The sequence below is a fragment of the Diceros bicornis genome, chromosome 1, assembly GCF_020826845.1.
Source record: "Diceros bicornis minor isolate mBicDic1 chromosome 1, mDicBic1.mat.cur, whole genome shotgun sequence".
NCBI classification, from domain to species: Eukaryota; Metazoa; Chordata; class Mammalia; order Perissodactyla; family Rhinocerotidae; genus Diceros; species Diceros bicornis.
In genome coordinates this window covers 67,641,886-67,786,064 of record NC_080740.1, presented here as the reverse complement: position 1 = coordinate 67,786,064, position 144,179 = coordinate 67,641,886, and the positions used below count along the sequence as shown (strand labels likewise).

At 40.0% G+C, this 144,179-nt stretch overlaps 3 protein-coding genes across 11 annotated transcripts; 2 read left to right on the top strand and 1 right to left on the bottom strand.

Moving 5' to 3' along the window:
• Positions 1-39,527: 39,527 nt before the first annotated feature.
• Positions 39,528-87,753, bottom strand: SMIM3 (small integral membrane protein 3). Of its 7 annotated transcripts, XM_058544324.1 has the most exons (4): positions 74,195-74,416; positions 72,834-73,083; positions 72,562-72,741; positions 39,528-40,884 (listed from the first exon to the last, which is right to left on the bottom strand). In XM_058544324.1, the coding sequence occupies exon 4, from the start codon at positions 40,871-40,873 to the stop codon at positions 40,709-40,711; it is 165 nt and encodes a 54-aa protein (XP_058400307.1). In that variant the 5' UTR covers positions 40,874-40,884; positions 72,562-72,741; positions 72,834-73,083; positions 74,195-74,416; the 3' UTR covers positions 39,528-40,708. The 7 variants fall into 7 exon arrangements, with proteins under 7 accessions (XP_058400307.1, XP_058400317.1, XP_058400297.1 ...); XM_058544334.1 differs by lacking the exon at positions 72,562-72,741; XM_058544314.1 differs by lacking the exons at positions 72,562-72,741; positions 72,834-73,083; positions 74,195-74,416 and adding an exon at positions 87,668-87,753.
• Positions 87,741-123,659, top strand: DCTN4 (dynactin subunit 4). Of its 2 annotated transcripts, XM_058544275.1 has the most exons (14): positions 87,741-87,902; positions 90,529-90,599; positions 93,192-93,370; positions 99,569-99,612; positions 101,754-101,861; positions 103,037-103,057; positions 103,472-103,545; positions 103,776-103,888; positions 104,183-104,292; positions 111,162-111,235; positions 114,340-114,394; positions 115,436-115,543; positions 117,565-117,662; positions 121,051-123,659. In XM_058544275.1, the coding sequence occupies exons 1-14, from the start codon at positions 87,768-87,770 to the stop codon at positions 121,262-121,264; spliced, it is 1,404 nt and encodes a 467-aa protein (XP_058400258.1). In that variant the 5' UTR covers positions 87,741-87,767; the 3' UTR covers positions 121,265-123,659. The 2 variants fall into 2 exon arrangements, with proteins under 2 accessions (XP_058400258.1, XP_058400268.1); XM_058544285.1 differs by lacking the exon at positions 103,037-103,057 and having other exon boundaries at positions 87,742-87,902.
• Positions 123,660-129,728: 6,069 nt separating this feature from the next.
• On the top strand, positions 129,729-139,513 carry RBM22 (RNA binding motif protein 22). 2 transcript variants are annotated; one of them, XM_058544262.1, is made up of 11 exons: positions 129,729-129,864; positions 130,313-130,345; positions 131,293-131,322; positions 131,963-132,095; positions 133,250-133,350; positions 133,454-133,626; positions 134,450-134,650; positions 135,611-135,775; positions 136,533-136,621; positions 136,829-136,960; positions 138,245-139,513. In XM_058544262.1, the coding sequence occupies exons 1-11, from the start codon at positions 129,811-129,813 to the stop codon at positions 138,373-138,375; spliced, it is 1,242 nt and encodes a 413-aa protein (XP_058400245.1). In that variant the 5' UTR covers positions 129,729-129,810; the 3' UTR covers positions 138,376-139,513. The 2 variants fall into 2 exon arrangements, with proteins under 2 accessions (XP_058400245.1, XP_058400235.1); XM_058544252.1 differs by having other exon boundaries at positions 130,292-130,345.
• The last annotated feature ends 4,666 nt before the right edge of the window (positions 139,514-144,179 follow it).

Below are 144,179 nucleotides of genomic sequence, written 5' to 3'. Positions count from 1 at the left end.
AAATTTGTTAAAGGAGGTAGATTTCATGTTGTGTGTTTTTTACCACAATAAAAAATGAAATAAAATAAATCTTCTCTGACATCACAGATCAGATCATGTGCCCCTGTTTTATGGCCTCATAGATACTACATCCTATCTAATCCTTAACCCAGATATGTGATTATATATTTGTGGCACTGCTTTGCTATATCTTTTTCTACTCCTCTGGATTGAAAGGCCCATGAAGCAGGGATTATGTCTGTTTATTTTTTTAACTATATTATCCTAGCCTTGAGCAGGGTATCTGTGAAATAGCATGTAGTAATCAATATTGTTTAATGAATGTATAAATGAATTAACAAATTCTATATTCATACATTAGTTTTATTCTCAGATTGACATTTAATATCCAATTGAACTTGGGTAAATTCATTATTCTCTAGATTTCACTTCCTTCATCTGTAAAATGGGAATCATAGTATTGACCTTATATGGTTGAAGTGAAGATTAAAGCAAATGAGGCAGATGGAGTACTTAGCACAGGGCCTGGCATGTATTAAATACTCAAGTCTCAGTTTCATCAAAGTCACAATCATCATCATCACCAGCACCACTATTATTATTACTTCAGTCTTCTGTGGTTCATTACTCACGTACAGCTCATTTCTTGCCCTGTCTGGATTCACGCTATCCTTTATTGATCTTGTGGGTCATAGCCAAGTCTTTTGCCTGCCAGATCCCTTTTCCCTGAGATCAATTATCCCAGTTTTGCATTAGTCTTACCTCAGAAAATCCTCTGAGGGTGAATGTCATATTAATGAGACACTAACCATGTTTTTCTTCTGGGCACACCTGCACACTTAGAGACACCTTCCAAGTTTACCTCTTCTCTCCCACTGCCTCGCCTAGATACACTCCAGAGAGAGTCCAAAACCACCAGGAGAGTTCACCTCAACCAAAAAAATTGAGGCAATGGAAGATGGTGTTTGGTGGCCCCAGGCTACGATTTCTGGTGTTACACACATTTTCCTACTTCATAGTTCTGAGACTGCCTTCAATATTCAGGGAATTATTGTTCTATATTCTTTCTCTAGTTCCATATATAAACCTGCATACAGATCTTCCATTCCATTTCAAGTCCTTTAATCTGTAACATCTTTTTAGGGTAATTTTCACCAGAGAGATTTCTAATCTTTTACAAAGTTGTCCCTTAAACACAAGAATTATTTAACTGATTTGGTAGAATATTAGTGATGTCTACTTATTGGGAGTTGGGAAATAGGACAACTTCCCTACATTTTAGGATTGTCCTGGTATAAATGATGCCAAAGCATAACACTTGACTCCTATCTACTCATATCACATAGCTTACATTTCTCGAGTTCAATATCCCAGGTTGTCACTCCCTCTCCCTCTGTGTTCTATATACCAAGTTGTCCCCAGAGAGAGTTGGACCTGCAAGCTAAGGATGTCTCTTCACCCAGTCTGGTTCTATTGTATTGGGGGGTCAAAGCTTCAGATTTCTCCGGAATCTTACCTGTCTAATTGGAAATCTCTCCCAGTGGACGTGGGACACAGTCAAAGCAGCAGATGGGCTCCCCCTCTAGAGCAATTTTCCCAAATCCAGGGCCCCAGCTCTGAGAACATTCAGAGAAGGGAGTCTGAACAGAAATTGGAGAGTAGAGTTCAGGAAGGGTCTAAATATTAATTTCAGATGAGAGGAAAAAGAGTGGAGTAGAAGAAATGTGAAAATATATACAATACAGGAGGAAAAAAGTTATCACAGCCAATGACGTGAAAAGGCACCCTGTGGGATGGGAGAAAATATTTGAAAACCATAAATCTGATAAGAATATCCAAAATATATAAGGAACTCATGCAACTCAATAGCAAAGAAACAATCTGATTTAAAAATAGGCAAAAGATCTGAATAGATATTTTTCCAAAGAAGATATACAAATGACCAACGGTACATGAAAAATTGCTCAACATCACTAATCATCAGGGAAATGCAAATCAAAACCACAATGAAATATCACCTCACACCGGTTAGAATGGCTGTCATCAAAAAGACAAGAGATAAGAGGTGCTGGTGAGGATGTGAAGAAAAGGGAACTCTTGTGCACTGTTGGGGGGAATGTAAATTGATATAGCCATTGGAAAACAATATGAAGTCTCCTCAAAAAACTTAGAAAATATTTTTAAAAGTTAAAAATAGATGGGGCCAGCCGGGTGGCACAGCGGTTAAGTGCGCATGCTCCGCTGTGGCAGTCTGGGGTTCACAGGTTCAGATCCCAGGCGCAGACTGACATACTGCTTGTCAAGCCATGCTGTGGCGGCATCCCATATAATCCCAGGAAGATGGGCATGGATGTTAGCCCAGGGCCAATCTTCCTCAGCAAAAAGAGGAGGATTGGCAACAGATGTTAGCTCAGCGCTAATCTTCCTCACCTCCCCCCACCAAAAAAATTAAAAATAGAACAACCAGCCGTCCTACTTCTGGGTACTTCCTAGAGGAAATGAAATCACTATCTCATAGAGATATCAGCACCCTTATATTATTCACGGTAACCAAGACATGGAAATAATCTAAGTGTCCATCAACAGATGAATGGATAAAGAAAATGTGATATATATCACATATTTGTGTGTACACATATATGTACATATGTACATATATGTGTACACAAATACCGTGGAATATTATTCAGACATAAAAAAGAAAATTATGCCATATTCAACAACATGGATGGACCTTGAGGGCATTATGCTAAGTGAAATAAGTCGGACAGAGAAAGACAAGTATGATCTCAATTATATGTGGAATCTAAAAAAGCCAAACTCATAGAAACAGAGAGTAGATTGGTGGTTGCCAGGGGCTTGGGAGTAGGGGAAATGAGGAGACGTTGATGAAAAGGAGTAAGTTCTGGGGATCTGGTGTACAGCATGGTGACTGCAGTTAACAATATTGTATTGTATACATGAAAGGTGCTAAGAGAGCAGATCTTAAATGTTCTCTTCATAACAACAACACAAAGGTAATCGTGTGAGGTGAAGGATGTGTTAACTAACCTTATTGTAGTAATCATTTCACAATATGTATGTGTATCAAATCATCACAATGTACACCTTAAATTTACACACTGTTATATGTCAATTATATCTCGATAAAGCTGACGGGAAAAAAATTATGTGTTTACAGGAATTAAGAATCTAATACAGACAGTGAATGTTGATGGTAATAAGGGAACCTAAGACAAGGCACCTAAAAATGTTCAAAGATTGTATATATACTATGGAAGGGTCTAAAAACCAAAATACTGTGCCAGAAATAAATTCTCAATTACAGCACAAGGAATAATTTAGTAATATAAGAGTTAATAAGTGTACTGTGATTTTTATAACAAATAGTGAAGAGTTAACTTATTGGCATGCATACACACACACTCTCTGATGCCTGCTTATACTGGTTTTACATTTTATAATATTATAAGGTGTCAAATATTCCAATGTTTTGAAAGACTTTCTTCAACACACGTTTTTTCTTTTAATGCAAATGATGACTTTATTTCTTTTGAAATAAAGTAATTTTATTCATGAAGATAGTATGCAGACTTAGCTAAAGAGGCAGAGAATTATTGGTGTTATCCCTCACTCTTCTTGTTATGGCAATTTATATTTATATTAATTCTGACCTTTTTCTTATAAATCAGTATCCACTCTGTCACCTCATCATGAATGATAAATGCTTGATCAAATGATTCTTTGCCCCACTTTTCTCAGGGCTTCAAAATGGAAACACAGTTCATAATATCATATTTTCTTCAAGGTTTTTTTCTTCATCTGTAAACAAACGATTACCCACACTGTTGTTAAAACTGATGCTCTTCAGAAAAGAGTGGAACTGAGAGGAAAAAAGTCATAATTGTGGTTTATCCCTGAGGGCAGGCAAATTACATCACTATGATATTTGGGTGGATTAGGATTAGTTGAGTTCCTATGATCTCAGGTTTCCCTCTTTTTGTGGAGATTCAGTGAGTCTCTTGAGCAGGAAAGACCCCTTGGTGATCCAGTATTGTAACCATGTTAGCCTGATCCACTTATCTGAGTATCAGAAACAGTTCCAGCAGTGGAGATTCATATTATGACTACTAACACAACTTTGAAGCTACTTTAAGCATAAGGTCAAACAAATTTTAAATGGCCTTAGAAATTTCGAAGACAAAGGTTATCACTTGAAGACATTCAGATCCAAAGAAAGAAACTTACCAAATATCCAACATATTTTTAATATCATAACTAATACAAGAACCCAGCTCAAATCTACCCCTTAATATATCTACCTCTGATAGAATTCAACTCCATGAGGCACAGAAAATTGTCTATCTTGTTCATATGTGTATCCCTAATGCCTGGCACAGTACCTGATACATGCTAGGTTATCAATAAAATTGTGTTGAATAAATGAATCTGTTTCCCAATCCATTGCTCTTTAGGGCTCCTTTGAGGCTACCAAATTAGGGTTCCTTTTGTTGCTAACCACTCGAGAAACTTTTAAAAACTAATTGAGCATGTCACAAGCCCAAAGGCGGATATTTAAGCAGAAGTTACAAAGAAACTGCAATAGAAACTCACATACCATTCATTAGGCCTCTTTCTATCTTTATTTCTCATGTTTGACTCTGTGCATATTCTTTATTCTCCTCACTGTTAATTGGCTTTCCTGCTCCCCAGACTACATGATCAATGACGGATGATCAGGTATTCATCTACTGTACTTACACTCCTCCGTTCCAGAGATTAGCTATACTGACTGGCTTCTCTTCACCCTAACTTAAATTCCTGCATGAGGGATTTTTATTGGTCCAGCGTGTGGGAACTGCCTTCACTTGCATCAAGCAAAGGTGGCCCGGGGATAAGTGACATTCAAATTGCATAAAGAGTAGGGAATAATAGCCAGTCCTACTTAACTGTGTGAATTGGCAATGCAATAGTTGAAAAGGGGGGAGAAAAGAGGGAATAATGAGAAGCCAAAATTAAGAGTATTCACAAAAATCCCAACATGCCCAAGCATTGGGTGAGTGAGGCTCCAGGCACTGCTGTGTGTATATCCCTTTCTGCATTCTCAGGATAGCTTCCAAAGGAGGGGAAGTAGATGCACTCAGATGTATAAAATAACATAGGCATGAAACCAGTAAACTTTCTTATCCCTTAGAGCCAGAAGAGTCTGTATTCCAATTATTTGAGTTACATGAGAAACGTTCAACTGGTTTCTTTGTTTTGGATCAGTATTATCTCAGAATTAAAGCAAATCTGTCATTCTCTCTGAGAGTGAGAGAAATCTTTGGAAGGCTTGCCCTAGAATGTGAGCTGTTGATACACTCCAAAAGTGAGTCAACCAGGCAAAATGTTTCTCTCTCTAATGCTTCACACAAGGCCTCAATGGACCAGAGAGTAAGAAAGATTTTAGTTCATTGCATTTGATTGTGTGCTGAGTTGGTTTAAGATATAAAATTGAGTTTATCCAAAATTCGGCCAACTCTTACTTTGATCATTATTTCAAAATAAACTAACTGAGACTGACTTAATTAAAATTGTGTCTGTTCTTTGTATAGATTTCCTTATAATTCTAGGAAAGAAGATTTAACCACTATTAAGAAAAGTCGGACATTTCCTGGGCTACTGTTCAGGTGATGATAAAGACATGGCTGTCATGGCCTAGAGAAATATTGAAAGAAAACTCTGAAGTTTTCCCAATGAAAGACAACAAAACCATGCAGTTCTGGAACCAATTTCAATCAATCTGATGCCTGGGCAACACATTTCAGAGGCAATCTTACCTTCCAGGAAGTAGGCACTGGGCTGCCTTTATCTTGACTTGAACTCATTTCAGATCTGCTTAGAAACATGTTACACAGTGCCCAATCCACAGCATACACTGCAGTGTAGACATGGTAACTCAGTGCAGACATGGAAATATCAAAATAGTGAAGGGGAAGCATATCCAAGGTGAGTATTCCTCTTGCGTAATGTTTCAGAAAAATCTGGGCACTCAAAAGCTGAATTCCAGAAACTTCTAAGAAACATATCTTCTGGGTATTGAGAAGGGTTAACTCTCCTGAGAAAAGTCTCGAATCCAGGAATCTCACCTCTCTGTTGAGAGAATACCAGAGCCCCATGAAAAGAGTCGCCATCTTGAACTGTGGACTTCATGGTAACAACCCAGGGAGGTGAGATGACCCACAACTTTGTAGTTCTTCCATCATCAGGCTGGGAATGTCTTATGATCATCAGGGAATCAGCATCACCATGAATGACAAGCATAGCAGCAGTTGAGCCTAGGATCCTGATCATGGGATTATCAAAGGCGTAACCATTTTTTTCACTGATAGAAATCCTCTCAGAAGAAACTACACAGAAATCATTTTTGACCGTCTCTTCTCTCTGTTCTGAGAGGTACTTTCCACCTCTCAGGTCATCCGAGGCAGTAGGCCCTACCCAGGTCCAACTAAAATGCAGCGTTAACTGGAAAATGCCCCTGGGCAGAGAAGGAATCTCGGGAGCTGTCTGATACAGAGATGGGAACCAGATCTTGTCACTCAGGATGGGATCAAAGGGGCCATGGCTGATCTAAGCGGAAAAGAAACATGGGCCGTTTTGAATTGGTTGCAGTGAAGCAAAAACCCTCCTTCAGTAGCCCTTTGTATGAATCATTTTTAAGACATTGTGACATTCACAATAGATTAGCTACTACAATGTTCAATAGAGGAAGGGAGTTTAATCACTCCAAAGCTTTATCTCCTATTCCTCTTTGAACTCAAGGAATTAAAGACAAAATTCCCTGAAGTTTCTCATTTCTCTGCTATAATTCATGTCAAAAGGGCAGGTTAGCTGGATGCATAATACATCTTTGTCCCCTGCCTTTTTGTTTTCATTCTCTCTTCACTTCCCAGTCTCTTCCTCAAATGACCAGACATTTGATATTGGCTATATTTTTGTCTGGACAATTTGAGGAATGTGCCAACTCTTCTCCTTTTACAGGTTTGAGGCTCTGGGGAAAAATACAGGAGACAATAAGCCGCCATCACCTATGGGAACTAAAAGAGCTCTAACAGTGCCCCTCTCTGGACCCAGAGGTTGGATGTGGCCCCTCCAATGATAGCTGTTGACTTGGCCTGCCTCTCACAGTGGTAATTGAAATGCTGGGACTCTCCCAAGACAGCCACACTGGGGAGCTCGCCAAGGTCTTTCTATCACTGCGTTGGGCACCGTACATATGGAATCCCATATGTCGGGCAAAAGGTCAGGTTCCTTGTTGATCTCCCGCACAGCAAATTCCAGAGCCACGGCCTGTTGGTGGTTTCTGTGGAGCCACCTGCAGTTTGGACACAATATCACAGTTAAAACTTTCTTGAAAATCCAACCTGACCTTCATGTGTCTGTGGGTTGGTTCCTTCTTCAACTCCAATTTCTGGTAAGATACGAGAAATTATGAGATGTTATTCCCTTCGACTTTAGAAATAGTGTTTTAGACTATAAAGTATGCAGTAATGGAGTTTTTTTGGTGTCCTTTTTAAAACTGGATTTTTCAAAAATTAAGTGTGAGTAAGTGAATGGGCCATCTTTGCACAGTCAACAAGTTATGACTACTTCATAGAGACTTTGCCAGAAACTAATGTGGCGTGTAGAAGAAAAAGAATAACAGGAAGAGAGTAAACGGAAGTGGTTAAGAGCGTGGAATCAGGAACCAAACCACCTAGATAAAACTCCAAGCTCTACCGCTTAGAAGCTGTGTGATTCAGGGCAACTTATTTAACATTTGCGTGTGTCGGTCTTCTCAAGTATGAGGATAATAGTAGTCATGTATCTTATAAGGTTGTTGTGAGGATTAAATGACCTAGATCAGCTAAAGCACTTGGACTTTTTATTGCCTGGCACATAAGTACTTTATAACTACTTGTTGCTATGCTTACAAATACTGTTTATCTTGTGATGTTCTCAGAGTAGCAAAGCTACTTGCCTTTATAATTCATACTTGACTCTATCCTGGAACGGTAGCCTGATATTTTGGCCTTTCTTATGACTGGGATTATGATGCCATCTATGAAACAAGTGCCTTTGAATGTTCCTCAGCCCCACTTCTCTACTCACGTGTTATCTATACCAACCTACCTACTATCTACCTCATTTTTATTTGTAGCTGAATCTTTACTCAGCTTTCTGACAACCAGAGTACAGGAAAAATTGTCATTTCATACCCAAACACAGGAATGATGTTTATGAATAAAGGAAGGGATTTTTAAAATAGAAATGTAGAACTTATCCCCAGAGAAACGCATGCATGTACACTAGGAAACCTGTACATAAATATTCATAGCAGCATTATTTACACATAGCCCCAAACCGTAAACAACTCGAATGTCCTTCAGCTGCAGAAAGGATACATCAAGGATTCATGCCATAGAATAAGAAACAACAATAATGAAAATGAATGATCTACAGTAATACACAACATTATGCATGAATTTTAAATAATTTCAAAAGACATATAGTATGAGTAAATTTGTATGCTTAAAAATATAAGCAAAATGAACTATAATACTTAGGGATGCACACTTAGGTAGTAAACATATAAAGAAAAGAGCAGTGACTACCATAAAAACCAGGAATTGCAGAAAGAAAGATTCTGGGATGCTGACAGGGATCTGTGTTTTTACCTGATTTGTGTCTATATGGGTATTCTTGTATTAATTACACTATGCGTTTATTATATGCCTTTTGACATGGTTAACAAAAAAAATTTTTAAGTAGTTCATATTTCTAATAATTTTTATGGAAAATATCTTGTGTTTCATATGTAGACAATTATATCATCCATATATAATGACAATTGCATTTCTGACTCTCCTGATCCCTGCCCTTATTTTTCCAGTGGTAGAACAGGCTTGGAGTACAATGCTAAATAGAAAAATGATAGTACAAATCCTTTTCCTTATATCTATCTCATAACAAAAGCTTTCATCATCTTCCTATTTTGAATAATGTTTATTCATAGGTTTTTCTGCAGATATTGTTATCAGGTTATAAGGAGGTTCTCCTCTACTTCTAATTGATGAAGAGTTCTTTTTTGGTTGTTTAATTAGAATGGGTGTTGAATTTATCAAACACTTTTTCCATATTTATTGAGATGCTCATGCATCTTTTTCGCCTTTAATCTGTTATGTGATGAATGACTTTTATAAACTTTCTAATGAAAAAATCATCTAATGACTGCTGGATTCATTGTGCCAATATTCTGTTTTAAATTCTTATATCTACATTCATGGGTGAAAAGACACTCTAAGGTACCTTTCTTCTGTCTTCATCTGGCATGTTATCAAGTTATACTGGATTCACAGAATAAACTGAGATGTAGTTCCCTCTTTTTCTATATTCAGAGGTTTTATAGAGGACTGGAATTGTCTCTTTGAAATTGTTGGAGAATTGCCTATGAAACTCTCTGTACTTGGTGTTTCCTTTAAGGGAAGATAGTAACCATTTTTGTGATTTCATTAATTGTTGTAGGATTATTCAGGTTTATTATTCATTCTTGATATGTCTTAGTAAGTTCTATTTTCCTAGAAACATTCATTTCATGTAAGCTGTAGAATTATAGATGTAAATTATTTGATAACATTCTCTTATTCTGTTGCAATCTATACTGGATTGGTAGTTACGTACTTATTTTAGTTCTCTTGTCCAACAGCCATCTTTTGGCTTTCTTGAGTTTCTCCATTTTATCTTTGTTTTCTAATTCAACCATTTCTACTCTAGTTAGTGACATCCCACTATTTTATCTGGCAATTTTGTTGTACGCTTTTTACCTTCTTTATTTGGACTCACTGTGATTCTGCAGTCTCCATTCCTAATATAAGAACCTATAATTATAAATCAAAATATACAAAACCAAAGTTTTTTTGATACATGGTTTGTTCACTATCATTAATTTATTGATATTTTAATTGATATGATTTTTTCTTTGAAGCATGGGTAATTATAAATGTGCCTTTAATTTGCAAATATATTAGGGATTAAATTCATCTTTTTTGTTACTAACTTCTAATTGTGTTATGGTCAATAAACATGATCTGTAATGATGCCTGTTCTTTGAAATTTGTGGAGATGAGTTTATGACCTAGTTAGTGCAGTATCAATTTTTGTCAATGTACCATATAGGCTTGAGAAGAATATGTATTCTTTAATTGCTAGATACAGATGTCTATATATCTGTGTTAGATCACAATAAGATTAATTGTGTGGTTCCAATCTTCTTGACTTAGCAATAATTGGAAGATACGTTTAAATATCCCATTCTGATGGTGGGTTTTTCAGTTTCTCTCTGTGATCCTATTATTTTGAGCATCATCAATTTTAAAGCTATTTTATTAGGTACATATATGTTTAGAGTGCTGTATCTTCTAAAGGAATTGATTTTTTTTTTTTGTCATTATGTACTTACTTCCCTATGCCTAATGACATGTTTCATCTTGAAGTTTTTTTTGAGGAAGATTGGCCCTGAGCTAACATCTGTTGCCAATCTTCCTCTTTCTTTCTTTTTTCTCCCCAAAGCCCCAGTACATAGTTGTATATCCTAGTTGTAGGTCCTTGTAGTTCTTCTACGTGGGATGCCACTACAGCATGGCTTGATGAGCAGTGAGTAGATCTGCACCCAGAATCCGAACCGGTAAACCCTGGGCCGCTGAAGCTGAGTGCGTGAACTTAACTGCTACACCACCAGGCCAGCCTCTAATGTGTTTCGTCTTAAAATATTTTTTACAGTATAAAATAGTCACACCAGTTTTTTGGTTTAGGCTAGTTTTTTACTGATACATATTTTTCCGTCCTTCTATTTTCAAGCTTTCTGTGTCCATATGTTTGGGGTGTGGCTATCGTAAATGGCATAAAGTTCGAGTCTTTAAAAATCCAATCTGATCATTCACGTCCTGTTAATTGTAAGTTTAATACACTGGCTTTTTAGTACTTTTTTAATATTTGACATTTTGCCATTTAACCATTTTACTTTTCATTGATATTAGTGCCATTTTTAATATTTTCTCCTTTTTTTATTGCATCGGTTTATTTTTTTATTCCACTTCTCTCTCTTTCTGATTTGTGATTTTTATGCTTTAATCTTTGACTGGTTACCCTTGAAATGTTAGCGTACATGCTTAAGACATCTAATTTTAAACAATTATTTGACAGTCCTTCCTTCTGTCTCCATTCTATAGATTGTTTTAGTTGCCTGTATTTGGATAATACTACCACTATTATATATAGAGCTTTCTGTTAGATGTTTCTACATATTTACCAATCTGTTGTTTTCACAGACCATACATCCTTGCAGGATCTTTTCCCAACTCCCTGAAATACAATTTCGACATTGTTGTGTGGAGTTAGAGAATTCCGCATCTCTTAAAGCTCTTTTACATTCCTAATTGGAATATTTATAAATATTCTTTCTAAGTTCACCAATTACCTTAGCAGTGCCAAAACCAATGGGCATTTTCTTTATATGTTGCTTCATCTTTATTAGATATTTGACACTTATACCTCCTTAAAGATCAATCCATAATTAGATTTTGTGTGTCAGCTCTCAGCTCTCAGCTCTCACCCGATTTTCATCTATCATCTTTAGTCACGCTTTAGTTTCATGTAATTCTTCTAATACCCTACATGCTCCAAAAAAAAATCGGGTTTTATATAGCTCTATCCTAGGCTCTCTTTTCTGTTCATACAACAAATACTTAAGTATATGTAGCTCCTGACGCAATTTTAAAAATGAAAAGCTTCTAATAACATGTTAGTAAATCAGAAATCATATTGTTAGTCTAGATCTCTTTGATAAGATCCAAACACACATCTTAAGTATGTACTGGACATTTCCAATCAGATTAATGAAAGCCACCAGAGATTCAAAATTTCCACAACTGAATTCATTTTCCACCAAACTCTGCTTCTAGTCCTCATCTCAGTGTGTTATACTTTTACTCATCTAACTAATTAATCCAGAATCTCAGGAGTTGTTCTACGTGTCCTCCTATCTCTCACATCTGTGGTGATAAATAAACAAATTATCTTCAGTCATCACTACACACTGTCTGCACCTTCCCATTCCCACTGCCACTGACCTCTTTCCAGGATGACCACATGCTCACCTCACTGACCGATGTGCCACCACGCTGGCCACCCAATAAACGTGCCTTCCACATTGCACCCACGTAATCCTCTAAAAACTTAAGCTTTTCAATGGCTCCTACTGCCTAACAGAAATGAAGCTTGGTTTGGATCTTTTGATAATTGACATATTACTTTAATTAATTACCAACATTTAAAAATTATGTGTTACTTACCTTCTGGATTTGACAACTGGGTAGCCTGGCAACACTGGACCTACATTCCTACGTGGCAACATTTGGCTGGATTGATTGGCAGCCGCCCAAATTTCACTGAGCTTGTGTGTCAGTTAATAATTGGTCTCTGATTTAAAGATGAAAACCAAAACTCTGGGACTTAGAACACAAAGTACTTCGTAATATTGATGCTACCTAACTTTCTGTCCTTACGGCTCACACGGTTTCACATGCTTTCTTCCTTCTCCAGCCAAACAAAAAGTAGCAATAACTTTTTGTTCAAACATGCCATGATGTTGAATACATATGTGCCTTCAAACTTGCTGTTTCTTTTGCCTAGAATTCCCTTCCCTCTTGCCTCCATCTAGTTAATTACTACTTCAATTTTAAAAATTCAAGTCAAGAATCATTTTTTCTGGACAACTGTCCCACACATGGGTCCATTGCATGCCAAGACTCTTCCTCTGTTCCCCACAGTACCTTGCACATGTCTGTTTTGTGAAATGTAAGGCACACCCCTGCACTGTCATTGTGGAGTTGCCGGTCTGTCCACCCGCTTTAGCCTCTCCGCGAGGAGGGACAGGAAGGGGGGCACAGAGGCTGGGCTTCGTTTGTAATTATGTTTGGAATACCTTTCTCAGTTCTTAACACTTGGTTAGCACTCAATAAATAATTTGTTAAATGAATGAGTTTTCATTGATTTGGGAATTCCAGGAGTTTAACAGTGAAGATGAGAAAAATACAGGTAAAGTGGAAGATAACAGAGGAGAGAGGAATAGAGTAAGAGGAGAGGTGGGGGACGAAGATGGAGGAGCAAGGTGACAAAGCAGGTGATGCACTCACAGGCCCACCACCGTGCATTCTGGTGGCTCAAGTTTTCCTTCATGTTTTAGGATCAAAATAAATTCTGAACCTTCTTTTTTGCTCTTATTCTTGATGCAGCCACTACTCTTTTAATACTGTAATCAGAATTGCTGTCCTAGGGGACATCCTTTGTATAAAGATGACTGACAAACAGAAAAGCCTTCTTCATTTGCAATAACCAAACAAAATAATAATGCAACCAGAACTGTTTAAGTTCCTAGCAAATGACAAGTAGTGTATGTAACAGCAACCACAAACACTTAAATAGAAACTATCACTCTCCTAAGTCCCTTTAGGTACATATCTCACTTAGTATTCACATCAACCCTATAGAGGTTCATACTACTAATATCCTCATTTTTACTTTACAGATGATGAAACTGAGGCACAGAGATGCTAAGTAAGTTGCCCAGGGATCACAACTAATAACGGGAGTGGTTGAAAGTAGGCCATCCGGTTCAAGGGTCAATGTTCTCAACCACTAAATCACACTGCTTAACAAAGAAAGTGAATTGAAAAAAATAGGACTTAGCAGATCCAAAAATTCAGGAGTTAAGTGAAAAAGAGAATTATTGATATAAAATTAGAAAAACTGAAGTACAGGAAGAAATGGAGAGAATAGCACAGTGGAACATTTACAGACATACTGTCATAAAGTGTGTATGGAAGACACAGAAATATCTGCAGATACAAGATGATCCCTCTCCCCTTCATGCCCCTGTCCACCATCATACCCACCCCCTCCCCCTCAACCACTCATATTTGGAGGCCAGTCTCTTGCCTCCACCGAGGTTAATTATTACACTCTTACCTGCTCAGAGCAAGATTGACATGTGGCTTCATCCCACCCCCTCTCTGAACTGAACACTGTGATGATTCCTCTCAGCTACTATTTTCTGAGAGTCCAGTTATAGTTGAATTGACTTGTATTTTAAGAACCAAAGCTGTGTCAGCATGACTGAGAGCCCCTGTCCCCTGTCTTCCCACCAGTACCTGGACAATCACCATTCTGATCAGATCTAGTGAATATACTGTAATCAAGATCTCTCTTTGTGTGGTTTTATTATCCACAGTAGTGAAATTTTAAAATTTCGCAGAAGCCCACAGAATTAGAAAAGTAACTTGACATGCTTATAAGAAATGACAGGCCTGGCTGAAATAATTTCTTCAACTCCTTGGCGGTCACTATTTTTGCTTGATTCGGAGGTTAGTCAAGGATCCTCAGTGTAAGTATTTCCTCCCCAGAAAATACTTTTTCAGTATCCAAAAGCTCAATACAATAGGGGAATTTATGAAAAGATTACTTTTCCCAGGTTATCATATAGGAATCATTGGCTTATTCTGTCCGCAAACAAGGACAGCATTGACCCTCTGCTGAGCTGTTCTCAGGCTCTAGAAAGCGAAGGAATGCAGGTTGCTGAGCTGAGTTTATAGACTCGGGGAGATAACTCAACAACCAGCCACTCTCCAGGCAGCCTCTCTGGACCTAAGTGGCTGGACACACCCAGCAAGAAATACAAAAAGAGAAGTGAGTCCTCTCACCTCCATATCCCGAGAAGAAAGAGGAGTGGCTTGGACTTTGGGGTGTAGAACAGAAAATCTCCAGCAGCTGCTGCTGCCAAACCCACTGTACTCAGGCCCAGAAACTTAACAGCAGGGACTTCCTTGAAGCACCTTCAAGTGCTGGGCTCAGGGACTCACAAATGCTCTCCCAGTAGCCCCCTGCCCCAGTCCTCCCAGGAGGGAACTAAGCTGCAATGAGAGAGCCATGGGAAAGGACCAAGAGGGGAATGCCATGGTTTGTGTCTTCAGTTTGAGGTTTCGATTGGATGCATAGAAGTTTAAGGACACTTGGAGATAACAGGGTGGCGAGCTGCAGCTTTCTTCTGGATTCTCCACAAGCACCATGAAGAAAACCAGCCCATTCGGACAAAACGCCATTACTTATAAACCTTATAGGCCTGGTAGGGATGTTGCTTAAACAATCTCCATTCAGTGAAATTGTTCTCAACTGTCACAAAAGGGGAACAGCCCCCAGTCGCCAGGCCCCCACCTCTGTGGAATGCAGTGCTCAGTTGCTGGAAGCAGAGGGGCTTGCCCACCCCTCACTCCATGAGAGAAACCAGGGAGAAGGCAGAGAGAGCATCAGGGCAGTACCGGCTCCATCCTGGCCCCGGGGCTGCAGCAGCCAGAGTGGGGGCTGGGGGGCGGGTAAGCAGCTGCAGTCACCTTCCTGGGGAAACTTCTCTAGAGGAGACTGTCTCCCTGCACTGGTCCGCCACTGCCCAGAAACTGACCACTGATCACAACCAGAGAAACATGAGTGACAGGGGTCAGGCCTGTGCTGGGGCCAGGACAATGATGGAGAGAGAGGAGGGTATTTATAAGGCTTTGCCAGTGCTTAGGAATCACTCTCGATGTTCTGGGTCTGGGGAATTGAGAGGACTCCCCCGCCCCCACTGGCCGGCTGGGCTGAGTAATTCTCAGCACTGGGGAGCATTCCTGCTCTGTCTCTGAACGTAAACACATTGTCAAAATTTGTTTAGGAATCTTTCCTCCCTCTCTGTCTTCCCCGCCCCAGTGGTGACCTTGGAGCCACAGACAGGATTCTCTGTGCAACTTAGCCCACCCCCACCCAAAGCTCAAGCAGCTTCTGAGACACTCTGTGTCCGTGTCGGCAAATTATCTGCAGTGACCCAGGTACGACACAAGTTACATCACCCAAAAATTTATGCAAGTGCAAAATCAAAGACAATTGGTAGTGGCTGGGGCTCTCAGGATTGTAAGCTCCATGGTATACATGGAACAGCCTTCATATCTCAGCTCAAAATCCTGTCTTTAGAGGTTGTGCCCATATAAGGCCCTATTACTGGTAGGGATGATTGCTGATAATGATGATTTCCCTGCTGGGACCAGACTCGGCCTCATCCCCCTCTGGCTTCACCGTGGAGAATTCTATCAGCTGAGGTTTGTCTGACAACAGGCAAGCAGCTGAGAGGAAGTTCATACTCTGGCTTCAGAGAAATAATCTCAAGTGGGAGAAACTGAGGCATCATGAAATATGAACATATTAGACTCATTCTACCAATGCCCTTTGAAAATAGAAAATAGGCCTTTTACATTAGTTAGACGAGCCTTTTACTGCTAATTAGATGAAAGTTTAGCAAAGTCACGAGAGACTAGTTCTCAGAGGATTGGATTCTCTGGCTCAGTTTAAGCCTTGTGACTCCCTGAGGTCACACGAGAGACCATATGTGAAACTTCAAGCCTTTTCTGAAGCACTTCTGGCTTTCTTTCCTCTTGAGATTTGAAGGCAGTTCTTCCAATGTTTTGGGATATTCATGTGCTTGGGAAACTTTTATGGGTTATTGGGGAAGAACATCTCCCTTTTCTTACAGTTAGTTTGTGGTAAAATATTTTAAGTTTTTAACTTTTCATAGGAGGGAGAGTATTTTTTTTAAATTATACACTTGAAAACTAGAGGATGATCTCTTAAGAATCAAAAGTTTTTTAGATGGAACATGCTTTTTAAGGAAGTTGCTAGTATAAGTAACTGGGTAGAATATAGCCAAAACATTTCATCATTAATAAAATGAATTCTTGGAAATTTCTCCAGTTCACACTTATAACCTTCCATAGCTACCCAGTGTTTAAAGAAAAGCATGAAATTCTTATACTAATTTCTGAAATATGTACATAAGCAAGGTTGTCTCCCACTACATCACCTCTATATCCAGCCCATCCCGCCTTCTGGAGCACACATCCCTGTTTTCCCCACTTGAGCTACATGGGTACTGTCATCCATCAGTCCACAAAATCAACCTACATCTACTCTTCACATTACATTCGCTCTTACATCTGCTCCAAATAGAGTGGTCTTTCCTCCTCTCTGGGGTTTCTATAATCCTCCCCATTCTCGAATCTCAGCTCAAGGGCCATTTCCTTTTGATCCCTATCTGATATCTTTACGAGAAATCATCTCTCCATGCCCTCACGCTTCATCACTCTTATAATATGTTTTCCTTCAGCTACTGTCTGTGGGATATACAAAAGTATCTGCTGCGAGAAGCAGTGCAGTGTACAGGCTTTGATACCCAACTGCTTACGCTGAAATCCTACCTGAGCTCCTAATGAGCTATATGATCTTAGGCAAGTGACTTCATCTCTTTCTGCCTTGATTTCTTCATCTGTAAACAGGAGTCAATATAGCACCTACCTAGGGGGATGATTTTAGAATTAAATGAGCTATTCCATGTAAAGCACATATGACAATTTCTGGCACATAACAAACACTCAGCAGAAGTTAGCTTTTATTATTTAGGGTCAGGGATCCTTAGAATTTTCTACATATATGATTCTGTCTGACTAACAGATTCTATAAAAAATACTATAAATAATAACTGAGTTTAGCAAAGTGGTAGGATACAAGGTCACTATACAAAAATCTATTGTATTTCTATACAGTCGTTACAAACAACTGAAACATTAAATGGGAGGAGAAGGCCATTTGTAATAGCATAAGAAGACTAAAATAGCTGGGAAATTTTTGAAGAAAATATGTATAAATCCCATACTCTGAGAACTACAAAATGTTACTGAGCAAAATTAAGGAAGATATAAATAAATTGAGATGTTCCTAGATCAAAAAATTCTATATTGTAAAGATTTTAATTTTACTCAAATTAATCTAAAGGTTGAGTGTAATCCCAATCAAAATTCCAGCGGGAGGTTCCGGCCTAGTGGTGTAGTGGTTAAGTTCGCATGCTCTGCTTTGGTGGCCCGGGGTTCACTGGCCCAGATCCTGGGCGTGGACCTACGCGCCGCTCATCAAGCCATGCTGTGGTGGCATCCCACATACAAAATAGAGGAAGATTGGCCCAGGTGTTAGCTCAGGGACAATCTTCCTCAAGCAAAAAGAGGAAGATTGGCACAGATGTTAGCTCAGGGCCAATCTTCCTCACACACACGAAAAAAATCCAGCTGGGTTTTTTAATGTGTTTTGAATGTGTTTTAATGTGTTAATAATAAAAAAATTCAAAAGATGTAGAAAAGTCAAAACAATTTTGCTAAAGAAGTTAGAAGATTTACATGACTTGACTTCAAGATGTAATTTGAGATGGATCATAGACGTCAGTGGAAAACCATAACCATAAACCTGTCTTTGGACAGAACACAAAAAGCATGAATCATAAAAGAAAAAAATTGTTCAGTTAGACTTTATCAAAATTAGAGATGTCTTCTAAACAAAACACCATTTAAAAATAAAAGACAAGGGGCTGGCCTGGTGGCATAGTGGTTGACTTCGTGTGCTCCACTTCGGCAGCCTGGGGTTCACAGGTTCAGATCCCAGGCACGGACCTACACATTGCTCATCAAGCCATGCTGTGCTGGTGTTCCATATACAAAATAGAGGAAGATTGGGCCTGGCCTGGGGGCATAGTGGTTGGGTTCGTGCGCTCTGCTTTCAAAGGCGCCCAGAGTTCACAGTTTCGGACCCTGGGCGCAGACCTGCGCACTGCTCATCAAGCCATGGTGGCATCCTACATACAAAGTGGAGGAAGATGGGCATGGCTGTTGGCTCATGGCTAACTTTCCTCAGCAAAAAAGGAGGAAGATTGGCAATGGATGTTAGCTCAGGGGCCAACCTTCCTCACCAAAAAAAAAAAAAAAATTAAAAGACAAGCCACAAGACAAGGCTGAGAGAAAATATTTGGAAAGCGTGTATCTAATAAAGAACTCATATGAGACTATATAAAGAATGCCTACAAATCAATGAAAAGCCCAATTTTAAAAAATAGGCAAAAGAACAGATATTTTCAAAAAAGAGAAACAGCCAATAAGCTCATCAAAAGGTGTTCAACAGATCCAATCAACAGAGAGCTGCAAATTAAAACCACAATGATACATCATTTCACAGAAATGATAAAATCACTGGCTAAAATAAAAAAGACTAACCACACCAAATGTTGACAAGGATGTAACTCAGCTGCAATTCACATACATTGCTGGTGGGAGTATAAAATGTACAATCACATTTAAGATCTTTTTGGCAGTTGGTTATATAATTAAACTTACACCTACTCTATGACCAAATAATTCCGCTCTTTTATCCAAGAGAAAGGAAAACATGTTCACAAAAAGACTCGAATGAGAGTGTTAGCAGCTCTGTCCACAACAGCGCCAAAATGGGAAACAACCTAAATATCCATCAGTAGTGAGATGGCTCCACAAATTACAGCATATTCATGCAACGGAACATTTCTCAGCAATATAAAAACGATTGAACCACTGATACATACAATAACATGGATAAACCTCAAAAACAAAAGGCAGACAGAAAAGAGTATCTACAATATAATTCTATATGAAATCCAGACAAACCTAACCTATGGTGGTAGAAAAAAAAAAAGTGTTTGACTGGGGAGATGGTAGGAGAATTGACTGACAAGTAGCACAAGGGAAATTTTTAGGATGATACAAATGTCTTATATCTTCTCTTAGTTGATATTTACACAAGTGTATACAATTATCAAACGCATCAAACGAACACCTAAAAGCTGTGCATTTTATTGTATGTTAATTATATTTAAATTCATATTTTTTGATAAAGTAATAAATTGAAAATTTCTAAATAAATATTGCATGGTTATTTTCATGATTGATCTTACTAGCAATAAAATATATATACAAATTTACAAAAGAGGATACTCTATCCCCGACACAAACACCCTCAAAAAAGGCAAATGTATGTTTTGAATCTTATATATGAGATTTGTTCAAGTAGAGAGAACGTCACCCTTAATGAAATTCTAGTGGGAGAGCATACTGACACACTCTTTCTGGGGAGAACAGTTTGGAAATGCATATCAAAATTTCTAAAATTGAACAATATTGTAACCCAACAATTCTATTTCTAGGAATTTATCATAAAATACTATCAGACAACTGCACAAGGAGATAAATGATAGATAGATGGATAGATAGATAGATAGATAGATAGATAGATAGATAGATAGATGACAGAGTAGAGAATTGAATAGCGTCCCCCCAAAATTCATGTCCATTCAGAATCTCATAATGCGAGCTTTATGGAAATAGAGTCTTTGCAGATTTAATTAGTTAAGGATCAGGATGAGATCATACTGGATTAGAGTGAGCCCTAAATCCAATGACTGGTGTTCTTAATCGAAGAAGAAAGGACACACAGAGTCACAGAGAAGAAGGTGATGGGAAGATGGGGGCAGAGATTAGAGGATGAGTCTACAAGTCAAGGAACACCAAGGATTGCCAGGAGTCACCTGAATCTAGAAGAGTTAAGGAAGGATTCTTCTCTAGAGGCTTCAGAGGGAGCATGGCCCGCCAACACCTTGATTTCAGACTTCTAGCCTCTAGAACTGTGAGAGAATTAATTTCTGTTGTTTTAAGCCACCAAGTTTGTGGTAATTTGTATATCAGCCCTGGGAAACTAAGGTAGGTAGGTAGGTAGGTAGGCAGGTAGATAGATAGATAGATAGATAGAGTGAGTTATGGATCAATTTGAAAAGGGAAACAATGAACCTATACTTAAGTAGGTGACAATACTGTTACAGTACAGTGACAATACATTGGAGAAAAAGTTTGGCTAAATAGGGAAAATGTATTTATTTTTTAACATTTTATGCCTATTAATAGGTTTTCTTCCCAACTGATCAAAAAATAATGAATGAGAGACAGTAGCGTACTGGTTAAGTTCACGTGCTCCACTTTGGTGGCCCGGGCTTCGCAGTTGGGGATCCCGAGCATGCACCTACACACCACTCTTCAAGCCATGCTGTGGCGGCATCCCACATACAAAATAGAGGAGGATGGACATGGATGTTAACTCAGGGCCAATCTTCTTTACCCAAAAAAAAAAAAAATGAATGAAAGGAACAATTATTATGTCTCCCAGAAAGCAGCATGGCTCTTTTTCAAATCAAGCAGTTTACCATCTATTCCACGTTATCACTGCAGAAGCACACAACTTTCTTAGCACATCAAGGTTTGTATACTTAGAGTCCTGGATCAAAGACTGAGAATTGTAAAGAAACCAAGAATTTACCTAGTTCCAACTCCTCACATCCTTTCCATGTCTGACTTGCAGAAATCCCCTTTACAGCATCACACACCATGGTTAACCTCAGCACATTAGAACACCTCCTACAGAAGCAGCTCACTGAGATGTTAGGAAATTTTGTACTTAAAAGTTCTTCTTTAGGTTAGTCTTAAAGGTACTCTCAATAACCCTAGCTAGTTCTGCCCATTGGAGCTACATAAAGCACATCTGCTCCCTACTTATACATACTACTGACGTCTTTTCAGATATCCAGCTGTATTCCTCCTCATATTTAATCTTCTTCTCTTCTTTAGGTAGAAAAGTTCCGGGGCCGTCCCCGTGGCTTAGTGGTTAAGTGCACGCACTCCGCTGCTGGCGGCCCGGGTTCGGATCCCGGGCACGCACCGACCCACTGCTTCTCCGGCCATGCTGAGGCGGCGTCCCACATACAGCAACTAGAAGGATGTGCAACTATGACATACAACTATCTACTGGGGCTTTGGGGGAAAAAAGGAGGAGGATTGGCAATAGATGTTAGCTCAGAGCCGGTCTTCCTCAGCAAAAAGAGGGGGATTAGCATGGATGTTAGCTCAGGGCTGATCTTCCTCACAAAAAAAAAAAAAGAAAGAAAAGTTCCAAGTTCATTGTATTGCTCCTTGGATGGACATAGCTTACAGTTTCTTCTCCATATTTTAACTTCCGTCCTCCTCCAGACATTTTCCAAGTCCCCATATGTACATATAACTAGTGCCTAAAACATAGGGCATTGGAATTAAACTCTGCCAGCTTGGAATCCATATTCTAACACTTACTAGAGCTCCATAATCTTGGACAAGTTACTTAACCCCTCTGAGTATCAGTGTTTTCAATTATAAAATTGGAATAATTATAGAACTACAACATATGAAAGTAGTTGTGAGACTTCAACTAGACAACTTGCACAAAGTAAATAGCACAACGTCTCACATATGAGAAATGCTCAATACATGCATATTATTAAACTTCAATTTTCTCGTCTGTAAAATAATTCTCATCTAAGAGGTTATTAAGAAGATTAAATAATGTAATGTCAGTAAACTACCTAACAGTGCCTGGCATACAGCAGGCATCACATAAGGCAGCCGATAGTGTAGGGATGTCAAAGGCCTCGATACAAGTTTGTGAAAATGGGGGAAAAGAGTAGGTTTTTTCATTACAAGTTAGAATAGTTAGATTAGGTGGGAAACTTGCCAGGTTTCTGTAAAATTGACAATGAAATTATAAGAGACTTTAACTAAATTTAAAAATCGAGTCTCCTATAAGTAATCACTCACGTTTTTCTTTCAGAAACTAGTTTATACAATGGTTCACCATTATTTAACAAAAGATAAACAGCCTGAGAACTCTTCCCTCATATTTTTTTTCTAAATTATAGAAAGGCATATTGAAAGTGATTCAGTACATAAAAGTTTAACAACTAGAATATGCCTTAAAACAGAGAGAAGAAAAATAAGATTGTGGAATGAAACGGTATAAATTACCTTTTGATATCCTTAATGCCATAATTAAAGAAAGAATATTTTACTTATGTGCAATCTTTTCAAAGTGCCTAATTAGCAAATTAATACTACACCAGTGATCCATTCTGAGCTTCTAATTGAGACATTTGAGAATTCATATCCCCAAAAGATTTATATACTAGCAATTCTGTAATGATTATTGACTTTAAAAATAGATCACTTTTTTCCATGCATTTGAAAAGATATGAAATATGTACATATATACACATATACATAGCTTCCAAGTTAAGAATATTGGTTATAGTCAGAGAGAGAGGGCCAGTCCTGTATCTGCCACTTATTGGCTATGGATGCTGGCAAGTGACATAACTTCTTTCATCTGGACAGCTCCAATTAGCAGAAAGTAATCATGTTTACTTCTCAGGGTCATAATGTCACTAAAAGGAGATAATACAGAGCTTGGTAAATAGCACTCAGGAATACTCCTTGAAATATTATTGAAGTATTCCTTGGAATATTAGCTTGAAAACAAAATGGTAACTCTTCTTTTATCCTTTCCTTGATGAGCTCAATCTAAAAGCCATTAGGTGGAGGTGAGCAAGGTAGATAACTGCGATGAGGGTAGGGCGCCCTCTGCAGTGGCCCAGAGCAAAGTGTTAAAGTTCAAGCAAGGTGAGGATGATGGACTTGTTAGGGATATTGGAGCCCAAGCAGGTGAGGAGGACATTGCACAGGGAGTGTGGGATGCATTGGTAACAAGAAATTGGTGACATCCAGAAGAGTTGATCAAATTAATATATTACGCTTTTTCACTCTTGAAGAATGGAGTTTCAAATATGGAAAAGGAGAAAACTTGAATGAACCTTGTGGTGTTAGATTGGAATTGGAGGTATTAGTGTAAACTCACTGTTTACCATATAGATAGATATAGAAATATAGATGTAAATATGTGTTTATACATATATATGGATATATAGATATACATATACATCTATCTATCTACCTATCATCTATCACCTATCTATTTCTCTCTACATATATTAACTAGCTCTGTACTGAGGACAGAAAGCAGCAAAACCCTAATAACAATTAGCACATCTAGCTCCCAGATCTTTTCCAAAGATCATACTCCACTAAAAGGAACAAAGCCTCCTTGGAGAAATGGCTGGTACCAAGTCTAGGGCTAGGAAAGTATGAGATGAGCCTGGGACATCTTGTTGTGTCAGGAAGTAAAGAAATGCCCAAAGAATCATGAAGACATGTCAAAAGGACTCCTGAAATAATTTTCACTGTCCAAATCTGGAACTATGTGAGCATCAAAATAAATAATGATAGTAACAGGTTATAACCCACTGAATAGAATAGGAATCCATGAGCCCAGACTGATAAATAAATGAATGAAGAAACTGAAAGTTTGATGAGGAACGGGATATATACATAGTCTCAAAGTGCCTCCTTACAAAATGCTTCTTAATTACAAAGAGAAAAACAGAGGAACTTTATAGTGGAGAAGCCTGACAGACATCAATCAAGTGACCAAACTTAACATTGCCAGGAACGGGACAAATTGAAATTGTAAACCATCTGAGAGGATGCACTGAGAACACAGCATCATTCATATCACACTCCTGTCAGAGATGCAAACCTAAATCTAATCACAAGAAAACATCAAACTAACTTAAATTGATGGCTATTCTACAAATTAACTGACCTGTAATGTTCAGAAGTGTGAAGGTTGTGAAAGTTAAGGAAGACTAAGGAACTGCTCCACACTGAAGAAAGATAAAGAAATGTGACAAGGATATGAAGTATGTGACATTGAGCTGGATCCTTTTGCTACGAAGGATATTATTGGGAAAACCGGTGAAACTTGAAGGGGTTTGAGGATTATATAGTAGTAATGCATCAATTTTAATTTACTGACTTTGATGGTAATATTATGGTTATATAGGAGAATGTTCTTATTTGTAGGAAATACACACTGAAGTACTCAGGTGAATTAGGGCATCACGTTGGCAACTTTCGCTCAAAAAATTCAGGAAAATGTATGTTCTTTTACTATTCTTGCAACTTTCTGCAAGTTTGAGATTGTCTCTAAGTAAATAAGTAAATGAAAAGTTAATAAATGAAGGAGGAAGAATACTAAATCCACTCTGAAAAAAGGAAAAAGCTTGTTAGATTGGTCACACATTAAAGGGATGATACAGTAAAATGAAACAGAAAGAATGAATGAAAAATTTCTCAAAATTCTCTTAGAAGATGATCATAACAAACATTGTTTTGGAAATCTATGCCTTCTAATATTCAAATAATCAGGTTTACTATTAATATAAACCATAACTTCATGCAATGCAAGAGTGTTTTAAATTTATTTCCACTATCAGTCAAAATTACTCTCTTCTAAATAACATGGGCAGGAGGTTATTTTGGAAAAATAGTCTAGTCTGTCTGTGGCTACTCTGCTTTGGCTCATGATCACTAAAGAATTGAAAACTGCTCAGTGTTAAACAGAAAAAAAGTCTTTCATATCATGAAAATTAAGAAGGAGTTGATTTTAAAAAAAGGTTCTAAACATTAGAGCAGGAACCATCACAATGATTTGTTTTTGATGCCTGACTAATGGGTTGTGAGCTCCCAGCAGTGAAACCTCATAAATATGCCTGACACTTGCACATTAAACCAGAACTGCTCATTATTTTACTGGCATAGGTCATTAATAAATCAAGAAGTTTTACAAGAATTACATAAAAACTAACCAAAAGTGTAAGATAAACATCTTCTCTTGAGGAGAAGAGATATTATCATCATCAAGTTAACAAAAAAGTAAGAAATGGGGACAAAAGAAAAAAAGAACTCAATGAGCAAAGTAAGGTTCAAAGGAGTAAATGCAGAAACATTTCAGGATAATCAGAAATTAAGCTAAAAATTATCTGGTCTGAGGTAATATAATATATTAAAGTTTATTTTATACTAACTTGACCAATTTGCCTGAGAAATGTATAAGAGTTCCTGCAAAAATCGGAAAGACACGTAATGATTCTTGGTGTAAACCAAGCAGAAAAAAATTACATCAAAATCGCCATCTCCATCAATAAGTTTGAATTGTGACTGACAAGCAGAGGCTCCAGAGTATTCCATGTTTTCTTACTATAATGGAAAGAGAAGACCCTGGGAGCTCCTGTAGGTGGGGAGGAAAATCAGAATATGAGGCAATACTTTTATTTTTTTATTCTACAACCCTCTTGCTAGTGCTAGTCCCAGTTCACTGGTTCAGTTGCATAGAAACATATTTGAGAAAGTTTCCAGATCACAACAATTTTCTTGAAAGAATTTTGGTAGAGAACTTTTTTAAAGTTGTTTTTATTGCTCTCCCCAACCTTATCTTGACAGATTGGATTAAGTACACAATAACTATGTCAGGAGACACCGTGTCCCTTCCCGGAGAGAGAGAAGGCAGGGAACCTTCTTCATTTACCAAAGGAAAGAAAATATTCTCCCAAGAAAAGGTGTTTTCTGAAGTAAGAGATGGATCAAATTGTTTTTACAGGGAGACCTGTTAAAATCTGCATTCCTGTTGATACCTGGCTCAAGACAAGGTTGACATGAGGGAAGCCGTTATAGAAAAGAAACCCTATTGTAACTTTGAATGTCCTCTGACTAACTAACCCAGCTGGATATGCACCCTCCAGGAGATCTAACTGTGCTGTAGATTTTACAACCCCTGCTTGTGCATGTACCTCCCAGCTGTGATAAGATGATAACTTTGTTCTTTTGAGTTCCTTAGGACTGTGATGACTCCCGAAAAGAGAGTCTATGCTGGTAGCCATCATCAATGAAAACTGAAAGATCTGGTGTGGCGACACCCAGTCTGTAACGCCAGAGGATCAACATTCCTAACCCCCTCCCCTGTAACCCACCAGCCTATATAGCTGCTGTAAGATTTTGTGCCCCCTTAAGATGGGTTTTTTCAGACATGAGTCGGCCATCTTCTCTCTTGATAGCAAGCTGTAATGAAAAGTCCTTTCTCTCCTACCACCTTGCCTCTTGACTGTCGGCATGTCTTGTGGCAGTCAGACAAGGCCCCTCCCCAGCTTTGGGCAGTAATACTGTGACTTTGTTAGGTGTTTTTCTTGGCCTTTTCACAAAGCCTTGGGGATCTGGCTGTGATGCTTGTGCTTCCAACTGTCATGGCCCACCCTCCTCTGACTGACCCACTTCCAGAATGTTTCCAGGTGGGTTCCTAAGGATTTGCATGAAGAGAAACATTTCCCCTGCCCTTTCTCCTGCCAGAAATTACTGACTTTTCTGGTTTTTCTATAAAAATAAAATTTCTTTCACATGAATCTAATAGATAATATTTCTGTAGAACTGCATAAACAAAATACCTGGGTTTTGCAGTGCTGAAGACCCTGAGAAGCAGTGAAGAGATTTCTCAAATACCTTCACATATTTCAAGAATGAGACTTTCTTCCCTGATTTGATGACCAATAAATCATATTTTCTTGTGTAAGTTTGAAGTAGAAGTTTTAAAATATTTTTTTTCTTCTTATTTTAATCTTTTTAAACCTCACCTCTTTTGTTCTAATTTTTACTCCCTGATTTTAGGTAGAAAATTGCTCTGGTGCCTAACTCAACTTTGAGTTACTAGAAATATTTGAGAAGAAATTTGCAGTAAATGTTTAGAGAGTATTTTTACGAGGGAAAATAGATCAAAATAATCATCTAATAACAGCCAACTCTACTGAACAGTTAGGAAAAGTTATTTTTTTAAGTAAAATATTTATGTGAAATCTCTTAATTTTCTAAACATTGAATAAGAACAATGGAGTATTTCATAGAATTTAATATTTATTTCTTCTCCTTTTTCTGAGGGGGAGAATTTTAATTTCTGTCACCTGTGGCTGGGTAGCTGCAGACCTCTGATCATTAAACCGGCTGTTTTCTAGACCCTGAGCTTTTTCAGAATTAGCCCAAATCGAAGACAGAGCTAATTATCTCACTCTAATGGCTATGATTTAGGAAATTCCTTACTTTGCCAGAAATCTATGCCCCTCATCAAGATTTTGTCTCAGAACTCATAGAAGTGTTTTTGTTAAAGGTAGTATTACTTTAGTAAGGTTACTGTTTACTCTCTTAAATCTGAGGGAATGTTAATTTTAAAGGCTTCTTAGAATTTGAGTGGGGCCACACCCCCCACAATGCTTTCCCGAGCTGATTGGATGAGACCAAAGAGGCAGTACCAGCCTGCTCCCAGCCCCGGCTCCAGCCCTTATCCTCACCTGGCTAGGGACGCTCCCTCATTTTTTTTTTCTTGCCAGAATACCGGAAAAATCACTTCTCCCTTAAAGCCATTAATTAGGCAATGGAGTGATTTCATAGAATTTAAATACAATAGTTAGATCTATATTCCACTTATTTTCTTGAAAAAAAATTAGGGCAGAAAATATGACCTACTCTGAAAATTGATGTTTGAAACTAGAACACAAGTGATTAGTTGGGACAGGAAGAATTTTAATTCAGACAGAGATTCTATTTTTTCCTGTTGTTGTTGTTTTTCCTGGCAGGAATTACCAAGCTCTCCAGTTTTCTTCTGTGGAAGTTCTTGTTTCAAGAATGTTCAAAGACCACAACAAATTTCAAGAAAGTTACCTTTATCTATCATTTTATTCGCCTCCCAATGTGAAATACTGTTTTTTGGACTAATTTTGAAATAGAAGTTTAAAAATATTTCTGGAACGTATTTCCTTTTCCTTTGTGTTTTTATTTTCATCCTCTGATTTTAGGTACAACAACTTTTTTACAAACTTATCTTTAAGTTTACTGAAACTTTGTAAGCAGAGACTTTCAATAAATATTTTAGAGCGTATTTCAGTGAGGCCCAATACCTTAAACTGAGACTTCCAACTAATTATGAAGAATAATAGAGATTTCCTTGAAGAATTTTTGAATAAAATATTCAATCGAGCAAGTTTAAAATTCTAACAATTGCCTGAGGACCAAGGGGATTCTACAATGCTTGTCATTTTGTTAATTCTTGTCTCTCTCTCTCTCTTTCTTTTTGGGTATATTAGTTGTATTCTATTTAATGAATAAGAACTATATTTTTCGATTTATAACGTAATGCAAATTACTATCAGAAATTAAAAGTTTCCAAATAAGTACAACATTTTCAAGTACTATTTTATTTTTTGAATATTTTTATCATTATTATTGTGGTAAGAACACTTAGAATTCTTGTCTCTTTTCTTCGGTGTCCTGAGCTTCTATTTTACATGTAGCGTTGGCTACCTCAAATCTCTCTGATCATTAAAATCTGTTTTTGACATTCAGCCTGAAACAGAATAAAACAGAACATCTCAAAGGGCACAGTTACCTCCTACCCTCTCCCAAAGTTTAGAGATTCCTTTAGATTGACAGGAATTCATAGCTGTTGCCAAAAAAAATTTTTTTTGCACAATGAGTAGCCCATTTTCTCAAAACTGTTACTTTGGTATCTGTGCTGCAGAACTGTAAGGCAAAGTGTTCCATTTTCAGAATTTAAAAATCTTGACTGAAAAAAAAATCTTGACTAAAATTAAGAGGATGCAGTCCTCCATTATTCTGTACAGGTAACCTTTGTTAAGCACCAGGGAAAAACCCCAACTCCTCGAACTTTTCTCAGGGCTCTTTTCTAGGTGACTTCTCGCTCTTTTCCATTCTCATTTTCTTCCCAATATGCTGACTGAGTTCTGCACGTCTCTACACTGAAGCTACTGGTTTTCATCTAGACTTTTCCATCCTTCTAACTCAACATTTCCAATGGGATTATCAAAAGATTGCATCTCATCCAAGAACTTTCTCTGAGAAGCTGTTTCTGAGATAAAATATTTACTCATTTACACACACACACAAAGTTGTATGAGTAGAATATGAGAAGACAAAGTAACTGCCTAAAATTGAAAACCATGTATGTATGTTATCTCTGTCTCCTCAGTTCATACGCTTCTTGGCAGCCTGACAAAGCTTCAGTCTCCCTACTTAGCTCACACTCTGGTTACCAACCTTCATTTTCTCTCTTTTTTTTTCCCCTTTTCCTTTTTCTTTCCCTTTCTAATGTGTATCATGTTATCTCTCCTCATCCAATAATGTTTACTCTTTAGAATTCTCAGTCTATTCATGCAGTTGGTGAAAAACTGTCACCCCACATCAGTTTACCAAGTGTATCTCTTTCCTAGGGCTGCCATAAGAAAATTACCACAAATTTGGTGGCTTAAAATAAGAGAAATTTGTGTTATCACAATTTTAGATGCCAGAAGTTTAGAATCAAGGTGTCAGCAGGGGGCCGACCCCGTGGCTTAGTGGTTAAGTGCGCGTGCTCTGCTACTGGCAGCCGAGGGTTCGGATCCTGGGCGCACCCTGATGCACCGGTTCCCGGCCATTCTGAGGCCACGTCCCACGTACAGCAACTAGAAGGATGTGCAGCTATGACATACAACTATCTACTGGGGATTTGGGAAAAAAAAAAGGAGGAGGATTGGCAATAGATGTTAGCTCAGAGCCAGTCATCCTCAGCAAAAAGAGGAGGATTAGCACGGATGTTAGCTCAGGGCTGATGTTCCTCACAAAAAAAAAAAAAAAAAAAAGATCTCAGCAGGGCCACCCTCCCTCCAAAGGCTCTGGGGGGCAATGCATTGCTTGGATCTTCCATCTTTTGGTGGTTCCAAGCATTCCTTGGCTTGTGGCCACATCACTCCAGTTTCTGCCTCCATGGTCACACTGCCTCTTCCTCTTCTCTCTGTGTCTCTCCTCTGTGTGTCTTTTATAAGAACACTTGTCATTGGATTTAGAGCCCACCCAGATAATCCAGGATGATCTCTACATCTCAAAATCCTTATTTAATGACATCAACAAAGACTTTTTCCCAAACAAGTTCACAATCACGTATTTCAGGAATTGGGAAGTGGACATATCTTTTGGGGGGCCATCATTCAACTCACTACACTGAGAAAGAATATTAGTCCTTTTTGAAAGTGTCAGGCTGCTTGCAACAAAATAAAAAGTTGTGGTTCATTTAGCTTAACTTCCCATAAACTTAAAATAATTTAGTACTAAGTATGGAAAAAGAAAAAAAAATTAAGAGCTATCTACTGCCCTGATGTCCAGAGATTCCACAAATCATTCTTTGTCCAATTGCTGTTCGGTTCCTAGAATACAAAAAATCTTCATTTTTAGAATAAATATCCATTCTTTATTATGACCCAAACAATTGCCAGGTACAATGAGATAGCAGCATTAATACTGGACTTTTTCTGACAACAAAATTTTAAATATATTTTCTGAGGTGCAAATCTTGATTAAAGGTAAGTAGAAATATAAAGAACTTCAGTAGCAGAAATTCTGAAGTTACTATTAGCAATTTAAAAATTCAGAAAGAATGTATTCCTCATATTGTTGTTATGAAATTTGTTGTTGAAACAAAACATTACAAAAACTATTCTGATGAAGTATATATGCTTTTCTCTCTCCATTTGCCTGTGTCTTCATTTTGTTGACACTGAGTTCCAACCACTAAGCTTTTATTGTACAGTCATATTATAATTTGTTTTGTTTCTTTCATTAACATCACTAAAACACAAATCTAAGAGGAAAAACTTGATCATTAAAGTAAAAAATTTTAAGAAAAAAATATATAAATAGAATATGAGAATAATAGAGTTATTCGAATTAGATGTTTATGTTATTTCCTAATTTCTCACTAAGCCACAAACCTGAGAGGAAAAACTTGATCATTAAAGTTTTTTGAACTTTATATTTTAAGATATATTTTTAAGAAAATTAAAATTTTTTAAGAAATAATATATAAATAGAATATGAGGATAATAGAGTTATTTAAATTAGATTTTTATGTTATTTCCTAATTTCTCCACAGACTGTTTAGCTGTTGCAATATTGTGATTTATAAGAAATATATGTATTTGGTCATTCGGATGACCAAAATATATTTTTCGTATAAATTTGGTCTTTGTGGTTCCTGGCTCACAGCTCCCAAGATCCTTGGAATTTCCTGAGTGATAAGAGCAGTGGGAGCATCTTTTGTCATTATATTTGTCTCTTGTTCTCAGTTCCTGAGATAGCTTCAGAGCCATAAAAGTAAAATGGGTGTGTGTTATTCACAACAAGCCCCTTCCAAGACAACTGGGTTTATGTTAATGAGGTGACTTTTGGAAAGCACCTAAGGATGGGGGCTGGTTGCCTGGGGAACCAACCATGAAGAGTCTTGGAACTTTCAGTCTCACCCTCTGACCTCCAGGAAGGGGAGAGGGGCTAGAGGTTGAATCAATCACCAAGGGCCAGTGATTTAATCAATCATGCCTATGTCATGAAGCTCCATAAAAACCCAAAAGGAAGGAGGTCAGAGAGCTTCCACGTGCGGCAGTGCCGGGCCTGAAACTCCATGAGGACAGAAGCTCCTTTGATCAGGACCTCACTCTATGTATTTCTTCTTCTGGATATTGACTCATAACCTTTAATGTCCTTTGTAATAAATTGGTAATCTAGTGAGTAAATGAATTTCCTGAGTTCTGTGAGCCACTCTAGCAAATTAATCAAACCCAAGGAGGGGGCTGTGGAATCCTCTGATTTATAGCCGGTCGGTCAGAAGCACAAGTAACAACCTGGGCTTGCAGCTGTCCTCTGAAGTGGAGGGCAGGCTTGTGGGACTGAGCCCTCTATCTGTGGAATCTGTTCTATCTCCGGGTAGATAGTGCCAAAATTGAGTTGCATTGACCGACACCCTGCTGGTGCCTGAGAGAGGAAGCCTACACACACACACACACACACACACACACACACACACACACACACAGGAATTGGGTCTAGTAATACAAAAGAGCTTTCTCTTACCATCTGCCTTTCACCCTTTCCACTCTCCTGCTGGTGTCATGGGAGTGTTTCCTGAGATGTTTGGGTGAAACCAATCTAGTGAGACAGATCCAGCAGACTTGCCCCACCATATCTATATTCTTTAAGGTAGAGCTAACATCCTCCTCCGTTGCTAGGTAACACATAAGCATTGAGTACTTACTGCCGGCCAAGCTCTCTGTAAATATTTTAGATAAACGCCTTGTGTAATCCTTCCAGCGGCACTGCAGAGATAAGCATGACCTCCCCTTTTACAAACGAGGGCAGGGAGACTCTGAGATGGCTACTTGCAGAAGAACACGCTGGTGGAGCCAGATAGGAATTTGGTCTGCCTGACTCGAAAGTTTATGCATATAAACAATTCACTGTATGTGGTAGTTGTCCAAATTTAAATATTTATAATAATTTTTATGATTTTGATAAATAACATTGTTAGAGACCTGCTAACAGAACTTTTTTTCTAGCATGTAAATCTTTATGGGAATTGAAGAGCCTTTCATACACCTCAGTTAAATTCTTTGTGTTGATGGAGATAATAAGAATAATAAGTTTTCATATGCTGAGGTATATGGGGAAGCCATTCTGGTTTAAATCTGATTTGGCCTAAGACTTGTTTTTCCCAGAGCAGCCCACCAGACTGACTTATGGCCCACCAGACATGCATTGTACATCTGCTTCAAACATTTTTTGAAAGCAAAGAATGCGCTCCTTAAAGATAGGGATGTGAGGGCCAGCCCGGTGGCGCAAGTGGTTAAGTGCACGTGCTCCGCTGCGGCGGCCCGGGGTTGGCTGGTTTGGATCCCGGGTGCATACCTACGCACCGCTTGTCAGGCCATGCTGTGGCGGCGTCCCATATAAAGTGGAGGAAGACGGGCACGGATGTTAGCCCAGGGCCAGTCTTCCTCAGCAAAAAGAGGAGGATTGGCAGATGTTAGCTCAGGGCCAATCTTCCTCACAAAATAAATAAATAAATAAATAAATAAATAAATAAATAAATAAATAAGATAGGGATGTGATAGCTCCCTTTCTCTGACACCGATACCAGTACTTCTTTGAAGATAAGCTTTTCTTCCCAGAGAACTATGACCTGCTGTGTATGTGCTAAACTGTGGCAAAACATCTCCTTGTGACTTTGGAAAAAAAAATTATATTCTTATCACGCTTGATATATGTTCTTTGTTCTGAAACAGTATATATCTATGCTGTAAACCACACTTCCCTGGAGTACTTTCTTCCTTGGGGAAGCGCTTCCAGACTAGTCCTCAGCTCAATAAATATCACTCTATCTTTTGTATCTACAGATTGGTTATCGATTATTTGCATCGACATTTCTATTTGCACAATTCAAAAGTTGCTTCTTCAATTTTTCTGATTAAGGGAAGGTTTCAAAGGGAATTTTATTATAATCATCATTTCATTTCACAATCCGGTTTCCATTATCTCTTTTTAGCAAGAATTATATAAAGACCTGATTAAAGTTTCATGTTACTGAAAGATTTTAAATGTTTTTTTTGCACTCTGACAGTTTAGAAAGCAATCTCTGTGAAGAATTAAAACTTAAAAATTGAAAACTTTGTGTTTTATTAAATAATCTTGAATTAGTTATGAAATAATTTCTGAAAAGAGATTAAAACAAAAGAGATACAACTTTCATACTTATCCCAAGGCCCTTTGTGAACTTAGTGCCAATCCTATAGGATGCCAGTAGGGAAGCTGTCTGCTAATCTCACTGCTTTAACTAATGATTTTTAAAATCTCATCCCATTGTGATCATAGGCCTTTGGTGTTTTCACATTATTGGCCGTCGTATAGGTACCATTACCGAGAGATTCCTGTGAGTCAGACATTGGTCAAATCCTTTACTTATATGATCTCATTTAATCTTCCTCACACTCAGAAATAGTTGTCATCACCATTTTACAGATGAAGAAACTGAGACTCATTATTATTAATAATAGATCACATTTATTGAGCATTTGCTGTATTTTTACCTTTTCACCTTGCATTTGCGAACTGATTTAATACTCGTAACAATCTTGTGAGGTAGGTATAGTTACTTTCACTCCTATTTTACAGATGAGGAAATTGAGGCTCAAAGAGTTTATGTTACTTGCCCACAATCACCAAGTTAAGGAAAAGGGAAGCCAAGATTCTTCAGCTCCTTGCTCATAATCCCTGGTTATACTGTCTCCCGGAAAGGCAGGGAGGGAGGATGGCAGCCAACATGTCATGTACAGTGTGAGTTTCCCCCCAACAGAAGATGATGGATGAGTAAGTCATGATAGCTATCTTCAAAATTTTCAGACGTTGTCACAAGGAAAAGGAAGTTGATCTCTTCAGGGTGGCCCCAAGAGGGCAGAGCTAGCACCCCTGGGTCCTGACTTCTCTCTTACTGAAGGAAGAATTTTAATAGAACAGCCCTCAAGCGGTGGTTTCAGCAAGAAGTAGGCTCCTTTCCCGTGGCATGTGGCTCTTCAATTTTAGCCTGCTCGCTGTTCACCTCGGAGCTTGTTTTTACAAAGTGGATACTCAAGATCTTCTCCCCGGGATTCTCAGTCAGCGAGTGTGAAGCAGCGCCCTGGAGCTGCATTTGTAAACAAATGCTCCTGGGTGAATCTGACATAGGTGGTCTAGGACCACATGGGGAAATACCAAATAGGCAGAAACTAACCCTACTTTTAAGAAGGAGATCCCTTCAGTATAGGGGAGGCTGGACTGGATGATCCCTATGTTACCTCCAGAGTCTCTGAAATCAGACTGTAAAAATAAAATCTCAAGTTGCTAAGAATGTGATAGGATTGACTCTGGAAACTTCTGTGAGCTAACTGTTCTATTTGCAAAAAGAGCTGTATTGCCATCTGGTGGATTGCCTAAAAGCGCTTTACACTCCTTCACCCTTAAACCAGGGGATGATTTTCTCATTTAATTCTGATACCCTCCACTTTGCAGACCAAGAATCAGACTCAGAAAGGCGAGGCAGCACACACAGCCAGCAATTCCGGGTCTAGTGCTTCTCATGGACTTGAATTGCACAGACTAATCCGATGTGTGTCAGTCACAAAAGTTTCCAAGTTTTCCTCCAGCAGGCAATTAGGAGAAGGTTTAAGTTCTAGACAGAAATCACAGTGACACAGAGTTCCCAGATACTTCAGTACAATGTTTCTCAAAGGATAACATGCTGCGTTAAAAATGCAAGATTCTTGGCTCTATCTTACGCCCGCTGCTATTGACTGAATGTGTCCCCCCAAAATTCATATGTTGAATCCTAACCCCCAAGGTGGTGGTATTAGGATGTGGGACCTTTGGGAAGTGATTAGGTCGTGAGGGCAGAGCCCTCACAAATGGGTTAGTGCCCTTGTAAAAGAGACCCCAGACTCCCTTGCCCCTTCCACTATGCAAGGTTACTGCAAAAAGACAGCTGCCTAAGACAGAACGCAGATCTCCTCCAGACATTGAATTTGCCAGGGACTTGATCTTGGACTTCCAGCCTCCAGACTGTGAGTAATAAATTTCTGCTCTTTATAAGCCACCCAGTCTGTGGTATTTTGTTATAGCAGACGGATGGACTAAGACACCTACTGCATCAGAATCTTTGTGGATAGAGGCCAGGATTTTGCCTTTGTAAACGTTCTCCAGTGCATACTACAGTTGGAGAATCATTGTCTTCAAGGAAAAACACTCAATTTGTGGATGGAAAGTAAGAAAATTTCCATCTGCACATTAGAAAATAACTTTTATTAGTGATGACTAACACTAAATAGGATTACCAGAAACCAAAAGGAAACAAGATTTGCTGTGTGCGTGTTTAGGAGGTTGTACTACAAAATTTGCTTATTTCCAATGTGTTTGTCACGAAACGGAAGGTTAAGTGAATAATAACTCGACATGAAATGCTGCATGAGCACCTCAGTTGAATCATATTACATTTTAACACATACATGCAGGAGTGTGTGCTCGAACACACACAAACTCCAAACTGTGTTTCCTTAAACTGGGTAGATATATACAGAAGCGTGTTCTTGGAATGTTGGAGTGTGGATTTCCAAAGATACAGGTTTGGTTGAAGAAAGAAACCTGATGAACCCAGTCACATTTGAAGCATAATAGCAGAAATTACCCCTGTAATTTTGAGAAATGGAGCAAAATGTCATAGAAATCATTTTATTAGTGACAAATTGATAATACATGTATTCATGATTTTATTATAGACAGTTGTAACTAATGAAGAATCAAATGCAAAGAAATGGTCACCATAAGCTCACTGCTCCCAATAAAGTTCTTTCAGTCTTCTCCATGCTCCTTCTCAGCTTTGTTTGGATATATATTCTATATATTATCTTTATTAGCGGTCCCCTCAATTCTTTTTTTCTTTTTTGGTGAGGAACATTAGCCCTGAGCTAACGTCTGTCAACAATCTTCCTCTTTTTGCTGAGGAAGACTGGCCTTGGACTAACATCTGTGCCCATCTTCCTCTACTCTATACGTGGGACACTGCCACAGCACGGCTTGATAAGCAGTGCATAGGTCCAAGCCCGGGATCCAAACCTGCGAACCCCAGGCCGCTGAAGTGGAGCGTGCAAACTTAACAACTATGCCACCAGGCTGGCACCTCCATTCTTTGGTATGAGCAGTTGACCTTTTCTCAGTCTTACATAAAAGACTATGAAAAATTATAGCAATCCTGTCCCATTTTCTGACCAGATTATTATCCTCAGCCTGTTATGAAAATTCTAGAGGTGCCATCAAGTACACGCAATTTTGTATGTTGCTTTTTGTTGCTTAACATTATAATAGCTATTGCTTAGTTGACGTGTTTTATTCCATTGTTTGTACCATATTTGCCAGATCACTACTCCATGGCTGTATAAATATTGCAATTGTTTCTCTTTTTTTCTTCTAGTAATTCTCAAATTAGTCGGTTATTTCTGAAGTTAGGGTTGGAGGGGGGGAGTTTGGAAGAAAGGCTATTAATGCATATTGATTAGTACAAGAAATAGTGTTCTCTCTGCTTTACCATATATCCTTTTCTTCCAAAATCTTATTTCTGCTAACTTCTGGAAGGATGTTAACTGATAAAAAAAAAATGTGGAAACATGAACTACCATGTATTGAGAGTATATGGAAAATATGTTCATTTATGGTTCTTACCTATAAACACATACATATGCTCTTTACTTTTTTTCATTTAAATCAGTCTATGCAACTAAGTAACATAATGTAAATACCAATTTCAGTAGATACAATTTTTAAAGCACTGTTATTTATTAACAGACCCTTGATTTTTCAAAGTGGCAAATAAATTTGGATTTGGAATTTGTATTTTCACTCTTTTCAAAATCCAATCTACATTGTCTTCACACCTTTGGATGATGCTCACAGAACTATCTCATTATCCTCATAGGTATTGTTTCAGAAACTGTCAAGGAAGTTCTCATTCCTTCATCACCAACAGACCTCTCTGAGATCTCCTTGAGATGGCCAGTTCCTTGTCATCTTCGTTTCTCCGAGACCATCTGCTTCTCATTAACAGAGCTCTTTCCCCCACCAATGGGTCACATGGTGGACTTAGAAGTGGAATTGATAGGTCAATAATTGATAGGTATTAATAAAATTTTCTTCCATCGATCAAAGTGCACTCTAGCAATTTTAAGTAGAAAGGCTTTAATAAAGGGAATTATGTGCTTAAAAATCATTAAAAGGATTGGAGAAGCAGACAAGAGTTGCCAGACTTTCTCTCAGATCAACTCAGATCAATTTGGCCACAACCGGAAACTAGGGAATAAGAAAGCCCGAGTCTCGGCTGCAGGCTGTGGCATTGTTCCACCTCAACTGCAATCCAGGTATCCGAAAGCTCTTGGCTTGCCTCCAGAACACACTGCAGCTGCTGGATTCACACCAGCACCATGAATGCCTCACACTCTGCCGTGTCTCTCCCGACTCAACCAGGTTCCACCCTCAAACCTAGCATGCAGGCATCAGATTAGCAGAACCTAAATCACATCTCAGTCTCTGGCTACAGATTAGTTAGAAAAATGTAGTTTTTCACCTTCCAGCCTCTGCCACCCAGGAAGGTGCATCAGAAAAAAAAAATGTTGGAATAGATGTTGAGCAAACCAATCAGAATTTTATCACATATATCTAACCCCCCTTGACCATTTTTCCCGATATTCTCCTCTAACTCCTACCTTAATACTACAGTCCTATTCCTGGAAAGAGCTGTCTGTTCCCACTGCCTCCACTTCCTAACCTCCCACTCGTTGCTTACTCACCAAGTACTGACTGCATCCCTCTCATATCCTCTCTTATCCCGTGACCTTTCCAATCTCCTTGCTTTGCTTTCTCCCCTCTCTTCCCCTTCCACCTCTGTCTAGTGTTCTCCAAGGTCTGCACTTGGCACCTCACCCCTCAGCCTGTACACTCTGCCTGGGTGATCCTGTCCACCGTGTGCCATATCTACCATGTGCAGAAAATCCCCCAAAACATAACTCCGGCCATAAAATTTCTCCCAAGGAACAGACCCAGGTTTCCACCTGCATCCTGAAAGTGCCACCTGAATATCCCAAGCACCTCAAATTCAACATGTCCAATATGTATTCATCATCTTACTTCCGAAATCTGTTCTCCCCCACATTCCATGTGTGTGTAAATTGCACAAATATTCACCCACTTGCCGAAGCTAGAACCCTGGAAATCGATTGGTTCTTCTCTTTCTCTTTCTGTTCCTACATCCAAACTGTCTCTAAGGCCCATCAATTCAGTGGAATCCTTTTACCTGAGTTCTTGAGCTTAACAGGTGCTCTTTAAAGAAAGGCCTCAGACATGATCATTCTAGCACTTTATTGGAAATTGGTTGTGTACATCAATGAAATCAGATCAAAGTAAAAGCATCATTTTTACACAATAAGATCTTGATATGTGTGCTATCTTCTTACATAATTTAATAAATCCCAGGATGCTCCTGATTTTGGTCAAAGAGCTTGGGTGGTCCAGAAATCTCTCTATATAAATATAAATCATAGCATCTAAAATAACCCATCATTGTTTTGAGTTAGTTCCAAAAGTCCTGGGAGCATGTCTCAAAATATAAGTCTGTACCTTGGATTGGTTGCAGTGCTGGTGGGAGGGAGTGAAGAGAGGACATTTTACCATGGAGCTAATTATAGCAGGAGCTGGGGCAGACTGCAGAGCTCCTCTACGTGGGGCACACAGGGGGATGGGGGCTGGAGATCCTGAAAGCTGCCCAGGGAACTCAGCCACCTGCATTTTCCAACATTGCTTGAATGTCAAAGCTACGAGACTCCAGTGCAGAAAGAAGCCCATTGCCCCATCTTCCTTGGCATTGCCAAAAAACGGCAGAGCCCTCCTCCAGATTGCATAGGAGCAGAGATTCTAGCACAAAGAAGGTCCCAGGAAGTTCCATTCATCTCCCTTCCCCTGCCATGTTCAATTCCTTCCCATTTTAGAAAACTTGAGGGAGTGACACCTCAAAGAAAACCACTTTTGAGCCAATGTGCTGCTGGACCCTTGGAACGAGGACGGGGTGGCTTTGCTTGCTTTGACCTGAGGGGCACTGGCAAAGGCTGCTCTGCCCCCAGGGCCTCCCTCACTACCTTCAAGGCCTTCATCAGCAATTAGGTTCTTCGGTTCTTCAGAGCTTCTCAGCATTCAGCAATAACACCTGCATATCGGTGGTGATTACTGCTCACAAATAGCTTTAACCTCCACTAAGTCAACGGTTCTCACAACCCTATGAGGTAGGAAGGGGAGGGATCATAATCCCCATGTGAAAGATAAGGAACCTGGAACTCACAGAACTAGGTCCCTTGACCAAACTCACACAGCTGGCCAGTGGCAGAATCAAAACCAGAACTCAGGTCTCCTCTCACGTTTCAAGCTCCAGAGTCCACACACCAAAGTCCCTCCTGCTGCCTTTCTGAGACAGGGGAAGAGGCCAGGGGAGGGGACGCTGTCCTCATCCCTCACCTGTTCCTCTTGGGAGGTTCTCAGACAGCCCCATTGAGCACAGGATGAGTCCGCATGCGATAGATGATGACCACAGTGGCCGGGCACAGCAACAAGGAGGTCATGACGACAATGGTGGCCAGGATGATGAGGACAATGACCCAGATATCCAGGATGTGCTTGGGGACCTGGCTGACGGAATCCATGCTGCTTCACTCTGCAACAGACAGCAAAGAGGAAATCACTGTTTTTGTACCCTCTCCCTGCCTCCTAGCTGGATGGAAACCCGCTCCAGGAGTCAGAAGCTTGGGTCACTTACCAGCTGTGTGCTTGTTAAGGTTGCTTGATAAATAATAATAATGGCCTCATTTACTGAGGACTGTGCTAGGCAATTAATATGTATTGACTCACTTCATCCTCCCTTCAACCACCAACCCTATGAGCTAGGGACGATTATTGTCATCCTTTTTTATTTCTTGGCCTTTATTTTCAGTTATTCCCATTTTACAGATGAGGACTCTAACGCCCTGAAAGATGTAGATGTAGTTAATTTGCCCAAAGAAGTAAAGTCAGATCGGTGGGACTCCAGAGCCTCCATGTTTAACTATTAAACTATCATCTTATCTGTCTGTCCCCTCATCTGTCTAATGGGAAATTCATAGTTTTTGGTCCTTCCGCTTCTCCCATTCTCCTGGAAACAGAACCTCCTGTTTTCTGTGGAGAACCTACCTGTCCCATGTAGTTTGGTTGGGCCACTTGCCTGAGCATAGGGATGGATAGGTGACCCAGGCTTGGCCATTACCAATCTCCATAGCCTCAATTCAGGGACAGGCAAGTGACCCAGGCAAGGTCAACCAAAGTCCTCCCAGGATTTTTATGCACAAGCTATTGGGAGAGATGATTCTTTCTGCTGAGACTGCTAAACTGAAAGGAAGTGAGTCTGAAAAGGATGGGCGTGGGGCTATCTCACCCACATGCGGAAAGCCTGTCCTCCAGGTAGAAAGAGAAATGGAGCCTTGATGACCTCACTCGAGCCCCTGAACCCAGCCCAATCTGACACCATCCGCCACCCCGGACATTCCAGATATATGAGGCAATAATTCCCTGTTTTTGCTTAAGACAGTGTCAGTTTGATTTCTCTCACTTGCAGCTAAAAGAATTCCAATGGATAAAGATGTAAATCAGTTGTTCCCAAACTCTTTCAATTCATGGTGCCCTTAGTGTCTTAATAATTTTCTCACAGCACCCCAGGCCAAAAGAAATACCTGGCAGTTCTGCTGATTAAGTAGTTAGGTTCAAACAACTTAATAAGCATTTATGTCCCAACAAATTAGTAGCTGTTTGAAAAAATAATACACACAAATTGAAAGAAAAAGATATTTTTATTTCCTTCTTAATCAGTTACTAATGGGATATGTGCAACGGTTGGGCACTGCACAACTTCTGAAACTTTGGAATCAGGTTGGACAATGCCATCCTCACTCTCTATTTGACATTCATTTGTGCAGTATTTGCTGTATCACGGTGACTGCCAAAAACTCAGCTTCACCAAATATAACATGACCAAAAGGAATGTAGTAAGATTAATGTTAAACTTGTAAGCTGTCCTGAGCTAGTAGTTTGCACAATGTCTGACAGAAGTCAAATATCAATATTCCTGTCAAAAATTTTAAAGATCCTGCAGCACCCACCCACCCCGCCCCCACCTTTCCAGTGAGTTCACTGTGGTTCCCCAGGGCTAAGTGCACAACCTGGGAACCACAGATGTAACACGTTCCCTGCCCAGACAGCACAAGGCTGGAACAGACAGTTTCCTATGGTTCCTTCTAGATCTAAGATTTGTAATTCTGTGATTCTAGGTCCCAGGCAAAATTCCCAATTCCACTACTATTTCCTGCTTTATCTAATCAGAAACTTCTCCTTTCTAATGCCTTTGGTTTCATGCCTACTGTTGCCACTCTAAGCAAAACAGCGATTACCACACCCAAAGTAGAGTCCCCAAGATGTACATACAAGGATGTTCCTTTCTACATTGTTTGTTACAGCAGCTGCCACAACAAAAGTGTCCATAAATAGTAAAATAAAGTAGGGTATATCCATATAATGGCATACCATGCAGCAATTTTCATTCATTTGTTTAACAAATATACAGTCTTGCTACACACCAAGCATTGTTTCAAGTGTGTTCCAAATATTAACTTATTTAATAGTTATTAAAAAAATGATGACCTCTGGCGAGCTCCAAAATATTTTAACTGGAACAAAATAAACAAAGTGCAGGATAATGTGTATAAGATGATTCCTTTGGTTCAGATTTAGTAAAATTAAGTAGACACATAGGTGAGGGTATATGAATGAAAAATCTTTTATGAGCACAATCTCAGAAAAGTGTTAGTAGTGATTACCTTTGGGGAGTTGGACTAGGAGCCAGAGAAGTTTTCGCTTTTCATTCTTCATGTTTTCATGCTGTTTGAATTTTCTAAACATTAGCATGTATTGCTTTTAATTTTTTTACATTGACTGGGTTGAGGGAAAAATGGGATTGAGGGTTTTTTTCCTTTATAATTCTCTGTATTGAAAAGAGTAAATACATACATATACTATTTTCAAGTCAAATAAAATTAAGATATGAGACTAGATCAGAGGTCAGCAAATGCCATAAATAGTGCTACGTGAGAACCACCTTAGGACTGTATAAAAAACACTGACTTCTAGGTCCCATCCAGACTTTCTGAATTAGACTCAAGAGGAGATGGGAGGGGGACTTTTTTCCCATTTCCCAGGTGATTTGAATGTGTAGCCAGGTTTGGGAACCCCTGGATGCAACAATTTCTAAAGCCTCTCCAACTTTTTCCAGCACTATGATTTGGGAATTGATTCCTGGGTGCTCTGTAGCCAGTCTGGTCAGATCTGGGCAAGTTCCGGGATGCAAGAAAAGACTCCAGCAAGGCTCCTGAGGGCCGCAGGATGATCAGGCTGGGGCCTGCAGAGGAGGGAGAGGCACAGGCTGGCCCTGCCTCAGCTTTGGAAACGTGGTCACTTTCTCCAAGGTCTAAGGCAGAGACATATGAGTCACAGGAGACACAAACTGTTAAGGAGGGATGGGGGTGGGAGAAATCATTCTCTGTGGTCTCCGGATTACATCAACAGCTAGCTTGCCTTATGCCAAAGGAACTCCACAAAAGCCCTTCCCGGTAAACCCATTAACATCCAACAGTCTCTGTGACTCCAAATGCCAGGAATACATAATCCCCCTGGCTGACTTTCATAAGCAAAACCTGTCATTTCCAGGAACTCAGACTCCAGGGCTCATCCACAACCAAGAGTCATGGAACACTGAAGCTTAGAACCAGCCTTATTTCAAAGATGGCAAAACTGAGGCCCGGAGGTCTTCCCCCACCTTCAACTCCACCTCCTTCCAGAAGAATCATTCAAAGACATAAATCTGATCAAGTCACTGCCCCTAACTAAAACAAAACAGAACAGACAAGTATACAAATACATGAAATTTTTTCTGTAACCTGTCTAGATTGTACCAATATTACTCTTTTGCACAGGAAATTATTTAAAACCCCCATCACAAAAACAATAAAAGCAGACCTGCTCGGAATGCCCAGGAGGGGCCCAGGGAGGGGGGTTTGGAGTCCTACTCCGTCAGCGGGCTGGGTAGATACCCTTAGAGGCACAAGCACTAGAGATTAGGGAGCCCACTCCTTTCACATACACAAATCAAACTGAAAGCAATACTAAATCATAACACAAAAACGTACATGTTATGATGAAATTAAAGTTGTTTTTTTCTTCTAACTGAAAAAATCTGAGAAAATAACTTTTCCCAGTAATTTTTTTGGTGTCCCTGCTTAGCACAGCCTGCTCACTCGGTACAGCACAGCTGTCTGGCTTCTCCTTGACCTCTTGGGCTCCTCAGAACAGTTTGAAAACCACAGGTTGTGATGTTCTCCAAGGGCCCCACCAGAGCTACTGTTCCAGGGCTCTAAGGCAGGCCATACATGTGGCCCGGCGTCGGAGGGCACAGGGAGCTCTGTCTCCCTGTTTCAACCTTCTCAATCTTCAAACGTGTGTCCTCCAGTTGGCTGTTCCTTCCCATGTGATGGGGGTTCCAGTCACTTCCACCTCTCCCCACTGTGAAAGAAAAATTTTGTCCCCAAAACAAGCACTATGCAAACCACATGTTCAGCATCTTCAATAGCAGGCTGGAAAAATTTGCTTGAGAAAAAGCAGGACTCTAAGTTACTGCTAGCTGACTCCTGTCTGACCTCTGTTTGGCATCCGGGTGCACTGGCTCCTTGCGAGTGCATAAAACCCTGTTTCTCGTTACATCCAATTAATAACCATAGATCAATCTGCTTATCATTTGCTTTGCAGATATATTACTTGTTATTTCTGATTAATGGGTCATGTGTCTGATTAATGGGTCATGTGCCCAAACCATTCATGTCTCAAATTTAACCTTATCACTGGTAAAAATATGATGTTTTTATGACCATGGAAGGTAAAACCGCAGTTAGGCCTAAACTCCTGTCTTTTTAAACTGGCATACTTTATCTGCTATTTACTTCACTAATGAATAATAAATTTTCACAGATGTTCAATATAAGTTTGTCTAAGAAACTGTGTTAACACCACCCTAAGCTGACAAAAAGGCCACTGATGCCATCTGTGCCTCTGAGCTGGCACATCACAGCTCCTCTTTAGACCAGACAGTTTAAGCAACTTAGGCAATTCAACAGAAAAGTTAATAATCCCAAAAAGACTATTTGTATCCATTAACAAGACTAAGTGTAAGGGTCAAAAACTGTAGTTCCTCCAAAGGAGGAAAACATTGTACCTTCTCCAAAGGTGGAAAATTCATCCCATCTATCAAGTACTCCACTTGGTCCAAACTAGGAAGGAAAGGGGGGTGCCCTGCTGCCTGCTTGGAAAACATCAACTTTTACTGCTGGGACCATTTTTCTTAAGCAATTGAAAGTCCTTTTGCGAAAAAAAAAAAAAAAAGAATCATTGTTTCAGCCAATCCCATCATATGGCAAATTTTCTAGTTCCAACAAAAAACATATAGATTTCATAAACTAAAATTTCCTAAAAGTCAGTAGTGTTAGAATAACTGAATTCAGGTAATTATTCTGTGCTATTTATCTACCTTTCCATCATGAGACTCACTCCCCAGCAAGCAACTTTTACCTCTGACAGAGCAATATTATTTTTGGTTGAGCACTATCAGGACAAGTAACCCTGTCCAAGATATTCATTCATTCATTCATTCATCAAGTACTCACTACATACAAAGTACTCTCTTAGGAATTACTATTATTTACTCGGAAGATATAACTCTTTTACTTCCAAGAAGCACAGAGAAGTTAAGTACCCCTCCCCTTATTTCCTCAAACACAGAATCACACAAGCCAGCCTTTGTTTAACAAATACCAAGTACTGTGCTAGGCCTTGTCCCATACATTAACTTATCTAGCCTTCACAATAAGTCTATGCAGGATACATTATTTTATAGATGTGGAAACCAAAGCTGAGAGAGGTTAACTGGTTAGTGATCATAAAGCTAAGTAAATGGGACTCAAACTCAGGCCTCCTGACCCTGTACTCACCACCCCACACAGCCCCCCCCCAAGCATCCACACAGACCCAGGAGTGTGAGCATGGAGTGTGCCAACCCACAGCTCTCTTCTAAGCCCAGGTCAGACTCTTACTGCTTTTGGCCAAAGGCCATTCTAGATTTAGAGAAGTAAGAAGAGATATGCAAACTACAAAGATCAGGACTTTCACTTCTGGTAATGGCAAACTAGACAATTTTGACCAATCCTCTCACTGAGGACAATTAGAAAAATTGGACCCCCCAAAAAAGCTGCTTGAAGGCACTAAGAACAACAAGATAATGAAGAGTTACCAGGCTAAGATCTGGAAGAAGACAGAAATCCAGGGAGGTGAGCCTGGCATTTGAAGCAGCATTTCCCCAGGTGAAGGATGGAGACTAAGCAGTGTTTCTGACACACTCAAGAGGCCAAGACTGCAAAGATAGGGAGAATAAAATCCCTGCATTTTGAGGTTGGACTTCAAAGAGTGCTCTTAGTACTAAGAGTGAACTAGAAGTATACCAATCCCAGAGACTGCAACAAACTTTGAATCATCACAGGCCCTGAAATTGAAATAAGGTTGTTTCAGATCACTAGTACCTCCAGATGCCTGGCAGAAGAAAACCTACATCCTCTCCAGAGGAGATAACATCACAATAGACTTCAAATTTTTTTATTCAAATATAATGTCCAATACATAACCAAAAATAAGCAGGAATGAGAAAAGGCAAGATGGGCCGGCACTGTGGCTTAGCGGTTAAGTGCTCACGCTCCGCTGCTGGCGGCCGGGGTTCGGATCCCAGGCCCGCACCGACGCACCGCTTCTCCGGCCATGCTGAGGCCGTGTCCCACATACAACAACTAGAAGGATGTGCAACTATGACATACAACTATCTACTGGGGCTTTGGGGAAAAAAGATAAATAAATAAATACAAATTAAAAAAAAAAAAAGAAAAGGCAAGATGACAAGAACAGAATCATCAGAAACAACATACAACAGAAAAAGATTTACCGGGGCTCCAGATACTGGAGTTGTCAGACAGACACACTCGTTAAATGACCTTCTCACTCTGGTCAAGGAGAAAAAAGAATCCAATTGAGAATTGTGACAGAAAACTGGAAACTATAAGAAAGTTACAGTTTTTTAAAAGAACTAAATAGAATTTTTTAAAGATTTTTTTAAAGAACTAAATAGAAATTCTAGAACTGAAAAATACAATAATAGAAATTAAAAATTCAATGGATTGGCTTAACAGATGAGACATAGCTGAAAAACAAATTAGTGAACTGGAGGATATATCAGAAAGAAAAAACTTAGAATGAAGCAGAGAGAAATTAAAGAATGGAAAATACGGAAAACCAGGTAAGAGGCCTAGAGGAAACAGTGACACAGTACAACATGCATGTAACTGGAGTCCTAGAAAGAGAGAAGAGAGAAAGAGGCAGAAACAATATGAGAATAAGTACCAACTGGGAATTTTCCAAAGCTGATGAAAGACATCAATTCACAAACTAAAGAGCCCTATGAAATCCTAGCAGGATAAATCAAACGAAATTCATCATTAGGCACCTTATAGTAAATCTGCTGAAAACTAAAAGAGAAAAAAATACAGATTACCTTCAAATGAAAACCAATTAGACTGACAGCTAACTTCTCAACAGAAACAACGGAATCTAGAAAACAGCAGAATGATATCTTTGAAGTGTTGAACAAAAATAACTGCCAAGAATTAAGATGAAATAAGACATTTTCAGACAAAAATACGGAATTAAAATTTTCAATAACAATAGCAAATAAATAGTATAAGAAATAGAGTTCAAGTGTTCTGATTTTCTTGCATTGTCTGGAAAAGGACAAAAGCACCAAATAACATTAGACTTTGTTAAATCAAGGATGTATATTGTAATTTCTAGGGCGGCCATTTAAAAGTAGTAAAAGAAACTTTTTTCCATAACTTCCAGAGAAAATAAGGAAAGGAGGGGAAGAAACAGAACAGGTGGGACAAATAGGAAGCACGTGGAAAGATAGTAGACTTAAACCCAAACTAACAAAAACTATCAAAGTATATAGAAACACAAAAACAAAATATAAATATATATATATTTTACAAGCAACACACAGGGATTCAGAACGGTCGAAAGTAAAAGTATACAAAGGAATTACCATCTAATCATGAACTGTATAAGCTAATAGAGCTATCTTACTATCAGGTAAAGTAGACTTTTAGGCAAAAAGTATAACCAGAGATACTAGAAGATAAAACGGTTTTTCATTTTTATGACCTAATTTCAGAACAATAAAGAGAAATAGAAAAATCCACAATTATAGTGGGGGAGTTCAACACATCTCCCTCAAATACTGATAGAACAAAAGATTTTTAAAGTCAGCTAGGGACACAGAAGATTTCTTACATTAATAGTTTTCTATAATATATGATTTTGAATAGAAAAGTACCAAAACTAATTAAATATAAAAATTTAACACTTAAATTATTTCCTCTGAGAATAACTATATATTCATTTAATGGTACTGGAAGAAAATAACTTTGAGGATAATTACGTTAGAATAGAGGGAAGCAGAATATATTGCACTTAAAAAACACATTCAAAGCAGAATAGTTTTAGTGTAGGAACAGGTGACTTTTAGAACTGATTTGACATAATAAGTCATTTGACCTGACTCAGATAATAGAGAGCTGGCTCCAGTGTGCTCCAGCTATAACTGTAAATAGGATATTATCATAAAGCAATTGCGGTAAGCAGAATTCTAAGATTGCCCCATAACCTCTGTTCCCTGGTGTTATTCCTGTGACTAGGTTAGGTCACATAACAAGGGTGAAGGGATTTTGCAGATGTAATTAAGGTTCCAGATCCACAGACTTTAAAGTAACCAAAAAGAAGATCATCCTGGGTGGGCCTGACTTAATCAGGTGGAAGTCCTTTAAAAGAAGGCTGAAGCTTTCCCTGAGGTCAAAGACACTCTTCTGCTAGCCCTGAGTTGCAAGAAACAAATCTGCCAACAACCTGAATGAGCTTGCAGACAGATTCTTCCCTAATGGATCCTCCAGGTAAGAATGTGGCCTGGCTGACACCTTGATTGCAGCTTTGTAAGGACCCAGCTAAGTTGTGCTTGAACTCTGGACCCACGGAAACTACATCCTATGGGGTTTGTTCTATGGAGGTGAAACTTCTACAAATTAATGGTATTCTAGATATCTACACAGAATGTAGACACTATCTAGACACTATCTAGTTTAAGCCATGTAACCAACCTTCCATTTTACAGATTGAAGGAAATGACTTGCCCAAGGTCACACAGCAAGTTACTGGCAGGACTGACGGGAGCACTCAGGCCTCCTGATCTGGAGTGCTCTTTTCAATTCCATCATTATCCTGTTTGAGATGGGAGCTGGGAGGAGAAAATGGGGAGGCAGGCTGGAGAAAGCGGTGGCAGAGAATAAACTGATATAAAGAATGAGAGCCAGCCAGGCTTCTCGAATATACCTTCCTACTGTGTAAAAGCCTACGGGGGTCCTTAAGGCCCAGAGCCCTGAGCAACTTCACGATAGGTGAGGCAGGTGAGATGGTTTTCCAGGACCAAACACACACACACACACACACACACACACACACACACACACACACACACACACACAAGCAAAGCAAAGCAAAGCAAAGCAATGTCCTGTAAGAACCACTGATGTGTGCAGTTCCACCCTTTGTATTTCATCCCTTTGATTTAAGGCCCAAATGCAAATAAATCTGGTGAAGAAGGTAATGGCTAAGGCTTGTAGCTTATTTATTCTTCGCCATGGGTAAGAACATCAGAGAAGAGAGGGAGAAACACCGGAATCCTACTTGTAGTAGGAGATTCCACCAAATTGGGACAAAACCCAGAAGCATATGGGATGAAGGACAGGGAGAGGACTGGATGACTCTGTCTAGGTTACAGCTCTGCCCCAGCACTGATTTTACCCAACGCAGCTCACTTCTCACAGAATGCCTTCCCTCTCTACTCAGTGGTATAGATACCAAATAAACATTTCTTAAATCAACAAATCCCCAAGCTCCTGTATTCTGGTAGGGCGATGGAAGCTCTTCTGAGTGGAGGGAATACCAGAAAACAGCAAGGAATTCTTTCCTTTACACGCACACCACAGAGTAGTGTTCAAAGCCCAGGCTCGGAGGCCACTTGGCTTGGATATAAACGTGGCTCCGCCACTTGCTAGCTGACCTATCTTGAATAAGTTACTTAAACTTCCTAACGCTTCCACCTACTCAGCTGAAAACAAAAACAAAAATGGGGAAATAACAGCATCTGCCTTATAGGGTTAGCAGAATTCCGTGAGACAACCACACACAGTACTCAGCAGTGTTCTGACACACAGTATGCACTCTACAAATGTTCGTTCTGGCGCGCACCAATGCACTGCTTGTCAGGCCATGCTGTGGTGGCATCCCATATAAAGTGGAGTAAGATGGGCACGGATGTTAGCCCACGGCCGGTCTTCCTCAGCAAAAAGAGGAGGATCAGCATGGATGTTAGCTCAGGGCTGATCTTCCTCACCAAAAAAAAAAAAAAAAAAAAAGACAAATGTTCGTTCTGTGATTAATAATTCCTCACTGACCTAGGCAAATATCCTGCCTTCCTTAGCTAGAGTTAGCATCTCTGACTTGGATCATGTCTTCACTTTATCAATGATAGACACTTAATCCATTTCTTTTAAATCAACCAGCTGCATGGTTGATTAACTAGACCTATTCTTCTAGTCCAAGTATGAGACTAGTAGAGTAACAATTCAATCTAATTCAATAAACACTTATGGCACTGTAATTAACCCTGGGGATCGAAGAGTGGGCGTAGAGAGAGAGATAAATAAATACTATGTTTGCCCTTAAGAAGTTCACTCTCTTCTGGAGGAAAAAGACGTGAATTACAAGCGCTAATTGCAATACAAGGCAGAGAAGCGCTCCACTGAAGTACAAACAGCGTGCTGCTGGAGAAGAGGACACAAGCAGAAAGAGTGTGGACTCTGCAGTTAAGAGGATCTTGATTTGAATCCCACTTTCCACCTTTATTAGAAGTGTGACTTTGGGCAAGTTATTTAAAATCTCTAAACCTCAGTCTTCTCATCTTTAAAGCAGGGACACTAAAAGCACTATACTGCAACATCCTATTGGGAGGATAAAGTGAGACAATATGTATAAAGTCCTGGAACATAACAGATGCTCAAAAAAATATTAATCCTCATTCCCTTGTTTTTGTTTAAGTAAAACAGAAAACTTTACCAAGAAGGGGGCCTTTGATATGGGCTTTGAAGATAAGGACGTATTCAAAAGGAAGAAATGAGGGGAAAGGCAGGATGAGCAGAACAGACTCCATAACAAAGCCCAGAGGTGATGAGATACATGGTGTGTTGGGAACATATGCAGTCCTTGTGGCTTTGGCAAGAGACTTAACCTCTTTAAGCTTCAGTTTCACTTGTAAAATGGGAATAATAATAACTAATAATAGTAACTACTTCATTGGGATACAGTGGAAGTTGCATGAGCTAATGCACATACAGCACTTACTTAGGACAATGCCTGGTACACAGTAAGGACTTCACAAACGTTAAACTGAACTAGTGAACACAGTATAGCTCCTAAATTCAAAAAGATTCATTTTACAGACTGAAGGAAACCTCCATTAGTTTGGGCACCTGATCTAGGAAACCGCAGTAATAGTTTCACAACCAAATAGCCTTTGATAGTCTGTCCCAGCTTTGACCTTCCACCGGAAATGCACACCCTCCACATCTGAACTGCAGCTCACAGTTAACTTTTGAGAGACTGCCAATGGTTATCCAACCGGTTTTATGGCCAAGGAGTTTACTGAGGAAGAAGGCAATAAAAGAAATGACTTCCTGCTGGCACCAAGCTTAATTATCCCAAAGTGGGAGAAAAGGCAGAGAGAGGCAGGTGGCTTCCTGCAGGTGTGGCCTTAGTCTAGCCCTGCAGAGCCCTAAGCACACAGTGCTGCTGATGTTTCCGTTCCACCAGACCCAGAGGCCAGAGAGGAGGCAGCTAGAACCAGCTCTGAGTCACTGATGCTGGGGGCATCTCTTCAGGCATCTTCCAGAATGTGAACAGTGAGGCTGATGGTTTCCAGAGCAGTAGACTTGAGGGTTTACCAGCATTGCCCAGATTATAGGACCCCTTCCTAAGGCTCTACCATCATAAGAGCTGGCGAGATTGTCAGAGAAGAATGGAGCATTGAGCCCAGACAGAGAAGGCAACTCAAGTACCGAGAAGGGGGCCTACTGGCCACCTAGTAGCCTGAGGCATCTAATGACCTATATCTCAAGTGCTGATACCATTTCAAGACCTTTGTACTTGCCGTTCCCTCCTCTTAGGATGCTCTTCCCCCCAGATCTTCCTTTCCAACATCCAGTGTCTCAATGTCCATGATCTCAACTAAAATGTCACCTCTTTGGAAAAGCCTTTTCAGACCCACCCTGTTAAGTTACCACCATCATCCACTAACCATCCTCTGTCTCATACCTTGTTTTATTTTCTTCATATACTTTCACAATTTAAAATTAGCTTGCTTGTTTGTTTTTAATTGGCCATCTTTGACCACCCGAATGCAAGTACAAGGAGAGCAGAAGTCTCGTCTCTTGTTCACTGCGGTACCCTCAGCATCTATCACAGGCCCCGGCACATAGTAAGTGCCCAATAAATGTAAGACCAATGAAGAAATGAATATGGACAGACTGAGGAACTTCAGACTTGAGCTTGCCTCCTAGAACTTAACTGGCAGAGGTTCAGAAAGGATCCTTATCCCTGCAGAAGTCCCAATGACCCTAAAAGTCAGAACCCTATCTCTAAAATAAAATGACGCCCTCTGGCTTGCTCATTTTTGGGGCTCTCTGTACATTCAGGAAGGATCGAGGGATACATAATCTTTCTTTCCCAGCCCACCCTATATGTACCCAGCAGAGGAGGACTGGCTTTTCAGAATAAACTCCTCTAGGCCTCCCTCTTGCTGACTTGCTTGGGCTGGTGAGCTCAAATTCAAAGTTTTGATACCCTGTGCTCAGGAGCTGGGCACTGAGGTGGGTGTAGGGGTGGGGCAGTTGCTGCCTGAGTATGAACCTTTCTTTCTCTGTTCTCAGAAGAGAACAGGGAAGCTGATAAAAGGGGAGGGGATTTCCCATGCCACGTCCAGTGTGAAAAGGCCATCTCAGCCTCACATTTACTCTTGGAAATAGTTCTCCTCCTATTATGTAACGGTTAGCCTCAAGCATTTACGAACCCAGCAAAGAGTCCATTCCAGCAGGGACATTTGTCCCAAAGAAAGGGGCCAGAGAAAAATCTTTAAAAAAAAAAAAAAAAAGGGCCAGCCCCGTGGCTTAGCAGTTAAGTGCGTGCGCTCTGCTGCTGGCGGCCCGGGGTTCGGATCCCGGGCACCGACACACCGCTTCTCTGGCCATGCTGAGGCCGCGTCCCACATACAGCAACTAGAAGAATGTGCAGCTATGACATAGAACTATCTACTGGGTCTTTGGGGGGAAAAAATAAATAAATAAAATCTTTAAAAAAAAAAAAAAAAAAAAGAAAGGGGCCAGAGGAAAGAATGGGCAGGACACACAACTATCAAAAATGCTAAATGAATCAAATCGGAGGCCTTTCTCAGATGACCCAAAGTCCCTAAGGAGTGCTCTGTTCTCATTTTACCCCAATTGGCTTCTGTCTCCTTCAAAATTCTTAACAGTGTAAAGACTTGTTCCCTGCCTGAGTTTCTATCTGCTCCTCTGTGGCTGGAAAAATGGGAAAACACTAGGATATTTCAAAGAGATCAGAAAGCAGCCAGAGCTGTTCAAGACTGCACATACCATCTGACCCAGCCAATCACAGAGTCTTGGAAACGAATAGAGAGCCAGCAGAGGAGAAACCCAGGCCAAATCCACAGCATCCTGTTTAAGCCTCTCCCATCCATCACTGTTATTTGCTGGTGACTAAGTGCCTGCTGTGTGCTGGGCTGTCCATAAGGTGGGCTGTCACGGGGGCTCAATGACCAAGCTGCAAGGCACGGGAGTGGTGTGAATCCCCACCTCACTGTGTGATCTGGAACAAATCACTCTCCCAAAGTGGGCCTGACTGTGTGTGGTGGGCAGAATAACAGCCCCTCAATGATGTCCATGTCCTCGGCCCTGGAACTTTGCTTATGAAAAAGGAAGCATGACTCAGAGGGCAGAGCCATGAGAACAGAGGCAAAAGGGACTTTGCAGATATGATTAAAGTTAAGGACTTTAAGATGGGGAGAGTAGCCTGGATTATCCAGGTGAGCCCAATCTAATCACATGAGTCCTTAAAAGCGAAGAGGACGGCAGAAGACTGGGTCAGAGAGATGTGACATGACGAGAACCCGACTCATCACTGCTTACTTTGATGACAGAGCAAGGTGGCTATGAGCCAAGGAATGCAGTGGTCTGTAGAAGCAGGGAATGTCTCTCAGCTTACAGCCAGCAAGAAAACTGTGACCCTGGTCCTACAACCACAGGAACTGAATTCTGCCAACAACTCAGATAAGAAGGGAACCAATTCTCCCCTAAAGATCCAGAAAGAAACACAGACTAATGGTGCCTTGATTCTATGCTAGGAAGACCATACCAGACTTCTGACCTACAGAACTGTAATATAATAAATTTAAGTTCTTTAAGCCACTAAATTTGTAGTAATTTGTTATAGTATTAGAAAAGGAAAACACTGTGTGATCCTGAGCATGCCCCTCTTTCAAACTGGGCCTCAGTTTACTGTCAGTCAACTGTTAAGGATGGTCTCTACGAGTCTCCAAGGGTCCGGCCAGCTCTCAAAGACTGATTCTGCTCTCCTGACATCCTACCTCCCCTAGAGCCCTGCCCCAGGTCCAGGACGGTCTTGGGTTGAAGACCATTAAAGAAAAAATAGAAAGGAGTGGGGAGAAGAGAAGATAACCTTTCAAAAAACTCCAAGGGTGTTTCTAAGAGGCCACCCAGGGCACTCCTGGATGTATACCATTCTCTCTTGACGTTCATCTTCTATTTCTCCAGGGAGTTAGAAGGGTACTAGGGTCCCTAGTGACTCACTAGTCCAGTGGCTGTCAAATTCTCACTTAACTTCCCCTAGGTCACCCAGCAAGTAAGTGACAGAGGCAAGATCTGAACCCAGATCTCCCCACTTCCAATGGGCCCTGGAGCCACACTGCCTGGGTTCAAACGGCAGCTCTGCCACTTACTTCCTGTGTGATCATGGATGAGTTACTCTCTCTGGACCTCAGTGTCCTCATCTATAAAATGGATGTAATGATGGTCCCTACCTCATAGGATTCTGGTAAGGACTAAATGTGTTAATACATGTAAGATGCTTGGAATAACGCTGGCTCATAGTAAGCACTCAGTAAATGTCAAGTATGATTATTGCATCATTCAGCTCACCTGGCAGTCAGGCGGGCGTCTGCAGTGTGTGATGATACATTTACTCCTATAAACTATGAGTGTGAGTACATGTGTCTATTTTTGATACCACTGCCAATGGTGGTAGCATAAGAGTAGCCAAGGCCAAGATCCTCTTTTCTTGGAGACATGTTTTTTGCTTGTATATTTTAATTCATGGAGAAGAAACAGAAGTATGTTTTTTAAAGAAAGATAAGAATAGTGCTGGGAAAGCATCTGAGGTTGTGACCGCTTCTTTACCCCTTGGTCTGTCACCCCTGGGCCCAGTATGTGACCCAACCACATCAGGCCCCCGAGTACCGAATTGGTTTTTTCCTTCATCATCTGACCACAGCTCAGCGATTCTCGTGCTGGGGGAATCCCCAGACCTTTTACGCAATGGAGCCCACTGTTCTGACGCCCTGAGAGGTCAGTGTTTGGAAGGTCTGATGGAGCACGATTTGTAACCTCCAAGGGATGATTCATACAGGACAGCTGGAAACAGGAGGTCCCTGCTGGAGTGGAGAAGCGCTTCTTCTCGGCTTTTTGGTTGTTAGTACCGAAGTACGTGATGTCCTGAAGCTCAGCTGGGCTCTCCCGTATGTGCTCAGAGGATTGCCCAGTGGCCTGCATAACCCAAAGGGCATATCAACTCAACCACAGACACCCATCTGGTCTTCCCTCACTTCCTTGTTTTACAGATGGTGAAGGTGACGTCCAGACAGGGGAAATGCCTCATCAAAGTAACTCAGAGTGTCTCCTGACTCCGAGAACCGTTCTTCCCACCCCCTCCCCCACCCTCCTCCGGCATTCACAGCCCTTCCTATTTCCCCACTGCAGTGGTACCACAGATCACGGCAGATGGTCAAGGAATCTCTGATCCCTGAATGACTGAGCAGCTTTCACCACTACAGCCAAGAGCTTCGAGGAGCCTACAGACAAATGGGAGACTCGTGAGTCCCCAGGTGCCAACAGGACTAGTGCCAGTCAGGAGGAAACAAACGGCGCTGCACGAATAACAGCCCAGCCCCGCCACTCAATCTGCTGTGCAGGTTTTCACGGTTTACGTCTCTCATTCTCTCAGTAAACAGCATGGAGCGCCTATTTGCCAGGCCCTGCGCCAAGTGCTGAGGATGCCTCAGAGATGAGCACAGAAAGATAGTCCCTTCCCTCAAGGAATTTGTGGAGGGGGGACAGGGGTGCAAAATAACCGGCGACTGGAACAGCCAAGTCCTAAGAGGCAGAAGGAGGAGAAGGAGGAAGTTCGGAAGGAAGGCTTCACTCCAGGATACTCTTCACACCCCCTTTCTCATTTGATTTCTCTATGCAAAGGATGTTTTCTCCATTTCACAGATGGACAAAGAAGCTCGGAGATAGGATAGTGAAACTGCTAGGGACAGACCAGGGCTGGAAACAACCACCCCTGACTCCAAACTGGCGCCTTCTACGCGGAGCTTTGAGGAAAGCAGGGCAGACAAGCCGCTGCTCTGAGTGGTTGCAAAGACCCAAACCGCCAGCGCAGCGCCCAGGGCGGGTGCTCAGGCCCGGGAGCTGAACTCTGGCGCCGCGCCTGGAGAGCGAAGGGGCGGCAGAGCCTCCTCGAGGAGGGGGCGCTTCCCGAGAAGGCAGCAGCAGGGGAAGCGGAGACGAGCCCGTCTCCTGTGGGACCGGGGCTCCCTCATCCAAGCTCCGGCCTCCCCGGAGACCCAAGATCGTGTGCAGAAGGTGGCTGGAACTTAGGGGCTGAGAGAAGGAGAAAGGAGAAACGCAAAAGTGATCAAGGGAGAGAAATGAAGAAGAGTGTATAAAAGAGGAGAGTTGGGAGGGCACTGGGGTAGAGGGCAGCACGAGAGCCGGAGCCCCACGCACGACACCCGATGGCTCCACTCACCTCGGAGTCGCAGAACTGCTTTTAAAACCTGCGGCCCCCACCGCAGACGGATCGCGCCGAGTCTGCGGCAAGTTCCTGGGGCGGAGACGGCTCGAGCGCTTCTCCAGGTCGCCAGGGATCGCACGGGCTCCGGCAGCGGGCAGCAGCCCTCAACCCTAGAATCTCCGTCCGTAACGTGCCCCGGCTCCTCGGAGCCCGGGGGAGGCGGGAGCGCGCAGGAGAGGCCGGGACGCGCGGCTCCGCACTCGGCGCGCTCCCCTCCGAGGGCTCTGGAATGAGCAGACGCCAGGGACCGCCCCCGAAAGCCCCGGCCCCGGGCCGCCGCGGCAATTCTGCTCAGCTCCTCCTCCAACCTCCCACGCGGAGTGCGGGTGAGGAAAAAGTCAGCCAGGGAAAGGAGAAACCGAGGAGTCTCGAGTTCCCTTCGCAGCCTTGTCATGCACTCGCCGCGTGCCCCTTGGCAAATCACTTCGCCTGCCGGGGGTCTTCGCTCTCTGTATTGTAAACCGAGAGGGTGGATCTAAAATGTGTCCTCCAAGAGCCTTTCCAGCTGTAGTCTACACGTGGGAAAGTCCAGCCACTGGGTTTGGATGGAGGAGCCGGGAGGTCCTGCTTTGCAATGTACTGAGTGTGGGATCCTTAACAAGAGGCTTCACCACACTGACCCTGTTTCATTCTCCGTAAAGTGAGGGTAATAACAGCTCTCTCCCGGCCCTGTTGTGAGGGTTGACTTAGAGGACCACTGTGAAGCTGGTTGGTTGTCTGCTGTAACATGCCTCTGAGCATCCTGTTTATTTTGTGATAACAGTGAAATGGCCCAGTCCAAGGTGATCAACAGCACAGCATGTGAGAGGCTTCCCATGCCATGTCTGTTCCAGCTTCCACACAGGACAACGCCAACTCTGCAACCTTCTGCCCGCTTCTGTGATCCACGGAGTGAGGAGGACTACAGGTCCCATCTTGGCACCCACAATTTTTAATTCAGTAGTAGAGCTTTCTTCACTTTTACTCTTCTTAAAAAAGAGTGCAGGTGTTGAGCATCAGTGAGACCTTGAGGAGTCTTGGAGCCCGGTTGTGTTTCAGTTTCTTCTTTTGCCCAATAAATATGGTAAGAACCATACTGCCTTACCCAGGCAGTAACTGCCTGGGTACATACACAGTATGTAACTGTGATATGGTGTAGCCTCTGAACTTACCTGCTAATGTTTTCTCTGAATCAAGGATGAGGTCAGCAGAAATGACATCTAAATCACTACCAGGGGCCAGCCCGCTGGCGCAAGCGGTTAAGTGTGTGCGCTCCGCTGCAGCGGCCAGGGTTCGCTGGTTCCCGCCAGTTCGGATCCCGGTGGCACACCACCGTACCGCTTGGCAAGCCATGCTGTGGCGGCCTCCCATATAAAGTGGAGGAAGATGGGGACAGAAGTTAGCCCAGGGCCAGTCTTCCTCAGCAAAAAGAGGAGGATTAGCAGATGTTAGCTCAGGGCTGATCTCACTCACAAAAAATCAATCAATCAATCATCACTACCAGATGCTGGTTTTTCAGAGGGAAGACAATGAGGATGAAAGGATTGCCGTGAGAAGTGATCTGACAAAAATTCTAGGAATTGTCATCCAAGAACATGTTTTAATCAGAAGAGAAGTGTGCGATCCTAAAAATAAGTACCAGGCAATTCTGACTAGTTGACTACAAAACCCTTAACAGAGGAAAAAAGTTAAAGGAGGACAAGCTCAATTTAATACAAAATGCTCCCTGGTTGGTGGAAGAGGATGGAGGTTCCTTTGGGTGGGCAACTGGTCATTCCATGTGCCATGTGTGATTGCTGGCTTCCCTCTGAGAGAATGCAGAAGCCCAGGACTGGAGCCAGCACCAGCCGAGGTTTAGTCTGCCTTTCCCAGTTAGCATCTCTCTAATAGTGATTTGTCTTGGCACTCAAAAAGCAAGCCAAAAGAGAACGTTTGAATACCCTATGGGAAGCATACTATGTCTGATGTCTCAAGAGGGCTTTGGAAGGGAAGAATAAGAAGGAGAGGGGGCGAATAGCCAATTTCAGGAACAAGCTTTTGTTCCAGCAAAAACCAGGGAACAATTCACATTTCGTTTCCTTGGTCCTCAATGACACGTAATCCAAAGGGAAAACGATTAGAAGCTCAAAGAATTAAGTAATACTGACTGATAGTAAGTGGTAGCAGGGGGAATTTGGCTAAAAGAAGTTGTAGACTAAAGACATTGGCTTCTATGAAAACACTGCCTATCGGGGCTCCCACTAGGTGCAATCCATCTCAGGTACCCTCTCTGTGAATCACATCTGTGCAAGAATTTTCTTCTTTCAGAATTTTTTCACTTGCACATGTATATATCAAGTTGTAGGAAATAATGTGGTATATTGGATTGGAAATCAGGAAACCAAAATTCTGAGTCTGTCACTCAGTAGCTAACCGATCATTGATACCTCAGCTTCCTCCCTTGTAAAATGGTAAAATGAGACCTATTCCTCCTGTCTGAAATGATTATTATGAGTAAGGATTTCATTCATGTATCCCTTTATTCAAAACTATTCATTGGAAGTCTCCTACATGTTCTAGGCACCAAGGAAGACAAATTCTCTTTCTTTATTGTGGTTACGTCTAGTGGGAAAATGTTCACAATAAATAAGTAAACAAATAAATAAGCAAGATGATATCAGTTTTCAAAACCATGAAGAATATAAAACAAGATGAAATGCTAGAGTGATGGAGCGTGTTTTATCATGGAGATTGTAGTTAATCTGAATTTCCTAAATCGTTTATATCATCAATGATTATGTTACTCTGTAATATATCAGCTTAGATATAATTTCCAAGGTCTTTAATTAGCTTTAAGAATTTAGACTGATATTAAATCAAGTAAATTGGTGAATAATCTTTAGATGCCTGGATAATTTCTAAGGAAGATAAACTACAAAAACATTGGTCACCATAGTATGTACACGCACACACATACACACACCCCTTTGCTTCTTATTTTTTATGTTTGAGAGTGGATAAACCTTTGGGTTATATTAATGTATATGTTCAATTTTGCAGACTTTAAGAAATGTAAAAGGGATGTGTGTGGCCATCAGAAGTTTTATAATGCTTGCTTAGCTGGTCTGCTAAATATTTGTATATTTCAAACCATACTCAGTTACTTGCCGACAGTTATCTCTGTACTTGCCGACAGTTATCTCTGTGAGGATATAGAAGGTAGTTACATTGGTTAAAAGCTGTAATTTATATGCTAAAAGAGTAGTAGACCTTAAATGTTCTCACCACAGAAGAGAAATGGTAACTATGTGATAAAGACGGAGGTGGTAGCTAATACTATGGTGGTATCATTTTTGCAATTTATAAATGGATCAAATCAATACATCGTACACCTTAAACTTACACTATATTATATGTCAATTATATCTCAATAAAGCTGGGAGGAAAAAGAAATGGGTAGGATTTCATTTTATTCAATATGATGAAAACTAGAAAAATATTTTTGAGATACACAAAATAAGATATGGACAAATGTATGAACATATTTTTCTAGAAGAAAAATCTAAAGTTTGTGATAATGTCAATTCTCTTCAAATAAATGTATAAACTTAAGAAAAAAGTAGTAATTTATGTGGGCCGTTGAGGCTATATTAAGAATTGAAGTAACAAAGAAATATGAATGTGTATGTAAGATTATGAGTGTGGTTTTGTTTATCAAGGGAAAAAGAGAGCAACTTGTCTTGAAGTAAAATAAATGACTAATTGTGCTAGAATGTGCAAGATTAGTAAAAGACAAAATTTGAATGTGTAAGTTGTAGAAGTTTGAGGAAAACAAAACTACTTTTTCCTTGCTTTATAATACCTGCAAATAATGAGTCTAGAAAAAACCAATGATATATGTTAAAATTTTGACAAAATTGGCTCTGCTTTAATGGGCTTACTCCTAAGATTTTTAAAAAGGTCTTTGCTGCCAATTGTTATATTAATCCAAGAGTAGAATTTGGCTTTGTTTTTCTCCATATTAAAATGAGAAATTAGGGGCCGGCCCCATGGCTTAGCGGTTGGGTGTGCGTGCTCCGCTGCTGGCAGCCTGGGTTTGGATCCCGGGCACGCACCAACGCGCCGCTTCTCCGGCCATGCTGAGGCTGCGTCCCACATGCAGCAGCTGGAAGGATGTGCAGCTATGACATACAACAATCTACTGGGGCTTTGGGGGGAAATTAAATAAATAAATAAAATCTTTAAAAAAAAGAGAGAGAAATTAGTCTTGGAATATTCAACTGGTTCTTGACAGGAGACAGTAAAAGTTATTTATTTATTTTTTTTTTGGCGAGGAAGATCAGCCCTTAGCTAACATCCGATGTCAATCCTCCTCTTTTTTTTTGCTGAGGAAGATTGGCCTTGAGCTAACATCTGTGCCCATCTTCCTCTACTTTATATGGGACACTGCCACAGCATAGCTTGACAAGCGGTGCATCGGTGCACGTTCAGGATCCGAATCTGCAAACCCCGGGCCACCAAAGCAGAGCACGCGCACTTAACCGCTGCACCACCGGGCTGGCCCCAGTAAAAGTTATTTTTAACTTTTGTGTAATCTGCCCAAATAGCAGATATTATATATCTGACTAGAATAATTTTCTGTGCTTTGTGCTGACTTTGTCATGCCCTTGATTATTTAAAAACAAAACAACAGCAAAAGTTCCTCCTTTCTTAAATAGCTGAAGTTCCTTATCATTACACCTACAGTTATGTTTATCTAGTACTAGTGTATTGTCACCGTTCGTGGTTCCCAGGCATCTATGCTTCTATCTTAAGCTAGTGATGATTCCTCTTTGAAAATTCTTTTTAATATTACCTTCCAAGATCAAGCCTAAGGTTTATAAAAATGTAACTGTTAATATGTTTTTACATGTCAACTATCTTGGGTGCTTCCTAAATCGCTAAAATACCAAAGGCTTGGTCTCTCACCTTATAACCGTTGATGGGTCATTCATAAGCAGGAGAGATAGCAGAATTAATTAGGTATGTTTGATAAGCTATATATTTCTTAATTGGCTTAATACTATTGTATTAAGTATAATACAATATATACAATAATTATTGTGTATATAATAATGTACAATAATTATTGTATATATTGTACATATATTACAGTATAATACAATAATACTATTGTATTATATATTAGGCCTACAAAATGGGATAAGCTGTCCAATCAAAAAAAGTTCTATCTTCCGTATGTTCATTTTTTAAAGTAGATTTGTCAGTGTCCCCATGTCCACAATATATTCTAACCCTAGAGGAAACACTGACAAAATCCATAACCCAATAGGATTTTACTCTCTTCTATTCTAATATAGTTGTCTACTGTAGTAAATTAATAGAGCCTTCAGTCTAATCAAGTGGTTTTGCTTTCTTTACATGCTTACCTGAAGACCTCTGCTATACACTACAGATTCTTCAACAAAGGACAGTCCCAGCAACTTGGTGGAAAAGATTGTATGAGGTACTCTTAACTGGAATAGACTTACAGGGCCAGGTTTCTCAGCATAAGCTGACATTGCGACCACAAGTAGATAGCTGTAAACTGAACCACAGCTCTGAAGCGGGATTGCTAGGACCCTTTTTAGTCCAGAAGCAAACAACTTCATGGAAGTACACTGTTGACCCAAGACTTGTGAGTCTAGAATAAGTCACAGGAGCCTAATAAGTTGATGAGGGGAATATAATTGTGCTTATTTGTTTAAGAATATTGTTGGATTGTTTTTAATGTTTTGTATTTGATGTGCCTATGAGGAAGTCCTTGTTTTGTTTGTTTTGTTTTTTTATTTTTTGCTTTCTTCTTGATCTATCACTAACCCTCAATTTAGCAAGCTATGCTTATACAAACTAAAAGAAAATATTTCTTAATGGTATCTTGTTTCCAGTGACCCCTCAGTATTCAAGAGTGAATACTTTTACTGAGTTCCTAGCAATATAATTATTTCCAAAGATTCCAAGAATCTGCTCTCCTCTTTACCAGGATGTAATTGATTAAATCTATTATACAAACAAAGCCATCCAAAGAGTTTTATATTTGAGAGAAAAATTTCATTTAATCTACTATGATTATGTAACCATTAACGAACAAGAGTCATACTTCTTATGTGGAAGCAAGGCTACAAAGCCCTTCCAGGAGATTGGTCTGGTAAACTGATTCTCTGGCTTACAGGGTTCCAGCATTATGCTAGGAAGATAGTAAGGAAGTTCACTTGCTGGCAGGTTAGCAAACTTAGCAAATGTTGGGGATCTTGAGAAAAGACAATGTCACTTACTTTTAGGGACTGCAAGTGAAGCCTGATAGATTAATTTCTTGGCTTTGGTTTTCTGGTACTGGAATAGGTGAGCAAAGAAGAGCAATTTTAAAATATCAGTCATTAAATAATTAAAATGCTAACACTAGAAAATATTCACTTGATGCAGAAGAAAGCAGTAAAGGAAGAATAAAAGGATGAAAATATATATGAGATATAAAAAACAAAAAATGAAATGGCAGATGTAAATCCAACTATATTAGTAACAAATTAAGTGTGAATGGATGAATCACTCCAATCAAAAGGCAGAAATTTTCATATTGGATAAAATAAAAATAGGATCCAACTATATGCTATCACCAAGAGGCACACTTTAGATTCAGAGACACAAATAGATTGAAAGCAAAAAGATGGAAAAAGACATATGATGCAAACAGCAAATATAAGAAAGCTGGAGTGGCTACATGAATAACAGAAAAAAGTAGTCTTTTAGACAAAATGTTTCTAGAAATAAAGAGGTACATTTTATAATGATTATAGGGTCAATTCAGCAGGAAATTATAAACTATATGCACCTAATAACAGGGCCACAAAAATACAAAAAGCAAAGGTTGATAGAATTGAGGGGAGAAATACACAATATAACAATAATTGTCAGACTCTAATACCTTACTTTCAATATTGGATGGAACAACTAGGCAGAAGATCAACAAGGAAACAGAAGAATTGAGCAGTACTACATACAAGCTAAATCTAACAGATATCTATATAACATGCTACCCAATAAGAGAAGAATATACTTCTCATGCACACATGGAATGTCATCCAAGATAGACCATATGTCAGGCCATAAAATAAGTCTCGATAAATTTAAATCGACTGGAATTTTATGTTCTCCAATCATGATGGTGTGAGATTGAAAATTAATAACAGAACAAAAATTTGTGATATTAACAAATATGTGGAAATTAAACAATAAACTACTAAATAACTAGTGTATCAAAGAAGAAATCACACCCAAAAAATCAGAAAATACTTAAGATAAATGAAAATGAAGACATAACATACAAAAGCCTATGAGATGCAGCTAAAGCAGAGCACAGAGGAAAATTAATAGGTATAAATGCCTACATTAAAAATGGAGAAAGATCTCACATCAACAATCTAACCTACCACCTAATCACTGGAAAAAGAAGAGCAAACTAAACCAAAAGCAAGAAAAAGGAAGGAAATGATAAAGATTAGAATGGATATTAATGAAGAGAATAGAAAAACAATTAAGAAAATCAATGAAACCAAAAGTTGGTTCTTTGAAAAGATTAACAAAATTGACAAACTTTTAGCTAACCTGAACAACAACAACAAAAAAACCCAAGACTCAAGTGACTAAAGTCAAAAATAGCAGAGGGGACATTACTACTGATCTTTCAGAAATAAAAAGAATTACAAGGAAATACTATGAACAACTCTTTGCCAACAAGTTAGACAACTTAGAAGAAATGACAAATTCCCAGAAACACACAAACTACCAAAACTGACTCAAGAAGAAATAGAAAATCTGAATAGACCCATAATAAGTAAAGAGATTGAATTGGTAAAAACAAATCAAAACAAAACAAAAACTCCACAAAGAAAAGCCCAGGACCAGATGACTTCACCAGTGAATTCTACTAAATATTTAAAGAAGAATTAACACCAATTCTTCACAAACTCTTCCAAAGAACAGAAGAGGAGTGAACACTTCCCAACTCATTCTATAAGGCCAATATTACCCTGACACCAAAACAAGGCAAAGACATTACAAGAAAACTACAGACCAATGTCTTTTATGAATATAGCCACAAAAATCCTCAATATAATACTAACAAATCAAATCCAGAAATATATAAAAAAAAGATTACACACCATGACCAAGTGGGATTTATCCCAGGAATACAAGGTTGGTTTAACATCCAAAAATCAAGTAATGTAATACATCACATCAATAGAATAAAGGACAAAAATAACATGATTCATCTCACTAGACACAGATTTGATACAATTTTTATCAAAACCCCAACTATCTTTTTTGCAGAAATAGACAAGCTTACAAATTAAATTCATATGAAAATGCAAGACACTCCAAGTAGCCAAAACAATCTTAAAAAAGAACAAAGTTGGAAGATTCCCACTTTCCAATTTCAAAACTTACTACAAAGCTAGAGTCATCAAAACAGTGTAGTACTGGAATAATGATAGGTATATAGATCAATGGAATAGGATTGAGAGTCCAGAAATAAACCATCACATTTCTGGTCAATTGATTTTCAACAAGGGTGCCAAAACAATTAAGTGGGGGAAAGAACAGTCTCTTCAACAAACGGTACTGGGAAAACTGGATATCTAAATGCAAAAGAATACAGTTGGACCCTTACCTCACACTATATACAAAAATTAACTCCAAATGGATCAAAGACCTAAATGAAAGAGTTAAACTATAAAACTCTTAGAAGAAAACATAGGAGTAAATCTTCATCACTATACAATGGAATATTACTCAGCTATTAGAAAAAAATGAAGTACTGGTGCAGGCTTCAACATGAACCTTGAAAACATTATGCTAAGTGGAAGAAGGCAGCCATAAAGGACCACATATTATGATTCCATTTCTATGAAATATCTAAAACAGGCAAATCAATAGAGATAGAAATAAGATTAGTGGTTTCCTAGGGCTGGGGGTAGTGAGGGGAATGGTGAGTGGTGACATCTAAAAGGTGTGGGATTTATTTCTAGGGTAATGAAAATCTTCTAAAATTGATTGTGATGATAGTTGTGCAACTCTGTGAACACATTAAAAGCCCATGAATTATTAACAACACAGGAAATAACAAGTGTTGGAGAGGATGTGGAGAGAAGGGAACTCGCATACACTGCTGGTGGGAGTGCAACCTGGTGCAGCCACTACGGAGAACAGTATACATATTCCTCAAAAAATTAAGAATAGAACTACCATATAATCTAGCTATTCCCCTGCTGGGTGTTTATCCAAAGAACATGAATACACGAATCCATAAAGATACATGCACCCCTGTGTTCACTGCAGCATTATTCACAATAGCCAAGACTTGGAAGTAACCTAAGTGCCCATCAAGGGACAAATGGATGAAGAAGATGTAGTATATATACACAATGGAATACTACTCAGCCATAAGAAATGATGAAATCCAGCCACTTGTGACAACATGGATGGACACTGTCTGGGTATTATGCTAAGCAAAATAAGTCAGAGGGAGAAGGTCAAATACTGTATGATCTCACTCTTAAGTAGAAGATAAAAACAACAAAAGACAAACACATAGAGACAGAGATTGAATTGGTGGTTACCAGAGGGGAAAGGGGGAGGGAGGAGGGCAAAAGAGATGATTAGGCACACGTGTGTGGTGATGGATTGTAATTAGTCTTTGGATGGTGAACATGAGGTAATCTATGCAGAAATAGAAGTATCGTGATGTGAAACTGAAATTTATACAATGTTATAAACCAATGTTACCACAATAAAAAAAAAGGGAAAAAAAAGCCAGTGAATTGTATACTTCAAATCAATGAATTGTACGATATGTGAATTATATCTCAATCAAGTTGAGATCTTTGGAATTCTTTGGAATGATAGTGGGTACTGAAAATTCAATCCTACTTCCTTGTGAAATCTCCAAATGGAAGTTAATTCTCTGGCTGTAGTAGTTGGTCAGTACCATATGCTCTAGATTTGCTGACCATACAACACCTCAAAGAGGTGGACTGATTAAAAAAATTATCCAGAACTTGGAAATAATCCAAAAGGATGACTAGATGTCTTATCAATGTGATACAAGAGCATGGCCTAAGAAGCCTGTCTAAAGATCATCTGACTCTCTAGGATACGTACCTTCGTTTGATTTACTAGGGTCCAGACATTTTACAACTCTGTAAAGTAGATGCTAACTTGTAAAAAGCTTGATAAGGTACAAAAAAATTTTTTTGGTTTGGTTTGTTTTGCTAGTAGAGATGCAAATGATTGCTATCTGATAGAAAAGATAATCCCCAAAGTTGTATTTTTATTGCCCTATGGGGCATTAACCAATTTTGCATCTAACTTACCTATCTTATTTCAGCGTTCTTTGTCTTCCTACTGGTTCCTTCATTAAAAATCTAAATAAAACTTTGATAACATGCTCACTATATGTACATATACAAATTATATTTTTAATATTTGCAAAATTATACTTTGATAAACTGTTTGGAGAGAACGCAGTGTTGGAAACAGATCCCAGATTTCTTGAACTCATGCCATTCTTCCCAAATGCCAAAAATCTCCAGGCAAAAGGAGGTGCATGAATTTGTAAAAACTGAATTTGAATCCTGGTTCTGGGTCTTACTAACTGTGCGACCTTGGGCAAAGTATTTAATGTCTATGAGCCTCAGTTTTCCCTTCTACAAAATGTGAATGCTAATGCCTGCCTCAAGGGGTTTTAGTGAAGACGAAATAGGATCAAGTGAAATCACAAACATGAGAGAGAGCTTGTGACTGGTCAACACTGCTTATTTGTATATATGGTATATATGAATTATATATTCATCTACAGCTTTTTTTCTGGGCCTGAAGTAGGTATTTTTATTGCCCTATAGAGCATTAACCGCTTTCCCATCTAATTTATCAGTCTTATTTTAGCATTCTTTGTCATCCTACTGGTTGACTGATACTATTTACAATTCTTCCCTGAATTTTCACTAAATTGAAACACTGCATGTCCAAAATTAAAGGGAAAATTAAAGACCATCTAATCTAAACCCCTCCTTTTACGGATGGGGAAAGTCATTTGAGGCTCAGGGAGGTTGAGTAACTTCCCAAGGTCACCAGCTGGTAGATGTCAAAGCCAAATATGAACTCAAGACTGTCTGACTACAGAGCCTAAATTCTATGCCACACTAAATTCTATGCACTAATGATTTTGGGCAGGGTCAGATTTTATCAAGGCCCTAAGTTCAGAACTCTGGTTACAATATTTTCCTTTCTATCACCAGCAATAGGTGCAGAACATATGCTCCACGTGTTGAATGGTAGGATGCCGAGAGGAAGATGAGAGGTCAACCAAGACTTCTCTTTCCAGTCCTGAGGTTGTGCTTAAAGGCAAAGTTGTATGCTTGAAAACATTGTATTAGTCAGGGTTCTCCAAAGAAATGGAACCGACTATGTGTGTGTGTGTGTGTGTGTGTGTGTGTGTGTGTGTGTGTGTGTGTGAAGAGAGATTGAGAGAGAGAGAAAGAAAAACTGATTTTAAGGAATTGGCTCACATGATTGTGGAAGGTGACAACTTCAAAATCTGTAGGGTAGGCCAGCAGGCTGGAGACCCAGGGAAGAGTTGATGTTGCAGCTCAAGGCCAAAGGCCCATCTACTGGCAGAATTCCTCTTCCCCTGAGGTGGATAGTCTTTATCTTAAGGCCTTCAACTGATTGGAGGAGCTCCACTCACACTACGGAGGATAATCTGCTTTACTCAAAGTCTACTTATTAAAAAGTTAATCTTGGGGCCGGCCTGGTGGCATAGTGGTTAAGTTCGCATGCTCTGCTTCAGTGGCCTGGCGTTCACAGGTTCGGATCCCAGGCACAGACCTATGCACTGTTTATGAAGCCATGAGTGGTGGCTTCCCACATATAAAGTAGAAGAAGATAGGCACGGATGTTAGCCCAGGGCCAATCTTCCTCAGCAAAACGAGGAGGATTAGCAATGGATGTTAGCTCAGGGCTTCACCAAAAAAAAAAAAAAAGTGAATCTTACCTAAAAAATACCTTCACAGCAACACCAAGATGTGTTTGACCAAGTGTCAGGGTACTGTGGCCTAGCCAAGTTGACATATAAAATTGTGTGACACATAGGTTGACATATAAAAATCACATTTGTGTTCCCTTCTGGCCACCACAGTCTGAAGGAAACATTAACTAGGTAATTGTGTGTATAAAATCCCTCTCAGCTTCTAAAATAGGCCCCAAAAAGACCAAATTGCAAGAAACCAGGATGTTTGGTCTAGAGATGGGAGGACTCGTGCAGGCTGTGGGGACTCTGAGCAAACCTCTGAGGTCTGGTAGGGTAGGGAGAGCCAACTTGAGGGGTGACCCAGAACCAAACAGTGTCAGTTGAGAAGAGGCAGATCTTAGTTCACTCTAAGAAAAAATTTTTCAAGAGAACCACCTGAAAATGGAACAGTGTGAGCTTTCATGGGATGTCACAAGCTCCCTCACAGTGGAGGTATGCAAGCAGAGAGACACTGCAGAAGGATTCCATTGGAATGGCAGAGTTTGGGGAGACAGAGGGAAGTGGGTGCACCATGGACACAAATCGAAGGGCACTAAACTGGCACTAAGCAGTACTAAACCTTGGCTTCTTGTGCTGGCTCTATTGCTAGTTTGCCACATGACCTTCAATCAGTCCCCTGCCCTCTCTAGGTCTTTTAACTCCAAAAGTGGAAAGAAGGGACCTGAATTAGATAGTCTTTGAAGTCACTTGCGCATCCAAAATCCTTTCAAAGCTAAGGCTCAAAGATCTTAAGATTACCACAGTTTTGAGTTAAAAGCATATCCATGCAGGGTGATCAGTCTTGTTCCACTGATGGACATGTCTGGCTCAGACACCAGCTCCCTCCTTACAGGCCCCTAAACAGCTCAGTTCTTCTCGAGAAGTCAGGCACTGGACACCAGGACTCCTGAGATTCTCATTTCTCTCTCCGGCTCTTCCCCTCTCCCCCTGGGAAACTTCCCAAGGTTCTTTTTACTCTACAGCTCCTCAGGTACAATGCCTTTTTTTGCTCTTTGGGGAAGCCCCACTTGCTTGCTAATTTTCAAAAGAAATATGCTTTTAGTCTGAAAACTAGATTCAGGAATTCCTATTTTAATTTTTTAATTATAGTGGAAAGACCTCCCTGAACTAATGATTAGGCAAAAAGGGAAAATGATGGAATTTTCCAAACATGTGGAATTTGAGATAAAACAAGTTGCTGGGCAGACAGGAAGAAAGAAAAGGAAATGGAAGGCTTCCATTATATAGCTTTGAAGTGGAGTGATGGTCACACAGTCTCATTAGTGTGGTTATAATCATTTGAATCAATTCTCGTGGCTATTCCAAAGTGCTCAATTATCATCCAGTCACGTAGCTGAGAGAGAAAAGAATGCCTATTACTGGCAGATATTTCAATCCAGTCCATTAGTAAAAGTTATTAATTTTTTAAGTAAATGTAGTCTCAAGAAAAAATATATAATAAAATCCTTTGCCTTTATTTTTTTCAAAAAAGATTATTTACTTAAAAAACACTTCTTTAGCACTTATTTAGCATGTATCAAGGGTTTTATGTGCATCATATCACTTAGTCCTTACAACAATTCTGTGGTAAAAATGTTATTAACCCCATTTTGCACATGAGAAAACAAAGGTTCAAAGAGGATAAGTTAACTTATCTAAGATTACCCAGCCAGTAAGTGGCAGAACTGATTCTAAGGTCCTACACCTAACTGACTCTTACTGAATTACATCCTCTCTATGCTTCTGTTTTCTGCTCCAGGAAATGGAGTAATTCCTGCCTTAGCTAACGCACAAGCACAATCAGACCATTAGAGAACAGTAATTGTGAGAATCAAAAGGAAAAATTGTTTTGAAACCTAAACAGTGCTATTACATTTTAGAGAATACTGGTTAATATTACTTACTTACTTTAAATATACATGCAAATTTGATTTGTTTCTCCAGATTCACCCTCCACACACTTCTCCATCCTGTGTTGAGCATTGGGAGGTGCGTCTGTACCACAGCTAGCCCACATCAACGGGCTCTGGAGCAGGCACTGTCAATGCCCTGCCCAAATCCCCGGGGCCTCACCCAATTCAGTTCTCCACAGACTTCCAACTGCCGGCATCTGCTTCTTTGCATCTGAGGGCTTTTCCCAGAACCACACAAGGCCAGTCTTCCAGCCTGGCAATCCAAAACTACCCAAGAATTAACACCCATCCCCAGAAGCAGCTCTCAACCACTTTAGAGGCATAAATACCCCAACTCCCTCATCTTTTGGAGAAATCATTTTGAGGCATGTGTTTACACTGTTTCCCAGAATTTCTCTGTGGGACTAAGCTCCAGTCACCCACTCTGATAGCTGGTTTAAAAACACAATCTCATTGGCCACCTTCTCTTCCTTGTATCACTTCCTCACTCCTCTACTAGTGTACCCCGAATCTCTCAAATAAATTTCACTTACACCCTTATCACCTAGTCTGCTCCTGAGGGAACCCAAACTGAGATAGTTTGATGTCTGGCTTTCTGTTGGGTTCAGCTAAGAGGGAAGCACCAGCAGGAGCTGAGGTGTTTTGCATTCTACCCTCCACCCAGGGGATGCCAATGTCTGGCTCTGTCCTAGACCCAAAGCTCCCAACTCCTGTCAGAGGGCCCTCTTCACACAGCTCTCTCTGTCTCCAGGTTCAGTAAGTGCTCCCATCCCTTACCCCTTCAGGCCTCTGGCCATAAACAGCACCCCACCTTTACTAGTTCTGGGGTACTGCAGTATTCCTTGCTATTACCCTCCACCCCACTCACACTTTTGCAAATAGTCCCTTTATTAAACTTTTCTCAAATTCCATTTTAGCTCACCATCTGCTTCCTCTTGGTACCACGAATGATTCAGCAGGTGATGACTCCTGGGTTTGGCCTCAGAGAAGATAGTTGGTGTTGAGGATACATGGGGAGCGCACAAGGTAATGACAAGGATGCAGGAGGGGGCAGAGATGAAAAGAGAAGTGTACCGGGCAACAAAGGCTAATTGTTATGGTGCTGGGAAAGGAAGGTGGTTGTATTAGTTATCTATTGCTGTGTAACAAATATCTCAAAATTTAGCAGCTTAAAACAAACATTAATTATCTCACCGTTTCTAAGGGTCAGGAGTCCAGGAGCTGCTTAGCTAGGGGGTTCTAGCTCAGAGTGTCTCATGAGATTGCAGTCAGGCTGCCAGCTGGGTCTGCAGTCATCCTCAGTACTTGTCTGTAGCTGGAGAATCCACTTCTAAGCTCACATACTAGTTGTTGGCGGGCCTCAGTCTTCACCAACTGTTAGCCAAGCCTTCAGTTCCCCACCACATGGGCCTCTCCATAGGGATGCTCACAAAATGGCAAATGGCTTCTCCCAAACAAGTGATCCAAGAATAAGTGTGTGTGTGCGTATGCACACATGCCAGCAAGAGAGCACCGAACACAGAAACCACAGACTTTGATAACCTAATCTCAGAAGTGTCATACCACCACTTCTGTTGTATGCTATTGGTCACACAGGCCAACCCTGGTACAACGTGGAAGGGGAGTACACAGGTTATGAATACCATTGAGGGGCAATTTGGAGGCTGGCTTCCAAAGGTGCTCCAGACTAACAAAACATCCAAACCACAGGTGCTCAAGAGTAACAGAACGTCCCATCCACAGGTGCTCAAGAGTAACAGAGCATCCCATCCACAGGTGCTCAAGAGTAATGGAACATCCCATCCACAGGTGCTCAAGAGTAACGGAACATCCCATCCACAGGTGCTCAAGAGTAACGGAACATCCCATCCACAGGTGCTCAAGAGTTAAAAAACATCCCATCCACAGGTGCTCAAGAGTTAAAAAACATCCCAACCACAGGTGCTCAAGACTAACAGAGCATCCCATCCACAGGTACTCAAGAGTAACAAAACATCCCATCCACAGGTGCTCAAGAGTAACAGAACATCCGAACCACAGGTACTCAACAGTAATAGAACATCCCATCCACAGTGTGCTCAAGAGTTAAAAAACATCCCAACCACAGGTGCTCAAGACTAACAGAGCATCCCATCCACAGGTACTCAAGAGTAACAAAACATCCCATCCACAGGTGCTCAAGAGTAACAGAACATCCGAACCACAGGTACTCAACAGTAATAGAACATCCCATCCACAGTGTGCTCAAGAGTAACAGAACGTTTCTGTGAGGGCAGACTCTCAGATGAGTAAGAAGGCAGCCAAGAGGCACAGATGGGAATGTGGGCAAGAATGGAAATCCCAATCCTCCCCACATAATAAAGAAATCAATTTAGTGCTCATTACGTAAGCTGGAGATCCACGGTAACTTCAGACAAACCACTTCCTCTTTCTGAACCTGTTTTCCCACTTGTAAATGAGGGGATAGACTGAACTCTGCGGCTGAATAACAAATACTTACATAGCAACTTATGTTCTAAGCTCTACCCAATTGAACTGTTATTAACTCATTTTACCTTGAAAGCAACAGGCAAAGCTTGTTTGGAATAGCCCTTGGCACCATTCCAAATGGGCTGGGCTCTCCCACACCACCTTATTCTTCTCAGCCAGAGCTGGAGTGCTGAAAATCTGATTAATGTGTTTAGCAACGACTGGATCTTTCTCTGGGCCTCTTGTGAAATATGCTTTCCGGTGTGGTAATCATCCTGCTTTGTGATTTGGAACAAAGTAAACTAGAGACTCAACAAGTTAGCTTCCTCTCCTTCTTTGAAACATAAAAGTGTTTGATCCTTTCTGTGATGTTTTTATTTTGATCTCAGAGAGAAGAAAAAGATAGCCTTGATAATTTCTGAGAAAATAAACTCAGTGGCTGAATTCGGCCAAACCATGAAATGGATTATCCCCTGGCCCAACAAGGGCCTCCCTGATGTGTGACTCCAAGCTATCCTTCACACAGCAATCTATATACATGACTTCCCAGCACTGGGCATCAGGAAATCCCATAGACTCTTCCTTCAAAACATAGTTAGAATCCCTGCTCCATGGCACTGTCACTCTTGCCAGGATCACTGTAGCAATCTCCAAACTGACCCATTTCTATTCCTGTCTTTCTACAGTCCATTCCCAGAGTGACCCTTGTTAAATGTACTTTAGATCATGTCACTGCTCTGTGTGAAATCCTGCAATGGCTCTCCACTTCCTTCAGAGCAAAATGTAACATCATTAAGATGCCTTTCAAGATCCTACATGAGCTGCACGCCCCCTCCCTGTTACCGTTGGGACTTCATCTCCTATACCTCTTCCCCTTGCTCATTCCTTAACAGCCGCACTGCCTCCTTGCTCTTCCTCAATTAAGCCTTAGAGACTTTGCTCAGCCTCTCCTTGGAAGGCTCTTCTCCCAGATATCCACTCGGCCCACTCCCCACATCCTTCAAATCTGACCTTCTCACAAGGCCTACCCTGACCACTCTATTTAAAATTGTGATCTGCCTCCCTTCCCTTGTTTCTTCCTTGACCTTCTAAAAGAAGGACCTGTTTGAAGATCAAAAAGAAAAAACAATTTTGTTACCACCTTTCATCTGCCAGCAAGTTCCAGATATTTGAAGATAGTATTCATCCATCCAGCAAATACTTATTGAGTGCCTGCTCTGGGTCAGGCACTGAGTTAGGTAGGAATTCAATCTTCAATTCTATTTTATTCAATTCAACAAGCAATACACTAGTGTCTCCTAGAAACAAGTCTTGAGATTGGGTGGTGAATTGTGTAGAGATCGAGGTCCAGCCAAGTGTAGTGAAGGCAATAAACTCCGAACCAAGACTTGTATTCAAACCCTAGCTTCACTTCTAACTTCCTCTGCGGCCTTGGGCAAGTCCCTTTCCTTTTCTGGACTTCAGTTCTCCAACTTCAAAATAAGTGGAGTGGGGCCAGCCCCGTGGCTTAGTGGTTAAGTGCGCTCGCTCTGCTGCTGGCGGCCCTGGGTTCGGATCCCGGGCGCGCACGGACGCACCGCTTCTCCGGCCATGCTGAGGCCGCGTCCCACATACAGCAACTAGAAGGATGTGCAACTATGACATACAACTATCTACTGGGGCTTTGGGGGAAAAAAAGGAGGAGGATTGGCAATAGATATTAGCTCAGCACTGGTCTTCCTCAGCAAAAAAAAAAAAAAAAGAGGCTTAGCATGGATGTTAGCTCAGGGCTGATCTTCCTCACAAAAAAATAAAATAAAATAAAATGTTAAAAAAAAATTTGTTGATGCCTTTTACATCTGTGAATATTTATGACATCACAGATTGCTAAATTTGCTAACATTACCTGATAGGTATTATTCACAAGTTATGTTACATACATACAACAATACTATGAGGCAGGTCCTATAACTATTAACCCAATTTTATAGACGAGGAAACAGGTTCAGAGAGATTAAGTATTTGCCCAAGGTCACACAAATAGGAAGTGGATGAACCCAGGTCATCTAACTCCATACCCTACTGTCTTACAGATTATGCTATAGCCCATGGGTTGGCAAACTTTTTCTGTAAAGGGCCAGATAGCAAATAAGGCTTTGCAGGCCAAGAGGCAAAATCAAGGATATTATGTAGCTATATAACAAGAGAGAAAATTTTGGTTCCATCCCTCTGGATTGCTCGTTGCTGGATGGTGGGCCCACTTTGCCCCAGTTGGAAACCTTCTCCCAGCCAAGAGTGAGAAAGGCCAGTGGCAAGGGGGTGAGGAAAAGTGGGAAAGGAGAGAGAGGCTGCCACTATGGTCAGTTTAACTTTCTTCCTCAATGACTCAGATCCAGGTGCCCTCCTCTCCTCCAGAAGAGCCTGGCCATCTCAGCTGGTGCAGACTGAAATTCACTGCTCGGTGACCAGCAGTCACCAGTAGCACAGTCCTTGGTGTGTAGGAAGTGACCAGCATGGGCCCTGGGCAGCAGCAAGGTGCAGGCACTGGCATGGGAGACAGGCACTGGGAGCAGAGAGAAAAAGGCACAGGAGGACACCTGGCTTGGTTTCTGAGGCTCACAGCACCAACCTGCTTCAGTGGTGAGTGCCGGTTTCACAAAAACAGGCAGCAGCCATGGGTTGGAATTTGCTGACACCTGCTATAGACTCCTGGTGTAGACGGATGACTTAGAATCATTATGTACTAGAAAGATCTTAGTTCAATTTCTGTATTTTTCAGATGGAGAAAATGAGGTCCACAGAGTCAAAGGAACATGCCCCTAGTTTTTCTCACTCCTGGTACAGTATTCTGTTTTCTATTTCCATAAATGCAGTTGCCTGCTGCACTGCACGTCAGTTAATTCATATCCACAGCTGAGTAAGAAACCAGTTGCTCTTCCAACAACACTTAAAAAGAAAAGAAAGCAAATGCAAGGGAAAACAGGATAGCCTATTGTATTTTGCCCTGGAAGTTTGCCAGAATTGCATCATTCCCATTTTGGGTACATGAGTTTCACATCCCTAGAATGCTCTCCCCATGGATTCGACGGGAATTTCCCAAGTGCACCTCAAGCCTGACTAAAGCTCGTCCCCCTCACTCTCCCTTTTCTGTGCTTAGTAGACTAACTGGAAGCTTATATCAATTCTGTGGCACATGGAACACTTCCTCTGTGCTCTGCTGACTACGCAGAGATGTGAGCTGTGCATCCTTTTTCTGCTGGAGGAGGCACAGGGTGACCTCGGGTTAACCGCTGCAGCTGTTACCCAATTACTGCTAGTGCTTCAGGCAGACCTCTGGCCCCTGAAGTGCTAGCTCATAAGAGACAGCTCATGGCCATGCACTCTCTATTCCACTCATCTCTTCCTCCCACATGTTTGCCCACTCACCCCTGGGAACACAGCTGACTCAAGAGACCATAGCTTTCAGTGAAATCAGGGTAAAATCATGGAACAGTAAAGCCGGAAGTGACTTTAGAGATTAACTTGTCCACTCCACTTATTTTATTTATTTATTAATTTTTTTTAACTTTTATTTTACTTCTTTTTTTATTTATTTTATTTTTTCCCCCCAAAGCCCCAGTAGATAGTTGTATGTCATAGTTGCACATCCTTCTAGTTGCTGTATGTGGGACGCGGCCTCAGCGTGGCCGGAGAAGCGGTGCGTCAATGCGCGCCCAGATCCAAACTCAGGCCACCAGTAGCGGAGCGCGTGCACTTAACTGCTAAGCCACGGGGCTGGCCCGGCATCAACAAAATTTATTGAGTAGATATTCTGGGCCAGGCCCTTTGCCAGACCATGGTCTGGAAGGGAAGACAGACTGGTTAAAAACTGAAGACAATGCAGTGTGCAAGTTGCTCTAAGAGGACACACTTGTGGGACAAAGGGGAGCATGGTCAATTTCCTCTTTGTAGGGACAGACAAGGTTTCACAGAGGAAGTTAACCTTCAGCTGGCGAGCAGATAAAGGTTATTTCTGTCTAAGGGAACTGCATGTACAGGGGCAAGAAGACATAAAAAGACATTGCATATTCTTGTTGGTTGATCAGCAAGAGTTAGATAGGCCTTGAACACAAGCGAGAGGGGTTTGGAAGATGGGGCTGAAGAGGTAGGCAGGTGCCAGATCCTGGAGGGCCTTATACACTGTCCCAAGAGTTTGTAGCTGAATGAGAGTCACTGAATGAGGCTGAACAACAACAAAAATGGATCAAGATCAAAATATGGTTTTTAGAAATATCACTGTGGCTCAACATGGAGAGCAAATTGAGTAACAGTCAGGAGGCTGTAGTAAGGCCAAAAGAAAAACTGTAAAACTCTGAATTAAGGCAGTGGTTGTAAGAATGAAGACAGGCAGATGTTAGAGCTATTCAGGAAGCATAATTGAAAGGAAAGAGCCACTCAGGAAGTCCCCAGGTTTTTGGCTGGGGCAGCTAGGTGAGGGTTAGGGTATAGCTACCATAGGAGAGGCAGTTATATGGGAAAAGAAGCTCTGTAAAAAACAATTCAAAGTTGAGTCCATGGACAGGTTTCCCAGAATGCCATGTTTACACTTGGGAAATAAGCTGTAGGCAGCACTTCCACCACATTTCCTGGGCAGGGCTCCTCAGAGAGGTCAGGGTGAGTGTTGATGAAACACTGGCTTTTTTTCTTCCTCCTCTGTTCACTTACTACAGTTTTTGGTGAATCTGCAGATTCAATGCAGGAAAATCTGTGATTAATGCAGTTTTCAAGCAAAAAACCAAAATGAGGAGGGCAGCCCTGGCCAGCACTAGTCAAAGTAGTGCTCCAAGATTCTTAGGCTATAGAGGACTCTGAGCCTTTGACGTGGGAGCCCAAATTCAGGCCCTCTCCACAAGACCTCATTTGACCAAAGTCTGGCTAACTCCAATTTTTTTAGTTGTTATTGTAAACTTACTCTGAAAGATTCTTCAGAGAAATGAAACCCCTTTGGGTTTTTCATCCCTGGGATAATTAGGGACCATTTCTTACATGTACCTAGTACTTCATAGCTTACAAAGTGCTTTCACGGCCATGATGATTTTTTATTTTCACCAAGGCAGGGATTATTCTTCCCATTCTATGTGTTACAAAACAAGACTTGGAGGTAAAAATGGCTTTTTCAAGATCACACAGCTAGAAAGTGCAAAACTACTAATCCAGATTGGATAACATTCCATGTTGGCAAAACAATGGGGAAATGGAAGTCTCATACACTTATAGTGAGAGTATAAATTGGTCTGGCTTTTCACAAGGGCTCATTGGCAATTAAATGCCCTTATTAGATGTGGTTACCAGTTGATGTGGCAGTTCAACTTTTGGGTCTCTATCTTAGCCTCTCCTCCCCCTAGAAAGCAGAGTCCAAAATGAGAGCTTGCAGGCAGGGACCTGGAAGAGTCAAACAGTTGGAAGGAAAGTCAATAAAAGGATACATTAATAACTTGGTCACCATTGTATGCAACTAGGGCTTGATCCTGCTGTAACCCTCTAAAGACCCATGGAGAACGTCCGGGAGAAGGAAGAGGGGAACATTTATTTAGAGGTTTCTATCCCACATTGGTCAAAGATCGTCCCATAGAATGTTAACTCTTTGACACTTTCAGGTTTGCCAAATGGATTTCTAAAGGTAGCCCAAGAATGTATTCAGGTATTAATCATAATTAAAAGTAAAAAGATTTGGGGAGATCCTGGGCCTGGGGACTGCGGTTGGCACTAGAACAGATCTCCAAAGTCAAGTCTAATTTTCAGAGTCTGACAGGTCAGGCTGCATTGAACTGGAATTATGGAAAACAGAATGAAGCCCCCTGAAGGTGGGAAGAAGGGGCTGGCTAGAGATGGGCAGGGTGTTTTAGTTTTCTGCCACAGGAGACTTTCCATATTCCACAGCTCGATGGGCAGAGAACATCTGATATCCTGGTAGGCAGTGCTACCAGTGGGCAGACGGCAGCAGAGACAAGGCTCATCACCAATCTCAGTGCTGGGGTCGAAGACAGAAAGTTAAGCAAGTGATATCAAAAAACAGTGGTTCTCCAATTTTGTGGACATGAGATTTACCTGGGAGTTTGCTACAGATTTAGATTTCTGGGCCCCACCCCCAAAATTCCAATTCAGGTCTTGATAAGGACCTAGAATCTACATTTATAATAAGCCCTTCAGGTAATTCTAATATAGGGGCCACATCTGGGAATCACTACCCCAGGGCCTAGCCTCTGAGCCCTTTGAGGGAAGGAACTATCTCATTTATCTCTGGTTCCCTCCCCAACACCTGGCACATAGCAGGGACCAAATAATTGTCTATTGAATTGAATTGTTCAAAACCAGTCCTCCAAAGAGTGTCTGCTTCATATGGGGTCAGCTCAAGTCTGCAGCCTCTCTGCACCTGCAGGCTCTGGGACTTGATTCTACCAGGGCAGATTAGTCCAGTAAAAGTGATTAAAACTCAGAAGAGACTAGGTTATAGGCCATAAGGCCAAGGAATTCATCAACATGAAGAAATAACTACAAATCAGTTGGCTGTTAATACATTTTCTTCTAAGAGTAGAGCCCACCTACGAAACTAAATTAGTTTTAGTTTAACTAAAACTGTTCCTTGGTGAATAAGAAGTCAAAGTAAATGGAATTTAGTGACTTTTAGGTTTAAATTGTTAAAGGGTGACATAACTTGTGAGATAATATATATTAAAGCACTGTTTAAATAAAAAAGTACTATATTAAATGTGTGATATTACTAATATCTTCATATTAGAAAATATGCTGGGCAGAGCACCTAAATATATAAAGCAAACACTGACAGATCTGAAGGCAGACATTGACAGCAGTACAATAATATTATGGGACTTCAATACCCCACTTACAATAATGGACAGAATATACAGACAGAAAATCAATAAAGAAACAGTTGACTTGAACAACACTATAGGCCCAATGGACATAACAGGTATTAACAGAACATTCCACCCAACAGCAGCAGAATGAACATTCTCCTCAAGCACACATGAATCTTCCTCCAGAACAGATCACGTGTTAGGCCACGAAATATGTCTTAACAAATTTAAAAAGATAAAACTCCTTCCAAGTATCTTCTCCAACCACAATGGAATGAAACTACAAATCAGTAGTAACAGCAAGAAAACGGGAAAAATCAGAAATACATGGAAACTAAACAATATACTCTTGAACAACCATTGCATCAAAGAGGAGATCAAAAGAAAATTTAAAAAGTATCTTGAGACAAATGAAAATGAAAACACAACATATCGAAATTTATGAGATGCAGAAAAAGCAGTACTAAGAGGAAAGTTTATAGCAATAAATGTCTAAATTAAAAAAGAAGAAGGATCTCAAACAATCTAACTTTACACCTCAAGGAACTAAAAAAAGAAGAAGAAACTAAGCCCAAAGTTAGCAGAAGGAAGGAAACAATAAAAATTAGAGTGGAAATAAATCAAATAGAGAATAAAATAATAGAAAAAAATCAACAAAACTAAGGGTTGGGTTTTTGTGGGTTTTTTTTTTTTTTTTTTTGGTGAGGAAGATTGTTGTTGAGCTAACATCTGTGCCAATCTTCCTCTATATTGTATGTGGGATGCTGCCACAGCATGGCTTGATGAGGGGTGTGTAGGCTCGTGCCCAGGATCTGAACAGGGAAACCCCGGGCCGCCGAAGCAGAGAATGCAAACTTAACCACTACGCCACCAGGCTGGCTCCAAGAGTTGATTTTTTGAAAAAATAAATAACATTGACAAACCCTTGGCTAGACTAAGAAAAAAAGAGAGAAGACTCAAACAAGTAAACTCAGAAATGAAAGAGGAGACATTACAACAGATGCCTTAGAAATAAAAAGGATCATATAGAATTACAGTCATGTGCTGCATAACAATGTTTCGGTCAATGATGGACCACATATATGACAGCGGTCCCATAAGATTAGTACCATATAGCCTAGGTGTGTAGTAGGTCTAGGTTTGTGTAAGTACACTCTATGATCACACAACAACAAAATCACCTAACGACGCATTTCTCAGAACATATTTCTGTCATTGACACATGACTGTATTATGAACAATTATATGCCAACAAACTAAATAACCTAGAAGAAATGGATAAATTCCTAGAAACATACAACCCACCAAAACTGAATCAAGAAGAAATAGAAAGCCTGAACAGACCAATAACAAATAAGGAGGTTGAATCAGTAATCAAAGCTTCCCAAAAAAGAAAAGCCCAGGACAAGATGGCTTCACAGGTGAATTCTACCAAACATTCAATGAAAAATTAATACCAATCCTTCTCAAATTCTTTTATTTTTTTTATTTTTATTTTTTAAAGGGATGGAATCTCATTATATTCTTTTTTTTTCCCCCCAAAGCCCTAGTAGATAGTTGTATGTCATAGCTGCACATCCTTCTAGTTGCTGTATGTGGGACGCGGCCTCAGCATGGCTGGAGAAGCGGTGCGTCGGTCCGCGCCCGGGATCCGAACCCGGGCCGCCAGCAGCAGAGCGCGCGCACTTAACTACTAAGCCACGGGGCCGGCCCCTCAAATTCTTTTAAAAATAGAAGAGGGACCACTTCTAAACTCATTTTATGAGGCCAGCATCACTCACACAAAGACATCATAAGCATAGAAAACTATAGGCCAATATCCCTGATGAACATAGATATAAAAATCCTCAATAACAACTATAACATACAACTATCTACTGGGGCTTTGAGGATAAAAAAGGAAAAAAGGAGGACAATAAGCAACAGATGTTAGCTCAGGGCCAATCTTCCTCAAAAAAAAAAAAATCCTCAATAAAATACTGACAAACTGAATTCAACAGCACATTAAAAGGATCACACACCATGCCCAACTGGGATTTATCCCCAGGACGCAAGGATGGTTGAACATATGCAAATCAATCAATATGATACAATACATTAACAAAATGAAAGAAAAAAATCACATGATCATCTCAATAGACACAGACAAGTATCTGACAAAGCTAAACATCCATTCTTGATTAAAACTCTCAACAAAATGGGTATAGAAGGAACTTACCTCAACACAATAAAGGCCATATTTGAAAAGCCCACAGCTAATATGATAATTAGTGGGGAAAAACTAAAAGCCTTCCTTCTAAGATCTGGTACAAGGCAAGGACGCCCACTCTCATAACTTCTAGTCACCACAGTACTGGGAGTCCTAGCCAGAGTAATTAGACAGGAAAAATAAATAAAAGTTATCCAAATCAGAAGAGAAGATGTAAAATTATCTCTGTTTGCAGATGACATTATCATATAAGTAGAAAATTCTGAAAACTCAACAAAAAACCTGTTGGAACTAAGAAACAAATTCAGTAAAGTTGCTGGATACAAAATTAACATACAAAAATCCGTGGTGTTTCTATGTGTACACTAACAATGAGCTATCTGAAAAGAAAATTAAGAAAACAATCCCATTTACAATAGCAAAAAAAAATAAAATAAAATACTTGGGAATAAACTTAAAGAGGTGAAAGAATTGTACACTGAAAATTATAAAACATTGATGAAGGAAATTAAAGAAGACAGATAAATGGAAAGACATCCTGTGCTCGTGGATTGGAAGAATTAATATTGTTAAAATGTGCATACTACCCAAAGTGATCTACAGATTCAACACAATCTCTTATCAAAATCCCAATGGCATTCTTTACAGAAATAGAAAAAACAATCCTAAAATTCATATGGAACCACAAAAGACTCCTGAATAGCCAAAGCAATCTTGAGCAAAAAGAACAAAGCTGGAGGCATCACACTTCCTGATTTCAAAATATATTACCAGCTACAGTAATCAAACCAGGCATAAAAACAGTTATAGACCAATGGAACAGAATAGAGATCCCCAAAATAAATCCATATATCAACAGTTAACTTATCTTCAACAAGGGTGCCAAGAACACACAACGGGGAAAGGATAGTCTTTTCAATAAATGGTGTTGGCAAAATTGGATATCCACATGCAAAAGAATGAAACTGGACCCTTATCTCACATCATATTTAAAAAAAGAAAAACTCAAAGTGGATTAAAGACTTAAAAGTAAGACCTGAAACCATAAAACTATCAGAAGTACACATATGAAAAATCTTTTTGACATTGGTCTGGGCAATGATTTCTTGGATATGACCCCAAAACACAGGCAACAAAAGCAAAAATAGACAAGTGGATTGCATCAAACTGAAAGCCTTCTGCACAGCAAAGGGAACAATCAACAGAATGAAAAGGCAACCCATAGAATTGGAGAAAATATTTTTAAATGACATATTTGATAAGGAGTTAATATCCAAAACACATAAGGAAGTCTTATCTCAATAGCAAAATAAATAAATAAATAACCCAATTAAAAAATGGGCAAAGGACCTGAAGAGATATTTCTCAAAAAAAAAAAAACATACAAATGGCCACCAGATATATGAAAAGGTGCTCAACTTCACTAATCATCAGGGAAATGCAAATCAAAACTACAATGAGATATCACTTCACACTGTTAGAATGGCTATTATCAGAAAGACAAATGATAACAAGTGTTGGCAAGGATGTGGAGAAAAGGAGTCCTTGTAGACTATTGGTGGGAATGTAAGCTGGTACAGCTACTATGGAAAACAGTATGGAGGTTCCTCAAAAAATTAAAAATAGAACTACCATATGATCCAGCAATCCCACTTCTGGGTATATATCCAAAGGAAATGGAATCAGGATCTTGAAGAAATACCTGCACTTCCATGGGTCATTTCAGCATTATTCACAATCACCAAGATATGGAAATAACCTAAATGTACACAGATGAATAGATAAAGATGAAAACCTAAATGTAGACAGATGAATAGACAACTTTTCATATGTATACCCACACAATGAAATATTATACAGCCTTAAAAAAGAAGGAAATCCTTCCATTTGCAGCAATATGGATGAACCTGGAGGACACTATACTAAGTGAAATAAGCCAGACCTAGAAAGACAAATACTGCATGATATTGTTACCAAACCAGCTTCCTTTTTGCCTGTGCCCAGAAATCCAAATGCCAAGACGATGAGATTGCAGCAGAGAGAAGGTTTAATCACAAGGCAGCCAAGTGAGGAAACAGGAGAATGAGTCCCAAATCTGCTTCCCCAAAAATGGGGACTCAGGAATATTTAAGGGATGGGGGGGCAAGGTGGTCTGAAATGTGAGATACATGATTGGAGGTGAGGAAAGGTGAGGTAATTGATGATCTGCACAAGCGTAGTCAGACTTCGTGGCTCTTCATAGGACGCATGTTCACAAAATGGTGGCATTAGCATGATCTGAGGGTGGAGTTTTTAGTCTCCTGACATCAAAATGCCACTTATCAGATATCCGTGCAGGCCCAGTTGGTGGGTTGGTCTCAACCAGCCTAAAGTGGACAAGGGGTTCTAATTCCTGAAAAACAACTCAAACACCCATTACCATTGATAAGTAAATGGTAAGCAATAGGATATATTAGAGCATATGAGGAAGCCATTTAGTGTAAAACTAATTTGGCCTGAGCTTGTTTTTCCAAAAGGGCCTGTGGCCTTTGAACATGCATTGTATATCTGCTTTAAGCAATTAACGTGTCCCAAAGACAAGAACAAATGCCCTTAAGATAAGAATGCAACTTCCCCCACATTGGCATTTCCTTAAGGATAAGCATTTCTCCCTAGGCTAAGATTTGATTGCTGCGCTCATCCTGTGACCACCCAACTTGAGACAACAGGCCTGCTACCTGCCACGCCCATCGAGACAGCAGACCTGCTACCTGCTTTGTCCATCAATCGCTGTGCCAACAGGGCAATCTGACAGGGCAATCTCGTGACTACTGTAAAAGGGACATTGCAATCATATGTGATACATGCTCTTTGATGGTATATAACCACGCTGTACACCCCACTTCCTTCCTTGGGGAAGGAAGCCCCCAGGCTATATGGTCTTCAAATTTGGCTCATAATAAACTCACCCCAATTTTGATTTATAGATTGATTATGGATTATTTGCGTCAACAGCATGGTGATCCAGGCTTCAGGGAGATGTTATCTACAGGAACCTAGTGGGAGTCAGATAGCATATTGCCCAAACAGCACAGTTAACAATGGGTAGGTAAACAGCTAAAAGCTATAATCAGTAATTGCAAACAGGAAAAAAAAACTTTAGTTGCTAGCTAGTTAATCATCAATGGCTAACTGTTTGCCGGTTTCAATCTCACTTATATACGGAATCTAAAATAGTCAAACTCATAGAAGCAGACAGAATGGTGGTAGCCAAAGGCTGGGGGAGGAGGAAATAGGTGTTAGTCAAGAGGTCCAAAGTTTCAGTTATGCAAGATGAATAAGTTCTGGAAATCTAAAGTACAACAATGTGACTATAGTTAACAATGCTGTATTATATATTTGAAATTTGCTAAGAGGGTATCTCTTAAGTGTTCTCACCATAAAAAAAAAAGATAGAAAATGGTAACTATGTGAGGCGATAGATATGTTAATCAGCTTGATTGTGTTCATTATTTCACAATGTATATCAAATCATCAAGGTGTACAGCTTAAATATATACAATTTTTAATTGTCAATTATACCTCAACAAAGCTGGAAAAAAAGAAAATAAGAAAATATGCTGGAGGCAGTATGCACTGGGGTAACGCATGCAAGCTGTGGAGTCAGAACAGGGTTCTACGGCTACTTAGGAAACCTTAGACAAACCATTGCAATGCTCTAATCCTCAGTTCCCTGCGCTGTAAAAGAGAGATAATGATAGAACCCGCCTTTTGGAGTTTTTGTGAAAATTAAATGAGATTTGACCCAGCGTCCTGCACTCAAAAAGTGCTCAGTAAATGTTAGCTCACATTATTCAGTTCCATTTCTCTTCAATCACCAACTCCAATGTCAGACAGGTAATAATACAACACTAGTCCAATGAGAAAAGCACAGAGCTGGCGGCAGGTAACATGGGCTCCAGTCTATGCTAGGCCAGTTCTAAGTGATCATCTTACATACCTAAGCCTTAGTTTATGCATTAGAAAAATGTAAACACACCTAACAACATCGTTCATTCATTGATTTCATTCCCTCACTAATCGATACTTATTGAACGCCCACAATATAGACTTAGTCCTACTGCTAAGTACTCGAAACCTGGAAATGAATGAGATACGGCCTCCTCGGTGGAGGGGCTCACAGTCTAAGAAATTTGAAACGACATAATGTCAGCAGAGAGTGCTGGTGTGACTCTTAGCTTTCCACTGAGACCCTCCATCTACCCCCTGGAGGTTTGCCTGGAAGGCTAGGGCGGGAGAGGCAGCTGTAAATAAAACAAAAGAGCAGACTTCGTTTCTGGAAGAAACAAAGAAAAAGAGAGCACTGAGCCTGTCTGGATTGATCCGCGACGCGGTACTTAACGATAGAAAGCCCTGAGCTCCGCCCAGGCGGCTGAAGCTCACTAAAATACTAGGGGGCGGGCCCAGGGGGCTGCCGAAACCCGGGAAGCCAGCTACGCACGCGCACTTTGACCCCCCTACATCGGAAACCTTACGTCAAAGTTTACGTTGAAATACGTGAGGTAGGCGGCGAGGAAAACGCTGGCTCGGGTCACGTGATGCGGTGGGAGCGTCGTTGGCTCCTCCCCCTCCAAGATGGCGTCTTTGCTGCAATCGGAGCGGGTTCTCTACCTAGTTCAGGGAGAAAAGAAGGTTCGGGCCCCGCTGTCGCAGCTTTACTTCTGCCGCTATTGTAGCGAGCTGCGGTCGCTGGAATGTGTGTCTCACGAGGTAACGCCGTCGTCCCATGAAGAGTGTGTGTGTTGGGGGAGGGGGGCGTTCACCCTAGTCACCGCGACCGGCGGGGAAGTTCCGCCGGTTGGAGGCGGGGAGTCATTTTCCTAGCTTGCTGATTGGCTATGTCTTCCGTCACTCAGATTTGCCTGCGATTTAATTTGCTTATAATTTGTCTCTTGGAAAGGAGGAGCGGCCTTGGGTGGGGCTGAGCAGATCTCCTGGTTGTAGATCGCCCTCTGATTGGACAGATTTGACTTTGGGGACCCTGGCCTGGGGGGGTTGGGTGGGTTGGGGAGAAAAAGGTGTGGGGGTGCTTAGTTCAGGACACTTGAGGGGCGAGATACTGTCTTTCCAGAATTGATTGGGACGAGGGTGCAGGCATTGTCATTCATGCCCCTCCCATCTTGGAAGTTCTGCCTTTACTTTAGCCGGAAACGGGGCCCTCATCAGACTGCCTTGCTGTGTTTCCTGGCTCAGGCGAAGGCCTGCAGCAGGAAAGAGGTTGGGATGGGGTGAGCTGAGTGAAAAGCGCTTAGAATACGGTCTGTCATGTAAGAAGTTCGAAGTGTTACCTTCCTGGCGCTTTTCCTGAGGGTACGGTGCTGTCTTCACAGTCACAAGTGGGCGTTCGAAGTGGGATCGCTCAGAACGTGAAAGACGACACCCCGTAAAAAATCACCAAATAACAAAATCCCAGAACTTCTGCGGCGCTTGGCACATCTTGTTCCTTCAGTAACCTTTGGGGATTAAAAGATGAGTAAGACATAAATGGTGCTGTTGAGTAACTCAGTCTAGTGAAGGAAAAGCTGATTGTAATAATAGTTAGGCTTATTCAGTATTCCATATGCCATGCGCTTTACGTTATCCCTTTTATCATCCTACAAAACAATAGAATGGATACCTTTTTTAAAAAACCATTTTACAGTTAAAGAAACAAACACACAATGCCTGCTCTAGGTCATACAGCCAAAAATTGGGGGTTGGGAGGGAGGACCAGTAATTGAAACCTAGCAGCCTGACTCAAGAGAACTTCACTGAAGATCCTTGTTAAAAACGCGTATGAAAACATGTGCTATGCTGTAAGCCATTTTACACATTATTAATAATTATTATTGGGGATATTTTTCATAATATTAAAAATAGAGAAAGCAGTTAATAGAAGAGAAAAATCAATACCATATTATATACATGATGTTTCTTGTACTTTTTCCTCCGTTAGAGCTGTGTGTGTGTATCTCTTTGGCAGGTCCTTTCTCTTTTAGATGCTGCCTTGTTCCAGCTCCACCTCCAGAATTTATTGGATTAGATTCTCATTTGGTGGTCATTATGGAGCTCAGTCTGCTTGATCTCTAAGGGTCTCTTCAGCTAAGACATTCAGTCTGTGACTGCATCTTTTACAGACTGATGTGTCCCTGTGAAGTGGAAGCCATTAGGGTTTGGAGAAGGATGAGGCTAGTGAGGGCTGGAGCAGTCCAGAAAGTTCTAACGGAGAACCTGGGATTGGAGCTACACGTGAAGGGACAAGCATAATTTGGAAAGGGGACAAGAAGGAATAAATTATTTTTTGCCTTTTTTAATGAGTAAGTGCAAATATTAGTTAGCAGTACTATATTTTATTTTCCTGAAGATTATTTGAGCAGCAACTTTATTTTTTCAAAGTTGCTCCTGTTTATAGCAGATGATGAAAGAAGCCAGTTTCCATCATCGTGTTTATGTTCAAGTGACTGTCTTTCCATCTGCGCTTGACTAGAGTTCTAGAATTGTCAAATAGGATCCACCTGCATTAAAGAAAATAATTATTCATTAAAAAATACAATGAATTTAATTTTTATACCGTGGTTTTGGGTTAAATACAGTAAGACTATCTTATTAGCTTAGTAGTTTAATTTGCCATTTAAAATCTCTAATTGGTTGGCTGTAGCTGACTTTGTAAATGTTAATTTATGCTTTTCTTCAGTGAACATGTATTACCTCAATAAGGAGAAAACTTTTTTAATCTCCCTTAACAGTTTAAGTGTGGTCAAGTTATTGTAGTCCAATGACGCCAAACTGTATAGAAGAATATTTGATCACAGCTTCACGAATAGGGTTTTTTATTTATTAATCTATTCTTTAGATTATCATAGAATTCTTCTTTTACATAGACAACTTTTAACACATCTAATACATAAAACCCTTATGAAAGGGAAGAAGAAAGATCAGAAGGGAAAAATAGAAGAGTTTTGGGAAATCCAGAGGGTAAGAAAAAACGTGATTGAAGAATAAACCCTGAGCTGAAAACAGTCTGGGTTCTTTGCCAGGTCAGTGATTTCTCACCTTCTGCTGCTGCAAATTCACTATTTGGGGGGCCGACCCTGTGGCTTAGTGGTTAAGTTCAGCACATTCCGCTTCGGCGGCCCCGGTTCGCCAGTTTGGATCCCAAGCGTGGAGCTACCCACTCGTCAGCCACGCTGTGGCAGCAACCTACATGTGAAGTAGGGAAGATTGGCACAGATGGTAGCTCAAGGCTGATCTTCCTCAGCAAAACAAAACAAAACAAAACACTATTTGGTATAGATGTATACATGAGCCAAACTGAGTTTCTTTTCCTCTGATTTTTTAATTTCTTATTTCTTTCTAGGTGGACTCCCATTATTGTCCCAGTTGCTTAGAAAATATGCCATCGGCTGAAGCCAAACTAAAAAAGAATAGGTAAGATCAAGATCCGTTTTTTCTCTTTTCCTCAGCTTTTTTTTTTTAATAGTGTGCACGTGCACACACACAGGTGCAGCCATGTCAGTGCACCTGGTGCTCTCTCCTTCCTATGTGTGCACTCGTAGAGCCATTTTTTAATTTTTTTTTTTAATTTTTTTGGTGAGGAAGATCGGCCCTGAGCTAACATCCCTTCTCAGTCTTCCTCTTTTTGCTGAGACAGATTAGCCCTGAGCTAACATCCATACCCATCTTCTTCCATTTTGTATACGGGATGCTGCCACAGCATGGCTTGATGAGCGATGCGTGTGTCTGCGCCCGGGATTCGAACCTTCAAACCCTGGGCCGCTGAAGCGGAGCGAGAGAACTTAACCACTACGCCACTCTGCGGCCCCTCAACTGTTTTTTTAATAGCTGGTTAGAAAGAGATTCACTTTCTTTTTTCTTTTTCTAACTTTCTTTTTCATGAGATTAACTCTCTTTTTTAATTAGCTGTTTTTCATTTTTTAGCATTAACTTTGCCAAAAATGAAAGGTCCTTTGATTTTTTAAAATAAACTTTCTATTTTAGAACAGTTTTAGACTTAAGAATTATTGTGAAGATAGTACAGAGAATTCCATTTGCCCCATACCCAGTCTCCTCTATTGTTAAGATCTTACATTATTACAGTATATTTGTCTCAATTAATGAACAATATTGCTATATTATTAATGAACAATATTGCTATATTATTATTAATGAACTCCACAATTTATTTAGATTTCCTTAGTTTTTCCCTAATCTCCTTTTTCTAGGTTCCAAGATCCTATTCAGGATACCCACATTATATGTAATAGTCTTGTCTCCTTAGGCTCCTCTTGCTGTGACATTTTTTTAGACTTTCCTTGGTTTTGATGACCTTAAAAGTTTTGAGGAGTACTGGTAAGGTATTTTGTAGAGTGCCCCTCAATTGGAATTTGTCTAATGTTTTTCTTGTCAGCTGGGGGAATGTGTTTTGGGGAGGAGGACCACAGAAGTAAAGTGCATCTCTCATCACATATCAAAGGTACATACTATCAATGTGACTTATCACTGTTGATGTTAACCTTGATTACCTGACTTGAGCTAGTGTTTGTCAGGTTTCTCTAATGTAAAGTTACTCTTTGTTTTTTCTCCTTCTCCATAATGTTCTCTTTGAAAGGAAAAGTACTGTTACAGCCCACACTTAAATAGTGGGGAGTTATGCTCCCCCTCCGTGAGGGCTGTCTACATACATTATTTGCAATTCTTTTGCATGGAAGATTTTTCTCTTCTTTCCTATTTATTTATGTTCTTAAAGCAGTATGGGCTCATGAATATTTATTTAGGTAATAATCCAGTACCAGTTTATTTTTTTTTTGCTCAAATTGTTCCAGCTTTGGCCACTGGGAGATCTTTCGGTAGGTTCCTGTATCCCTTTGACATACCCCCATCATTGTATGGGGGAAGGAAGGGAGTTGTTCTTTCACTGGAGCACTTTCTTACTTTCTGTTACTGCAAGATACTCCAGGCTTATCCTGTATGTTTTCTGCCTCAGTCCTAGAATTAGCCATTTCTCCAGGGAGCCCTGGTTCCTTTTGTTGGAGAATGGTAGTAGGTGTGCTCATTACTGGGTGCCATTTGGTTTTTAGCTTGGTGTGAAAGGCCTTTGCTACTAGTCACACCCCTATACCTCCATGGAGGTGAACCACTGTTATTTGTCTTTCCTGTCCCCGAGAAATAGTTCCTGATAAGCTAGACACCATTTGGTATGCTGTCCACACATTAATTTTATCATTTAATCCTCAAAATATTGCTGTGAGGTGGGTACTATTACTATTCTCATTTGAGGATATTATCTAGATGGCAAAATGTCGCAGATGATTGGAGTTATGGGACGGAGCTTCAGGGCAAGTCCAGGACTGGAGGGGAAATCTTGATAATCTCGGGTGCTGGGAAAGTTAAAAGCATTAAGGCCCAGGGACCCCTGGCGGGGAGATGTTGGCTGAGCGCTGGGAAGAGTGGTACCTAAGGAGAGAACTGAAAGCCCCAAAAATGCTCTACTCCTGAACCGGTCCAGTGTGACAGCATTGGGTGGTGTCTGTTTCAGCTCTCTGGCACAGCAAACAAGCAGTTATTTTCCAAACCCAGTTTCACGGCTTATTGTATTGTTGCCTCTCAGTTTTCCATTGTGCAATTGGTCTGTCCTCTCTAAAGACATAAGCTGTGACATTTCTCTTTTCCTCAGAAATCTTTGTGATCTGTACAATAAAGAGTCTGGAATAGTTAGCTCCAGACTGTTAACAGTGATTCCCTCTGTGGAGTAGGATTGGGTCAGGCTCTAATTCTTCAGGCACTTTGGTGATGATTGCCCTTTTTTAAAAAAAAATAATAATAATGAATGTTTAATACTTTTGAAATTTTAAAGCAAAATTCATAAGAGTCTCAGGAATACTTGATTTCTTTTTGCTTGAGAGACACCCTTCCCTTATACTTCTGTCTTGAATTCCTAACACCTAGAACAATGTCTGGCACATAGTAGGTTCTCGATACTATTTGTTGAATGAAGGAATTGTTGTATTTTTTGTGTCATAGATGTGCCAACTGCTTTGACTGTCCCGGCTGCATGCACACCCTCTCCACCCGGGCAACAAGCATCTCCACACAGCTTCCAGATGACCCAGCCAAGACCGCCATGAAGAAAGCCTATTACCTGGCCTGTGGATTTTGTCGCTGGACATCTAGAGATGTGGGCATGGCAGACAAGTCTGTGGGTGAGTGAGATAGACTTCAACATGAGATTTTGTGAAATTGGCAGTGCTATAATTTCCCACAGATTATTATTTCTGTTACTTGTTGGGTGGTAGGAGCTAAATGCAGAGTATTTTGTCATTAAATCTTCTGTGTTTCCATATTCTCACATTTATGGACCATAATGTTTCATCTGAGACTGGGTAAACTATGTAGGTTTCTTAGAGTTGGTAAAGTAGTGCTTCTAAATCGGACACTGTTAGAATCAAAATATTGCTCTTCATAAAAAATAAACTCTCCTGATGACAAAGCACACCATGAACAAAACTAAAAGATTAAAGTGACAAGCTAAGAAAAATATTTGGATCATATATAACAGACTAAAGATAAATAACCAAAAATGAGGAAATCAATAGGAAAGAGACCCAATAGAAAAATAGGCAATGGATATGAACATTTCTCAGAAATGGAAATAAATATTGTGAGTAACCAAAATGTGCACACTGAAGGGGCCACAGTAGGGTTAAAACAATCTCTATCTTTACCCCAAACTCTTCAGTAACTTTGCAGATTCCATGGAAAGACCCTAATCTTTCATGAAGTCACAACTCAAGTCACACCCCTTCAGGTTTCTCTCCTCTGAAAGTTTATAGACCTTTGTTTTTATTTTTACTCTTTCTTTGGGTATCATAAACTGCCTTAGATTAATACTCTTTACATGTGAATTTTTCAAGTGTTTTCAACTCGAATATGAATTCCTTGGGAACAAAGACCTCATTTTGGATGTCTGAATTCATTTAGTTTTTGTTGTCCAGTGGATTGGATTTTTTGTGTTCACACACAACTTGGTCTGGTAATATATTTTTTTAAAGTCAATAAATATGCAAAAAGATGTGTTCAACTTTACTGGTAATCAGGGAAATGCAAATTAAAACTTCATCCATTGATTTGGCAAAAAATTTTTAAATCTGTTAATATGAAGTATTGGCAAGAATATAGGAAAACAGGTCTTTCATATAATACCACCTTGGAAAGCAGTTAGACAACATCTGTTAACTTTTTTTTGGTGAGGAAGATCGGCCCTGAGCTAACATCTGCCAATCCTCCTCTTTTTCCTGAGGAAGACTGGCCCTGGGCTAACATCCATGCCCACCTTCCTCTGCTTTATATGGGACGCCACCACAGCATGGCTTGACAAGCGGAGCGTCGGTGTACGTACGCCCGGGATCCTAACCAGCGAATCCCGGGCGCCACAGCGCGCACTTAACCGCTTGCGCCACCGGGCGGGCCCCATCTATTAGCATTTTTAATTGCTTTTGTCCTTCTGCCCAGCAGTTCTATGTCCAGCTATCTCCTGGAGCATTCAAATGCATGCTCAAATTTACATGTGTATATATAAAATGTTCATCAGTGAAACAGGAAACTTCTGTGTGTTTGGACATAAAGACCACCTAAGGCATTTACCTCTCCATCATTTGAGTGTTTCAGAGTGGAGATTGTGCTTATGTTTATCAGGAAAATTGCTGTATTTTTACATTTCCTGTAATCCATGGTTAACCTCAGAGAGTGGAAACACTCTTTACACAGTCAGTTCAAAACCTTCAGTTGCTATTTATTTTTTATATAAACAGTAGCATTGATAACTCCTTATAGTCTTTTTTTTTCTTACTTTCTGAAATTTCATTTGTTTAATTTTCTGAAAACTTTTTAGACTTGTTAAAAATTCCCATTTTTTGGATTTTCATTAAAAATTTCAGCTTACTGACTAATATGTGAGGAAGCCCATAACATATATATTATGTCATTTGACATAAGTAAAATGAAGATAGACTTTAGCTAAAAACCTTCCATAGATTCTTACACAATTTGGAAGTAAATATGGGTGAAGTTTCTTTAGAGTCAGCTCTGCTCTTGAAGTTTTCATTGTTGATTCTGTTGTTTGCCATTTGATTTAATTTTATTTATTTATTTTTTTTCCCCCAAAGCCCCAGTAGATAGTTGTACATCATAGTTGCACATCCTTCTAGTTGCTGTATGTGGGACGCGGCCTCAGCATGGCTGGAGAAACGGTGCGTCGGTGCGTGCCCGGGGTCCGAACCAGGGCCACCAGCAGCGGAGCGCGCGCACTTAACCGCTAAGCCACAGGGCCGGCCCTGCCATTTGATTTAGACTGCTTTGAGCTCTTGATTGTTTTTCTGACTTTGTACATTAAGTTGCTAAAATACTTTTCAAAGACAAGACGTTAACCAAACAAATGTATCTTTAGTTCCTTAAAAATGCTTGTTGGGGGCTGGCCCCGTGGCGTAGTGGTTAAGTACACGAGCCCCGCTGCTAGCGGCCCGGGTTCAGAACCCCGGACTCGCACCGACGCACTGCTTGTCCAGCTGTGCTGTGGCAGCGTCCCATATAAAGTGGAGGAAGATGGGCACAGATGTTAGCCCAGGGCCAGTCTTCCTCAGCAAAAAGAGGAGGATTGGCGTGGATGTTAGCTCAGGGCTGATCTTCCTCACAAAAAAAAAAAAAAATGCTTGTTGGTGTGTATATAGGTACCTGAAATGTGATTTATGTTATAAAGATTCTATGGCATCTTTTTAGATTGTCAGTAAATACTTGTGTGTTTATGTTTTAATGTCAATGTGGCAAATAAGTTGTTTCAATTTGTTTTAAGAATTTAAGTTAAATGTTACAAACAACCTCAAAGTGTCACAGTGTATGCCTCGGTAAGTTAAAGTGTAGTTTTCTGTGTTTTTATTTTGTCTTTATCAAGTTAAAGAAACAAAGCTCACAAATCCAAATAGATGTCTCAGTTTGTTACTTTGTAAGTGAATGTTTTATGCTTTTTGAATTATGAGCCATTAGGATTGGAGAATTTATACTTCAGAACTTAAAATCTGTGCCTACTTCTAGAAACCTATCTTCTCTAGGGTATCTTGACAGTGATAATTGACTACTAGGAGCTCTTCAAGAGTACAGGTAATTTGATTTCTTCCGTGATGTCATCGGTGTCTGAGAAGCCCTGAAACCACTTTAGTGAGAACTATTTGTTGCTATGTAAGCCATTGTGTCAGTAATGTGCGGAGAAAAACTTATAGTGAGATTGTTATGTCTCCCAAATTTCTATTTAGAGTAAATTACCATTTCTAAAGAAGCAATTGGGTAAAACATTTAGATTTTTAAAAATACTACAGCTAAAACATTTCTTTCACATAATTATTTTACATGATTGCCGTTAAGTAAGGCATCCTTTAAAATATAGAATATTGTACTAAAGGATGTTATTGCTGCCATTTCTTGCACGGGGGTATAGTGTCACCTTGAACAAGAAGGTGTTTAATTATTAATTATAAATGTAATACATTTTTTATAATTATATATTATATATTTTTATAATTACTATATATATATAAATAATTTTTAATTATACAAATAATATAGATTCATGTACATATTACCCAGCTCAAGGAATTAAACAACCAAAGCAGTTTAGGCCCCTTGTGTAGCCTTTCCCCTCTGCATTCCCCTTCCTCTGCCTCCTAGAGAGAGGTAATCATCACAGTCCTAAATGCAGAGTTTATCAAGGTCGGTGCACGTCTTCAGACTTCTCTACATATATATGTAGCCACTAACAAAATAATGTTTTTCAATTTGAAACAAATGGAAACATATACTTTCGTCTGTCAGCATATGTTTGTAATACTTGGTTGATTCATGCATGATTTACCACAGTTTACTCCTCTTGCTGGACATTTAGGTTGCTTTCAATTTTTTGCTTTTGACAGCACTGCTGTTAGAAACGTGTGTTTCCTAACTTGCAAGAGTAAGGACTTTTCTGCATAACTGAAAATAAAATCACTGGTTTTAGGTTGTGTACATCTTTAGCTCTCCAAAATGGTTCACCAGTTTTTGCCCCCACAGTAACGTAGTAGTAGACTACTGATTGCTCCAGGTCCTTGGCAGCTCTCGGTATTGTTGGACTTCTTTCAAGTTTTTCCAAACTGATGGTTGTGAACTGGTATACCATTGTAGTTTATTTTTTCCCTTTTTTGGTTAGCTTTATTGAGATATAATTTACGTATAATGAAACTCACTGGTTTTAAGTGTAGAATTCTATGATTTTTGACAAATGTGTATAGTCATGTAGCGATCACCACAATCAAGATATAGAACATTTCCATCACCCCAAAAAGTTTCCTCATGCCCCTTTGCAATCAGTTTCTTCCCACTACCTCCTGGCCCCTCAGAACCACTAATATACTTTCTATCACTGTAATTTTGCCTTTTCTAGAAGTTTATGTAATTGGAGTCTTGTAACACATCTTTTGTATCTGTCTTCTTTCACTTAATGTAATGCTTTTGAGGTTCATCCATGTTTTTGCTTTTTATTGTTGAATAGTATTGTATCATATGGATATACCATAATTTGTTTATTCATTCTCCAGTTGATGGACATTTGGGTTTTTTCCCGTTTGGGGCTCATATGAATAAAGCTGCTGTGAACATTTGCCTACAAGTATTAGTGTGGATATATGTTTTCATTTTTCTTGAGTAAATACCTAGGAGTGGAATTGCTGGGTCATAGAGTAAGTGTATGTTTAACTTGACTAGAAACTGCCAAACTATTGCCAAACTATTTTCCAGAGTGGCCATACCATTTTAGATCCTCACCAGCAATGTAGGAGAGTCCTAGTTCCTCAACAACCTTTAATGTTGTCAGTCTTTTTCATTTTAGCCATTCTAGTGAGTGTGTAGTGATACCTCGTTATAGTTTTTATTTACATATTCTTAATATGCTTATTTACTATCCATATATTTTCTTTAATTAAGTGTTTGTATAAATCTTTTGCCCATTTTTTAACTGAGTTTTTTGTCTTTTTATTGAGTTTATGTAAGAGTTCTGTATAGATAGAGTCATGTGCCACATAACAACATAGTCAACAATGGACCGCATATACGACAGTGGTCCTGTAAGATTAGTACCATATAGCCTAAGTGTGTAATAGGGTATACTTTCTAGGTTTGTGTAAGTACAATCTATGGTGTTTGCACAACAATGAAATTGCCTAACGACACATTTCTTAGACTGTATCCCTGTTATTAAGCAGCACGTGACTGTATATGTTTTGCAAATATTTTCTCCCAGTTTATGGCTTGCCTTTTCATTTTCTCAACAGTGTCTTTTGTAGAACACGAGTTTCTAATTTTGATGAACTCCAGTGTATCAATTTTTTATTTTATAGTTTGTGCCTTTTGTGTCCTAGTGAAGAAACTTTAGCCTAACCCAAGGTCACTAAGATTTTCACTTATATTTTCTTCTAGAAATATTATAGTTTTAACTCTTACATTAAGTCTGTTGTCCATTTCGGGGTAAGTTTTGTGTATGTCGTGAAGTAAGGGTCGAAGTTCATTTTTTTTGTATGTGGGTATCCAATTGTTACAGCACCATTTGTTGAAAGTATTCATTATGGTTTTACTTTCAGCTTTCTGGAGTAATCTTTTACTTTATGATTTGTGCTGTTTCTTTTGTAAGAAATTCTCTAAACCAAGGTCTTAGAACATAGAGTTGCAGTGTTGCAGATAAGAGCAGGGTCTCTGGAGTCAGACTGCTTAAGTTTGAATCTTGGCTTTACCACTCACTTTCTGTGTGACTTTGGGCAAGTTATTTAACATCTCTGAGCCTCAATTTCCTCATTTGTAAAATGAGACTAATAATAAGAGTCCCTACCTCAGAGAGTTATTAGGAGAATCAAGTGAAATGTAATATATTTCAAATGCCTGGCGCAGAAGCTATACGTGTCAGTTGTGGTGGTTATCATTGTCATCTTTTTTTTGGCAGCGGGGGGGGGGGGGTGTGAGGAAGATTGGCCCTGAGCTAACATCTGTGCCAGTCTTCCTCTATTTTGTATGTGGGACACTGCCACAGCGTGGCTTGATAAGCGGTGCATAGATCCATGCCCGGGATCTGAACCAATGAACCCTGGGCTGCTGAAGCGGAGCATGCAATCTTAACCACTACGCCACTAGGCCAGCCCCATCATTATTATATTTAAAGAAAATTTTTCAATCTGAAAATTCTGGTCTATATAATTTCTAGGACTCTTTCTTGTAAGTTCTGTGATTTTATGTTTTTAAGTTTCATTTTGTAGCCTGCAGATGGCCTGTTTTTATGAAAATAAAGTTTATCAAATTATGAAAGTCTTGTTTAATGTTCCTTTATTTTGCAGCTAGTGGTGGTTGGCAGGAACCTGAAAACCCTCACACACAACGGGTAAGTATAAAGGGTCATCAGAGAGAGGATGAAATAAGATGGAGAAAAAAACTGAAGATCTTCCAGTTTATCAATGGACGTGGCCTGTGCTTAGAAATCCATGATGTGTATTTTGGTATCTCTTACACAAAGAAAGAGCTTCTTATTGTCAGATATTAAATCACAGTGACAAGTTGTTTCCAGTCTGACAATAGAGAAACCTAGGTATGGTTTTAGTTCTGTGTTCAAGTTATGAATCAGAAAAAGGAAATGATATGTTTTTGTTTTTGTTTTTCATATACCCACCAACTGAGTTAAAGTTCCATTTGTTCTCAAATTCTCTTAGAAATATCATCAATATATAGACATCTTAAGTCCTGAAAACACTACTAATTTAGAAGATGCTCTGGGACTCAGTAGTGGTGCTTATAGAATCATGACTTGAGTATCCTTTACGAGTTTGTAGGGAATTGGTCTCTGTGGTATGTATTAGAGCTGATTTTTTTTGCCCCTGGAACTAGAATAGTGGGAAGATGATGAAATGCTATTGAAATGAAGTATCTATGATCAAACTGCAGATTAAACTGTAATTTATAATTATTCACTGTTGAGATCAGCAAAAATTACAAATACTGAAGGTATCCTGGAGTGTAGGGAATTGGACTTTCTCGCATATACTGTTGTTAGTGTAAATTAGTACAGATTTCTTGAGCTCTCAGCAGTATCTACTTCCTAGACTCTGACCTACAGGAATACTTGTACTTATGCATATGTATATATATTTTCATTCATCAAACATTTATTGAGCATTTACTATTTACCAGGGACTGTGCTGAACGGTAGGGCTACATGGTTCCTATCCTCATAGAGCTTAAGTCTAATGGGAAAACAAAAATCAAATAATCCCCAGATAAAGGAAAAACTGTGATAAGTAATGTGAAAGAGGTAAATTGCGCCATGTGAACATTTATTAGGGGGAATTTCAACTAGTTAGGTCCACATCTGAGGATTATGCTAAGATCTAAGGACAGCACACAGAAGGAAAAGAATTCAAGGCAGAGGAACAGCATATGCAAAGAGCTTGTAAGTGGAAGAAAAAAGCAAGTTGTAGACAAGAAGGTGAGTGTGACTAGAGTGGAACATAGTATTACAGATGGAGAGAAGTCCTTGGGGTCAGACTGTGCAGGGCCATGTAGGCCGCGTTAAGGAATTTGAAAAGCCTTTAAATGTTTTTAAGCGAAGAGATGACAGGATCAGATTGGCGTTTCCAAAAATAATTGCTGAATTGAGAGGACAGGACTGGGTACCAGGGGACCATTTAAGTCATATCATAGGAAATGCTTAAATACCTTATAGGACATCTGTGCTATGCAGTAAGGTGCAGCCTTTAAAAAGAGTGAGGTAGGTCTGATTTTACTGGATGGAAAGATGTACTTGATGTATTTGTACTGGATCGCAAGTTCATGATATTTTCAGTAAAAAAGAAAGTTATAAAATAGGTTTTTTCCCTTATATGAAAAATAAAAAGGCCTATATTTATTTTTATACGTATCAAAGTTATATGTCTACATGCAGGATTTTAAAAATGTATGCAAAATATAATATTATCATACCTGTGTCTGTAAGTGTGTAAGAAAGATATCTGAACTGGGGGAAGGGTGGGCTTGGGCACAAGAGTTAAAAAAGAAATGTCACTTTTTATTCTTTATGTTTGTATATTGTTTGAACTTTTCACAATTAACATATGACTTTTATGATTAAAATATATTTTAAAAATGAAGATGTGCATGGAATGGGGGAGAAAATAGAATATGAAATGTCACATTCTTAGAAGTAGATGGTCATGTGGCCATGCTGAAAAAGTAGGAGCGGTTGTGAGGGAAAATAAGTAATGAAGTAAAAGCAGTGAAAAGAGAGCATGAAATTTCCACGCCTTTTCATTGCCTGTTCCTTCTTGTTGTTTAACTTAAAGGCTCCATTTCAATTCCAAAAGAAGATCATGTAGTGAAGAGAAATTCTCTTTGAAGAAAAGGGCAAACTTGCCCACCTTAAGAATTCATCTTCTCTATTGTTTATGTATTTAGTCAGTATAGTTGATTAATTTTGTATTTTTCCTATTAGCTTTTTTGTGAAACAGATACTGAGTCTCTGATTTCTTGCAGATGAACAAGCTGATTGAATATTACCAGCAGCTTGCTCAGAAAGAGAAGGTTGAACGAGATCGCAAGAAACTGGCACGGCGTAGAAACTATATGCCTTTGGCTTTTTCGGTGAGGACTTGGTACAAGAAGGATTTTGCAGCTCACTGAACAAGACCTGTGTGGCATAAGAACAGTGACCATTTCAGAAAGTGGCCATTGTCCCTAGCCTCCTGAATGATGAGTAGCAAAGAAAAGTTCCTCTGATGATGGGTGTTTAAGTCCAGCAGTCATGCTTTTGCCATATCGTTAGTTCTGAGTTCTTTGAGTTTTAAGAACATTAGTGTTTCTTTCTCCATCACTCCCCTTTCTCTTCTGATTATTCCCCAAAGAGGCTACTATTTAATTTTGTAGGCACCACAGAACTCTTACTTAGAGCTTTTGGGTATCAGAAGGTCAGAAGAAGGTGGGCAAGTGGTAGATTTTGTTCATATTACCCATGTAGCCCCGCTTTGACATCCTGGTGGTAGTGGTTTCCCAGCTCTAGCTGTCATAATTTTTGGCACCCTCCCACATTTCTCCAGTTTGAAAAACACTGACTTTAGCATGGCGCATTTGCATGGCTAAATAAGTAGTAATAAATGCAAGTGAAGTTTTTAATAGGAATTATTTATGAAAGTCATCCTCTCCTGGTTTATATGCTGCCAATCAGAAGCAAGAGATTAGGATTTGGTGCTTTTGTTATTGTCCCCTCAAGTTTTATTTGCTTTCACAGAACAATTTGTTTTCTGTATGTTTGCTTGGAGCCAAGCAGGTTGGCATTTAATGAATAACATTTATTGAGTGGCAGTGATGTGTCAAGCACTGTGCTAAGTACTTTATACATATTATTTTATTTAATCCTCACAGCAATCCTGTGTAGTAGACAGTGTATCCGCATTGTACAGTTGAGGAAATGAGACCTTCAAGAGTTAAATAACTTGTCATACTGCTTCCACATGAGAATTAGTTGTCGTTAAAACCATAAAGATTGCTAAGGTCCATGTAAAAATAACTAGTTTAGAATTTAATAAAACATTGAAACTTGCAAAGCATCTGCATTTGCCAAAGACTTCAGTGAAGTCTTAATGAATTTTTTTGAATTGTTCATTGGTATAATCAGCATATGCACTAGTGTATTTAGGAGAGGAATTTGAATTAAATGCATTATTCTTCTTACTTTGCCGTATAACCTGCCTGCTTTGCTTCTATCTTATGCTGCATTTTTTTGTCTCTGTTGCAACCTGCTGCTATTTTGGGGCCAACAGCAACACACTATTCATGTAGTGGTAAGTTCTCTTTTATGATTCTTGCTAACCCTGAAGAAGTTAGCAGATGATCTCTGGTGTTCCAAGAAGACAGTCGTCGTGTGTCTTAGACACTCCACATAGTTCTGGTCTAAGCCATAGCTTAGATATTTTTAGATTAATAGTAAAAAAGAAAAAAAAAAATCACATTTCGTTCAGTTTTACTGTATTAATGTAGTTTCGATCTCCATGTTTGGTGCTTTTATTATTATTTTAAGAATAAGGTGATGTGGGGCTACAAATTACCTCTTTAAAGGAAGCTTTCAAATTAGCTTTTTTTTTTTTTTTTTGCGTATTTCCCTGAGCTTCTCATGCTGTCCCACCCAAATTCTTTCTTTTGATAGATAGGATATATAAAGGTAGAATTTCTAATAGGAATTTCTGAACTCTCTTTAGGACAAATATGGTCTTGGAACCAGGCTTCAGCGACCACGAGCTGGTGCAACCATCAGTACCCTTGCCGGACTTTCGTAAGTTTGGACATTAAATGGCTTTGAGGAGAAAAGCAGGTATCAAAATGAATATTGAAGGAATATGATTTAAAAATAAATAACAGTTGCCAATGAAGTGGAAGATTCTCATACTTAGAAAAGACCTAAACAGAAAGAATATCTACAATAGAATACTTCAGTTATTGATATCGTAGACTTTGAAGAGAACCAGGTGGACCCTTGAGAAAGTACCACTTTTTATCTTTTAGCCTTAAAGAAGGAGAGGACCAGAAAGAGATCAAGATTGAGCCAGCTCAGGCTGTGGATGAAGTGGAACCTCTACCTGAAGATTATTATACAAGACCAGTAAATTTAACAGAGGGTAATGTTATACATGATTCTACTTTGTTTCTATTTCACATTTAATTCTGCTTTTGATACTTATAGGCCTTGTGATCTGAGATTTTTAATGGCATAGTTGTTAGTAGTAAACTGAATCATAGAAAATAAAATAGCTGTAATTGAAGAACTTTAAAATGTCTATCAAATTTCTATATTATTGTTTTTTGAAGAACACTATTCACAAAGGTGGTGGTGTTTCCTGTGTTTATTTCATATAAGTCTGATTTTGAGCAAGTCACTGTAAACTAAGCCTGGTTTCTGCCTTGCATGCTAGTGACCACCCTTCAGCAGCGCCTCTTACAGCCTGACTTCCAGCCAATCTGTGCTTCACAGCTGTATCCTCGTCACAAACATCTTCTGATCAAACGGTCCCTGCGCTGCCGGGTAAGTATTCTGCTGTGTAGAGTTGCCATTTGTACAAGAGAAAAGCAAAAATAAAGTAAACATGATTGGTATCTGGCCAATATCAAAAACTCTGGAATATAGTAAATATAGAAGGTGCTTATAGAGAATGTACTAGGTGTCCAGGCATTATTTTAAATGTTTTCAAGATAAACTTAATCCTCACAACTCTGTGAGGTGGTATGGTTGTTACCCATGTATTATAGATGTGGAAATTGAGGTATCTGAAGGTTAAGTTATAGTGCTACCCCTAAAAGAATAGTGAAAGAATATATAGCTTTTAGGCTAGTAGAGAGGAAACAAAATGAGTAATAAAAAATAATCAACTTAAGAGAAAGAAGAAAAATCAGAATCTAGGCTCTGGGAATCTATAGAACAAACAACAGTTCCTTCAATAAATAAATTGTAAAACAAAACAAGAAAAGGAGGAGAAAGGAGGAAACCTTTTAGATGGGTACTCTCCAGCAGAACTTTCTGTGATGATGGAAATGTTCTGTATCTGCACAGTCCAGCATAGTAACCACTAGTCACATGTGGCTATTGAGCACTTGAAATGTGATAAATGTGACTGAGGTACTGAATCTTTCATCTTAAATCATTTATTTATTTATTTATTTATTTATTTATTTATTTATTTAGTGAGGAAGATCAGCCCTGAGCTAACATCTGCCAATCCTCCTCTTTTTGCTGAGGAAGACTGGTCCTGGGCTAATATCCATGCCCATCTTCCTCCAATTTATATGGGACACAGCCACAGCATGGCTTGACAAGCTGTGCATCGATGCGCGCCTGGGATCCAAACCGGCGAACCCCGGGCTGCTGCAGCAGAGCGTGCGCACTTAACCGCTTACACCACCTGGCCGGCCCCCTCACCTTAAATCATTTAAATGACCACATGTGACTGGTGGCTGCTATTGTCACATAATGCAGCCCTAGATTAGAAGAAACTTAAGAGGCATATCAACCAAACACAGTGTGTAGGCTTTATTTAATTCCTGATTCAAACAAAACATAGAAGGAAAGAAGAGGGCCAGGGGAGGAGGGAGGAATGGAAGAAGGGTAAGGGAGTGAGGAAAGAAATAAAAATTCATGAAACTTTCAGGGAAATTTAAACACGGGCTGAATTTTTTATGCTATTAAAAGAATTGTTCATTTTTTTAGGGATAATAGTAATATTGTTATCTTTTTTTAAATATCTTTATCTTTTAGAGATACATACCAAAGTATTTATGGATGAAGTGATATGATGTCTAATATTTGTTTCAAAATACTCATGGGGGTGGGTGAGAGTGTAGATGAAACAAGATTGGCCGTTACTGCTAACAAGTTGGTAATTGTTGAAGCTGAGTGATGGGCACCTAGGGATTTATAATACTATTCTGTATTTTTGCATGTGTTAGAAAATTTCTATAATGAAAAATCTTTTGAAAAAGAAAAGAAAAGCCCACTTTAAATCTAATGAGACATATAGATTAAAAAGTAAATGGATGGCTGGGGGTGGGCACAAGGGGTGAAGGGGCACATTTATATGGTGACTGACAAATAATAATGTACAACTGGAAACTCACAACGTTATAAACTATTATGACATCAATAAAAAAAAAAGTAAATGGATGGAGAAAAATTGACCATGCTAACACCAATCAAAAGAAAACGAGTAGCCGTATTAATTTCAGACACAGCAGACATCAGAGTAAGGATACTTATCAGTGATAAAGAAAGGCATTACGTTATGGTGAAGGGGTCAGTTCTCCAAGAAGATAAAACAATTCATAACATGTATGCACCTAACAACAGTGTGTCAAACTACGTGAGGCAAAAACTGATAGAACTGTAAGGAGAAATGGATGAATCCACTATCATAGTTGGAGACTTCAACACCCATCTCTCAGAAATGGACAGATCCAGCAGGCAGAAAATCAGTAAAAACATACTTGAACTCAATTATGCCCATCAATCACTGGATATAATTGACATTTATAGACTACTTCGTCCAACAATAGCAGAATACACTTTTTTCTCAAGCCCACAAGGAACGTTCACTGAGATAGACTACATTCTGGGCCATAAAAAACACCTTAACAAATTTAAAGGAATAGAAGCCATAAAATATCTGCTGTCAGATCACAGTGAAATTAAACTAGAAATCAATAATAGACAACTGGAAAAATCTCCAAATATGTGGAGATTAAACATCACAGTTCTAAGTAACATGTGGATCAAAAAAGAAATCTCAAGAGAAATTTAGAAATATTTGGAACTAAATGAAAATGAAAACACAACTTATTAAAATTTGGGAATGCAGCAAAAGCAGCGCTTAAAGGGAAATTTATAGCATTGAATGCATATATTAGAAAAGAAGAAAGATCTAAAATCAATAATCTAAGTTTCCATGTTAGGAAACGAGAAAAAGAAGAGCAAATTAAATCCAAAGTAAACAGAAGAAAAGAAATAAGAATTAGAACAGAAATCAATGACATCAACAGAGAAAAACAATGAAATCAAAAGCTGGTTCTTTGAAAATATCAATAAAATCAGTAAGCATCTAGACAGGCTAACTAAGAAAAACAGAGAGGACATGAATCACTAATATCAGAAATGAAAGAGGGGACATCACTACAGATCCATGGAAATAAAAAGGATAATAAAAGAATACTATGAACGACTCTATGCCCCAAAATTTGATAAGCTAGAAAGATGGACCAATTCCTTAAAAGACACAATCTGCCAAAATTCACACAAGAAGAAATAGACTGTCTGAATAGTCCTATATCTACTTAAGAAATTGAATCAATAACCTTCCAAAACAGAAAGCACCAGGCCAAGGTATGTTAACTGTTGAATTCTCCCAAACATTTAAGGAACAAATTATACCAATTCTCTATAATGTCTTTCAGAAGATAGAAGTAGAGGGAATACTTCCTGACTTGTTGTTTGAGGCCAGCATTATGGTAATATTAAAACTAGACAAAGACATTACAAGAAAATTACAGACCAATATCTCTCATGAACATAGATGCAGAAATCCTCAACAAAATATTAGCAAGTCAAATCCAAAAATGTATTTAAAAAATTATACACCACAACCAAGTGGCATTTATCCTAGGGATGCAAGACTGGTTCAACATTCAAAAATCAATTAATGCAATCCATCACATCAACAGACTGAAAAAGGAAAATCACATGATCATATCAATAGATGCAGGAAAAGCATTTAACAAAATCCAGTACCCATTCATGATAAAAAAAAATTTTTTCTCAGTAAACTAGGAATAGAGGGGAACTTTCTCAACTTGATAAAGTCTATCTACAAAAAGAAAGAAAGTGAGAGGAAAGGAACATAGAACCAGTGATTCAAATAGAAAACATGCAGTAAGATAGTAGATTTAAAGCCAGATATATCAGTATTTACATTAACTACCAATGAACTAAATGCTTCCATTAAAAGACAGATTATCAGACTAAATTTGAAAATGAACAAAATGCAACTCGCCATCTGTATGCTGATTACAAGAAACACAAACATGAGAATTCAGAAAGATTGAAAGGAAAGATAGATGGGAAAAGATACATTGTGCAAACACTAATTTTTTAAAGAAGAGAGAATTCATAAAGGAAAAAAGATTTAATTCACAAAGAGGATATAATGGTTCTAAAATTGTATACACTAAATAACATAGACTCAAAATATATAAAGCAGCATTTGAGAAAATGACATTAATATATGGAAAATTTAACATACTTCTCTCAGTAACTGAGAAAACAAACAGATGAAAATCAATAAGGATGTAGAACATTTGAACAGTGCAACTAGCAAACTTGACCTAATGGCATACTTGGAACACTGTACACCATATCTGCAGAATAGACATTCTTTGCAAGTATACACAGACACTTATAAAAATTATATACTGGGTTATAAAGTATAACTCTCAACATTTTTCAAAAGATGACATTATTAAAATATTTTATCACAATGCAATTAAGTTAGAAATCAGTGATTTCTCTATAGCAAAGCTTGTAGGATGCAACTAAGCCATTCTTAGATATATATATTATAAAAGAAGAAATGTTAGCGCTGGCCCCGTGGCTTAGTGGTTGGGTGAGCGCGCTCCGCTGCTGGCGGCCTGGGTTCGGATCCCGGGCACGCACCCACATGCTGCTGCTCCGGCCATGCTGGGGCCACGTCCCACATGCAGCAACTGGAAGGATGTGCAACTATGACATACAACTATCTACTGGGGCTTTGGGGGAAAAAATAAATAAATAAAATTATAAAAAATTTAAAAAAAAGAAATGTTAAAAGATCAGTGATCTCAGCACCCATTTCAAGAAGTTAGAGGGGCCGGCCCTGTGGCTTAGTGGTTAAGTGCACACACTCCGCTACCGGCAGCCCGGGTTCAGATCCCGGGCGCGCATCGACACACCGTTTCTCCGGCCATGCTGAGGCCGTGTCCCACATACAGCAACTAGAAGGATGTACAACTATGACATACAACTATCTACTGGGGCTGTGGGGAAAAAAAGGAGGAGGATTGGCAATAGATGTTAGCTCAGAGCCGGTCTTCCTCAGCAGAAAGGAGGATTAGCATGGATGTTAGCTCAGGGCTAATCTTCCTCACAAAAAAAAAAAAAAAACAAGTTAGAAAAAGAACAACAAAGTCCAAAGAAACTAGAAGGAAGAGTAAGTATTAACAAACTAAGAAACCAATATAAACTACAAAAGAATAACAAAACCAAAAATTGATTCCTTTAAAAAGATTAATGATAGTAAATAAATATTAATATATAAATTAAATTAATAAAAATTTGTAGTGCTATCTACCAAGAGTAAATAAACAGTGTCCTATTGACCCATCGACCTCACTTCTAGGAGTGTACCCTAAATATAGAGGTATACCTCTACAAATACAAACCAAAATATGCAGAGATTAGGGTACATCCACACAATGAGTTTTATAAATCTATGAAAAATAATGTACTGATATGGGATATATTTTTAAATACAAAAAGCAGGGTGCCTGGCAAGTACACAACTTTTTGTGTAAGAAAGGAGGGAAAATAAATACATGTATATATAACCATAAACAATATATGCATATGTTAGATTAATAGACTATTGGAACAGAATAGAGAAAGCAAAATAGGCTCATGCGTGTGAAGAAACTTGATTTTACTAAATATGGCATTGCAGATCATTGGGGAAAGAAGATCATATTAAATTTTGCTAGGTCAAGTGATTATATGAAAAAATAAATAAAATTGAGTCTCTACCTCACACCGTACGCAAAAGTCAATTTCAGGAACATTGGAAACTTTAAAGAGTAAATATGAAGAGCAAAACTTGTAGAAAGAAATATAGGAGAATATCTTTGTGACTTCTGGGTAGAGGAGTATTCCATAAGGCAAATAAGCACAAACTATAAAGGAAAAGTTATGTATTTGATATGTACATTGAAAGTAAAACTTGTACCCCCACTTCAAAGAAAACTCATAAAGAAATGAAAAGGTAGGCCATAGACTGAGAAAAGTAATTTGTAAGGTATATAATTAACAAAGGATTAGTATCCAGGATATTTAAAGAACTTTAGCAAATTAGTAAGGAAAAGATATCCTAGTTAAAAATAACCAGTAGATACTAGGGTACAAGTCATGGCAGAGGAAATCTCAATACCCAATAGATAGCAAAGATACTCAAAACTGTACAGTTATCAGGGAAATGTACTTTAAAACTACAGTGAGATACCATTTCATAATCATCAGATTGGCAAAAGTTAATAGTATCTGTCAAAATAACAAATGCATGCACCCCTTGATCTACTTTTAGGAAATTATCTTACAGATACATTTACACATGTGCAAAATGATTCATATACAGGAATACTCATTGCTGCATTATTTGTAGTAGCAAAATCATGGAAGCATCCATCAATTTAGGTCTAGTTAGATAAGTTAAAGAAATTGTTGCAGTAGGATACAGAGGTACCTCTGTGTGTGCTGGTATGGAATTCCAAGATAGATTAAGTGAAAACAAAGGGCAGAAGATTATATAAATTTTTCCTTTTGTGTTGTGAAAAAGCAAGATGATGTATGCATATGCTTGTATGTGCATAGGCTATCTATGGGAAAACACGTGAGAAGCTGGTTGGCTCTGGGGAGGAACGAGGGGACAAGTTACGGGGGGTATATTTATGCTGTCTGTTCTTGGTACTCTTTAAAAAATTTTTTTAACTGGGTGCATGTAGTACCCATTCAAGAAATAAGTAAATAATTATTACTGTATTTTAGAGCATGAGATCTGGAATCACACTTCTTGGATTTAAATCCCAGGTCCAATTGTTATTGGCTCTGTGAAGTTGCACAGAATACTTACCGTTCTTGTGCCCTATTTTCATCATCTGTGAAATGGGGACAGTAATAGTTATAGTACCCACACCTACTTCATAAAGTCTCTGATGTTTAAACCCACTTAAACCAAGAATGTATACCTTTTAGGCTAGTAGAGAGGAAAGAAAAAGATCAATTTTAAAAGAAAACAAAGATGAAAAATCAGCAAAATCCACATTGTTCAGCACACATAGTAAGTACACTCAGTATATGTTAATTTTATTATTTCGGTAGTTTTAAAGCACTGCAAAGGTATAATATTTGATAGTGTGGTTGCTTATGTCCAGAAGTCCAAAACATCTTCTTTTATATATTTTGGTTATCAGTAGCATACATTCTATTTCAAAACATATGTGGTCTAGCAGCAAAATAAAACTCTAGTAAATGCTATCCGTCTGAATTTCACAGCTCTATGGATCAGCAGAGTACTTGTTTTCCTCTGATATGTATTTTTTTCTTTTTAGAAATGTGAACATAATTTGAGCAAGCCAGAATTTAATCCAACATCTATCAAATTCAAAATCCAGCTGGTTGCTGTGTAAGTATTTTGGGATTGGTGTGTTTGGTTACTGTTTTATTGGTTTTGTTTTTTTTTGGTTTTGTTTGTTTTTGTGTTTTGTTTTTCTGTTTTTTTTTGCGATGAAGATCAGCCCTGAGCTAACATCCATGCCAATCCTCCTCTTTTTGCCGAGGAAGACTGGCCCTGAGCTAACATCCGTGCCCATCTTCCTCTACTTTATGTGGGACACCACCACAGCCTGGCCTGACAAGCAGTGCGTCGGTGTGCGCCCGGGATCCAAACCCGGGCTGCCAGCAGTGGAGCACACACACCTAACCACTACTCCACGGGGCCGGCCCCTTGGTTTTGTTTTTTCCGATGTGAAATGTGCTTACTCTTGGCTTAAAAAAGAAAAAAACTACATCAGAATAATCTTGCTATTCTCTTCCTGTTAAGGTTTTGAATTACATACCATGAATTTTAAGGCAAATCTATAGACAGAAGCTGGGGTGCGTGTTTGTATCAGGGACACATGATAGTATGGTATGTGGCAATGTGGTATTGGATGGAGAGTCACTAGTCATTCATGACAAATTATAAAATTCATTACAAATTATAAATTACAAATTCATTACAAATTATAAAATATACCCAAGTTTGGAATGATCTTTTAAAAAATTAAAGTAAAAAATAATAAACACAGTATAGCAGATTGAAGAGTATTCCTGTAACAAGGCTCATTTCATTTGACTGTTTCTAATAACACTTCATTGAGTGGGATAGAAGTGATTTAGTGTTAACTCATTGGGACTTGTCAGTAGAAGAAAATTTTGTGTATGAAAATTACCTATCAAACAAGAAAAATATTTTGAAAAATTAGGAAAATATTCTCTTGACTTGAGAGTGAGAGCCCTTCACAGCAAGGCAGGAAGCCCAGAAGCCACTAACGAAAATAGACAGCTTTGACCTTAGCCAAAAAACGTGAGTTGTAGAAAAAAAAAATTGACAACAAAGTCCTGAGACAGACGGTTGAGCAGGAAAGAATGTTTGCCACTCCATGACAAATAAAAGTTTAATATCCCTGGAATGCAAAATTCCCACAAATCAGAAAGATAAAAACGGACGGGAGATGAGGTGAGGCAAAGGATTTGAACAGGCAGCTCACAGAAGAGGAATTCCAAATGGCTGGGAAATATATGGAAAGATGCTGAGACCTGATAGGAAAAGTTTTAAAAAATAAATAGCATCTAGTGCTCGTGAGAGTGTGGGTAAACATATTTGCATATATTGTTGGTAGGCTTGTGAATTGCTAGAGTCTTTTTGGAGAGTGGTCTGGAATACCAAGACAAAATTACATAGACCTTTTAACCCAGCAGTGCTGTTTCAAGAATCTGTTCTGTAGAAACAAAAGCACCGGTATGTAAAGATACATTTATAAGGATGCATATTGCAACATTTTAATGGCAAAAAGCTGGAAACAATTTCAGTGTCAAGCTGGTTAACCATTAATAAAGAAATAGTTCTTTAAATTGAGATACACTAGTGCTGTAGAATATTATGCAGCAATTAAAAAAAGAAATTACTGGTAGGCAAAAGGTTGAGAAGCTCTGGTCTGGTGAGTTAGGAGGAAGGAACTAGAAGGGCCAGGTATGAGGTCTGTCACTCTGTTTGTCTAAACTTATTTCCCTTATATCTGAAATGGGAATAATATCAGTCCTGCCTCCCTCTCAGTTGTTGAGAAAAATCAAATGAGCTATTATGTTTGCAAATGCTTTATAACTGTAAATCGCCATAAAATATGTTCTGTTTTCCCAACTACTCTTATTTAATACGTAGCTGGTTAGGAAGGAACAGAACTACAAAAATGGTACATGTGAAGTGTGGTATGAATGCCTTTCTTACTTAAGAATTATACTCATTACAGAAACCCTGAATGACAGGATGTGCTTAGCATTAATTTCTGAAGCTTGCTTTGAGAAAAAGTACTTTTTTCTGACATGATGGCAGAATTGCCTGGGAATCTTGATACAGATGGTCTGGCCACACCTCACACCTGCTAAATCCAAATCCTTGATAGTAGGGCCCTTGAATTGGTGTTAAGTTACTCAGGTATTGCTGATGATGAGCATGAAAATTACCTAGTCTGAAGTTAAAGTACCTTATTGCCTCAGTTCTGAGGTGCACTCCCCGCCCTGCCACTTTCAGTGTTTCTGCAATAGACTTTGTCTTATGTTAATATATGCATAGTAACTAACATTTATGCCTGCTTTGTTCTGAGCACTTTTTTGCATGTATTATTTAATGTATTCTTCACAATAACTTAAAGATATAGATACTCTTACTGTCCTTGTTTTATAATTGAGAAAACCGAGGCACAAAGAGGTAAATATCTTGTGCTGGTCTTTACAAAGAAATATCTTGGTATATAAACATTAAAAGCTGGGATTTCAACCTGGGAAGTTTTGAGTCCAGAACAAGCACACATAAGTACAACACTCTGTTTTGTTTAGAGAGGCAGCATAACATAATGGTTAAGAGCAGGGACCCTGGAGCCACGCTGCCTGAGTTTGAATCCTGACCACTTAGCAGTAAGTTACTTCTCCTCCCGAGCCTAGTTCCTTCATCTTTATGATGGGGATGATAATAATATCTGTTTCATGCAGTTGCAGTGAAAATTACATGAGGTAATATTTGTAAAGTGCTTAAAACATTGCCTGGCGTATAGTAAGTGCTGTATAGAAGTGTTTGGTAAATATGTGGTAGTGTTTTTACACCCCTACAATGTATTATTAAATCAGTCTTGGATCTTATAACCAGTTGCCTTTTAGATTTACAGAAATTAATAAAATCTCAAAAATATATCTAATAAGTATATAAGGAAGATATCTGCCATGATACACACACATATATAGGCTCTAAACTAAAAGTATATGTAAGATTTCAGAAAGAACTCATTACCAGTTTGGTTTCATGTCTTGTCTTAAGTTCTTATTGTGGTGATAATATGATTCTTTAAAATTCATTTTCTCTGACATGTTCTAATTAACATGAAGAAATCTTTGCTGCACTAGCTAAAAAAAAAAAAAGTAATAATTTTTAAGAGACTCCAGTAAACGTTAATGCATTTTTTTATTCTTGCATAGCAATTATATCCCAGAAGTGAGAATCATGTCAATTCCCAACCTTCGCTACATGAAGGTTAGTACTTTGCTTATCAGCAGGAAGAGAAAGAATTCATTGATCCAGAGATGTATGCATACGTGTATGTGGGTGGCTTTGTGTGTTTGGCATGGGATGCAATGAGCGAGGGATAGAAAAGAAGAAAGTTCGGAATAATAAAGGGATTGAGATTTTAAATTTCTTTAAACTGGGATTCTTGACAACAGCGTCTTTGTAATATATACAGAAGGAGCAGTATGCACGTTATATAGAGATGGAATCATGGGTGGGGAAAAGGAAGGAGAAGATGTTGGACCCCACAGGCATCTTTAGCTCTTCTCCTGCCAGGAGATTCTCCACCATCTCGTGTGTATATGTATCAGATATCAGGAATCAGCTAGATTTCTTCTTTACCATAGCCCCTCTCTTTTGAGGTTCTTGTCTGTGCCCCTTCCTCCCATACACACCCCCTAATGAATTGTAGAATATTCTGCAGCAGCCTCTTTAGTTCTTTCCTTTCATGCTGCTCATGAAGACATTTATACAGTCCCTGTTCATTTAAAGGTTTTTTTGCTAATCTCAAGAGAGTACCAAACAAGGGCAAATTATGATTCAAGAAATCTTAAAAAGTCTTTTACAGTCTTATGTACCGTTTTTCCTATGTTACTACATCTGGCTAGCCTGTGGCTCCCATATTTTATTTATGAGGGCTTCCTGCTTTTCAGTTCTTAAGTGGAGGACTGGGTGGAGCAAGAGTGGTAAACTTTAAGTAATTGCTTAGATAATGTACATTCCTCAGAATTTCTGGATCTCGTAACTGGCCCTTTCTGTGGGATCCGTCCCATTTCCTCAATGAAATAGCAACTCCAGAGAGTATGTGGCCTAACATATAAATAACAGGCTAGGAATCAGTGAGCACTTTGAGAATGGATGTGGAGGTATGGGTGGGTGTTATTGCTCAGGAGTAACTGGGCGTTGGGTGGGTGATGATCTTGTGAAATATTTGATACAGCAACTAAGAAAGTGGACCTCGGTGGCAGTAGTGGAACATGTCTGAGAGGTGCTTTTCCTGTTCAACAGGAGAGCCAGGTCCTCCTGACTCTTACGAATCCAGTGGAGAACCTCACCCACGTGACACTGTTGGAGTGCGAGGAGGGGGACCCTGATAACATCAACAGCACTGCAAAGGTAGGAGCATTTTGCCTCATCCTGACTGACCCTGACTTTTCCTGGAGTGACCTCATTTGAGGCTTAAAGGACTCCACACTGTCTCTCATTTCCACATCCAAGCAGTCATCAAGTTCTTTTGATTCCACCTCCTAAGTTTTTTACTTTATCCACAAACACACTGCCACTGCCCTGTTTGAAGGTTCATTTTTCATCTGGACTGTCACAGTAACTTCCTGACTGACTTCACTGTTTTTAGTCCACCGCTGCTTCCATTCCAGTCTTGCCACCAGGGTGACCTTTCTAATCTAACTTTGATCATGGCATGCGGATCATTTGCCGTCTCTCTGACTTTGGGATGAAATCCAAATTCCTTGGCCTAGCATAAGAGCCCCTTAATGCTCTCACCTCTATTTGTTCTTCCGGGATGATCTTCCCCCAGACCCCCAAATCTAGCATTCTCTGAATCGTACATATTAATGGTTGTATCCAAGGAGATCCAATGGGTTGTGAACTTTCATGCTGGAGAATTGCATATGCTATTCGTTTTACCTAGAATGCCTCCTTCCTATCCCACTCCCCTGACATACATGTCCACAGCTCTCTTTCAGTCTAATGCCTTCTCATTTTTCAAGACTCATAGGAAATAACCTCTCCTTTTAAAAGCGGTATGCCTCCTCTAGATGCCCTCTGCTTACATAGAGTATACATAGCACTAACTAAATATTAAAAAAGGAGATTTTGATTCTCAGTGTTAGTTGAATGAAATGTGGCCTTTCTACATTTGGCTACTTGGTGATTCATCTAGTCCTTGAAATTTCAGATCAAGAACTTTTCTCTATAGACCATCTATTACTAACTCATAATTCAGCATGATACAGCAGAAATTGGTAGAAAGGATGCCTATATCTTTAATTAGCCATTATTCAAATACATAGTAGTAGAGAATTGCTTTATCCCTTTTTTCTTTTTTCCTTCTGCTTTTCAATGATTTCATTTACTATCATCACTTCCAAAGAGAGATGACACTCATCTGTCTGTGCTCCTTTTTTTTTTTTTTTTTTTTTTTGTGAGGAGATCAGCCCTGAGCTAACATCCGCCAATCTTCCTCTTTTTTTTTTTTTTTTTTTTCCGCTGAGGAAGACGGCTCTGGGCTAACATCGGTGCCCATCTTCCTCCACTTTATATGGGACGCCGCCACAGCATGGCTTACCAAGCAGTGCGTGGGTGCGCGCCCGGGATCCAAACCAGCGAACCCCGGGCCGCCGCAGCGGAGCGCGCGCACTTAACTGCTTGCGCCACCGGGCCGGCCCCTGTGCTCCTTTTTTAATAACACTAATAAGCTGTTCCAGTGAGGATAGAGAAATAAGTGTGTAATGTATATAATGTATATACCCAGCTTGTGGATTTGCTGTCTTTCTCTCTCTTGATAGCTCCCCAGCCACATTTGTATCCATAATGAGAAATGTGGTTTACATTGTTATCTGTTAAACTCTAACATAGCAAAGTTGAGGCCTAGTTGCAACATAAGGATAAGTCTGAAGAATGTTTGTTTTCCATGACCATAAACATACTCAGCATCCCCATTTCAGAAAAGATTATGTTGGAACCAGTGTTTTTCCTTTCTGTTTTTCTTTTTTGAAAAAATGATGAACTGTTTCAGATATACCACAGAGTATGAAAGAATAATATAGCAAACACCCATGTACCCAATCCCCTTAAGAAATAAAACATTAAAGACACAATTGAAGCCCCCATGTCCTCCCCACTTGAATTCCCCAGTGCAGCCCCAATGAAGTAAGCGCTCACTTCACTTTATCATTACCTTAAATTTCATTCTTCTTATATTTTTGCTAGAAATGTCTGTATTCCTGCACAATGTGTTTTTAAACCTAATGTAAGTGATATAATACTGCATCTTGAAACTTGCTGCTTACTTCTGTGTCTAGATCAATGTGTAATACCTTACTGTATTCTGTTGAATGAGTGTCCTACAACACACCGATCCCTTCTGAGGCAGGCATCTCTGTGTTGCTCTCCAGGTGGTGGTGCCTCCTAAAGAGCTCGTTTTAGCTGGCAAGGATGCAGCAGCTGAGTATGACGAGTTGGCAGAACCCCAGGACTTTCAGGATGACCCTGAGTGAGTGATTTTTTTGTGACCCTCTCATACCACAGTTGGCTGATACAGGAGACCCATTTATAGATTCCAATTTTCTTATCTGGGTTTTTAAAAACTTTTTTTTGCCTTTTTATAAAAACAATTACTAATTGGCCGGCCCCATGGCTTAGCGGTAAGGTGCGCGCACTCCGCTGCTGGTGGCCCGGGTTTCGATCCTGTGCGCGCGCCGACGCACTGCTTTTCCGGCCATGCTGGGGCCGCGTCCCACGTACAGTGGCTGGAGGGATGTGAAACTATGATGTACAACTGTCTACTGGGGCTTTGGGGGAAATAAATAAAATAAAATAAAATAAAAAATAATTACTATGTGGGCCAGCCCAGTGGTGTAGTGGTTAAGTTCAGTGTGCTCCACTTCGGTGGCCTGGGTTCTCACATTTGGATCCCAGGCGTGGAGCTACACCACTCATCAGCCATGCTGTGGTGGCAACCCACATACAAAAACTAGAGGAAGATTGGCACAGATGTTAGTTCAGGGCTAATCTTCCTCAAGCGAGAAAAGAAGACTGGCAACAGATGGTAGCTCAGGGCAAATCTTCCTCAGCAAAAAAAAAAAAAAAAAAAAAAAATACTATAGAAATTTGGGAAATATAATATAAAACCATGAAGAAGAAAATAAAATAAAATCCCACCACCAGACATGAGCACCAGTAACATTTTAGTGTTTATCCTTCCATGTATTTCTTTCATCCTTGGTGTCATTCTGTAAGCAGTTTTTAACCTTTGTTCTTCATGTAAATATATTTTCCCATGTTAATAAAAAATTTTTCATGTGCATGATTTTTTTTTTTTTGTGAGGAAGATCAGCCCTGAGCTAACATCCATGCTAATCATCCTCTTTTTGCTGAGGAAGACCGGCTCTGAGCTAACATCTATTTCCAGTCCTCCTCCTTTTTTTTTCCCCAAAGCCCCAGTAGATAGTTGTATGTCATAGTTGCACATCCTTATGTCATAGTTGCACATCCTTCTAGTTGCTATATGTGGGACGCGGCCTCAGCATGGCCGGAGAAGCGGTGCCTCAGTGCGTGCCCAGGATCTGAACCCGGGCTGCCAATAGCGGAGCACGCGCTAAGCCACAGGGCCGGCCCACATGCATGATTTTTAATGGTTGTGGGCAGGATACAATATTCTATCCCCATAGATTTATCTTTGAATCTGTCCACCCCTTCCCTCATCCTCTTAGAGTAATTAATAGATTTTACTCTCTTAAACCTATAACTGAAAAGGAAAAAACCAGACCTTTCCCTGGATGGGGAATGCATCAGTCAGGATCCAGTCTAAAGATAGAAATCACTTCAGTTATCTGAACAGAGAATTTAATATGAAGAATTAGTAACTGGGTAACTTCAGAAATGAAAAAGAACTCTGAAGGATCCCAGAGATGGCAATTTCATGAAGCAGCGACCACTCCTAGGGTGAGGGACAGAGGGAGATGGTTAGAATTGTCAGGGTTTAGAAGCTTGCTGGAGGAGCCCCATGGAGCTGAAAGAAACTCAGACCTCTTGGGAGGTGAGAGAGGGGACACTGCTTGACTGGTGCTGGCTTCTCAGGGTGGCATTGGAGGGGGGGCATGATGAAGCTGGTTTGCAAGAGTTAGAAAACTGAACTGGATCCGGTCACTTTCTGAGCGAAGAAGCATTGCTGGAGTGGTGCCCACAGGAACCACCCAGAAACAGGAAGTTCAGAGGGAGGAGCAAGCCCTTCCTCCTGCCGGCTTCTAGTCTCCCTTAGAGCCCCCTACAGGGACCTGACAGGGAGCCAGCCTACAAAGCAGAAACGTGGTTAGCAGAATCCTGTGTCACAGGCAAGCTATAGATGGTGGGCTTGGAGCTGAAAGGCATAGCTTAATATACTGGCACAGGGAACATTTAAGGTTTTTTAACAGAATGATCAAGAGCTCCCTCAGGAAGACAATGGAAAGAAGAGAGAATGTGGGATGAGTGGGAAAAACAGAGTGAGGGCACCGGTGAGCTGAGTGTAGTGGTGAGCTGAGTGTAGTGGTGAGCTGAGCGTAGTGTCGGGTTCACGTCAGATGCCCCGGGGCGGGGGTTGTGTTGTGTTTATTCTGTAGAGTCCAGGCCCCACCCCAAAGAGTCTCATTAGCAGGTTTAGGTGGGTACCAGAAATCTGAATTTTTTTTTAAAAGCTTCCCAGATGGCAGTGGTTGTCTAGGAAATTCAGGCTAAGAAGACAGACTTACTTTTTTGTTTTTACTATTTTTAACTGAATTTTTTTTTAAATGAATCTGATACAGATCAAGGGTTTAGTTAGTTAACAATACAAAATGGGTTCTCTGTAATCTCTGCTTTATGTGGGTCCTTAAATTACATTAATTAGGTATAGAAATTTGTTAAGCCAAGGTAAACTTCTGGAAAGATCAGAGATATTAAATTCCAATCAGATTGCATGACAGATTAATAAAAAATTGGATTAATTATATTTCATATTATCCTTTATAGGACTTTTAGATATCTGGAAATTAATATTATATAATACTGTATAAATATGTGAATGTTTAATTCCAGTAACTTCTTAGAGTAACAGAGTATCATTTGGATAGTAGATAAAATTCTTTTCATCTCATTGCTCTTTTACTTGTTGAAGCTAAACTATTGAAGCACAAACTTCAAGCGCATGTCAGAGAAAACTGAAATAGAAATCTCAACTAAAGAAATTTTTTTTCTATTCTAAAAATTCCTAATTTACAGAGGTTACTTACAAAAACACACTGATTTATGGTGTTCCAGAAATTCCTTTAAAGCTCTGAGTTAGTATCCATCTGTATGCTATAGAAATGTTCCCACATGTGCACAAAGGTAAACGTGGAGGGACGTTCGCAGCACCATTGTTTATAACAGAGGAAAACTGGCAACAACCTCAGTGTATAGCAATTATGGTAAATATAGAATACCGTGCAACCAGCAAGTAGAAGGGAGAAGATCTAGAAATACCAACATGGAAAGATGTTTGTGATAAACAGGGAAAAAAGCAACTTACACAATAATGTGTCTCTTTTCAGTTGGTTACAAAAGCAGAAAAGTGTAAACTCACAGAAAAATATGTTAGTTTAAGAACCAAAGTGTTTCCAGTTTTTCTCTGTGTGCTGAAGAGGAAAATAAGGGAAAAGACTTGTACTTTTTCCCTTTTGAAATTTTTATGACTATATTTTACTTTTGTAGTGTTAAAAATATAAGGAGATCAACATTTTGCTGAAGAAACCCTTCATTGCTGATAAACGGAATGGTGGTTGTATCTTATCAGAGATATCCTGTTGGGCCATAATATGACTGTGTGTCTTAGTGGCTTGGCGGACTTGTGACCTGCCTAATACTGTGCTTATTTCCTTCCATAGCATTATAGCCTTCAGAAAGGCCAACAAAGTGGGTATTTTCATCAAAGTGACTCCACAACGTGAGGAGGGCGAAGTGACCGTGTGCTTTAAGATGAAGCATGATTTTAAAAACCTGGCAGCCCCCATTCGTCCCATTGAAGAAAGTGACCAGGGCACAGAAGTCATCTGGCTCACCCAGCATGTGGAACTCAGCTTGGGCCCACTTCTTCCTTAAAAGGAAGAATCTTCCACTGGCGGGCAGATCCCAAAGGACACTGTCACCCCAAACCCGCGTTAAAATGTGGAAGCCGCTGCTTCGTTAGGCCTTGTTTATAACGATGTACCCATGCACTACTGAATCCTGTTCCTAGGAGGGTGGGGCACAAGCAAGGCGTTAGGAACACAGGATAACCGCTGTTCCCCTTGTTATTTCTTTCAACACCAGTAAATCCGTGTATCCCTCACCTAACCCTGCATGTTGAATAACAACAGCATAGTTCCATCCCAAGAAAGGGGGTGGCTGTTCCTTGGAGTGGCATTAGATTGACCACCTGAGAAACTCTGACCACGCTTTCTCCTGATCTGATTTCACAGAGGATCACAATCTCACAGATGAAACTTAATGGAAAGGTAGACGTGCTATTAATGACCCAGCAGTAGTCTCAGTGTACCAACTGCTTTCTGCATTCCACTGGATAGATATAGCAGTCTAAACATCCCTTCACTTGCCATCATGGCTCCTATCTTGCCATAGATTTCCATTTGACAGAAAAATAGAATTGTCATATTGTCTTTAGTTTTGTGGTGATTGGAAAAACCTGTGAAATTCTGAAGGCACCCTCATTTGCCCTCCTCTAAGTGAAATAGGATACTTATTTATTAGTTGCTCTTAAAATTTGTTCCCAGTAGAATTTGGAACATTTAAGAAGAATTTGAGAAGCAAGCAATTACATGTCAAGAGGGTGGCAAATTCCATTCATTTTAAATGTTGCCACAATATCCAGGGATTAATGCTGCCACAGGGAGGCAATCTGTCTCACTCCCGACCCCTTCTCCCCTGCTCCCCCTCTTTAACTCAGTCAATTGTTCTGAATATTTGGGACCTGGAAAAAGCCCAAAGAAAACTTGGTGGACAAGTTCACTTCTGGAATACAGAAAATATTTTAAAGGTTAGATTTTTAGCATGATACGAACTACTGTTCTTTCCATTGATTTGAAGGGGAAATTAACATTCATAATGTCTTGAATCCAAAACTGGATATTAAGAAAAAGAACCTTTCCCCTTCCTGAGTTTAAGACTTTTATCATCTGTTATGTCAAATAAGACCATTTTGATTGTAAACCATAAAATAGTTCAGCAAGTAGCCCAGAATACTTGCCTAACAGCACACATGCTATTTTCACTTGGTATCCTGGAGTTGGGTTGCTAACCTTAATTTCTGTGATGTTTTCTAAAATGAAAAACTTTGCTTGACAAAGTAGACCACCAACTGCACCACATGTTTGTAAATGTATTGTTAGCAAGTGGCCAACAGACTTTTGGGGAAAAGAGAAATTTCCTGTTTATCCTGGTTTTGTGTTTAAGTTCAAGCCTTTAGTTTAGAAAAAAGATATATAGTAATATAGAATACAGACAGAACATGGTAATTTGACAGCTCCCCTTAGAAGATAAAAATACTTAGGAAGCCTTTGAAAGACACTAAATTGTACTCTTAAGGTCAAGCCAGTTTTATGAAACAATATTCCACAGAGTAATATATATGCTACAATGTAAGAAAAAAACACTCTTACCTCTAATATTATGACAATGATAAGTAAGGTTTACTCTTAGGAGTTGAGGTGGGGGTTGTATAATGACAAACTTGCAGACTACAGAAATAGTTTAATTTTTTGTGACCCCAAAGAGTGTCAAATTAATTTTTATTTCACTACCTGCTTCACAGAGCCTGCTGTGAAGCTGCCGCTCCCTATTTGCCAGTGGAGGAAATGGGCATCAGAGTGGAGAACAGCTTCCTGTTTACACACTGGCATAGACTACACACGGTTGTATGTCGTGCGTTGATGGCATACAGCTGGTATTTGTTCCCAGCTGTAATAATGCTGAAGTAACGGGTCTCGTCACCCCCTTGTGACACAGAAACACAAAACACTTTTGATCATAGAATTTTTTTTTCGTCGGAAGCCAAATTAACTTGCAGAATAATACAGCCATTAGTTTAACATTTCCTCAAGATAGTTTTCAGTGCAAGCCTGTATTCTGTGTGTTAGTAGAAATGGTTCAACACCTGCAGCTGGTGAATTCGGAATTTTATTGTTTTTTTATATTAGATCAAGTGCAAGATTTTTAATGCATAGTCAGTGTGCATCGTTGCAGGCAAATTAGATGTCATTAGCACTAGAAAGTACAATTTTGAAAACTTAAGGCTAAGTTAATTTGGATTTGTGATTTGAGAAACCCACCAAACTTTTCTTCAAAGTACTTATAGGCGTAATGAGCTAAATGTCACGCATATTTATGAAGAAACATCCTTGTGGGAATGAGAGGCACTCCTTGATCTTTATGAATGACAAGTTACTGTTTTGCCTTATTGCTTAAGTTAATGTAGTGAAATAAAGCAATCAAAGCTTGAGTGTGTCTTTTGTTTGGTTTCCTGAAGACTGATTGGAATAGCATGGCTCAGCGTCTGAAGACAAGTGCAGTCAGGAGAGTTGGTATGAGAGTCCGTGGGGCATGCTCCCTTCCATTTCTTTAAATGAACTAAGCTAAAACCTCATATCAAGTTAGTTCACTATAACATTATATAGGTAGATGTTGCTTGAGCTCCTTATAAACCAAACTATTATGTGGTAACAACATTATGTTATGTTGTTAGGCCTCTACCAGCTTTTATCCTGGGTCATTGCTCCCAAAGATATCCTTTCACATGTACAAAATGGCCCAACCCGGACAAGTAGCCCCTCATCCACCTTCATCTGTACTTGGCTCTTCCCTCGTTACTGTAGATGAATTGTTCGTGCTCCTCCTGTCTAGTGACAGCCCCACCACTTCATGCACTCAATCTCATCCTCTCACCTATGCAGGGACATCTCTTCAGCAATTTCTCCCCCTCCCTCTTCTGCATCGATTCCATCAGCATGCTATGATTTCTCTTAAAAGAGAAATTGACCCCACACCCCTTTTTAAAAGGCTGCCACCCCATTTCTCTACTTCCTTTACAGCAAAACTCGTAACTCTACCTTCCAGTTCCCCCTCCTCTCCATTCTCACCTGAACCTATTCTATTTAGGCTGCCATCCCCACCACATCACCAAAACTGTTCTTGTCAAGGTCCCCAACAATCCACATCACTAACAATGGTCAATTCTCAGTCCTTACTTCCTTAATCTTTCAGGAGCATCTGACAGTTGATCTCTCCCTCCTTGAAAGACTTTCTTCACTTGGTTTCCAGAACACAGTGCTCCTGATTTTCCTTCTACCTTACTGGCAACTTTCCTTCTGTATCATTTGCTAGTTCCTTCCCATCTCCCCAACCTTGGAGTTCCAGGTCTCATTTCTTAGACTTCTGTTTTCTCTACACTCATTCTTAGTGATCTCACCCAGTTTATGGCCATCTCCCAAATTTACATACCAACTCTAGAAGAGTCTCTGAAAGTCCAAAACCACAGTCTGGATTTTCTCTCACCACATCTGCCTCTCCTACATTTGTCCCTAACTAAAAGGCAACTGTATCCTTTCAGTTGCTCACAACAAAAACCTGAGCATCACCCTTGACTCGTCTTACATGCCACATCCAGTAAGTCAGCAAATGCTGTCAGCTGTCTTCAAACTGACCACTTCACACCCTCTCCAACATGACTCTCCCGGGCCCAATCACCATCATCTATATAGACCCCAAGATTATTATTACAGTAGCATCCAAACTAGTCTTGAAACCACCCTGGTCCCTACCCCACCCTTTAGTAATTTTCAACACAGCAGCCAGAGTGATTTAAGTCATAGTTCTCTGCTTAAAACCGTAGGCTTCTTACCTTTCTCAAGAGCAAAACAAAGTCCTTCAACTTTGGAGGTCCCACATGACCTGAAACCCACCCCCACCTCTACCTCCCGGAATTCATATACTACTTCCCCACAGTCACTCCACCCTAGCTGTTCCTGAGTCACCCAGGCAGATGCCCTCTTGGGGCCTTTGCACTGGCTGTGCACTCTGCCTGGAAAGCTCTTCTCCTGGCTATCTGTATACCTGCCAGAGTCAGGCCTTTGCTTAAATGTTTCTTTCTTAGTGCAGCTTTCCCTGACATTTAAGTAATGTCAACTGCTCTCCCTTAAACACGTTCCCTATCCCCCTTCGTTGCTGCTTTTTTTTTTTTTTTCCATAGCACTAACACCGTCCAGCATGCCACTATATACTTTACCATTTCTTTTCTGACTCGTCATACTAGAATATCAGCTCCATAGTGCAGGGATTTTTGTCTTTTTTTTTAAAGTGATGTATCTGCAGAGCCTAGAACGATGCCTGGCAAATAGCAGGCATCCAAGATTTGTTGAATTAATACTACCTTTTCCTTATTTTTATAGCTGTTATCTTTTATCTTTATTTCTTTTTAATATACATATGCCTCTTTTTGTCATAAGCCAAATATCTTACTTGCCTTGAGCTTTCTTGTTCTGGTGTTTTCTCTACCTGGAATACTCTTCCCTCTCTGCACCTTCTCCAGAATTACTTTCCTGCTCCCACCTCTCCCTTACTCCCATCTAGATATGATCTTAATCCATAGCACGGTACCTCTCCAGGGCATTTACCTCCTCCTTGTATCATGGGGTTTTGCATATGTGTAGCTCCTTTACTGGATTGCAAACTCCTTCAGAGCCAAATCCAAGCCCCTCTGTCATCTGTTTCTCCTATATTCTATTCAAAGGGCAGCCTGGAGCAAACTCAAAAACTCAGAGCTAAGTCGCTCAATTGCAATACTTAACTATTTATCGTCATTTTCTGGTGGTCAGCGACATCTACAGGGAAATAGATTTCACAGTGTGAGACACCTACACGAGATAATGACTTTGTTAAGTGAAAGTAACATTAAATAATATGGAATCAATCAGTGAGAAAGGTGTATCCTTCTCATTTCCCCCCTTCCCCCATCCTTCTGGTTAAATCAAGGAAAAAGTATCAATACTCTTACGTTGTAACATCTAACACTTCCTCATTTTTTTTTAAACATAGGCTTCTGGCTCAGAGCCTTTGGCAGACAACAGTAGCTACTTACTAAAAAATATTGTTTCGTTTTCATTGTATTTGCTTTTAAGGCTACATCTAAACACGACAATTTTCCATTTACAGGATAAAAATTTTCCTCTTAAAACATATTTAAGTAAAATGAGGTGACTCAGGAGCTCCACTCCTGCCTATGAGGTAGACATCTGGAAAGAGTGTCACCCCACTCAAAAATATAAGGCAGATAGAGGACAAAATCATAAACTTTATTGGACCTATCAGAGAGCTGATGTGGCAGGGCAGTCAAATAGCCTGACTTTCCAGGAGGGACAGACCCCTGCAAGGAGAGATCAGACATGCAGACTGGCTCACCTGCAGAAGAGCAGGGGAGGAAGAAGTGTTGACCACCATGAGAGCAGGTAAGAGGAAACCAACTAGAATATGCAAGAAGTGCTCAAGGCCAAATTTGGGCTGACGTGACAGCATAAAACCCCTGGGAGCCTAAGACACCGCATGCATACACAAGCTCTTTCCAAAACCCCCACCAGGTGTTCATGAGAAAGACCTGCGGGGAGGACTGGGGATGCTGGAGCGCTACAGAGCCTCCCTTGGTTTGAATGCATGCAGGAGGGATCTGTGGCCACTGGAGGAAAGGCAGGAAAGCTTGCCTCCCCCTGCCCAGGCCCTTCTCTCATAAGGAGCAAAAAGGCTAAGCCACTGAGGGTGGAACAGAAAATCCTGTCTCCCCAGGGCACAGGTAAAGACCCACTGCTGCTGGGAGGGACAAGAGTCAGTCCTGAGCCCCAGAATTTTATACCAATACCACTAAAGCTCTCCTAGAACTGCAGGAAGGGCAGGAAACTCCCCCACAAGGCCAGCCACAGATACAAGTCAGGATTTGGCTGCCACAGAGAAGACGGGCGAGAATGCTGAGAAAAGACCCATTCCCAAGGCCTGGCCACAAAGGACCTACTAAAGACTGAGGCTGAAGTAGAACAAAGAAACCCTGGCCCCTCCCCTACTACTGACCTAGCAAGCAGCTAGTAACCAACCTCAGCGGCTGGGGGATGGGCAAGGGCATAGAGACTTACCACATGGTGCAGGTATGCAGGACAGCTGAAAGCTAAGGGTGAAAGATGAACACTTGAGAAAAGTTCTTCAGCCCCAACCTAAAGCACAAAATAATGCTAGAGGATGTGAAATCTGCTAAAGGCAGCCATAGCAACAACAAAACCCATACCCAGCTCAGTTCCTAACTAGATTCACCAAACTCCACAGGAATGGCCTGACAGAAGAAGCTTGCCCATTTCCAAGCATTACTACTACTTACCTCAGTCTCTACTGTTGTATAAGCAATGACTGGCATTCAATAAAAAATTCGAGATACACAAAGAAGCTAGAAAACCAACCCATTTTTCACAGACAAAACAATCAAGACCATATATAGATATGACTCAGATGTTGGTATTAGTGGACAGGGACTTAAAATCTGACTACCATGTTGAAGAATCTGTTGAAAATACGGATAATATGTATGAACAGATTTCAGCAGAGAGGTAGAAACTATAACAAAGAGACAAACTGAAATAAAAAACCCAGGATCAGAGATGAAGAATATCTTCTCTGGACTCCTCAGTAGACTTGTCATAGCTGAGGAAATAAACAGGGAACTTGGAGATAGGTCAACAGAAATTATCCAAACTGAAAACCCAAAAAGACTGAAACGACACAGAGTACTCAAGATCTATGGGACAATATCAAATGGTCTAACGTGTGTAATTGGAGTCCCAGAAGAATTTTCAAAATATAACGAAAGACAACAAACCACAGATCCAAGAAGCTCAGATAAACTCAAGCACTTTCTCATACAGGAAAATATGTACTTACTATATGATCAAGTAATCCCACTACCAGGTATTTACAAATGAAAACCCATGTCCATACGACAACCCATATGTGAATCTTTATAATGCCTTTGTTTATCTTCACCAAAATCTGGAACAACTCAAATGTCCATCAATTGGCAAATGGATTTTTTTTTTCCGGCGATGAAGATTAGCCCTGAGCTAACATCCATTGCCAATCCTCCTCTTTTTGCTGAGGAAGATTGGCCCTGGGCTAACATCCGTGCCCATCTTTACATGTGGGACGCCTGCCACAGTATGGCTTGATAAGCAGTGCGTAAGTCCGTGCCCCGTGTTCTGAATCTGCGAACCCTGGGACGCCAAAGCAGAGCACATGAACTCAACCACTACGCCACCAGGCTGGCCCCGCAAATAGATTTTTTTTAACCTCCTGGTATATCCATACAGCGGATTATTTTAACCTTCTGGTATATCCATACAATGGAATTCTCAGCAATAAAAAGGAACAAATTACTGATATGTATAACAATACGGATGAATCTCAAATACAATATGTTAAGAAAAAGAAGTCAGACCCAAAAGGCTATATAGGATTCCATTTATGACATTCTGGAAAAGGCAAAACTATAGGGTCAGAACACATCAGTGGTTGCCATGGAATATGTGTGGGCGGAAGTGGATTGACTCAGGCACAAGGGGACTTTTTGGGATGATGGAAGTATTCTGTATTTGTGGTGAATATATGTAAAAACTCATAACTGTACAACTAAAAGAGGTAAATTTTTACCAGACATAAATTATACTTTAAATAAACCTGATTTTTAAAAAATAAGGTGACAAACGTATTAGGTAGTTTGATGATACGATATGAGAGTGGTACCAGAATGCTTGAAATTTCGTAAAATATTGCCAGAGTGGTTATTCCAAAAATGATATAACAATACGTATGTTGATCCATAAGACCCTTTTCACCGCAGAAGTTGTAAAAACAATACTGCTTTTGGATTTGCAGCTTCACCATTTATGAGCTACACGACCAGAAGCAAGTTACTTAATCTCTCTAAACGTCAGTTTCCTTTTCTACAAAGGGGGACAATCATACTTGTCTAGAGGGTAGTGGTTGCCACATAAAATACAGGACATCCAGCTAAATTTGACTTGCAGATAAATGAGTCATTTTTTGTATATGTTTGGGACATATTTATACTAATATACGGTTCACTGTTTATCTGAAAGTCAAACTTAACTAGCCGTTCTGTGTTTTTGCTTGCTAAATCTGGCAACCCTACAGAGGAGTTTTTGTGAGAGTTAAATAAGACACTGGCACCGCAAGGCGTTCGCCCAGCGTTTGGCATAATAGGCGCTCAGTGGGAGCTAAGGCCGTCTTAATCCCAGCCCCTCATTCATTACTTGTTCCTTTATTCTTTCACTCAATTTTTAAATAAATCAATTGTACTTGTGGCTCTTCATCCCAAGCAGACACTAACTCTAAGGAAGCACCAGAGTGTAATATACCAGGATCCAATTGTGAAGAGAAGAAATTCCGAGCGGGCGACGTCATGACGCACGAGGCCCCGCCCCCGAGGGCGCACAAGACGCGTAAATAAGACGTCGAGGGCCGGCAGCCAGCCTCGGGGTCTGACGGGATTGTGGCGGTCCTCTCTCCCAACTCGGAAGCTGCTGCTGCCTCCGGACGCTCACAAGATGGCGACGTCTCTGGGCTCCAACACTTACAACAGACAGAACTGGGAGGATGCGGTGAGTGCGCCGGGCGAAGGAGGACGGGAAGAGGCGGCGAAGCCGGACCTCCTGCGGGCGGGCAGGACCGGGGGTGCGGCGCGACCGAGGGAATTCCGGGGAGAAGCCAGCGCCGCGGCCTTGCTCGGCCGGAGCAGGAGGCTGGAGCGCGGCCCTCCCGCTGGTTTGGAGGGAGAGGGATTAGCCAGGGTTCGGGACCCTTTCCATCGCTGCCCCCTGCACTCGTTTGGAGCTGGTCTTTCCTCCTGCCGCCTGCCGGAAGTGCAGTCAGCGCCTCCTCCCGCGCCCCGGCCGGTGCTGGACCTCGGATCCCTGCCCTGTTCCCCACTCTCGCTCCTCCCCGCATCTACCCCGGTCCCCACGAGTGTGGCTGAGGTGGCAGGGTCTTCGGAGCCTGGCTCTCAAGCAGATTTCCGATTTTCACCAGGACTTCCCCATTCTGTGCCAGACGTGTCTTGGAGAAAACCCATATATCCGAATGGTGAGTGATTGCGTGTGAAACGGGGGTTATCCATGTTCTGTCCATGTCGTGGTACTTGCACACTGTCCGTGAAGTGCTTCTCTTAGCCAAGCAAAAGTAATGATTCTCCTTTACTAACCCAAAGCATAGGACGATTTGCAAAGGACTGTCATGCTTATCCTCTCACTTTGGAACTCAGCGACAGTCCTATGATATAGGAGTCATAATACTAGCTAATATTGTTGAGCATTTACTTAGGGGGTAGATGTATTAACCAGAGGCTGAGAGAGTTTATGTCCTTTCATATATCGAGTAAGAAGTGGAGCTGGGATTTAAATTCAGATATTCTGTCTCTGGGACCTCAGGAAGTTAGGAGCAGAACCAGGACTAGAAACTAGGTTTACTAGGTTTCCTGACTCCTAATCAAATGCCTTTTAGCCACTACATCTTGTAATCTCTTTAGTGTAAGGTACCCCCTAGCCTTATATATAAGCATAAAATTAGAGGCAGTTAACATTTAATGATTAGGTTAGAGCTGTGTTATTGTGATCAGTCTCAGAGGTGTTGATACCTTCAGGATGTTTGAATAGCTTATGGGAACAGAACATTTGCTGTATGCAGGATATCAGCACAGGATGAGTCTATGGTAGTTACCTTATGACTAAACTTGGTAAAATGGGCTGGCCATGGCTGCATCCTCCCTGATTTGGGGACTGTGGAAACTGTTAGGAATTTTAGTTCTTGGGAGAGATCTTGGGAGCCAGAAGTGAACCTAAGAGTTGTGGCTGTGGAAAGACACGTACTTACCTGGTGTTAGATCTATAAGATTCTTAAGAGATTATAACTCATAGGTGGTAGGTGGTTAGAATATATACCCTCCTGCTCTTCCCCCCGAAAAGGTGTCATCCCTTCCCCCCATTTAGGATGCCAGAGATCTCCAGACACATTTCTTGTTTTTTCTATTTCAGACCAAAGAAAAGTATGGGAAGGAGTGCAAAGTAAGTGTGCTTGTTAAAAAATGTTGATTTCATTTCATTTGCTTTTTCTCTACCAAAGTAGCCTTCAACTGGCTGAACTTGAGGTCCTCCAGTAAGTCAGTGCTACACAACTTTCATATATCATTTATATACTCATTGGCTGTTAACTGTTTAGTGTGGGGGGTAAGAAAATGAGCCCTTTACTGTTGGGGTTCTTAACCTGGTGTCTGTGGACGGGCTTTGAACTCACTGAGATATTACACCAAGTGTTGTGTGACTATGCACATGAGCATTTTAGCTGAGGAGGAAGGTCATAGCTGTCATAAGATTCTCATAGGAGTATATGACGTTCCCCACTCTCCCTAAAAAAGATGAAGGGTCAGATTATTAATGGTGGGGAGTCCTCCCCCTCTAGGATAGGGAGGACTTTGACTTTTGAGTATTTCATTTCTGTATTATGTGACTTTTTTAACTACTGGGGAAGGGTGTTGTAAATGGGATTGAAACATCAAGTGGCATTTAGACTAGATGATTGCTAGGGTCCCCTCTAAACCCTAGATTTGGAGATCCTTTCTTTGAATCCTCCTTGTTATTAAGTCTCCTGGATTGATTGTCCAGCTCAGGACCATTAACACACTGTGGCTCTTCTTTTCTGTTAAAGATCTGTGCCAGGCCGTTCACAGTGTTTCGCTGGTGCCCTGGGGTCCGCATGCGTTTCAAGAAGACTGAAGTGTGCCAGACCTGCAGTAAATTGAAGAATGTCTGTCAGACTTGCCTCTTGGACCTAGAGTATGGTATGTTTGCCCCGTCCAGTAGATCTGAAAGTGTGCAGGTGCCCTAGACAAACACACCAGTCTTTTTGTCTCCCATTTCTCACCCTGTCTCTAGTTCTCCCCCACTTTGGAATGTCTGCTGTGGTCTGCTTTTCCTAGAAAGAGGAGAACTTTGCTAGGCCATTCTAGAGTCCTCCTGAACAACAGTAGGAACTGTTTAAGGAAAAGTTGGGAATTAATCAGAACTGGCCTTAACCCCCCTCATGTACATCCCTGTAGCCAAGGTGAGGTAAAGGCATTGTTCCTATGATAGGTAATTTCTTTGCCTTGGGCTTGCTTCTAGATCCAGGACTTTTTTCCACAATCCATCCCAGAGTTCATAGGCTGATTTTGCTTTAGGTTTTTGTCTCAACTGTGTTGTTAGGACTGATATATTGCTGCTGCCTCAGAGTATCTGCTTTTGGGAATGATTTTTTTTTTTAACTGCAGATGACTTTTTGTTTATGAGAAAAATACTTTTTCGACAAGACTTTCTATTATGCAATAAAATGAAAACATGAACTTATGTATGTTAAGTTCAGAAAGTTACTCTACTAATCAGAGTTCTGGTCCTGTGTTATTTAATATTATTTATATGTTTGTTAAGGAGGTGTTCTGGAATACAGTGACCCTTATATGACTGTGACTATCCAAAGGATCTGTAGGACCAGCCTAAAAATAAACTATTTGTTGCATTTATTTTAAATAAATTGTGTTAAAGAAAAACTAGATACATTATTTTATTTTATTTTTTTTTGTGGGGAAGATCAGCCCTGAGCTAACATCCGTGCTAATCCTCTTTTTTTGCTGAGGAGGACTGGCTCTGGGCTAACAGCTAGATACATTATTAATTTATAGGTCAAATCTGACTGTAACCAAAGTTTGTTTATCTGAAAGACTTTCTAAAATATTCATTTCATCAAATTTCCTGACAGCTCAGGAATTTGAACAATTTCTTAGAATACTCTGTAGCAGTATTTGCCTGATGGTGCTAAAGATTTTGAATAAAAATATAGTAAAGCCTCTGGTAGCAAATAAGTGGAGAAGGGAAGGATGATATTATATTCCCTGTGCATATTCAGTATGGGTATGTTTAAAATATATCTGAATTTTTTTCCTCCTTTCCCTTGTACCAGGCCTGCCCATCCAGGTTCGTGATGCAGGGTTGTCTTTTAAGGATGACATGCCAAAGTCAGATGTCAACAAAGAGTACTACACACAGAATATGGAGAGGGAGGTATGCTGCCACTTTCTTGATGTAGTTTTATATTTGATAAAAGAATCCTAGTGAATCGACACAATCTATATAATTTATTTTTTAAATTTGTCATCCTGTGTAGATTTCTAACTCTGATGGAACACGGCCAGTTGGCATGCTGGGGAAAGCCACATCCACCAGTGACATGCTGCTCAAACTGGCCCGGACGACACCCTACTACAAAAGGAATCGACCCCACATTTGCTCCTTCTGGGTGAAAGGAGAATGTAAGAGAGGAGAGGAGTGTCCATACAGGCAAGAGCTGAGCTGCATTTTCAGGATTTGCTTCAGATGATTAGTTATCTAAGAAATAGGAGATGCTAGCTTAAACTATTTGTGCTTTAAAATCTAAAAGTTTATACAGCTAGTGTGGGATATCTCATGTCTTAAGACTATTAAATTTAGAAGAGCTTGATTAAATTGTTGTTTTTACTTATAACCAAGCCTTGGGAAACTAAATTGTTGTGCCATATAATACGGACAATGACTCTAAAAGTTTCTACCTGAGATGTAAGTCTTCATTGTCATGGTATAACTGGCTTGAATCTCAGTGTGTAGTTGAAGTCAACTTAAGGCCAGGTTTTTGAGGGGGTGTGAGTATGTTTCAGTCAAGACTGCCAAGCATCTGGATTAGGGACTCTTAACTTGGGGTTGGTTGATCCCACTCCCACCAAAAAAAGTTATCTATGCCTTTCTCTAGGGCTGGGTCCATAGCTTTCATCAGACTCTCAGTGGAATGCAAGACCTCAGATATGTTAAGAACCACTGACCTAGAGAGGGATAACCATGTTTTGGTTACCTTTTGTTTTGGGGTGGATCTGCCAAAAGCATTTCTTTATAAGGAAACTCTGCCACCCTACATGACTATTTAAATGGCTTTTAGGAGGTTGGCAAGTCCTCATGTGATACAGTGAATCACTTAATATTAGCTCTATTTTGATAATTATGTTTTGGTATGGCCAAGGTTTCTGGTTCAAAAGGCATTTCATGGTGTGTATTTGTAGTTACTATTGGGTGATACCTATAAATTTTTTTTCCTTTGTTTCACCTTTCTGCATTGTTTTTTCTTGAACCATAGACATGAGAAGCCTACAGATCCAGATGACCCCCTTGCTGATCAGAACATTAAAGACCGATATTATGGAATCAATGACCCTGTGGCAGATAAGCTTCTAAAGCGGGCTTCAACAATGCCTCGTCTGGACCCGCCAGAGGACAAGACTATCACCACACTGTATGTTGGTGGTCTGGGCGATACCATTACTGAGACAGATCTAAGGTTTGTGGATATAATTTTATGAGCTCTTTTTGCTTTTAACTGCCCTGGAATAATTTTTTGGCAAAAACACAGGCAAGAATGATAATTCCCTACAAAGCACGTTTTTCTTTAGCCACTCTACAGTTAATAAGTATCATGCTGACTATAATCTTTAGAAAATTGTCTTTTATGATGTCAAAGTAGTAATGTTCATCTCTAGTGCTTATTCCATCCTTGCATATGGTAATAAATTACATGAGATTCTATTTGATCTAATAGCCAATTAGAATTTTTTAAAGATGGCACGTATCCAGATATGATTAATTATGTAGGGCACGGAGAGCTTTGCAATTATAAAACTCTTGGTGTAAGTGGTTGGCTTTTTCAAGAGATTGGTATTTGGTAAATTTGTGTTATTCTTGGCTTGTATTTTGCTTGGCTTGGTGAGATATCTGGGCAGATAGTGATGGAAATTATCCCTTCCAAAGAGAAAAGGTGGAGAAGAAACTCCTGTAAGTTTATCACCTGCCCTTGGTAGTCTGTCTCCATTAAACCCTGTCTAAGTGAGCTGGGCAATCCTCAGGGGTTGACAGACGTTTTTTGCTCCTCCTCCTCCTCTTTGTTTTTACGACCTTAAAAGTTTTTTTTAACATTCTTGGTTCATGGGCCAGGGAGGGCTGTAGTTTGCCAACTGCTTATCCAGGGTTTACGGCCCTTGAGGAACCTGCTGGAGCCCCCTTTCCTCCATGAGAAGAACTCTAAGATGTTCGATAACCTTTATTTACTCACTGTTTTTCTTGCCCTCTCAATATGCAGCACCCACATAGGATGAGCTATTGGGGAACTACCTGCAGGTAGTTAGGCAGATGACCGTGGGACCACCTGCCTTGTAGCAAGTCAGTGAAAGAGTTAATCATTTTCAATCTGCTGGAATGCCTGTGTGTTGTTAACTCTTGTTTTCCTCTGCCCGTATCCCTTCAGAAATCATTTCTACCAGTTTGGAGAGATCCGGACAATCACCGTTGTGCAGAGACAGCAATGTGCTTTCATCCAGTTTGCCACAAGGCAGGCTGCGGAAGTGGCTGCTGAGAAGTCCTTTAATAAGTTGATTGTCAATGGCCGCAGACTCAACGTGAAATGGGGAAGGTGAAAATTAGACTATTTTAAAATGTCTTTATTGAGATTTTCGAGAAACTGTGTCATTATCTGGGAACTAGTAAGCTTTTGGTGAATAGGCTTAAATCAATAGGACCTTTAAAAAGAATTTTTCCTTCTCTATCTGATACTTCATTCCTGTGACTGTTGGGAGGATCCTGCTTTGGCAATTTATTCAGGGTACTGTTGTAGTCTACTTCTTTGAAGGTTCATGTTTTTTGTGATCAGCTATTACAGGCCAAGTATAAATGCCTGGGTATGAGAGGTAGATTTTAGAGTTTACTAATGAATTATTCCTAGCTTCTGTTCTCTACAGGCTGATTGTCTAGTAGAGAAAAATAGCTAATTTAAGTTTGAAAGTGATGATTGCACAAGAGAGACACAGGTAAAATGCCCTGAAAGTGCAGAGGCAGAATGTGTTTTCAGCTTACGATGAGGGAGGAGATGGCTGATAGCAGCAGCAACCCTCATGGAGTGCTTCCTGTGTGCTAGGTAAGCACTGTGCTAAACACGTGTATGTGCCTCTTCTAGTGCTTACAACAGTGCTAGCAGATTTTGAACCCAGGTCTTTCTGGCTTCAAAACCTTTGCTCTTATCCACTCTGTGCTGTGGCATTTATGGGAAAAGAGTGTGTGCTGAAGAGGAGGCAAGGAGGGAAGGAACTCTACGTCACTAGGAAACATGAGAAGCAGAAGGGTGAAGGAAGGTGGGACAAAGTGGTGATGTCGTGTATGTCTGTGTCTGCCAGGTCCCAAGCAGCCAGAGGAAAGGAAAAAGAGAAGGATGGAACCACAGACTCTGGAATCAAGCTAGAGCCCGTTCCAGGACTGCCAGGAGGTGAGTGCAGACTTTTTGTCTACCAAGTAGCTTGGTATCTTCAGATGCTCAAACTGCCCTGATGTTCTTCAGATGTTAGAGACCTAGGTCTCTGGCTCCTGCAGGAGCTCTGCTCTGGCAGCAGGACCTCCCAGGATTTAAAGGCGGTGGAAACAATGTTGCACAGTTGTCTTCCCCTCTAACTATTGGCTATTGTCTCTTCTCCAGCTCTTCCTCCTCCTCCTGCAGCAGAGGAAGAAGCCTCTGCCAACTACTTCAACCTGCCCCCAAGTGGTCCTCCAGCAGTGGTGAACATTGCCCTGCCACCACCCCCTGGTATCGCCCCACCCCCACCCCCAGGTAACTTTCATCTTCCTTCTAGTAAGTAGGTCTGACTTAGCCCAGAAAAATCTTTGTGAAAGTCCTTTCTTCACACCTCACCATCATGTCTAACACATCTAAATCCTTTGAGTTTGCCCATAGAAATCTACAAGTAAACCTGATTTGTTAGCCTTCCTGATATTTCTTTTTTTCCCTGGCCTGCCAAGGAGTGGAAAGTCTACAGTTTTCTAAAGGTCTGAGTATATGTATGATCAGAAGTGGAGTTATTGGATTACGGTGATCTGTCACCAGTTTGTTCCCTGTTCTTTTTTTTTTTTTTTTTTAAAGATTTTATTTTATTTATTTTTCCCCCCCAAAGCCCCAGCAGATTGTTGTATGTCATAGCTGCACCTCATTCTAGTTACTGTATGTGGGACGCGGCCCCAGCATGGCTGGAGAAGCGGTGCATCGGCGTGTGCCCGGGATCCGAACCCGGGCCGCCAGCAGCGGAGCATGTGCACTTAACCGCTAAGCCACGGGGCCGGCCCTGTTCCCTGTTCTAAACTAAATCCTAACTGACCGAGCACCGGGGCTTAGTGTAAGCTGTGCACGTGAGTCACTTCACAAAGCGTTTATTACCTGTCTGCAACAAAATGAGGAGCTGGTGCAGAATGTAAATTCAGTAAGGTAGTCTTGTTACAACAAAACTGCCAGAAGAACAGTATGCCTGGTCATATCATTGTTACATTTTGGCTCAGGCTCTTTGTCTTGTCGGTGGCCCATGATAAACAGTTCGGGGACCGGCACTTTGTATAGCACTGTGTATAGCATCTAGAAAATGTCAGTGCCGGTGTGAACAGTGTAGGTAGGTCACAAGTAGCCAGTTCTCCTGTGGCAGAGTCCCCATGCTCTTTGAGGAAAGTCCTGGTTTCTGAACACCCTCCCTTCTAGTATCAAGTGTTGAGGTTAATGTTGACCGGGTCTTGCCATCAGCCTGCTTTCTTCCTCACCTTTCAAATCCTGATGGAATCTCCTCTGGTAGGAGTGGCGTGTTTGATAGATGGCAGAGGCTCCGATGACATCCTAGCAGATACCTTGAGTCTGTGGAGTTTTCTTTTTAACCTGGACTGAGAGGAAAGCTTTCTAAAACCAAGGAAGTAGTAAGGTAGACATTTCTAAGCAAGTCTCGTGAACTGACATTTTCTGAAGCTCCTCATCAGTTTGATTTATGTGTAGGTGGTTTCGACCTGAAAAAGATTCAGAGGCTTCAGAGGTTGTCAAGGGAACGACAGGCCTAACAAATCTGTCCTCTCCCATCTGCAGGTTTTGGGCCACACATGTTCCACCCAATGGGACCACCCCCTCCTTTCATGAGGGCTCCAGGACCAATCCACTATCCTTCTCAGGACCCTCAGAGGATGGGAGCTCATGCCGGGAAACACAGCAGTCCCTAGCACATCATCACCGCTCTAGGGCTCTACAGAAGAAAGGGCGCTTAAAAATCCCAGTAAATGAATCTTGGAATAAATCTATTTTTCCTTCCTTTGTAGTTTCCATGGTAGCTGAATGTGTTCAGATGTGGGCAGTCAGAGAACGACAGCCATGCCTTCCTACACATATTCAAAGGATTGATGGACCTCAAATAAGCTGCCATTAACGCATCTGGTTACTACTATAACATTACTAATAAAACTTAGTGCCTGTTCCCTTTACTTCTGTGGGGAACAAGCAGCTGGGTGAATTGGAATGTCTAGCGGAATTACCATCCCCATTCTTTGTTCATTTTGTATCTTTTTTTGGGAAAAAAAATTGACCTGCAGTGAAAAAACTTTTGACCATTTTTATGTCCATTGGGTATTTTCCTTTTTATCATCTAAAAAAAAGATTATTAGTACTAATCATCGTAGTGGCATGAGTGTGATATAACGCTTCTGAAGTCACACCCTCAGAAAGACAAGTCGAAACCAGCACCCAGCACAGCCCAGAATCTTTTCTTACCTCGCCTTTCCTCATTTATTACTAAAGGCATCTGGCGATAGTTGTACTTCTCTGTGCTACCAAAAAAGACAAAAATTACAATTACTTCTTATTCCTTTCGGATGGAAACAAATGTCATGGAGCTGTGTATGGTTGAAGAAACCTGGTGTCTGGGATGAAATTATCTTAAAGAACTTCCTGTAAAACACTTAAACTGTGAAACAAAAAGCATCGGAGTGTGTTTGAAAGGAAGACTTGTGACCTGCTGCTGGAACTTGGATCTTCAGCATTCACCTTCATGTGTCTTCAGCGTCTCGTTCAATTCCCTGCTTCTGGGCAGGGGGCTGTGTTTGGTCTTAGAATGTTTGGATATAACTGAATTGTAGATGGTAAAAATAATTTGATGTTGTGTTGTTTTTTGTTTTTAAAAAATTAAAACGGGTCAATTTTCAAAATGTTGTTATAGGCTTATTCCTAGATTTCTGTTTTCTGTATCCTTTGGTAGCTGAACTTGAGATCAGTGGAAGTCAGAAACAAGTTGTGTATAGATGTAAATTTTTGCTTTAGACTGTTTTGATTTTTCTCTGTGTATCCATTCTATGGGGGTAAAAAGGCCCAGGCCTTTTTAGTACTTCATGTCAAGGGTTAGTAGTGCATAGAAGGCACTCAGCGCAGAGCCTGCCATGTGCTGGTTGATAAATGGTAGCTTTAAAGTCATGTTCATATTATGTAAGTCATTTTAAAAGGAAACAGGCAAAGTTTATCTACAAATCCATTTTTCCTGAAGCTAATTCCATGTCACTTTTATCTAAAATATATGCTTATAGGATGGACATACCCCATATAACACCCTTTTTTTTTTTTTTTTTTTTATGTTTTAATGGTTTTTAACATTGTGAAATTTTGGGTTGTACATTTTTGTTTGTCCATCACCATATATGACTCCCTTCACCCCTTGTGCCCACCCCCTACCCCCATTGCCCCTGGTAACCACAGTACAGTTTTGTCTTGTCCATGTGTTGGTTTATATTCCACATATGAGTGTAGATCATACAGTGTTTGTCTTTCTCTTTCTGGCTTATTTCACTTAACATAATACGCTCCAGGCCCATCCATGTTGTTGCAAATGGGACGATTTTGTCTTTTTTTATGGCTGAGTAGTATTCCACTGTGTGTATGTGTATATATATATATACACATACACACCACATTTTCTTAATCCAGTCGTCATTCGAGGGACACTTAGATTGCTTCCGCGTCTTGGCTATGGTGAATAATGCTGCAGTGAACATAGGGGTGCATAAGCCTCTTTGGATTGTTGATTTCAGGTTCGTTGGATAGATTCCCAGTAGTGGGATAGCTGGGTCATAGGGCATCTCTATTTTTAATTCTTTGAGGATTCTCCATACCGTTTTCCATAGAGGCTGCACCAGTTTGCATTCCCACCAGCTGTGTATGAGGGTTCCTGTTTCTCCACATCCTCTCCAACACTTGTTGTGTTTTGTCTTGGTGATTATAGCCATTCTAACGGGCGTGAGGTGATATCTTAGTGTTGTTTTGATCTGCTGTTCCCTGATGATTATATAACACTTTTTTAACTTCTCTGGAGAATTTTTGTTTTCCTCTAGAGGGTTTCATCTTGCCTTTTTTATTTTAAGATTTAAAAATTAGTCTAGAAGCACTTAGAAAATTTGGTTTTATTTCTAGAAATAGCAAATGTGAAGCAATGTAGGGTACTTCTGGTATTTTGATACCATTTTGGGTGGGATTTTTTTTCTTCTTGTTTTTTTTGTTTTGGCCTACTTTTGAGCATGTAAAATATTTTTAGCCAATTTGTGAATAAGATGTGAATCATGTAGTGTTTTAATAATTGCCAAATTTGATTATTTACATCTATACATATGTATACATATGTAAATATATGACTATCTAATTGTATATTCTTGCGTTTTTGAGAAGGAGGAGATTCTAAATTTTGTGCACTGTCTGAGTATGGATATATTTTTTTCAAAAGCATAAGCCAAAAGCATAAGCATAAGGAAACTTCATTTCCTTTTCCTCTAGGGCACACAGCTGGCGGTACACTTGGTGAAAAGAACCTTTGTCATTCCCAGACCTGGTCTGTAAAATCATCTCACCCAATCCTATGGGCTCTTTCCCCACCTGCTGGCTGAGTGCACAAGAGGATGATCCTGGGAAGATGGAGAGTCACACAGTACAAGGAGGCTGGGTTCCTCTATCACTGCTTTAGGGAGAGCATTGTGATATGAGGAATTTTTGTTACAATAAGCCATTGAGACCTGGGAATGAATCTGTTGCAGCATCCAGTGTTACTCTAATAATATAGATGTAGTCAAATCTGATCATAAAAAAAAATTAAAAAACCATTTTTGTTTATACTGAGTAATGGTGGTTTAAACAGACTCGAGCCAGATGACCTGAGTTCAAATCCTTATTTCAGCACCTCCCAGCTGTGTGAGCTTGGGCACCTTACCTAACCTCTGTCTGGGTGTCGTAATGCCTCACCTCCTAACCTTTCTCGCTACCTGTAGTATTTTGAGCTCCTCCCCTCGTTGAGAAGACTCAGAAGGTATAGCATCACGACGACTGGAGAAAGGCAGTGACTGCCCATGGGGCACAGTGAGACCAAACCAGTGAGACATTGTAACCCAAAATAAATGGAGGTGAAAGAGGAGGAGTCCAGGGTGACCTCCTGCTAGGTCTCAGGCTCGGTCAGTGGGGTGGAAGGACGCTTTTTCCTGAAATAGAGAATGCTGGGGGATGAGAGTGAGATTGGGAAGTAGGGGTAGGAAAATATGCGTCCAATATGGGATCTGGTGAGTTTAAGTGACCTGTGAGACAGACCCACGGAAATTCCCAGCCCAAAGGGAATCAGGGCTTAAGCGAGATCAAGATGTGGGAGTTGGCAGTGGAGTGGTGGCATTTGAAGCCCTGAGTACGGAATGAAATCCCCCAGGATAGGGATATACAACATGAGTTCTTAAACTTCAGTGGGTTTAAGTTCCTAGGTATTTTATAAATTGGTGAGGCAAAGACTACCCTTGGAAAAACACTAGTATTAAAAATGAGATCACTTCCAAAATTGGAAAATGCTATCGTCCCCAGAAATCCTGTGGTCTTTGTGTTTCTCCCTAACATTTATTATAGAAATTTTCTAACATACAGAAAAGTTAAGAATTTTACCGTGAACAATCATATACCCACTAACTAGATCTACAATTAACATTTTCCCCTATTTGCTTCGTCACATATCTATCCATTCCTTGATGCATCCATCAATCTATTTTTTATGCATTTCAGAGTAAGTTGAAGACATCAGTACACTTCACCTTTAAACAATTATTTATATAATTAATTAGAGGTCAAAATATTTGTAAGTTTTCTAGCTAAAATTTACATAGATTGAGATGCACAGATCTTGAATATGCCACTCGTGAGTTTTGATAGTGTACACACCTATGCGACCCAAACCCCTGTCAAGAGGTAGAACATTGCCATCGCTCCAGAAAATTTCCCCCGATCTTCCCGGCTCATACCCACCCCCACCAATCTCCAGAGGCAACTACTATTCTGATTTTTTTCAGATTAGTTTTTCTTACTTTAGTACATCATATAAATGGAATCATGCAGTATGAACTCTGTGTGTTTGGCTTCTTTTGAACAGCACATTTTTGAGAATCATCTGTGACGTGTTCAATTCCTTCCTTTTTATTGTTGAGTAGCAGTCCATTGTATACTACACCATCGCTTATCTATCAATTTTCAACTATTATGAATTAAAACTGCTATGAATATCCTTGTACAAATTTTTTGGTGAATATATGTCTTTATTTCTCTTGAATAAATATTTTGGAGTGGAATTACTGGATCATAGGGCAGGTACATGTTTAGTTTTAAAAGAAACTGTTGGACCTTTTTCCAAAGTGGCTGTACCATTTTACATTCCCACCAACAATGTATGAGAATTCCATTTGCTCTGCAACATCACCAAAATTTGATTTAAACGGTCTTTTGAATTTTAGCCATTCTGGTGGGTGTATAGCAGTATTTCATTGTGGTTTGCATTTCCATTATGACAAATAAATTGAGCACCTTTTCAAGTACTTATTGGTCACTTATACATCTTTTGTGAAGTATCTGTTCAGATATTTTGGCCGTTCTTATTGGGCTTCAGTCTTTTTATTAACTAGTTATAGGAGTTTTTAAAAAACATATCCTAGATATTAGTCCCTTGTCAGGTATATGTTTGCGGGTATTTTCTCCCAGTCTGTGGCTTGCCTATTAACTTTCCCAGTGATGTCTCTTGATGAGCAGAGGTTTTTCGTTTTAATGAAGTTTAATTTATTGTCTAGTATACCAAAATCTGTATTAGTTTGCCAGGGCTGCCATAACAAAGTGTCATAAACTGGGTGGCTTAAACAACAGAAATTTATTGTCTCACTTTTCTGGAAGTTAGATGTCCAAGATTAAGGTGTTGGCAGGGTCGATTCTTTCTGAGGCTGTGAGAAGCTTTTCCAGGCCTCTCTCCTAGCTTCTGGTGTTTGCTGGCAATCTTTTTGTTCCTTGGCTTGTAGAAATATCACCTCAATCTCTGCCCTCATCTTCACGCGGCCTTCTCCCTGTGTGCATGTCTCTGTGTCCAAATTTCCCCTTTCTATAAGGACACCAGTCACATTGGATTAGGACCCACCCTAATGAGTTCATTTATTGTTCATTGAAAAGATTTTCCTTTTCAGCTCTTTTGCATTTCCATATAAATTTTAAAATAAATTTGTCAATTTCTACAAAACCGTAGGACTATGCTTGGGATTGTGCTGAATCTATAGATCAATTTGGGAAGAATTCTCATCTTGACAATATTGAGCCTTCCAATCTGTGAGCGTGGTGTATGTCTCCATTTAATTTAATCTTCTTTAATTTCTCTCAGCAGTATCTGTACTTCCAGTGTACAGGTCTTGCACGTCCTTTGTTACTACGAATTTTGTGATTTATTGCCATTGTAAATGGAATTTTTTCAAATTTGTTTTCCAGTTTCTGCAGCTAATATATAAAAATACAATTGATTTTTGGATATCAACCCTGTGTCCTGTGAACTTGGTGACCTCACTCAGTACTTCTAGTAGTTGTTTTGTAGATTCCTGTGATGATCTACATAAACAGTAACATCATCTGCGAATAGAGAGCATTTTACTATTTATTTCCAATCTTGATGCCTTTCCTTTCTTTTTCTTGCCTTACTGGACTGACTAGGACCTTGACT

Coding starts and splice junctions, on each gene's coding strand:
- SMIM3 (XM_058544314.1), bottom strand. CDS start 40,873: ATGGATTCCGTCAGCCAGGTCCCCAAGCACATCCTGGATATCTGGGTC.
- DCTN4 (XM_058544275.1), top strand. CDS start 87,768: ATGGCGTCTTTGCTGCAATCGGAGCGGGTTCTCTACCTAGTTCAGGGA. Junction 87,903..90,528: donor TGGAATGTGTGTCTCACGAG/GTAACGCCGTCG, acceptor ATTTCTTTCTAG/GTGGACTCCCATTATTGTCC. Junction 103,058..103,471: donor AACACACTATTCATGTAGTG/GTAAGTTCTCTT, acceptor AACTCTCTTTAG/GACAAATATGGTCTTGGAAC.
- RBM22 (XM_058544252.1), top strand. CDS start 129,811: ATGGCGACGTCTCTGGGCTCCAACACTTACAACAGACAGAACTGGGAG. Junction 130,346..131,292: donor AAAACCCATATATCCGAATG/GTGAGTGATTGC, acceptor TTTCTATTTCAG/ACCAAAGAAAAGTATGGGAA. Junction 132,096..133,249: donor CCTCTTGGACCTAGAGTATG/GTATGTTTGCCC, acceptor CCCTTGTACCAG/GCCTGCCCATCCAGGTTCGT.